The sequence below is a fragment of the Parasteatoda tepidariorum genome, chromosome 8 (assembly GCF_982258835.1).
Source record: "Parasteatoda tepidariorum strain Cologne lab strain chromosome 8, Ptep-v5.0, whole genome shotgun sequence".
Classification (NCBI taxonomy): domain Eukaryota; kingdom Metazoa; phylum Arthropoda; class Arachnida; order Araneae; family Theridiidae; genus Parasteatoda; species Parasteatoda tepidariorum.
In genome coordinates this window covers 94,048,557-94,170,452 of record NC_141762.1, presented here as the reverse complement: position 1 = coordinate 94,170,452, position 121,896 = coordinate 94,048,557, and the positions used below count along the sequence as shown (strand labels likewise).

The window sequence follows — 121,896 nt, the reverse complement described above, 5'->3', positions numbered from 1 at the left end:
TTGCTATAGTAATATGTACATTTATTTTTAGATAAAAATCAGGTTTTGATTTAGCGGTCGCTTTGAACAAAAAACTCATTTAAGCTTGGGGGGTAGGTTTTAGTTAATATTCGCCACTTCAATTTCTTCGCAAAACGAGCGAGTTTTTCAACCTTTATCTCCGGATGGCCAGATAATACCACTTATTTTAATAAGTGCTTATTTTTTGTTATGAATGGATAATAATATGTAAATAAATTCTCCGCAAAAAAAATCCTACTCTTTTTGTAAGGAATCGCCCGGTCTTCTCTCTTCTTGAATACAGTCTTGTAAACAATAATTAAATTATAAAATCAAATTCAAGCCTGAACATTTTAACTTCTTCCGTTGAGGGCTCTGGCATTTAGGCATATAATTTTAAATTCTATCAAGCTAAATACATTAATGATCAACGAATAATTCCTTAAGAATTTCGATTATTTTCCGTTTTAATTCTATTAGCAAAAGAAAAATGTTGAGCTATCGTTATTCAAAAAAATTTTGCAGTCATTTAAACAAGAAAGATAAAAGTAAATTAACAATTTTACAGAAAGAGAAAAAAACATTAAAAATTACAGTTTTCATTTAAAATAATAAGTAATTTTGAGTTGTTTAAGTTGTTACATTACTTTTTGAAACAAATAATTGCGCATTTTAAAATGTCACATTGCCTTTGAATTCAAAATAATTTTGTTTAAGAAGGTTTTATTTCTGCGCAGTGACTTGTGGACATTTTACATGAAAGGGGTCATGCTTTTAACCTCTTTTTCAGACTAAACTAAACTAATTAGATGCTTTCCCTTACACACGAATGCGTTACGCTTATTTTGATAAAGGATGCTTTTGTGTATAAATTTTTAAGCTAAAATATCTTAATGGGGATATCTCAGACAATAAAAATACTTTTTTAGTTCGTGAAACGAAAGTCATTTGATCAAAAATTACTCATCAATATTCGTTTTTTAATTTTATTCTATTGTACTCATTATTTCCCGTTCTTACAAAAAAAAAAGAGTATCAATAACATGTTTTTACTGAAAATTATATTGTTATCCTACAACCCTTAAGTGAGACAGGAAGCTTAGATTTAAAATGCGGATACCGTTTTTTTTCAAAATAGTTTCTGCATATAGCCCCTATGTAAAATCAGCAAAATAAACGAATAAAAAAAACGGCCACTTTTTTAAACTTTTGGACGGATTTTCATATTATAAAGAGTTACTACGATATCTCAAAACAGAGTCGAGGTGGCTCATGGGATATTGCGCTCGCCTATCCATTGAGGTGAACCGGGTTCGAATCACAGCGATGGCTGGTCGATATGAATTTCACACTCGGCATGCACCGACAACAGTGCTGACGTTAAATATCCTCAATGGTTTTCGCTATTTTCCTCTCCATGTAACGCAAATGTGGGTTAGTTTCATCAAGAAGTCCTCCATGAAGGTAAATTTCTCCCAATACTTGATCCAGAAGTTCGTCTTCTGTATTGGGTTCAAAATTACAAGACTACGGAGTTCAACATTAGTTGACGTAAACCCAAAAATTGGGTCGACTGTTCAACGACTGTAATGAAATAATATATATATGCATATATATTTATTTTAAAAGATTCCTTAAGATGTTACCAAAACACTTTAGAGAATGAAAATCCATCCAACCGTTCAAAAAAAAAAAATTATAAGGAGGACCCGTTTTTATTTATTTTTTTACAGCATTTTTAGCCGACAGCGGGTTTTAAAGTTATTTGAAATTGTTTTGAATTTTCGGTATTTATTTAAGAAATTTGCTCGAAACTATTTGAGACTTAATTTTGAAAATAATTTATTTTTACATTAAAACTGTAGGTTTTGATCATGTTTTCTTTTAAGACTTTTTTGTTCAAATATATGCTTGGACAACAATGCTCAACATGATCTAACATTTCTGACAGTGTAAACTTTTATCTTCTTCGTACCAGAAAATAACACAATTAGGAACGAACTCTTTGATATAACCTTATATAGTATTTATATTGCATGGGGTTAACTATATAGTGACACTACGTTATGTTCTATAAATACACAGCTTGACATAAATTAAACTGTTGGTTTTCAAAAATTCGTTTTATGAAAACGGTATTATCAATTATAATTCTTCCTGCAAATTTGTGGGACGTGTTCCTCTTAGAATTTATTAATGTTTTATCGATGGATTAATGTTTATCGATGGATTTAAAAGTGTCATCGATTAATGGAATTAGGGAGAATAAATCAAAGAAAAACAATTAAAAGTAATAACCCAACATACCTCATTTCGAAACATGATTGATATTTCCAAAATATTTTTATGTGATTTTCAGTTATTAAGAGATTTTTAAAAATTGGGATTTTCAATTATTTTTCTTTGATTTCCACGTTTACTATCTGTAAAGCTATTTGTTCTTAATTTTTTGACCTGAAGCCAAAAACTTTTGAAGGAAAAATGTATGTCGTTTTAAAATGATTTTTCCGAAAGAATTTTTATTATTTAAAAAAATAAAATAATTATTATTCTCCCAGTTTTTGAAAACAGTCTAATCTCCACCTTGTAATGTCTACTGATAATTTATGTGCAAGTTTCTTGCATGTAAAAAGCAAGTTAAATAATTTTGTGCACATGATGCTGGCACGATATTTTGTCTTCAAACCAAGAATACTAAAGCAGGTTTTATTAACAAAAATAAATAGTTTTTTAATTTTCGACGTCAACGATTTCTTGGGAGTGACTATCATCGTTGTCGCCTTCACCCGGATAATAACGATCACAGCTACTGGATGGGGACCCATGCCCCTCTTCGCATGGGGCTTCAGGCAGCCCCAAAGTGTGGGTCAGCGTGTGCCTCCTGAGGTCGCAGTTCCTCCTGAAGACTTTTCCGCAGGAGTCACAGTTGTAGGGTTTGATGTCAGTGTGTGTGAGGAGGTGGGTCTTGAGGTTGCTCCTCTGGTTGAATGTGCGTCCACATGTGGGACACTTGTGGGGGGAGTCCTCCATGTGCAGGATCCTGTGCACTGCCAGCGTCCTGGACTGACAGAAACCTTTGCCACACTCCGTGCACTTGAAGGGTTTCTCCTTCGAGTGAATGTACCTGGAAATCAACAAGGATTTACAATTAGATATTCTACAATAAAATCAAGAGAATATCGACTTTCACCTGTGAGAGTCAATAATTTTTAGGTGAATGTCCGAAATATTTCGCTCATGGGCTGCAATAGTGACACAACTAAAAAAAACACCCGTTTTGGACCAGAAACAGGTGTAAATATGAAAATAGTACACATTCTTTCAGCAATAATACTAGCACAACTCATAATTCAACTTGAAGGTAATCTTCGTTTAAGCAAACTAAAGCATTTCTCATGCATTTTCCTTAGCAATGAAAACTTTAATCCACTTATCTCAAAACTTGATTTTTTGAGTTGTGCCGCTATTGCAGCCCATGAGCGAATTGCTATATCCGATTTGATATTAATTTATTCGATGATATTATAATATATTTATTCGATATTTTAATATCTGCTGAGGATAGATTAGGAGATACATCAGTGTTCGGAGTACCGGACAAATGCATACCGGACAGTGGCATTGAACCTTGAAAGAATCAATAGAATGTCCACTTTCACCGGTGAATGTCAACAATCACATAGTCGCTTTGGTGAATGTCCGAAATATTTGTTATATCAGATTTGATATTAATTTATTCGCTGATATTATTATATATTTATTCGATATTTTAATATCTGCTGAGGATAGATTAAGAGAAACATCAATGTTCGGAGTAACTGGCAAATGTATAGCGGGCAGTGGCACTGAACCCTAAAAAAACATCAGTGTAGGGTATACCGGGCAATGGCACTTAACTAGACCTAGTATATATTTCGGACTTTTACCAAAGCGACTATGTGATTGTCAACATTAACCGGTGGAAGTCAAGAACCACCAATTTCGGTCATTCACAGTAACATAATACTTGCATTGCCAATGTTCTTAAACCTGAATGATCTTTATTTACCTTGACTGAGTGGTGTACTTTTATTTTTATATTTTTATTCTTAATGTATACAGTGAGATCGTTAAAGCCAATATTCATCTGTATTGTCTGTATATTTATCGCCTTTCCACAGTGTCATTTGTTATATTATTTCCAATCACTAATGCGCGTGTGTGTATTGCCACCGAACCGAGAGGATATATTTCGCGTTGGCAGTAAGGAACTGAAAACTGAAATGCATCAAGTGAGTGAGCTGGCATAAGCATGAGAAAGAATAGACTTATCAAACTTAAGCGTGTACTATTTACATTTAAATATTAATTTTCAATTACTATAAATGAAGTTTCTAGTCGCGTTGAGTCTAGTCTAGTTGCCTGATACCTTGCGCCTTTTTTTTCTTCCAATTTCTACTATTAGTTCACTCTCTCTATATATATATTTATATAGAGAGAATTGATTTTAATTTTTTTTTTCTATATAGTATTTGGTTGGATAGTAAAATTTACAGCTGCTAATGAACTTAATAAAGCCGACGTTTGCCAAAGAAGCTCGATCTTTTAAGTTTCCATAGCTGAAGAATAAAATTAAGAACCATTGTTTTATGCTTCAAAGTCCCTACCTGTGATCTCTAAGATGATCTTGCCGTCGAAACGCCTTGTGGCAAATGTCACAGGTGTATGGTCTCTCATCTGTATGCGTCCTCTCGTGGATCAATAAATTATAAGACTTAGTAAATCTCCTTTGGCAATACTTGCAAATAAACTCCTTTTTAGGTCTCGAAGATCCTCTGCCCCGGGCCAGCTTTCGTTCGAAATAGTCCGTCGCCAGGCCCATGGCACCTAGAGTATAATAGGAAGATATGAAAGGATAGGTATGACTGGTGATGAGTGCTACTGAAGCCTTCGAGGCAGCAGTAGTCGGACTGTCCATTTGGCTTCGTTTAACTTCTGCTCCGCCACTGTTGCTGTGGGCGGGAGGTGGGTCGTCCTTGCTGGTGGCAGATTCAGCCAATTTCGAAAAGTCGAATTTCGTTTTTCTGGAGGACGTGGAACCCGATGTAGATTGGGAACTGGCTAGTTTGTCTTGAGGTCTCGCTAGCCTGGTTGATTTTGGGGACATAGTGTCCGGATTGAAGTCGGCAGGTGCTGATTTGCAAGAATGGGCTTCTGAAATCACAAAGGGGTGGTAGGTGCCGAGCTGCTGAACGCATCCGGCCATCGGCAATGGTGACAGTGGTAAATGAGTCCTGGAGAATACGGGTTGAGGGAAAGAGTGGATGGCCGATGGGTGCATCACCAGGCCGGGTAGGAACTGGGCTCCAGCAACCAGGAGTTTCTTGTTGAAGTGTGGTTCAGGGGGTGCTTGAAGTGATCCTTCAGCTGTGGTTGCTTTGCAAAAGGGTTTCATTTCTTGCATCTTCATATCTAATTTGTCATCTGAAAAATAAATCACTTTAAATATATATTTTTTATTACAATACTTAGAAAACATTAAATATTTAAAACTTTTTTACAAATTTTGGACTGCAAGGTTTATGTATTCCTAATGCCAACTTGTAAACGACAAGGTTTATATAACTTGTGACAAGGTTTATATAACTTGTGACAAGGTTTATATAACTTGTGACAAGGTTTATATAACTTGTGACAAGGTTTATATAACTTGTGACAAGGTTTATATAACTTGTGACAAGGTTTATATAACTTGTGACAAGGTTTATATAACTTGTGACAAGGTTTATATAACTTGTGACTAGTTTATATAACTTGTGACTGGTTTATATAACTTGTGACAAGGTTTATATGACTTGTGACCAATACCAACTTGTGACTGACTGAGTTCACGAAAACGCCATAGAAGGAACGCACTGCTGTGACAAACATTGATATAACATGCTATTTATTGAATGTAGATGTGGAACTGGCTTTATCATTATGTTATGTACCAGGCAGCCAAGGTTGCACACATTGATCATTTGGACTCATGTAAAATGGAGTATGACCTGAAATTATCTTGCAGGTTATACAACTATATTCCAAGTTCGAAGAAAGTTTCATTTCGATCTTTCCATGGAGCAAATGATTGATTGTGCACAGGAAGGATTATTCTATAAAAAATTAAAATTGTATTCGATTGTTATCTCACTATGCAAACGAGACCATAGACTCGTAATGGAATCATATTGTAAGTGGGACCATAGAGAGGAAGCAAAACTATTCGTTTCGATAGAGCAAAAGAATATCCTTTCAAAATTTACAGTCGTAGATCAGAACAGTAAAGAGACGGTTAGAATACAGAGATTTAACACTTAGAGCATCTTGCACGCTATCAAATGTAAGTTCAGCGCAAACTCTGTTGAGAACGCGAGATTGTTCTGTAGTAAATGAACTGCGCGAAAGATTCATGCGTGATCGTGTATGAAAATGCAAAATGATATGATGAACGGTATAGGAGACAGTTAGGTATATATTGTTAAATACATATGTATAACTAATAAGGTATCTCAGTGTCGACCTCAAAAATATTCTAAGACGTTTTTTTTTTTCTTTTTGTCGCATATCTTTTTATTAATCAACTATAAGAACTACGAAAAGGTTTTTTTTCTCCCATTAATCTCAGAAATAATATAAAAAAAGCCTATATCTCAACAAATTTACGTGTTGAAAAAAGCGTTTTTCCTCCACCTTTATTTATACTTAGAAATATTAAAGTGGTTCTTAAAATTATATATAAGCGCGAAGGTTGGATAATATCAAAAGAAATACTACGCTCTTTTATTATAAAATGCCGAAGATAACGTTTAACTGTTGTTTCACAACGCATAAGAATATTCTCAAGTCGAGCATAATTATTAATATATTCATGTTTCTTCGCTTCCACAGCAGCTATGTCATTATAGGCTATAGCTTCTGCTGTCCCGAAAGAAAAAAGTGTCTTTCATATCACGAAACCTCAGGGTTTTTTCATAAATATTCAAATCTTGGAAAAGACACTGACAAGAAGCCATATCGATTCTTTAGAACAATAAGTACAGTACTGGAAGCCATTTTTTTTTTCATTATTTTTATTAATCTAACATAATTTGGCTCCATATTTTTCACGCCACGTCCAGCTGCCCGCTGCATTAGGAGGTCAAATGAAGGAGGTTAAGCCACAAATGCTCATATTGGTTTGGGAAACGACTATAATTTTCTTCCGTTTCGGTGAATTTGGAATGGGGATAACCGGAGGGTGTTCCGCGCCTCTTTTCAAGGGAATTATGAGATGAATCGAGGGAATATGATTCAGACACAAATTACATTCTCGAAAAAGAACAAATCGTGAGAATTCGATAGAAACTGTTGGCCAACAACGGGCCAGGTGATAACTTTGTTTAGATCATGGCAGCTTAGCATAGAAAGAAAAAAAATCTAGAAATTTCTCATATTTTTTTTTTATTGAACTCGTTTAGTCAACAATTATTGCAGAGTGTTCCTCTGTCCGTTTTTAAAAAGTGTTCAATTTTACAGAGAATTTCTTTGGAGCCCGTTCTTAAAAGTTATACATTCCATTCAATTATTTAGAGTTTTCTTTCGTTTTCTGTTTTTTAGAGTACTTTGCATTTAATTCTGCAGATTATTCCTCTGATATCCGCTTATAAAAGTATTTCATTGCATTAAATTTTGCAAAGTATCTCTTTGTATTTAATTTTTGAGAGCATTCCATTTCCCTCTATTTTACAAAGGGTTCTATTGCATTCAATTTTATAGTGTTCCATAGCATTTAATTTTGATATTTATTCCACTGCTTTCAATTTAAAAATACAAAAAAAAAAGTTTTTGTAGATTTTAGACAGAAAAAGTCTTCCCGTTTGTAGATTTCATAAATTCTGGTCTTATTTTCGACGAAATCGACGAAAACCTATATAGACGCTGATTAATATTTAACGTGAAAAGAAAAAAAAATTAAAAAGAAAAAATTAAAGGAATAAATAAGCGTGAATATCAAAATTTTGTCTTGAAATGCCCATTTTTCTAATTTTATAACCGTCGTTGAACAGCCGTCCTAAGTGTGAGTTTACGACTACCAATGTTCAACTCCGTAGTCTTGTAATTTTAAACCCAGTCCAGAAGACAAGGGAACTCCTGGATCAAGTATTGGAAGAAATTTGCCTTCGTGGAGGACTTTTTGATAGAACTAACCCACATTTGTGTTACAGGGAAAGGAAAATTACGAAACCCTCCCACGGTTAGCCTGACTGCTAGGGTACTCTAACCCGTGATCCGTTTACCACTGAGGATATTTTAAGTCAGCACTGTAGTAGACCCCAGCTGGGTACTGTGTCGCTGGGATTCCAGTCCGGCTCACCTCATTGGAAGGCGTGCACTCTATCACTTGAGCCACCACGACTCTTAAAGTGCCTATTTTATTTTATTTTTATAACAGTCGTTGAACAGTCGACCCAACTTTTCGGGTTTACAACTACTAATGTTTAACTCCGTAACCTTGTAATTTTGAATCCAATCCAGAAGACAAGAGAACTCCTGGATCAAGCATTGTGAGAAATTTAATTGAAAAATTAAATTGGAAAATTTTATTTTTATAATTATGCGCTCAAAAGAATTTATCAAAATGCTAAAATAAGACTCTTTCCCATTTTGATTTGACGATCGCTAAAATTTTATGTGTTTCGAAAGATACAGTCAAGTTGGGTAATTACATTTGTGTGAGTAATTATTAAAAACACATTCAATATTTTTGGTTATTTTATTAAGATACAGATAGTTCAGTTTCTTTCTCATAAGTTGTCGTAAAAGGCTTCAGTAAAAAGTAAAACTTGCAGTTTCTTTTTTCAAATCTTTTTTTTTTTACATTTCTCCGTCATCACTCTCGAAGGGATTGAGGAAAACAAAGCCAAAAATTTTAATGGTTTTCCCTAGATAAACCATCTATCATGAGCCATTATATTTTTTGATGGAAACCAACAAAAGTAACCATCATCTCAATGTAGGAATTCGGACTGATTTACACTGGTCCAACATAAGAATAGCTACTTGCATTGATGGTTTGTTCATGTTGAAACAGCACGAATTTCCATCGTAGTATCTTAGAAATCAAATGTTGGAATGATCATGAACAACCACCATCCCATTGTAGGAATTCGGACTGACTTATGATGGTCCAAAATAAAAAAAAAAACAAATTGTTCTGATCGTACATTCCTGAGAACCAGCAAGAAATCTCATTAAACCATCATAGAAATGTATAGTTGGAACCATCACGGATCATCATGGATTGTTGGTCCTTGTATGTCAAACTTCTCATGATGGTTCTTCTTGATGGTCCTCATAATAGTATTAAAATGGCATTTTCCATCACGGAATGATAGAAGTTTGTTGGCATGTCATAAACCATAAACACATAATGGAAAATGTAGGATGAGGAGTGACTATCAAATGATGTAGACCATCAAGAATCACACTAACCATCGAACTATTTTTTGATGGAACCATCAAGAATCTTGACATGGGAATATTCTAAATTTTGTCCTCTTTCACACATGATGGAGAGTTACACTGCATGGCAATATATTTCGATAGAAGTTCGTCAGTTTGAGGCTCAAAACAATGCAGCGATCGACCCTGGCTATTGTCGGGTGTCTTCGTATGAAACGTTTGAGCTATTGTCATTTGGAAAATTTTTATAACGAAAAAATAAGGAATAAAAAAAGTTATTTTAAGAAATTATAGGGTGTATTTTAGATTAAGGCTATTTCAGAATGAAGCTTTCGTTTTTAAATATTTTTGACAACAATGTTGAAAACAATTCAAAGAGGTTTGATGATAAAAAAAAAAACATCTAAAAATTATTGACTCAAACTCTCACAAATTATCATAAAAAAGATGAAATGTCTCAAAAATGTCCTACAAAAGGAATTTTTTCCCGACCTTATTGAAATTCGACAGGCATAAGAAATATGTTGGGGGGACAAAAAACAAATTCCATATTCTGATCAATTTTGTCGTTTAAAAAAATGTCATACTTTTCTAATGACTGTTCTTGATCGCCGAGTAATGATATGTCCTCCATGTTGAGCGCACTTTACGAACGCAGCAAGCCACGTGCTCCAATGATGCACCATGGTATTTCACTTCAACGATGCATGTTATTAGTAAACGCAGTTATTTCCCTCAGAATAGTAGAAAACTATCTAACCTCGTTAAAATGAATATTTATAACTCGGGCTATTAAAACAAGCGCTCTGAAATGTGAGACCCGTAACTTGTGCCTCGGGCTATTTGTCAGAGCCTTTAATAAAAGGTCTAACGCCACAAAATGGACGGCGTGTCATTTTAGAATAGAGTTAGAGTGCTTATTTAGAAAATATTCGTCTTATTTCAAAATTACTGTTATTCTGTCGTTTTAGAATGTAACTATGAGGTGTACAAATCGTCCTTACAAATGGAGTTGTGAATCTAGTAACAGGAATTTTTTTCCCCTTAAAAGTTAAGGCGGAATGGTGGAGCTTAATTATATATTTATTTACTCGGTAAAAATATTGTTACACATTTCATAAAAACACATTTCACATAAAGATAGTTCATTTGGGGGGGGGGGGAATATATGTACAGGGTGATTATAAAATAATTTCGCCGATGCATAACCCTCTAGAGCAGGGGTTTCCAACTTACATGTGGCTGGAGGCCGCAATTAAAAACACCAGTCAAATGGCGGGCCGCAACTTTATCAAAAGTTTATATAGGACTTTTTAACGTTTGAAGGGATATTAAATATTACTGTCAGATTTTTATCAAAGTTTTTTTTTAATATTAAAAAGCAAAATAACTAGCATTACAAATAATGCTTGTTACGTATCATTTTGAATCTTCTCTTAATCAAAAACTTAGTGACAAGAATTTTTTTTCTTTTAAATTTAATTCTGCTATAAATTAAAAAAAATTTCGACTTATTAGGAATTACAGGAAAAAAAATTCTCGAGCATCTGAAATTAAATGTTTTCTTCTTTTCCGCTCATGCGATATTCAATTCAAGGAATTTAAATAAAACATGATATTCGTTCCCTCTTTTATGCGTTTTAAAATTTACAAATGGAAATAATTTCGTGCAATATGAATGGTTTCGAAGAGATAAATGGGAGAATTTCTTCGGGAAAATTTCTGATACACACATGCTAAATTATATTCACGAAAAAACGAAATAAAAAAGAGCAACATTCACGATTATTTTTGTATTTGAATCAATATTTTCTTGGATGCAAAATCTGCGAAATAAATTTTTTTGCAACGTTGCTATGTTAAATTTCACAGAAACGAAGAAATTAGGTTTTTTTTTAAGCGAAAGAAAAGTATTTTAAACCTATACAGATTTTTCACGAAAATTGTTCGCAAAAAAAACGACAACTAATATATTTTAGTTCGCGGGCTACACAAAAAAAGGCTTTGAGGGCCGGATGCGGTCCGCGGGACGCCAGTTGGTAACCACTGCTCCAGAGAGCGTACTATTTGAATGAACGGAATAAAATTTTAAAGGTATTATGATCTATGTCAAGGCTGTCCAACTGGAGGCCCGCGGGTCGCATGCGGCCCTCCAACACACATTGTGCTGCCCACCAACTTCTTATTCAGGCTGATCGGCCTTAGTTTTCCCGTAAGCAAATTGCTTCATAATCCTTCTGTTCCATTGTTTTATAATTAATAATTCAACTATTAATTGTTATTGTATAAGAGGTAAGAGGTTATTGTTCAACTTTTTCAAACTGCGCCCCGCCAGGTGATCAGTGACCGGAATTCTGGCCCATGGGCTCCTTGCAGTTGGACAGCCCTGATCTATGCGCTCATAAATGATGTTAAAAATGATTGCTCAGCTCTCACGGTTATAGTGACAAAATTTCGTAATTTTTGAATTTCAATACCCACACGGATAAGGAACTATTGACATGTCGGATATGTCAAGACGGACATGCCAAAGGGTTTGACAACTATAGTTTGATAACTATCGTTGACTTTAAAATTATAATTTTTCAAATCGATGCGTATGTTAAAGACTTCAGATCTTTTAAAGTTAACTTTTCTTGTTTTTTTGCAAAAAATAAATAAATAAAAAAAAAGAAATGAAGAATCCTTTTATAATAGGTACAAGAAAAGTATTTAAAAAAAAAAAAAAAAAAAAAAAAAAAAACGTACTAGTTTAAAATTAAGCTAATAACTAATATTATTTTGTATCCAGTAACTTACAATATTAACTAACAATTTAAAACAGAATTTTAAAATAAATTCGATTTTTATTCTGTGGTTCAAATGTAAACTTAATAGATACATGGCACATTTTTTGATTATTATTACTGTTATGTAATATATTTGTTACAAAAAAGATAAACGTCGCTGCGTTTTGCTTTTGAATGTAATAAAAACACATTTAAAATTTTTTGAGTCTTTATCATTATTTCTTATAATATTATTAATAATTAAATATTCTCTTGGAATGTTCATTAATTTTTATGAAATACTCGCAGGAATCATTTTATGTACTTTTAAAAGAAACGAGAGCAAACTATTCTCGGAAAATTTTTCATTATTTAGATATGCAATGTTTAAAAATTGTTATTAACTGTTTGAAGTGTTTAAAAATTGTGATTAACTGTTTGAAGTGTTTAAAAATTGTGATAATCTCGGCACAAAGAATTTGCAAAAATTGTGATTTATTCATGGATTTGGATACTTTTCAACTAGGTGAAAAAATCTTGTCAAATGGGTAAATTTTTTTAAAAAAATTTACAACTTTTAATTTCGTTTTTGTTTATTCTATAGCCTAGATAAATCTTTATTCTATATGAAGTTTAAAATTATAACTTTCTCTTAAATTTGGGGAACTTAATCTGTGTTTTTTTTTTTTAATATTTTCCTTGGCGAAAAAGTTTCGAAAAACATAGTCAACCAATAATTAAAATAGGCGCAAAACCAATGCAAGGAGCTATTTTTCACCTGCGTAATGTAAGATAGGAAAGATCATAAACACTTGAATATTCATTTATTTATAACCGATTTCCAGATGTAACATATCCATTATCAGAAATGGAAATTTTATTCATATGTGTCATTACTAAATTCTTAAAAACGGGATGTCACCATAACAGATGTTCACCAAACGCAATTTGAGGAATGCAAATTGTTTTGTTTATCAGAAAGCTATGGAAGATCATTTGTTTGCCTTTCTATTGACAAAACTTATATTTTATGAGTGAAACGCCGGTAGTTACAAAAATCATCCATTTTAGGAAACCGCCTCAAGTTTTAAGAGGAGTCCTAAGATAATACTTATTGAGGATTTTTTTTGTTTTCGTTGTCCTAATAGAGGGTTGTCCGTTGTACCCTCACCTCTATTTTAAGGTTGTAACGTATAGCCTTTTTTGTCACTCGGATATGTAATTGACGGTGTTTAAAGAGTGTGATTCTCTCTTGCGGTCATTTTAAACAGGCTTTTGTAATAATGGTGCAATTAAGGTGAAAAATAAATGGGTTTTTTTAGTGATCATCATGTTTTCAGGGGATGCACCCTTTGCTCTTCACAAGGCCTGGATGTAGAATTTACAGTCCTTTATCTGCAATCTCTATAAATTAAAAATTATCCGAAACCCTAACAGAATCAGATAGTCTATTTTATTTTATAAACGTCGTTGAACAGCCTACCCTCCTTTGGGAATACGACTATTAATGTTCAACTCCGTAGCCTGGTAATTTTGAACCCAATCCAGAATACAAGGGAAATCCTGGATCAAGTATAAGAAGAAATTTGCCTTCGAGGAAGACTTTTTGATGGAGCAAACCAGCATTTGCATTACATGGTGAGGAAAACCGAGAAAACCTTCCGTGGTTAGCCTGACGGCAAGGGGACTCTAACCCATGATCCATCTGCAGGTGAGGATATTTTACGTCAGCACTGTGGTGAACACGAGCCGGGTGCGGAATTCGTATCGACCAGCCTTTGCTGGGATTCGAACCTGGCTCACCTCATTGGAAGGCGAACACTCTATCCCCTGAGCCACCATGGCATGTTGCAATTAAGGTGAAAAATAAATGAGTTTTTGAGTGATCATCATGTTTTCAGAGGATGCGCGATTTGCATTTCACAATCCGCTTAGTGTCCGCTAGCAGAATTCAGTGTCCCTTATCTGCAAATCTCTATGAATTCAAATTTATCTGCAACTATTATTGAAAAAGTTAGGCTTAAACTAACATGCGTACAGTAAAAATTGGCACTTATAAAATGGATAAGAATTATAATGGGAAAACATTGGTGCATTAATTTCACAAGAAAATTTCAAATTAAAATTGTTTATTAGAATAACTAATTTTCAAAAATTTGTTGTTTTTTTTGTTAAATTGCATAATTTCTGAAATTATCTAGACAATCTGCATAATACCCGTATAATGGTTGCTGGAATAACACCAGCTTTATCATATTGTAATTTATTCATGTAATTTTTATTTTGCTTTCTAAAAAATTAAGCTACTAAAATCCCACAATGCAGATAAGCCGATAGAATCAATCATCTATCACTATATAAAATAATAGTACTAAGTATCAAATAGTTTAAATTTGTATTGAACTTAAATAAATTAACCTGTAATTTATTTCATTTTCGATTCTTAAGGAATCAAATCTAAACAATCAATTTCAAATTAGTTGAGGGATTGAGATAAACAATTCTTTGAACTTCACTGAGAAGATAATGCGTACATTTGAGCTTTACGGGCAACGTATATAAGATAAATTAAAAATATGTAAAAATTTAAAAGAAAATCGAAAACCCAGAAAATAAAATAATGAAAATACATAATCCCGTCATCAGCTCACACGATTATATCCGCTAAAAAGAGTGCATGCTAATATTGTATTAATATGGATTGTATAATCTCATCATCAGCTCACACGATTATATCCGCAAAAAAGAGTGCATGCTAATATTGTATTAACATAGATTATATATTTTCCGTTTTTTTTTCTGGGTTTTTAATTTTTTAAAAAATTTTTACATATTTTTTAAAAATATTTTATTTTTTAATTTTTCCATCTTCTCTTTTAAATTCCTGGATTAGTATTTTCGTCACTCGTGTGGAATAAGTTATAACGATAATGTTGTTATGAAAACAATCGTTATGGATAATACTCACCATGTTATTATATCAGATATTTAGTATTTCTAATAATAATCACGGTTTTATCGTATTTTATAACCTAATTTATTGATAGTACTTGCAACATTCTTTTATTGCATTGGATATTTATTTTGTCGACATCGATCACGATATCATCATTGTTGATAATTATCGTTCTATCGATATTTATCGTAAGTAACGGTATTCACGATATGCCATGAGAATCTTTGAAATGACTCTAAGGCGATGCTTAAGTGTATCTATACTTCACTATATATCGACCAGTTCTAGTGTTCCCTTTATTTAATCCAACCTGTGATTCCTGTGAAAGCAATTCGCATTATTTTTAAAATTATACCGAATTAAAGAAATTATTTTCGAAATAAATTTTAATGACAGCGAATGCACTTTCATCTTACTTTCTTAATAAAGAAATAAATGCCATCACACTACTATCACGACCTAAATGTTCTTTTCTTCATAAATTTCTTTCTTTCTTTCTTTTTCTTCTTTTTAATCCGTTCGTTCCCCAACGCCTAACTAAAGACCACGCGCAGACTGTCATTAAATCGCAATACAAAGATGCGTTTGTGGCCGCATCTTGAAAATTACTTTATTGCATCGCATTAAAAAGAGGCTAAAAATATGAAAAAAAAGAAGCCAGAACCGGAAACAGTGGCAAAAGTTATCGACTTAAGGCAGTCCCACTCCTAAACAAAACCATCAAAGAGAAAAAGAAATTTAAAGAAGAAAAAAAAAAGAAAAGTTTCAAGGGCTCGCCCACTAGTCTGATGCTCGTTTTGTAGAACAATAACTAGCCATATCCACGTACTGCACGCGCCTAAAGTGTGCTTCAGACGATATTAATAAAAAGAAAGTCGTAAGTGGTGGATATCTTTGAAATGACTATAGTGAAGTCTCTCTTATTCAGTCGCTAATCGAGACTGCACTTGGATGGTCAGAGAATAAAAAAAGTAATTCTTTTTTTTTTTTCATTCCAAGGATGGTATATTTAAGAGAAAAGCTCTTTGCACACAATCTTTCTCACTCGATGAATATTGAACGAATTTTTGAGGCTAGTGGCTGTTTTTTTTTTTTTTTTTTTTTTTTTTTGTCAAATGAAATTACGTTTTTTAGAAAGGAATATTCTATTTTCATAAATGCTTTGAGATTGTAATATACTGGTGCAAGAAATTAAAGAGAATTTGCAGACTCGGTCTATTATCTCTAGAACTACTGGACCTATTTTAAGGAACTTTGATGTGTACTACTTACATTGATACAATACGAAACAAATATCCATTCAACAATTGAAATACACACGCATGATCATACGTAATACTCGTTGGAGTCGGAAGGTATGAAACAGCTGTTGCAGAATAAACAAAAAAACAAAAAAATGGTTGATATGGTCCCCGCTTACGAATATACAGGCCTTGTAGCGTGATTTCATACTTGAAATAAGACAGTTTATCCTTTCCTATAGAAATTGGCCTGAATTGTCCTGTGGAAATTTCGTACCTTCCGACTCCAACGAGTATTACGCACAATCATGCGTGTGTATTACAATTGTTGAATGGTTACTTGTTTTGTATTGTATCAATGTATGTACATATCAAATTTCCTTAAAATCGGTCCAGTAGTTTTAGAGATATTCGACCAAGTCTGCAAATTCTCTTAATATCTTACACCAGTGTAGTTATTCGAAACTGTTATGTTAAAGTTTGTTAATCTTTAACCAACTATGCTAATTATTAAAGTAACATGAAACGTCATGAGGAAAAAAAACCTTAAGTTTTCGGAGAATGAAAAGGGTTTTTGAACTAATACTTAATACCGTATATGGCGGGTTATAAGTCGACCCTCTGATTTTCGAGAAATTTCGGAGCTTAAAGAGTCAGCTTATACCCCGATATAATATGATATTTAAAAAGTGACTTCGATGCTGCATTATTTACTTACGAGTTTTTTTTTCTTTTCTTTTTTCTTATGAGAGAATTGATATTGATAACTTTAATTTGGTAAACTGATGATTTTGTTAACAATTTTATTTGAAGCGATTTCTCCAAAAAGAAATTAAGAAATCTTCAGTTTAAGTGGCGTATACTAAAGCAAAGGTTTCCAAATGGAGTTCTGTGACACCCTATGGTTCCTTGAAAAAGTTAAAGTGGTTCCGCGAGTAGGTAGTTTTTATAATAAGTGATAAGTTTTGAATCCTCTCATTATATTTAGATCAATTCAATCTTCCGTTTGCCTTTATAAAATTATTTCAAGTAAAATGCCAATGAAATAAAAATGGAATTTTTCAAAAGAAAATATAATGCTTCGAATATTTAACAAATTATGAAAAACACGCATTTATAAAATATTGCATTTAAATCAAAATAAAGTAACAAAACTCTTTAATAAAGTAATAGGTTTCCCTAATAACCATTTTCAACGTTCATAGCAGTTACATGACTGATATATAACTTTATAACAAGCTCATAACTATACTAAGAGTTAAAATATAATTTAAGAAAATTATTGATAAAACGCCTCTAATTAATTATTTTTGAAAATAGTCTTTTATAGCTTATAACGTTCACAATTAGCTCAATAAACTTTGTTTATAACATTCGGGATTACGCCAGAGGAAGGTTAATTATTTTTGGTTCCGTAGCCGCAAAGCTAGAATTTTAAACTATATATTATAACAGAAGAAAATAACATTTCCTTTTTTTTAACTTTCCTAGTTTATAACAGATGGCGCTGTAAACGCATTTTTCTTTACTTTTGAGAGAATCGAGAAAGTAAGTACTATTACTCTTTTTATTTAATTATACTGTATGACAATTGAAAGAAAATGGAAAGAAAGAATGAAAAGTATGACAGGGAACTTTTCATATTTGCTCTTTTTATTGAAATTTAAAAAAAAAAAAAAAAAATCGTTACCTGTAGAAGGGAAAAAATTTTTTTTTAAAATTCACCTTTCAAATTTTTAGTTTTTACAGTTTAATTCGTACTAACTAAAGTTTGCATTGCTAAAAAAGAATATGAGTATTTTATTAAATAAAATGTTAATGTGCACAATTTATTCTCATATCTTATATATATAGGGGTAAGAATAGTTATTAGCTAGTAGTGACGACACTATTTAAAAACTCGCAAACAGATAACTTTTAAATGCTTCATTTTTTAAAATTATTATTACTTTAAACAATATATGAAGTATATATATATATATATATATATATATATATATATATATATATATATATATATATATATATATATATAACCATTTTGCAGAGCCCTTTCAATAATTTTTTCTGCATTGCCCATAGAAAAACGGAATCTTTCGAATTTCATTCCAAAAAATGAACAACTTAATAATTTTTTTTTTTCATTCTTTTTCAACTTTATGTTTTAGTTTAATTTTTATATTTTTTGAACACAATATATTTGTGGCTTTTAGAAAGAAAGCCAGTATAAATGCATTTTCTTTTCGTATAATTTTGATTTTTTGTAACCGTTGATTTAAGTTTTAATATTGATGTTAAGTATAAAAGAATAATCTTGTTCTTATCTCAACCAGATTTAGAGCATTCATGTAAAAAAAAAAAAAAAAAAAGGATGATGTCTTAGCACCAAAAGATATATATATTTTTTCCTTATCTTCTCCCCCTCCCCCTTTAACCTTTTATATCGAATAAAGAAAAAAGAGTTTGAGAAAGAGCTTCCATTATCATCTCGGGTAGATCTTTGGTAATTCTTCACCTCTTGATTTGGCAAGGAAAGAAGAAAAAATGGTGGAAGTTTCCAGAAAAGAAAAAAAGAGAGCTTCACTCTCTTTAACAAAAAAAAATGAAGGAAAAAAAAATTTAAGATCCTATTTTTCAAAAAGCAGTCATCAATCAAATCCTTTTCGACTTTCATCCGATTTTATGCATCGGAAATGGGCACACCACAACGGCGAACGAACACGTGATCACTTCCTTCCCAGCATCCATCACACTACGATATCGATTCCGATTATTTTAAAATCAAGAAGTATTTTCGTATATTTTATGACAGACGCTCTTCACGTTTCGAAAATGTCAAAAGTGCTGTTTTACATATGTTATACAAAAATATTTTTAAAATTTCATACAGTGTAATGTATATAGACGAGTGAAAGTTTCAACTAAAAATTTTTTAATATTTTTGAGACTTAAATGCATCGCATTGCAAGTGTTTATCGTAATTTCGTAGCCATAACTTTTCAAAAATGGTAATAGCTATAGCTACGTAGCCGAACTTAGTATATGGAACACTGATAATTAATCTGATCACCTAAAGTTATATGAATGAAAAAATGTTTCCTTTCCTCTTTATTTATTTATTTAATAGACAAATCTTTTTCTTTCAAGTTTCAATTTCGTTACAGAGCATCCTTAGTTCTCTTCAGAGTTAGCGCAGAATCAATTTTCGTGAACGAATAGGTTGCTACGCAACATCTCTATGCATCTTAATTCTTATTCTTATTTTGCAAAGTGTTTGTCTTACATTACCAGTCCCGTTAGTTTTGTTTTCTAACCCTTCACATAACTGTGATTCGTTGGGAAGCTTTCGCACCTGCGCTGAAATGAGAATTTCTCTATTATTTCTTATATCCAATCGAGAATTAAGTTCTTCCAGATGCAAATTCGTTTTTACATACTAGATAAAGTAGACACCCAGTATGCTTTAAATATTAAGATTCATCACTGATACGCAGCATTGCACACGCTCATGTATATTCTGGAGATAGTTTTGCAGCAAGTATGCTACGCAATCCAGGACAAAATTCTTGATGGTACCGTCAAAGGATTTTGATGGTTTATGTTGGTGTCAGTAAGATTCGTAATGGTCTAATATGTGTTGATAGTGACCATCCTACAACATTTTCCATCATTACAAAAGAAAAATGTTACTTTTGTGTTATGATGGTAAACCATCAAGCAATGTTTGATTTTTGATAGACCAATATAAACCATCATATTTTGATGGCAGAGGTTGTTTTATTATGATGGCCAACTATAAAGTTATGTTTTTTATTGTTGGACCAACAAGAACTATCAAAATATGATGGGAGATGCTGTATAGCTATTTTGATGGTCCACCAACAAGATTTGTTTATTAATGTTGGAACAACAACAACCATTAGAATATGATGGAAGATATTATTTTACAAATATAATGGTTCAACCATCATGTTATGTTTAGTATTGTTGGACAAACAGCAACCATCAAATTAAGATGGAACATGTTTCTTTACTACTGTGATGGTTGAACCATTTCGATTCTTTCATACATTCCGACTCTTTTGTGGAAATCGCATATAACAGAGGCGTACTAAAATTTTTAATATATATTGTTTACATGAACATTTTCATTTTTTAAAAAAATAAGTTACTGTTTTTGTAAAAAAACGCATTTCAATTTTCTTGCGTTACCCTAAGATCATTTAAAAAGTATCACAAATCCATTAAAAAAAATGAAAGAAGCTTTACAGAATTGTGCATATTACCTCGTTATGGAGGGAAAATTGATTTGTTTTAAAGGTTTTACGCACCCTTCTGGTTTTATTAATATCTATAGTTTCAGACATTCTTGTTTAAATTTTTAAATAGCCGATGCCAAAAATAAAATTTGACGTACATAAAGCTATCGAAAATGGAGAAATTTCGTATATAAAAGGTTCAAGAGATTTCGAATAAAAGATTCTAGAAATATTTAACAAAACTTAAATTATACGCCCATTTGCTTTTCATTCGCCAACAGTATTCGGATGGGAAAAAATAAAATTTATTCTAAAATTTACAAAAATTTTATACGGTGCAATCAAGATGCAAATCAAAAATTTAAAAATGATTTTTCAAAAGATGCGTAAAATAATGTAAAAAAATAAAGAAACGAATATGTAAATATTAAAAAACTATTCCAATTATGTTAGTTTTGTTTCCTATTTTGTTCGGAAAGTGATTCATCACTTACACAACTGGACTAAAACAATTCAATAGGGCAATCTTTGCAATTCGGACTATCTGGTGGTCAATCCCCAATGATTCAAATCTTTTATGAATGAAGGATTGAAGGGAGATGATCAACTCTTTCAGATCTACCACCCTTCCCCATCCATCTTTCGAACAATCGAACATTGGAACAGAAATTTGCAACTTCCTCTCCCTCGTCATACATTTATTGTTTGCCATCAGCATGTACTTCCGCCTGCACACTGACCTTGAACCAATTTGAAACAACTCACAAATATGAGTTTTTGATTATACACACCATCAGATCTCGTGTTGATCTTTACATGGTCTGAATACTGATTTTTTGAAATTTGTTGGGGGGTCAGCAAACATAACCAAAACTACTTGATTCAATTCTTAAGAAAGTCGCAAATGTTTCTTGTCTTTTGCTTTGACTTTTACTGCAGTCGGAATCGAATTCTAAGAAATTGAGCATTCATTTCTAATAAAAATGTAGCTTTGTCTAAAGCAAAATTTAAGTTTTGCTTCATTTTCATATAATTTTGAAACTCTTTGAGGAATTATTATTATTTTTTTTAAAATCATATCCATTTTCCAAATTTAACTTTTATTTTATATTTGAAATTTTTTCAGCAGTGATTTGCTCCAAATTTGTTGATACAGGGTTTTTTTCTCTCTTTCGTTTAAAAAAAGAAGTTAGGAATTAAAGGGATTTTTGTACGAGAGCACTGATCAAGATATAGGGGCCTTACTCAATACGGTAGAGTCTCGATAATTCGAGTCTCGATTATTCGCGTTTCCCATAAATCCGAGCTAGTGAGAAAAAAAAAAGTCAGTCTTGCTCCCAAGTAATTACCAACGCACGCACAATAACAAGGAATGATTACTACGATTGATTTTGCAATTAGCTGACGATTACAACTTTAACAACTGAATGTTGAAAAACGATATTGTGTGCTAAACACATGCGATTAATGTGTTTAAACAAAAGACATTATACAATAATTTTAAATTACAATTAAGCAGCAATATAATGAATATTATAGCTTGTTTCAATGTAGCAAATATACCCTGATCCTCTAATATAAGCAAATTTTCTTTAAATATATTTTTCAATTAAATATTAAAATTTAAAAATTGATATTTTTCCATTTATTTAAATATTTATTGAATTTTGAGTTTTCGATAATTCGAAAATTCGAGGTAGGCTCGGTCCGTCCATCCCGAATTATCAAGACTCTATTGTATTTGAATGCCCCCTACGATTACTTATTTTCTGTAATTGCATTCAAATGTTCAAACCTTCTCATTATTCAACACCGCAGCCTCTGTATCCATTCCGTGCTAAACATCAGAAGAAAGATATAATCAAGAATGGCTTAAGGATATAGAAATGTACTATAATAGCATCAACATTATGAAATTTTACTATTATAAAGACCTAGAGCCGCAATGGCTCAGGGGATAGAGCGTTCGCCTCACCAATGAGGTGAACCGGGGTTCGATCCCGGCGATGGCTGATCGATACGAATTCCGCACACGACCACAGTGCTGACGGGAAATATTCTCAGTGGTTGACGGATCATGGGCTAGAGTCTCCTTGCCGTGTGGGAGTGCTAATTGTGGGAGGTTCTCGTGGTCTTTCTCTCCATATAACGCAAATGCGGGTTAGTTCCATCAACTAAAAAGTCCTCCACGAAGGCAAAATTTCTCCCAATACTTGATCCAGGAGTTCCCTTGTCTTCTGGATAGGGTTTAACATTACAAGGCTACGGAGTTGAGCATTAGTAGTCGTAAACCCAATAATTAGGTCGGCGTTCACGGATGGTTATATATTATAAAGGCCTTTTTCAATTGCTTTATTAGATGTAAGATTGAATATAATATCGACTTTTGACTTTCTCTTGGAATCCTTGATGAATCCGGAGCGACTCCGTGAGTCATTTCTCTTAACTTTCCCCCCTCCTAGGATTAAAATTGTGGAACAAGAAATAAAGAAACTCGCATAAGCAATCTTGTACCTTCATAAGCGATACTAATCTCTGCCGCCCTTTTTCAAATGAAGAAACTGACAGATCAGACATAAAGCGTACGTCCAATACTGACATTTGGACAAGAAAAAAAAGAGAGAGAGAGAAAGAAACAGGGGAAAAAAAAGTGGTAGCCTATTTCTTCCCGAGATCAATGCTATCTGACCGCATTATCAGGTAGGGAATTTTTTTTAACGAAACTTAGTCGGGGGCCATCAAATTTTTTTCCTTGTTTTGTTCTTTTGAGAAAGAGATCTGATGCAGCCGTGTACGGAATCCCTGAAGTCGAAAGGGCAAGTAGCAGCTTGCGCTTCTTTTTTTTATTATTTTTTTTAAAACTTTTTTAAGCTGCCACCTTCATTCGAAATGCATTATATTGTAATCGAGAAGCGAGTCCATTTTAGCCACCAGCTTTTTTTTTTTTTTTTCTTTTTTTCTGAAGCTGTCAGGATGCCACTGGTCAGAACCTTTACAATGTGTTCGGTCAGACATGTTACTGACATGCGAGGAACATGTTATATATAAAAAAAAAATGAATCTGTTTATGTTTTGACATCCACTCATGCTATTTGAGACGAAGTGCTAATTTTGGAATGATAGGCGATGCTAACAGTTAGGAAAAATTACTTCACGCTGTAGAAGATTGGACGGTATGGTGCAGCCACCATACTAACCACTTTAACACCTGCACCAAATTACAACACAAATTGTTATTTTGCACCAAATTACAACGCAAATTGTTGTATGGTGTGGGATACAGTTTTAACTTTGGAAATAAAAACAATGAATAGAATTTTGAATGCTTTCACAATCCTCTTAGAGTTTGGCTTGTTTGGCTAGTTCAGTAAGTCAGTTTGATGTGGAAAATACATAACCACAGTCTAGGCCTTTTATTACGCACTCCATTACAACGACACTTCCCTTATACCGATACATAAAATCCCTTTCAGTATTCCATACACGCATTTTTATTTCAATGTCTGTTAGAAGGTTCAAGCAGAACGGTTTATTCCAATATAACGAACAAAATAACGTCGTGTAATTTAGAAAAAGTTTTAAAAGAAATATTAAAAGCGTTATTTTATTTGAGCGTTCTGACCCATTGTGAAGTTCATTTTCGAAATAAAACATATGGTCCTCGCACTTATCTTGAGGTATGTTAGTTGTTGTATAATGCATATTATTTTTCATGCATTTTTCACCTGTGATAAATTATTTAAAAAAGTATTTTTGCGTACACATTAATATAGAAAAAAAGTTGTGTTATAACCTATTTTTCTCCTCGTTACCTACTTAAAAAATTTATTCAAGTAAAGCATTGATCTGTTAATCTGTTAAATTTTTATGCTTGCGTTATGATGTGTGCTTTTACGATTACGGTTACTAAATTAAAATGAGGAAATTAATTGTTGATTGAATTTCGAAAATTTTTCAAACAGATTGTGCTGTTTTCTTGACAGTTTCTTCCATTGAATTTAGGTGAATGCAGATTTCCTTCTCCGATTACGATTCATAGCTGATAGAGGAAATTTTCCAAATTATAATAATTGAATTTTTCTTCTTTGAAAGATTTTGTAGAATTTTAATGTATTTCTTTCATTTGCATGCATACAATTTATAACGCCATCTGCCGAGGAAACTTTTGAACTAAAAACCAGATTTCTGAGAGGAAAAGTTATTTTGCAACAAGTGTTTTTTTCTTCTTATCTGTAATTGTTTTCCTAATATAAATTTTTAGCGGCGGTCCGTATGTATTCCGTATTTTATGTTTTTGAAAATAAATCTGATTGAGCCAGTTTTTTCGAATAAAATACTGAAATAGTGAAACAGCATTTTTGTACTAGGTGACATAATACTACTATACTATAGGTGACATAATACTATAGGTCCTATTACTATAGGTGACACAATGATCCATACATAAATGAAGGTTCAACACAGGGTTTAAGCTGAGTCTAAAAATTCATTAGCAAAAAAGCTAAAATCTGAAAAAAAGTTTTAGCAAAATGCTAAAATGCCATTAGGCTTATAAAATTACTTTATATCAAACAAGTACTGTAAGTTATCTGACAAAGAATAGCTTAATGTACAAGAATATCAAAAAGAATACCTATAACAAAAACAAAAAAAAACACATTTATTATTTATCAAAACATTTTGGTTTATAATTAACAATCTTCCTTTCTTTCATGTTTGCCCATTTTACAAATGCTTCTTGAAAGTTAAATGCACTTTCAGGGCCCTCAATATTAATCATTAACAAATTGTTTACATGGTTCATTAACAACCTGTTTCGAATATTAGTTTTAATCAAATTAAGGCAGCTAAAGATGTTAACGTCATGGTTTTTCGCGGAAGCTTTTTTTTAAATGGAATTTAGTAAAATCCATTAGCAAAAATGCGAAAATGCTTTGTTGAATTTTAGCATTTTTGAGGGGTCTTTTCGCATTTTGCGAAAAAAGCTACCGTAGCGGAAACCCTGGTTCAACAGTTATTCATTTCTGTCAATTGAAAATCTTTAAGACATGGATGATGGCATAAGGTACGTAGGCAAATCTTTCGTTATAAAATAAGCACCTTTTAAGTACTTTTTAATCACATAAAAATATTTTCAATCACATAAAAATATTTTTAATCGCATAAAAATATTTTTAAGCCCTATATACATTAACAAAAGGCAGAATAATTTTCAAAGATTTTACGTGATCATGATAAAAGAACTAGTTTCTGACGAAGAACTCTTTTTCTTGATTATATTAGCCACCATAAAAAGATCGAGAGATTTTTCGGTTCGATTTCAGAGGGTGAAAAATGAAGCCTGAAATTGAGAATATCTTGCAAAATGCAGCAGAGTTGCACATAAGAGTGCGAGAATCTCACCGAACCCAACTCAGTAGACGCACATGCGGACCAGCAAGTAGGCCATCAATCATTTAAAAACGATTGGCGCTTTCATACGCCACGGACCGACGGTACGCCGAAATGCATTGCGTCTGAATGAATTGTGAAAACGTTGAATAGAACAATGTGAAAACAACGCTTTTGCATAATACGTAGTGAAAATCGACATGGTAAAGAAAAAAAATATCATTTTCGAAAAAAGAAAATGAAGCACTTTTTAAAAACACCCAATAAAAAAGCACCTTCAAGGGCTTTTAAATAACGAAAATAAGCACCTTTAAGCACTTTTTAAAAACGCTACGCACCAGAGAGATCAATGTAAAAAATTTGCTCCTTTTTTTCCTGAGGACGCATCAGTCAAAGTGACACGGGGGACACTCGACTTGCGCTGTGTGTCAACAAGCGTCGACCTTCACTCATGACTGACAGCTGGACAGGCACTTGTCACGTTGACGTGTGTGACACACAGTTATTGTACGGTGATGTTCATATTTGGATAATTCTCTCTCTCTCTCTCTGGTCATTTGAGTGAAAGATAAATGTCTTTGTTTTTATGAAAACGTCAATTATTTACACAATGTTTCTGGGAATGAATTAAGCTTCTAATCCCTTCTCAAAGGTCGCTTTTTATTGTAATTTATTTAAGAGAAAGTAATCACAACTAAAAATAATTAACCGAACTACTAAACTAACTAAAAATGTTCTACTGTAATGTAATTTCTTCTTATGATTTATTAACTGATCCCTTAGGGCAGTGTTTCCCAAACTTATGACTTCTGTGTAACCCTTCTGAATTTTTCGTAACGCTGTGTACCACTAACAAAAAAAATAATGCATTTTCTACTATAAAAAAATTGCACAAAAGTTAAAAATCACAACTGGCTGTTGACGCCACTAATTATTAACTATTAACTCTGCAAAAAGTAGCCAATGGAAAATTACGTAATCGTAAATTTTCATGGCTAGCTTTGTTTTTAAATAAAAATTTTTGAAATTTTCGTTTGTTGCTAGATATTTCGCATAGGAGCGCGTACCCCCACTAAACTGTTCCCGTACCCCTGGGGGTAAGCGTAACACACTTTGGGAAACACTGCCTTAGGGGTACATATAAACCGTCTCTACCTCGCTGAGATTGAGAACCTTTTGAACCCCGTAGCAGAATCACAGCGACATAGTCGCAGAACGTTAAAGAGCTCTTGCAGAAAGATTTTTCTTTTGAAAAGTAACAAAAAATTACTTTTCTTTTCTACAGAAATTTACACCTAATATTTTAATCATGCATTCAGATGATCACTTTTTGACGCTCTCAATTTACGCCGATGGTAACGTAAATCGATGTCATGTTTCGATTGTATTTTCGGCTGTTTATTGATATTGATTTTCACGCGGATTTTAAATATCCCGATATATTTCAAGCAATATTTAAAATTCGAACCGTGAATTTGAGCATTTTAAGGCAATAATTCTATCGAATGTTTGGCAGTTATTGCTATTGATAGTTTTTAAATCAAATATTTTTTATACGATATTATTTATTGCAACTACCTGTAGTCTCGAAACGAAACAAGCATTTGAGGAATCCGATTCACGTGATTTCGAAGAAGGAAATAATTTGTGCGTGCCCCCCCCCCGCAAGCAAAATGCAAGAATATCACCCATAATATTAGAATAAGAAATTCTTACATGTTCAATTAAAAACAATTATATAGTTTTTTTTTTTTTTTTTTTTTATAAGCACAGTGCTTTTGCTATTTTAAATTAGTAACTTATATGTTTGTTATTATTGAAAGTGTCTTGCAGAAAGATATTAGTGCTAGAGAGTTTCGTCGCAGAAAGCCCGAAAAAATTCTGCCTCAAGACTTTTGAATAGCTCGTTAAATTGCAGCTTTCGTGTCTATTAATTGGTTGTAAACCAAGTGTCAATCTTCAGTCTACAATTTGTTATGTTAAGTAACAGTTGTTAATTAGCAGCTTACAGTGAGTTAGTATTTATGGTATTTTTGTGCTTTTACGATTACTACATTAAAATTAGGAAATCAATTGCTGATTGAATTTTGAAAATTTTTCCAACAGAATGTGCTGTTTTCCTGACCGTTCCTTCCATTAATTTACGTTAATTTTATTACCATTAACAGAATTTATGGTGTGACAACATACAGCATTTTAACTTATTCTATGCCAACTTACAGCTTAATGCTCAGCTACAGTAAGAACTTTAGTCTGATAACAAAAAAAAAAAAAAAAAAAAAAAAAAAATTATGCAGTAAAAGTGTAATGTGTGTAAGCCTAGTATAATATTAATCTTCAGATTACAGTATGTTTACAACATCAGGTTAATTAGCAATATAATATTAATCTACAGCCTATATATTCTTTAGATTTCAGTTTTTTCTTTTCATTCGGCTTGCTTGTGAAATTGATGTTTGACCTGTGACTATATGAGTTTTTATTTTTCTGATGATTTTGTTTGAGTTTCTTTTCTTAATTTGTTATTTATATTGAATGTTTTTTTTCCTGGACTTCTATACAAAACCATCGGGGTACTGAGGGAGTTAATTTAAGCATTTGCTTCTGCCTCAATTAGAAATGGTTTTGTTTTTATGGCTACCGGGGCCGGTACCCCCTGAAGACGTCGGCTTCGGTGGTCATATTTTTATTTTTATTTCCTTCATTTTCTTTTTCTTTACAGCCTATAGTGGTTAATTTATGTAGTGTAAATATAACCTATTTTTTCTTAACCTAATTAAAAAATGTAATAAATGTGTAGTGTGTATATATAGCATGATATTTTATTGACAGTACACTGTATGTAAATTTATGGTCTGTTAAATTACAACATAAAAAAATTTGTAATTCGCTGCATAAATTAGTTTTCGGTATAATGTCGTCTACAGTATGTTAATTTATTTACAGTGTTCTGCCTACAATATATTTACTGAGAGTGTGACCATTATAAATATTTACGATTGATATTAATCTGTAGCAGTTTGCGCTGCGATAAAAAAAATACGATGTTGCAATAAAGTAAGGAATATTTGGCCTTTTTTGCTAATTATTAGCCTTTATAGCTAACCATATTCTATTGTTTATAACTTTAATACCAATTTACCAATAATATGCTGTTGTATGCCATTTCAAGTTATGTGTCGTGGCACAGCCTTAAAAAAAAAAGCAAAAAAAAATAAAATAAAATATATGAGCTATTATGGGAGGACGAAATGACAGGGGAGAAATTTTTCATAACAGATTCTGTTTCACATTCGTTTTTTTCTTAATTTTTTTTAAATAAATATTAAGTTTAGATGAAAGTGAGCTAAATCTAAAATATACTATGAAGTTTAATTTGGACCTGTTGACATGTTTTCAAAACACTAAAATGCAAACAAATTATTGCAAGATAACTTCCTCACTGCTTAGTCCTGTCATAATTTATTTGCATTTTAATTTTAAAAATAAAATAAATAAAATAAATAAAATAAATAAAATAAAATAAAATAAAATAAAATAAAATAAAATAAAATAAAATAAAATAAAATAAAATAAAATAAAATAAAATAAAATAAAATAAAATAAAATAAAATAAAATAAAATAAAATAAAATAAAATAAAATAAAATAAAATAAAAATTGTAGCACTTGAAATTTCATGGTTTTCTCTAGGTTTACCTGAATTCATTTTTTCTTTACTTTTAATTTTAAATTACTAATGGGATTGAAAGAGAATTCTCAATGAAGTGTTACTCCAGCGGCACATCGTCCCACTTTAATAAAAATTTCCCGGTAAAATGATCATTATTGTATGGCTTAATGATACTTTCAGTAAAAAAAAAAAGAAGAATTTTGGTAATAAAACCGAAGTATGCGATATTTAAACCAGTAATTTGGTAATTTTTTCGTGCATATGGTGTGCCGGAAATACCGGTTTTTAAAATTATACTTTTAATCAAAATTATACTATATTTAGTAAAAATAAAAAGACACTGAAAAGTAAATTCAACTGAATAAATGGTTTGCATGCCATGCTCTGAGATATCATGATAGAAGTGCGAAATTTTCTACCAAAATAGCGATAATAATAAAAAATTTTATATTTACGAAATAGTCATTTCGGTAAAAATTACCGCACGAAAAGGCGCTTCGGTAAAAATTACCGCACTTACTTTGGTGTTCCCATAGAGCAAAATAGCTTTTATCATATTCTAGTAATTTCGTATAGATGAAGATAATTTAATACGCTGACTAATTCATGAACAATTTTAAGAATGTTTCGGCTGTTTATTTGCCCATATCTTCACCATGTGAAAAAGAAAAAAAAAAAAATGTTTACCTCTGATATAGGGGGTGTCGTGGCACCTAATGAAGCTGAAGAGGATCCTAAACAAGGAAGGTGTTGTAATCATTCTATCAAAGAAAAGTTTTGTTCTGTGGAACTTGAGAAAATGTTTTCTGGGGGGAGTATTTCTGCAGAAACAAATGAAGCGGCAAATGAGGAGGGGCGCGAAAATTCGCTCGAAAAATGAACGCTGTTCTGTTGTTCATTTTTTGTATAATCACCCTCACATCACCCACTTCTCATGAAACCTTTTACTTTTATACATATTATGGTTGCTGATTAGCACCGTTGTGTCGCATATCATATTCGACTGTGTGTCTATATATATATATATAAAGCTCAAAATGTAGAGAAAACAAGGAAAAAATTACGAAATACTGAATATAGAGAAGAGGAAAATTATGTATATATAAAAAAATTAATAAAACTCTAAAGCACTAGGGGGGAAAGAGAAAAAGATATAATCTCTTCTTAAGCTCATTACATTCGCAAAAGGGAGTGCTTTCGAATATTGCATCAATATAGCCAAAGCAAAATATATCAATACGATAGTGTAAGGAGCAGTCAAAAAAATTTCTTGAAACGAAATAAAATGGAACACTTTTAGTAATTATAATATCACGTAAAACGGAAAATAAAATGCAAAGAAAAAACAGAACGAAGCATAAAACAAAAACTATAAAGCGAGTAGCGAATTCAAATGAACTTACGTGAACGGGAAAATTTTCAAGAATGTTTGGATTTATTTTCGTAATAAGATTGCCAGAATACAAAATATGAAAACAGAAGCGCAAATTGAGGTAAAAGAATAAATAGAGCGATTTTGTTTTTATAGTGAGTTCTTACTACAATACTGAAGTGCGATTGATTTGTTAGTTACCAAGGATGAGCCCGAAAATGGATGTGCGCAAGGTAATATTATACTGGATAATTGAAAGAAGTATACAATTGATAATTTTAGAAAATGAACTTTTATTTAATATTAATGTAATTTTTTACTTTTCATCCTACCCATACAAAGGTGCTTATATATATATATATATTGTATGGGTAGGATGGAAAGTAAAAAATTACATTAATATGCACAAAGCTATAAAACTTCCGAATTCGATGTATAAATCGTCAAAAAAAGGGGACAATCTTCTCCTAAATACTTACAAATTAATCATTATAGCAGGGGTTCCCAATTCTTTTCGGTTGTGGAACACTAAATGTTCGACCTTCTTTTGACGGAACCCCGAGCCTTAGACTTGATAAATAGAATTCAGATATGAACATATTTAGGAACGATCCATCATTTTGAAAATATATAAAACTCTCGATATCTCAAAGTTGAAGGGAAGCTAAAAAAATTTCAAGATAGCGAGTTTTCGAGATAGCAAGTTCAGAACTAAATATATGCTAAAAAAAAAAATACATTCTAAGATATTACACTAAAAAGTAGAGTCGTAAAACATAAGAATAACTACTAAAAAAATATGTTAGTAATGATAGTTGACTATAAGTCAACTATCATTCATCTATCATAAGTCAACTATAACTAAATAGGACAATGATAATTTTATTTTTAAAAGTAAGACAAAAATAATCATGCATTAAATAATAAAGATTTGGTTTACAATAAACTTACATTATGATATTTCCGAAAAAATTTCTTTTCTATTTTAAAATAATTCGACACAACAATGAGTTAGAGAAGAACCCCTTCGACATAGGAATTCAAATTAACATTAGGTGGATATATGATGCCGAGGGAAAAAATATGTTTTTGACCTAACAAGGTTTTCGAGATATCCAGAGTATATTGTATTAACTTTAATTTTATTAATTATTTTAAAAATATTTAGTGAATTAAATGAGGAATGAAATTTTTTCATTCAATCGCTTTATCAGTCTTAAAATTTGGTTTTATGTCAGATAGTAAAAGTGGCAGTTTAATTTTTAATCCGATTTTAGTACATGCATAAACTGATAATGGATGAGCTGAAATGTGGCTTCCATTAAAACAAAAACAAAAAAGAAGGAAAATAAAAATTGAGAATGGTTATCAGAAAAATAAACTTCCTCCCTTTTGATTAGTTTTATTCTATGAAAAATACTTCATAAATGTATATATTCGTTTCATAATTCATTCATTATATTGTTATAAAAAAAAAAACATTGTTTGGAAATTTCTTTCTCCACTTGCTCTTCAATTAAATAATTTCATAAAAATAATAGAAATATTAAATAAACGATGGATTATTAATTGAATATAAATTTAATTTCGGGTTTCAAAAATCATAATTGGTTAAAAAATTTGATAATTCATAATTAATTCAGTTTCATAGTCCATTTATTATTTCATAGAATGAAAATTTTCATAATTCATTCATTATATTGTTATTAGAAAAACATTGTTTAAAAATTTCTTTTTTCACTTGCACTTCAATTAAATAATTTCATAAAAATAACGGAAATATTAAATAAATAATGGATTACTAATTGAATATAAATTTAATTTTTCCTAATTCATAATTAATTCAATTACATAGTCCATTCATTATTTCATAGAATGAAGATTTTCATAATTCATTATATTGTTATTAGAACAAAACATTGTTTTGAAATTTTTTTCTTCACTTGATCTTCAATTAAACAATTTCATAAAAATGACGGTAATATAAATAACGGAAAATGCCTGAAGACGGTAAAAAACGGTAAATAACGGAAATAATGGATTATTTATTGGATATAAATTTTATTTCAGGTGTTTTCGAAATCGTAACTGGTTAAAAAAATTTTTTTTCCTAATTCTCGAAATCCCTGTTATCGTTTCACGGAACTCTGAGGTTCCGTGTAAGGCCATTTGCGAACCACTGTATTACAGTATTCATAAAAAAAAGCTATTCATAAAGTTACAGTTAGCTACAATAAAACAAAACTAAATAAATAAAGACAGGAAAATGATCTGCGTGTGACATTTGACCAAGATAGCTGTCAGGAGTCGTGTGCCCAAGCAACAAAGGTGAAATCAAGTCAACTTCACATTTCCACATGCAGGAACATTGTCCTGCCATCACGTGATCAAGAAGTCTGTCTTGAGGGGGGAGGAGATTGGACAATTCTCCAAAGAAAGAGATGAGGGTGATCTCATTCTTTATTCTCATCCGAGCTGTGTGTGTATTGATATCATTTCTGTTCTCCATCTTAAGGCAGGTAGAACTGATAAAAATCTAAGAATGCTGGGATTAAGAATACAAACTTAGAAGCTCGGTCAGAAGGATTAAGGTTCGCTTCTCTTTATAAGATTATAACGTATGGCATTTATTTCATTCCGCATTTCTTCTTTGTTCGTTTTATGGAATTGAATAAAAATAGGTTGACAAAAATGCAAGTTTTATTTTCATGGTTAAAACTAGCTGTTTAAAAGAATGTTCGAATTTTCTTTCTAAGAAGAAAAACCATGGTTATTGATTTCTCTTGACTGCCACTTCGCAACAAAATATTCTTGTTATATTTAAATATTAATGATAGTTTGTTACGAAGCGACAGTCAAAATATAATAATCATCATCTTATGTAATCATCTAATAACCAATGATAATAATCATCGTCTTTTATAATCATCTAATAATAATCTTATATAATCATATAATAACCAATTATAATAATAGTCATCTTATATACTAAGATAATTTATCAGATTAGGAATAATAAGAATATTTAAAAAACATATATATAATAATTTGTAATATTTTTTTAGAAGGTGACAGTCGAAATCATCTTAGAATTAGATAATTTATTTATAAGGTTAAGAATAATAAGAATATATTCAAATAATTATAATTCGTTGCGAAGGGACAATCGGAATCATCTTCTAATAAGATGATTAATCAGATTACGAATAATAAGAATATTTTTAAATAATAATTATTTGCTTCTTAGTGACATTCGAAATAAAATGATCATCTAATAGAATCGTCTAATAACCAATAATAATAATCATCAGCCAATAATAATAGTAATCATCTTATATAATAAGCTGATTCATCAGATTAAGGACAGTAAGAATATTTTTAAAAAATAATAATAATTTGTAATATTTTGTTGGGAGATGACAGTCAAAATCATCTTAGAATTAGATAAATTATAAGGTTAAGAATAATAATAATAATATTTTAAAATAATAATAATTCATTGAGGTGTGACAATAGATATCATTTTCTAATAAGATGATTTATCAGATTAGGACAAATAAGAATATTTTTAAATAATAATTATTTGCTTCTTACTGACAGTCAAAATAATCTTATAATAAGATGATTTATCAGATTACGAATAATGAGAATATTTTTAGATAATAATTATTTGCTTTTTAGTGATAGTCGAAATAATGTTATAATAAAATGATTTATCAAATTACGATTAATATGAATATTTTTAAATAATAATTATTTGCTTCTCAGTGACAGTCGAAATAATCTTTTAATAAGATGATTTATTAGATTACGAATAATAAGAATATTTTTAAATAATAATTATTTTCTTCTTAGTGACAGTCGAAATAATCTTATAATAAAATTACTTATCAGATTAGGAATAATGAGAATATTTTTAAATAATAATTAGTTGCTTCTTAGTGATAGTCGAAATAATCTTATAATAAAATTACTTATCAGATTAGGAACAATGAGAATATTTTTAAATAATAAGTATTTGCTTCTCAGTGACAGTCGAAATAATCTTATAATAGGATGACTTATCAGATGAGGGATAATAAGAATTTTTGTAAATAATAATAATGATGCTGTCAGTATTTTCCTCTTTAACAATAAAAAGTTGTATTTATATTAAAAAGAAAAAAAAACCTTAATAATTGATCCCAACTGCCAACTAGCAACAATAATTTTTAAAATTAGTAATAATAAGGTTGCAATTCTTATTGCTGTACTTTCCTCAAAAAAGCGAACCTATTAAAAAAATAGCAATTGTTATTTTTTTTAATTTCAATTATTTTTTATTTTATTTATTTATTTATTTTTATGACTATCTAAGCTATCGTAAAAAGACTTTTGCAAACAAATTGAAACAGGAAATAGCGAAGGTACAGAAATATTTTTAAGTGCAGATTAAAAAATATACATACAGTGCTGACAATGGGGTCAATGATCCGTGATTTTATCCTAAGTAAAACACCACCGTCAAAATAAAATTTCACGAAAATCAAATCTTGCTATTCGATTTTTTTTAAATGTTAGTCTTTTTTTCTTTTTTTTTTGTTGCAAAATCTGAATTTACTCTATAATAATTAATAAAAAATTAATTCTATTTTATGTGGTCATTTTGTTTTATTTATTTATATTTTGCAATATCTTATAAAACACAAGAATTTATTTTGTGACCACCAATCTCTGTGACAAACCGTCATTAGTGTCCACCATGCTTTTTACTCTTTCGAACCATTGAATTAATAAATAAAAAGACAACTAGCGTTCGCTCATTCCTACATCATTAAGTCCAGTAATAAAAATGCCCCGAGAGCGAACAATCAGCCATTTAATTACTTTATCCTGGAAAATTATTAAAAAATGATAATTTACTTTTAGGATAAGTGTTTATCTTTTTGCGTCAGAGTAAAAATATTGGAGGGGGGGAAATAGGTAGCTTGCTGCGTCTTGTTAAAGCAAGTTCTCCAATCCTTGTCATCGTCCCCATGCCCATATTTCATCCACATCACATCCTGAGGTTCATCAGCAAAAAACTTCACGCAGACAACCTCCCACTCCAACCCATCCCTCGTAAATACCGGACGCAGTTACCGATGGTCTGTAGACCGGTAACGCCCTTCAGAGTCAACGGTCACCCGCCGCTTCGTCCTCTGCCGTCACTTACGGCCAGAGCTGCGGGGTGGCTCCCACCTCCGTGGGGGTGCACGAGTGTGTCAGAAGTCTACGGCAGACGGAATCGTCTGACAGAAATTGCGGGATAAAAATTATAGGGGAGGGGGTACAGAAAAAGATGGACAAATAAGCAGATTTTTTTTTTTTTTGTGTGCGGCTGGATTAAAATTTTGTCTGATGAGATTCTTCTTGTATAGCGAATGAACTGCGCACTTTGTCTAATGTTAGAGTTTGATGTATATTTAATACAGCTATGTATTCCTCCGCTTATGTTATGCTTACGAAGTGATGTGTGAACTTAATATTCTAGGGAATTTATTATCGTGATTGTGCTTAAATTTTCCCGTTATTTTACCATTCATAAGAGTTTTCTGTAATTTTTAAATTTAAACAGGTCGTGAACCTAAGACAAATTTAAGAAAATTAATATCACAACATAAAGTATAAGGTTTGCCATGTTTTAGACAAATTTAAGAAAATTAATATCACAACATAAAGTATAAGGTTTGCCATGTTTTGAATGTTATCCCTTATTAGCTGTAGTAGTGTAAAATATTGCCACTTGTTCTTTCTTTTTTTTAATTTTTTATCTTGTATAGCAAACGTAGCATGTTTGTTGAATCTTCCGAATTTGTTTGTTTCAGTGAAATTTAAATTGAAGGAAAGTTGCTGTAGTTAACTTACATCGCACTAGAGCTGCACGATGGGCTATTGGCGACGGTCTGGGAAACACCCCTGAGGATGATCCGAAGACATGCCATCACAATTTTGATCCTCTGCAGAGGGGATGGCACCCTCGCTTCGGTAGCCCGACGACCTGCGCACGAAGTCGAGAACTTTACGGTGGAACAGTTTAACGAGGACCAATACCGCACACCCTCGATCCCTACGCATACTGATCCAAGAGGTCACCCACCCGCACACTGACCGTAGCCAGTGATGCTTGACTTCGGTGATCTGCTGGGAACCGTGTCTTAACGATCCGTCCACTGCGGGACAAATTGAAGGAAAGCGTTGTATTCTAATCACTACAGATATAATAATATTGGATGGAGCGCTTTTTCAATCTTAGGCGTACAACTCAATCCGGGTGATTACCTGGAAATCTCACGACGAGTTTTAGCTCCTAGCGCCATCTATACTTCGCTTTTCACAATCAACCATCTATTAGAAAGACGTGATGGCTCAGGGAATAGAGCGTTCGCCTTTCGACAAGGTGAACCGGGTTCGAATCCCAGCAATATCTTGTCGATACGAATTCCGCATCCGGCCTGCACCGACCACAGTGCTGACGTGAAATATCTTCAGTCATAGACGGATCATGGGTTAGAGTCCCTTTGCAGTCAGGCTGATCGTGGGAGGTTGTCGTGGTCTTCCTCTCCATGTAAAGCAAATGCGGGTTAGCTCCTTCAAAAAGACCACCATGAAAGTAAGCCTTGTTTTTTTTTTGTCAATTCCTACTATTAGTTCACACTCTCCCTATATATATATATATATATATATATATATATATATCTATATATATCTATATATATATATCTATATATCTATATCTATATCTATATCTATATATATATCTCTTGTTCAATTTTTAAATTCCTTTTATTCATCCATTTAAGTTCAAATACATTTTTTCAAACTTGTAGTAGATGACACTTGATGTTAATACAGTCCTTTCAAATATTAATTCATTCATTAAATTTAATTAATTAATTTTAGTTTCATATGGGAGAAGAAAATTGTAATTATTTAATAAAAAGTAAGTAAGATAAAATTTTTCTTTCTCCACCTAATTAGGAATTGACTTTAAATTTTTTCTTTATATGTATTAGTACTTGTTTATTTGCCTACACGGAGTTTCCATTATTCTCCTACCACTTCTTCCAACAACACGTGCACTTCATTCACCTGACTTTAACACAAATAGCCATTTCGAATATAAAGACTTCCCCTTGATATTCCCTGAAGATTAGACCCCCTTCCCCCTACTACCTCTCCAAAACAACTTTTCATCCCTTTCATTGTAATAGTGTCAAAATGCTGTACCCAATCTAAATAAAAGTTTTATTCAGTCTTCGTTCAACGGATAAAGAAGTGTTAGTAAATTCAGTGTTGGTTGCGATTGGCGATCGAAATGGGCTACAGGTGGCGTAGAGCAGAACTTTTTACCTATGGCAATACGTTAGTTTCTGTCTTGATTTTCAAATAGATTAAAATCTCTTAAGTTAAGATACTAAATGGAACTTAAAACTACATTAAACATCGTTCCAAAAGAAAGCATCATGGAAATTTAAAAAAATATTCTTAGCAATTAAATACAAAAAAATTTAAGAAAAGGAAAAATATCGTAGTACTACTCTTACATTCCTTTATAACTGAAAAGAGGAGGAGAGGGAAAGGTGAGGGGCCAAAGGCATGGAATCGGTCTTCTCACCAGATGGCGTATTCGAGCGTTGCTATCGCTTATGGCAGGATTTGCAATGGGACAATTTTTTTGAACCATTTACGTTGAACAATTTAACACCGACATTAATTTCCAGTGGTCTGAAAAACTATGTTATTTCTGTAACTGTTTTGTTTCAAATGTGGTCAACTACAACTACTTTTTCAAAAATGTAGTGACTTCTAACTACCTTCCAATTGTAGTCTTCACTAGTTTAAGGAACCGAATTTTGCTGGATAAATTAATTTGCACATCACGCTCAAAATGGTTTTGAGTAAAACATTTGCTTATATTTAACATGAAGAATTATTTAGAAATATTTATTCATGTTTACATGAGCCAGTTTTTTATTCTAAATTTTTTAGTTGTTGCTGAATTGTTCATTTAATCTTCAAATTTTTAGGTCCTCAACAGCAAATATTTATAATTCAAGAAATGCTAGGGAGTCATCATTACTTGCAATTTCGTTAAGTTAATTAATGATCTTTTATTTTCACTAAGAAATTAAGTACATCGAAAATATGTGTCCTTCCTTTAAAATAACGACAAATGTTTCACTACTGTACACTCGCATGTAAAAGTGTGACCAAATATTTGTAATGACTAGCTTAAATATTAGTTATACGTGACTCTAAATTCGAATTCCTGTTAACTCACTGTCACAGGGGTATTTTGAATAGCGTCCATTGATAGACCCGAGAAATTCCCAGAAGCCATAAAATTGGAAAAATTAGTTATGTTAGAGCATGGAAAAATTAGTATGTATGCATTGTTTATATAAGAATCAGAAATCTAGTTCACAGTTCAGAAATGCCATGATACTATGGTTAAACAGAAACATCGTTCAATTTAACAACCATTATAAGTTTGAACCTAATTATTGTTTAAGGTACCAATATTACGGTCCAACGTTGAACTGATTTTTCTAAACGAATTTTGATCGCAAGTATTATTTTAAGAAATCTACAAAGGCAAATCACAGAATGGGTACTATGATATTTACTTGGTAGACTTGTAGTAAAATTATTGTACATGTCCTTTGAGGATTTTCTATCGCAATAGCTGTAAATACACGTGGATATAGACTTAACTATACTTATAGACTTAAAGTTACTATAAACTTAAGATAGTTTTAGATTTAAAGCTACTATAGACTTAAGATACTTATAGACTTATAGAGATACTTATAGACTTAAAGTTACTATTCGCAGAAAAAATTGTTCGGGCGAAACTGTAACTTACAAACGAAATTACTGTAATTATTTATTTTGTCATCCGATGGGATATTTTTCACTACAAACTACATATTGTGTTGGTTCCATAATTTTGATCGATGCAACAGATGAATACATTTGCTTAACCCTTTCGAGCCGACTGTCACATATATGTGACAGCAAGAAACGCGCTCACTTCCCGGCCGACACACCCGCGTGTCAGAGAGTTTTCTCGTTCACCCCCGACCGTCACTTATTTGTGCCAGCGTTTTGGAACGTTTTAAAAAATGAAATTTCTTCCAAAAGATGGCATTGTATGTCCATATGGTTTCAGATACATGTAGATTTGACCTTCTACTCAAGATGAAAGTACATTCACGTGGTTTTTAGGGGAAGCAGTGGAGGGGGGGGGAATGTTTTATGAGGGCTCTTTAAATTAGCACGTGATATTTATTTACAGTAAGTAAGGGATTTTTTTTATCTCTCGCTACTTTCGATTTTCGGATTAGTTTTTAGTGGATAATTAGATCTTGTAGGCTTGAATTTTTTTTTCTTTTTACCGTTAGAATGTCGAAGCGTCGAAAATTTTTAACTGAGCTGGAAATAGAGGAAATTATGCAAAATATTTAAACTTATTAATATTTATATTACATTTAAACAAGAAATAACTTAAGTAAATAAAGTATCCATAGAAATATATATAAAGCATATGTCACTTAAATACTCTACAGAACAATATTAAACAAAGCGCTGATATTTCGGTAATTTCATGGAATTAGGCTTAACATCAAAAAACCCTCCGGCCCTGGGGAGACACACGCTAGAGAGACTGCCGGCCTCAGCGGTAAGCGCGCTTTCGCGCTTTGCGTCGCGAAAGGGTTAAAGGTCAATGTTCAAAAGTTCGCAGCAATACTCCGAACCATTCCAAAACACACCCAAACGATGTTGGATCATAAATTTATCGTTTGGATCTCACAATAAATCTTCTCCAAGACAATTTCGAAGAAAGTGTTTTTGAAAAGAAAAATCAGGGAGAAATGTTCTTAGCAATGGAACAAAACAACAAACGATGTAGTCTGTATATGCCCTTCGATTTCCCAGCATGTAGTCTCCTGAATAAAAATTCATTCCATTAACATGAACGTTTAGAACATAGCCCAATTTCAACATTCGGACATTCTGAGTGTTCACCATTCGTCATCATTTCAACGGCAGCTTGTGGGACATCCGCCTAGGGTCAAGGGGCGCAACCCTCCCCACCCTATTTGTGCCCCACCGAACGCAAGTAAAGAAATAGGCACGCGTCACGGGGCATCCCCTGTTTTCTTTTTCGGATTTGTAGAAATTCCATTTCTCATTTGAATCCCATGGAACAGCTTTCATTCCAAAGAGACGTGTTCCATTGTTGGTCGCTTATAGTCGCACAGCAAGGAACTCTCTTCACTCAAAATGAAAAAAATAAATAAAATAAAGCGGTTTGTTGTGGGTGGAGATTTAGTTGATGTCCAGAATATACTGTACACATTCTGTTAAGCACATTTTTCATGTTGAGCGCATTTTTCATGAACTTACATATTGTTTTGGGTTTCTCTCCCTTTTTATTATTAGCACGTTTTGTTCCGTTCTTGTAGTCAACTATCTCAGATTTATTATTTTTTTTTTTTAACTGTGTATCTATCGTAAGCTAACTATATAGTCCTGATCATTTTCCAATGCGTATAATATTTATTGCTCAATCTGCATGAGTTATTTCAGGGTATTTACAACTTGCCCAGAGTTGTAACCGTTTCCCACGATGAGTCTAAGAAAGTGAAATCTGCATGAGTTATTTTAGGATATTTATTACAATTAGCTCAGAGTAGTAAAGGCTTAGTCTTATTCGCAGTTTCCCGCAATAAGCCTAATAAAGTGAAATCTGAGTGAGATTGTTCGTACATTTCATTATTAGCCCTAAGCGCAAACAGGCTGATTGTAATAAATTTAAAAATATCAAGCAGATAGTAAAGCCCTGAAACTTTTCCAGTTAGCCTAATGCCAGAGAACTTTGTGTCGAGTCGGATTTTTCCATTAACTTACGACATATTTAGTGATTAAGGGACTGACATTCGCTTTCCGTAGACTAACTGAAGATCAAATCACGTGATAGGAGCTGTGATGGATCAGAGGCTAGAGCCCTAACCTTCCAATGTGATAGTAGGAGGCGAACGATTTATCCCTTGAGCCATGACTGTTCCCCCAGAGGTATTGATTTGCTATGGGAACTTAGAGGACTGTGTGACCTCGACCGATTTAACGTGCACCAGTCACCATTTAATACACAGGGATTCTTCGGTTGGTGGGATTCTGGATCGGATCATTGTTGCAATTATGTTTAAAAATAACCATGTTTGGAACTCTGTTTGATAATAAAATCATGACTTTTTACTATGTTCCGAGTTGAGTTGGGTAAAAATGTTAAATAATTCGGTATAATACGTAAATAATACGATATTTAATAAGATGTGGAGAAAACATTTAGAATGTCCTTAAGTAATGTTCAGAAATTCGAGCCCTTATTTAGACTTTTAAGTTCTATTATTCTGAACACAATATTTTTTATTTATTATTTTTTATCCTTATTATTTTTTATCCTTATTATTTTTTATCCTTATTATTTTTTATCCTTATTACTTTTTATCCTTATAACTTTTTATCCTTATTATTTTTTATGCTTACTATTTAAAGTATAACAGCTTAGTTACATTTGAAAGATATTCCACTGTCCTACGAACTTCTAAAATTCAACTTTAGACTAACTACTACTATAACTTCTTGCGGGTAAAGGTTTGCGTTTCAACGCGCAATTGGTCTTTTGTACTGTATATAACTGTTTTATCCTATTTGCAATATTATCTGTTTTAATTCATCTTTGAATGCAACTGTTTTGTGATGTTTTACTATATATACATTTTATCTGGTTTTACTCACTTTTGAATACGTCTGTTTTGTTGTATTCAGTTTTATAAATTCCATGTGATTTCAGTAAGAAAAATTTGTAGTATGCTTTTACTTAAGATTTATTTTAAAACCGTTTGTTTGGCGCAGCATGTTCGTTTGTGGATTTTGTTCCATTAAACCCTACATTCAATTCAATTCTCGAGAGTAAAGGATTCTTTAGTTAAAAATCACGAGTTACCTGTAACTCAACTACTTCTTTTTGTTAAGATCTATGCACACACAAGTTCTTTGTATACATCTGAACTCAAAAGTTTTTAATGCGCACGTGTGCACATGCATGTCAGTTAACAAATTCCCCTTAAAACAAACATGAATGCAACACCTGAAACAACCTGTCACACTGTGTCGTCACATGAAAAAAAAAAAAACTTTTTGAGAGGGTAAATATTCCAGAAGCACACTAAAAACCCCAGAGAAAAACTCTTTTTTTAGATATTGCTTGCCACTAAGAGGGATTTTTTTTAAAAAGTTAAATTTTACTAATGGAGTTAAAACCTCGGAAATATTTTGCGAAGTTGTAATGAGTCCATTTTTAAAAAATTTGGTTCAAAGGAAAACGTCACATCATATTTGACATAAAATAGATATTTAAAATCGTTAAAAATTAGGAGATTTGATATGAATCAATGAAATTATGTAAAACATATGACACAAATTGTCTAAAAATTTGATTTCAACTACATTGTTATAACTATTATACTAAAATTTGTCTTCAACTACCTTGTTATAACTACTGTTACACTAAAATTTGACTTCAAATACATTGTTATAACTACTTTTATACTAATATTTGACTTCAAATACATTGTTATAACTACTGTTGTACTAAAATTGAACTTCCACTACATTGTTATAACTAATGTTATACTACACTGTTAACAATTTTGCAGCATGTTGAATACTAATATTTCTTATACCCTAACAACAATTTTACCTTGGCCCCAGTTGGGTTCAAAATTGGCTTCATATAAGAACGTGCACAGAGGGACCAATATTGGGATGTCTAGATTTTTTCATATGGGTCCTACAATGGCCTATATAGGGCCTACATTAGCCAATATAGAACCTACAGTGGCTAAATAATGTATATAAAATATTGGGTGAATCTGAAAATTCTACATAGGACCGATATTGGTAGTAAAGTGGCTGTAAAATATCAGGTGAATCTGAAAATTCTATATAAGACCGATATTGGTAGTAAAGTGGCTGTAAAATATTGGGTGAATCGGAAAATTCTATATATGACCGATAATGGTAGTAAAGTGGCTGTAAAATATCGGGTGAATCGAAAAATTCTATATAGGGCCAATATCGGAAAAATAAACGCCATTTGAAATCTTACTGAGCCAAGATTCTTGAATATTGGCCCAATGACGGCCCAAGTTATTTTGCTGCTACTTTTCAACAAACGCTTCTTTAGTTTGATGACACGCTTTAATTTAAGGGAAAACACTTCTTTTGAGGGCAGCAAACTGAACAGAAATGCCTGAAAATGTACTGAAGCCAATAAATAAAACAATGCCATAACAATCCCGCAAAATAAATAAATAAATAAAATAATAAAAATAAGCTTCCCTGTTACTTTAAATAATGCTCGCGTGTTGTTCAGTTTACATGGGAAATACCTGTGGGATGTATGTGTTCCGGTAGTGAAAAGGTTAATCTGTCTCATTCGACTTGAAAGACACATTCAGTAAGCTAGATCTTTTCAGGCTATTTATGGCCATGCTAAATGCTTACAGCATTAATTCTACGCTCTGGCTCACGTGAATAAGTTCAGTAAATTTTTTCCCGGGGGTGACAGTTACATAACAGAACAGGAACTCGGGTAGAACAAATAAGCACACGTTCCGGACGCGTCATGTTCAATTCTCGAACAAGACGCACCATAAACAATCTCAGAACTCGGGTCTCCAGACAGATACTGATGGACAACTACAACCAAAGAGCACGTAAATTCCCCAGACATGCAATACCAAAAACAACCGAAAATCCTACCGTAAATTCTACTTCTTTTTTTTTCTTCTTTCTTCCACACTACTTTCTTCTTAAAATCAGAAAATGTTCGAAATTCGTGCACAAGTGCTCGCTTTCAGAATTTTTTTTTTCTTCTTTCTGTTGAAAAGAAGTTATGTCTTTTCTCATTGTCCGATGATAGCTAATGAACAAGAAAACAAAAGTTGTGGTTGGGGGCAGTAGCAGGACAACGGAACAGATTCAAAATCGTACTGCTAACCCCCCACGTGCAATCTTGTTCCGTTGTCAAGTAGAGGAGTAATTAATGGTAGCTATAAAAATGACGACGCTACCAGAGAGCAGAAATTTATGAATTAAATAGGACGGAACAACCAAGGACGCTGAGAGTCGTGATAATTTTGGGGTGTTCGGCAGAACAATACAGTCCTGCTATGTATGAAGGCTTTATATGAATGGTTGTTCATTTCGTGATGCGGAACTTAGGACTCCATACCAAGGGAGAAATTTTATCGTCGGAAATTCTCTTCTACCTCCATGACTATTTTGAAATTTAAAGTATGAAAGAAGTGACTTCAAACAAACGTAGAGTAATCCGTCAAATTGCAATTACTAAAAAGAAAATTTTAAAATATCAAAATAAAAATAAATAATTAGACGATAACTTAGGATTACGCAATTGATAAATTCTCTTCCAATAATTTGTTTGCATTTTGATATTTTGGGATTTCTTTTTCTGTGATTGAAACTTTATGGCTTATTCTATGTTTGCTCGAACTCATTTTTTTCTGCAATTGAAACTTCATGTCTTATTCTATGTTTGCTCGAATTCATTTTTTTCTGCAATTGAAACTTCATGGCTTATTCTATGTTTGCTCGAACTCATTTTTTTTTCTGCAATTGAAACTTCATGGCTTATTCTATGTCTGCTCGAACTCATTTTTTTTCTTTAATATTTTAAATTTATAATGCAGGAGAAAGAGAATTTACGATGAAAATAATCTTCGTTTAATATTCACACATAAACTGACTGTGGATATTTTCTTTGCTCAGCAGTATCTTTCGATACTTGTAAAACCTATGGCAGACTCCCAATCTCAACTTGAGATAAAAATCGAGTGATATTTTAGATTATTATGATATTTAGAGTGATATTTAGATTGGTGATATTTTCGAGTGATATTTCAATTATTTTTTTTCTGAAAAAATTATACCAATGCAGTTATACAATCAAAATTTTTTAAAAGATAGTTAAAAAGTATACATTTGCTTGTTATTAGATTTTTGATAAATATCGTTGTTTTTGTGCAATTAAACCGCTTTAAGAATTATTCAGCAACATCCAGCTTGGTTTCCATAAGTTTAAAATGTAATAAAATTGAATTTTTTTAAAAAAAAAATCTAAATGTGCCGTTTTAACTTACTTACTCAAAATCAAAAATCGTTTGATTTTATTGTCTTAAAGCATTGAGGAAAAATCCGTGGAAACTCAAAAAATAATTAAGCACTATTTATACTTATATAATAAAGCTACCTCATTACTTTCCGTTTCTCTTTAAAAATATTGTCTTCAATTTAGCGAGATTTTTACACTTTTGTAAAAATTATCCAACCCAAAGAATAATTCTCAATTTTCGAATATTTTTATGAGACTATACTATGCAATGTTCGAGTGCATTTTTAAATAGTATTTAAATAATTGTATATCAAAGGCCCTTTAATTGGGTACTTGCATTTCAAGAAGAAGATCCCCGCATCCACACGCGTGACCTATGACGTCAGCGGCAGCTAATCTTTATCAGCAAAATGGCTTATTAAAGTGGAGTTAAGTTTATCTACCTAAGTTAGAATGTTAATTAAGGATAAGTTAATTAAATCATATCGCGCATGAACTTAGTTGAAATAGAATTCCTTCACGTCTACTTCTTTTACTTAACTTTTGTTTATGTATTTTGTTTTCCGCACCTGGCAACTTCGATGCATAATTAGTTTTTGTTCCACATGGTTTCGCGTCTGTCTTTGTGTTAAGTCTTTGGGTAAATATATAGTGAAAGAATTGATATCTTTGAGAAGAAATTTTTTTTGAAAGAATTTAGAATGTGTCACTTCAGAGAATTGATACTTGACGAGCTGGACTTACTCGAAATATAATGAAAAAAGCAGTTGCTAACGCAAAGAAAATGCCACGTTTCTACAACCAACCAGGATCCAGATACCCGCAGTACGTCTCTTACAGGCCTTCCATTTATACAAAACTTTTGCTTCATTTTACGTCGATTGTAATCAACTCACAATATTCACAAAAATTGCATGTTATGCGCTGAGAAGTGCTTTTCTGAAAGATGACAGTGCCTTCAAAGCTTTTAAATAAACGAACAAACTACCTATTCAATATGTTTATCACGCCTATGGACCCCCTCCATACCTGCCATACGTGGGTAGATCGAGTAGAGTTGAGATGTATAACCGTAAAACGGTGGCCCGCTCACTTTAATCCCTTAAAAAATGAGACAGGCTAACTTCAGCATTCATTTTGAAGGTTGCACTCTCTTCTCTTCTGTTCCCTGGTGCACCATTGAAAGAACAATAAAAAGACAATAAAAGTTCCTTTTATTTTTTATTTTTTAACATTTAGAATAAAAATAAACTTCTGAGTTAAGTCATTTACGATTGCAATTCAGCCAAGCCTAGTGAGTCCGATCATTTTTCAAGAAAAGCTGAAAGCTAAGGGCAAAAAAGATGAATGGTTTATTCAGTTTAAAGCGCGACCTGCTCTCCAGTTTATAGAAGCTTGTGGTTCCGAAATTCAAGCCACCCAAAGCATTTGCTGAAAGGCCGTAAATTTTACTTAGCGGTTGACAAGTTTTCCTTAACTTTTATTTGGCTACTTTTTTTTCTTTCTGTTGGCGATCTGACAAAAGAAAATCTTCACTTCAAAGAGGAGGCTTTGAAAAAAAGAATTTCGCGTGCTGCCCACGCGCCTTGCTTACTTCTAGTTGATGAACATGGCTTGTTTAAATAGGGTAGAATCAGTGGCCGGAAAAACTATATTTTCTTTGTAGTTAGCTACAACTACTTTATTACAATTATAGTTAACTACAACTACTTTACAATTGTATTTAACTACAAATGCAATTAGTTTACAAATGTAGTTAACTACAACAACTACTTTATTACAATTGTAGTTAACTACATTATAACAATTGCAGTTTACAACTACAACGACTTTATTGGAATTGTAGTTTACAACTGCAACTACTTTATTACAATTGTAGTTGATTACAACTACTTTATTACAATTGTAGTTGATTACAACTACTTTATTACAATTGTAGTTGATTACAACTACTTTATTACAATTGTAGTTGATTACAACTACTTTATTACAATTGTAGTTAACTACAACTACTTTATTACAATTGTAGTTAGCTACAATTACAACTACTTTGCAATTATAGTTAGCTACAATTACAACTACTTTGCAATTATAGTTAACTACAATTGTAATAAAGTAGTTGTAGTTAACTGCAACTACTTTATTACAATTGTAGTTAACTACAACTACTTCATTACAATTGTAGTTAACTACAATTACAACGACTTTGCAATTGTAGTTAACTACAACTACTTCATTGCAATATTAGTTAACTACAACTACTTTATTACAATTGTAGTTAACTGCAACTACTTCATTACAATTGTAGTTAACTACAATTACAACGACTTTGCAATTGTAGTTAACTACAACTACTTCATTGCAATATTAGTTAACTACAACTAGTTTATTACAATTGTAGTTAACTACAACTACTTCATTACAATTGTAGTTAACTACAATTACAACGACTTTGCAATTGTAGTTAACTACAACTACTTCATTGCAATATTAGTTAACTACAACTACTTTATTACAATTGTAGTTAACTGCAACTACTTTATTACAATTGTAGTTAACAGCAACTACTTTTTTTTTAAATGTAGCTACTACAAAGTACTTTCGAAACGTAGTCACTACCTTGACGAACCTCCCTGAATAACTTTTGATCTAATAGATCAGATCTTCACGTTCTAGGACTCAATCGTAATGGTTTAGGGGGTGTTACCGCAAATATGATAATTCATTAGGGCAGGTGATATTACAAGTTACGAAATCAGACGCAAAAAAAGTATTTTATGATTGCTGTGAAATCGAATTTTTAAAAAGTCAGACATTTGTAATTAGATTTCCCAGGAACAACTCAATCGATTTCGCACCGATTTTTCCGAGAGTCAGAGGTAGATTCTTATTAACGCTCTGCCACAGAAACGTTGCGTACGTTAACGGGCCTGCAAGAGATTTGCACCAATCAGATTCGAAATTTTTTTTCTGTTTGAACTTTGTTTCTTTATTTTACTAACGTTAAAAATAGTTGCTAGGAATCTCTAAAAACTTGTATTTTTTTTGTATCGAGCTGCTCACTAGACTACTTCTTTTAAAAAGTAGCGCGCTACACTACTAACTACGGACAAAACTAGCGACTACAGTAGTTTCGCTACTTGTAGAGCGCTACTTCCGACCACTGGGTTGAACAAAGTAATTAACTACGTAATGTTTTTTAAAGTAGTTTACTGGTTGTTTTTGTGATGATGTAATAATTGTATAAAAATTGTTCTATTGCATGTTATATAGCGAAGGAAAACTACAGAATATTATTTAAATTTAGTATATAGTGGAAGGAAAACTACAAAAAATTATTTAAATTTAGTATGTAGTGGAAGGAAAACTACAGAATATCATTTCAATGTCGTATATAGTGGAAGGAAAACTACAGAATATCATTTAAATGTAGTGTATAGTGGAAGGAAAACTACAGAATATCATTTAAATGTCGTATATAGTGGAAGGAAAACTACGGAATATCATTTAAATATAGTATATAGTGGAAGGGAAACTACAGAATATCACTTAAATGTCGTATATAATGGAAGGAAAACTACAGAATATCACTTAAATTTAGTTTAAAAATAGTAACGAATGAAAATGAATAAACGTATGTCTACATAGAAGTACAGTGAGCAAAATAAAAAACAGACCACCCTGAACAACGTTCTAGTTCTAGGACTCAATTTTTAAAGTTTGAGGGGGGGGGGACATAAAATGTGCAAATTACTGCAGACGATATTTTAAATTAGGAAATCAGACGCAATTAACGTATTTTCTCTGAATAAACATGCCTTTTTTTCAACGGATTCGGATTTCTGACTCCCAAATTATAGGGGGTAGAAACTATCAGGGAAATATGGTCCCGATAGTTTGTTCAGGAGAGAGGTCTAAAGTTTGATCCTCTTAATGTAAATTTCATTATGTGCATATTTAGCCGTGTCTCGAGAATTTTTAAAGCGAGTTGAAAATTTCTTGCGCATAATTATAAAATTCGTTTATCCAAAGATAATTCCATGAAAAATATTACTTTTAGTAAATATTAATTATTTTTTATTATTTTGTTAAGAGTCGAAAAAATTTTTGAATTGTAAAGTATACAATTTTTTGCATCATTTTAAGGAATGTAATTGTACATGGTAAAATACGAAATTTAAGCGAAATCGGTTGAGTAGTTTCTGAAAAATCGGATCTTCAAGCCATTAACAGGATTTTTGTGACATTTATCGTGCGCGAAAGACGTGTTTTATTTCCCTTCAAATACTCGCAGAAAAGGAATGCAATTCATTGCATTGCCTCATAAAAGTGCTTGTAACTTACTTATGTTAAAAAAAAAAAATCTTTAAGTGAAATTTTTGAAGTAATTTGATGTTACTGGTTGAAATCAAAACCACTTCAAAATAAGGTTTGCAGAAAATTTAAATGATATTGTTTCTAGTTGAGTAGATATAAACATTTATATTTAAAAATGTGTTGTTGTTGAATGTTTAGCATATATTTTATGTGCATTTTACTTGTATTCTAACATCGGAGGAATTATTGAAACAGTTTTTTTATTAGGCTCTAAAACACGAATTATATCTTACGTAGGAGTATATATTACAGATGAATGGATTTTAAGTAAGCATGATATCTTAAAAAGTGCAGTGCTACACACTAAAGTTTACGCCCGCACTTTAAGGAAAGTGCAAACGAAATTTATGGAAGACGATTTTTCTTTTGATAAACACCCACGCTTTTGAATATACCTTTTAGGACTAATCTTCCACCAATTGGGCAGCTTGGAGAAAGGCTCGTGGCAGGAGGACCACCCCTGTGATCTGTCCCATACCGAAAATCGTAAAAAAGCAAATAAAACTCCACAATGAGGGGACCATCGTAAAAAAGGGATGTCCCGGTAACTTATTCAACTTCTGGGTGGCTGCTCTATTAGAAGACAACCTCTGACAGCGACAAATGGAACAACAAAGGAAGCTTTTATTCTTTACATAAAAACACACATAGAACATTTTTAATAGCTATATTTAAATTTTATAACTGTATGATTTATTTTCGAATTTTCTTTTCTTTTATCGCACTTCAAATGCTGCTTTTCTCGTTTCAAAGTTTTTAAGTGGCATTGAAAAAAATTGTATGTTTACAAATATCGTTTTGTTAAATGGTATTGAAAAATTGTATGTTTACAAATATCGTTTTGTTTTTAAGTGTCATTGAAAAATTGCATGTTTACAAATATCGTTTTATTTTTAAGTGGCATTGAAAAACTACATGTTTACAAATATCTTTTTGTTTTTAAGAGTCATTGAAAAATTGCATGTTTACAAATATCGTTTTGTTTTTAAGTGGCATTGAAAAACTACATGTTTACAAATATCGTTTTGTTTTTAAGTAGCATTTAAAAAAACTATGTATATTTACGAATATCGTTTTGTTACGTGGCATTAAAGAATTAGGTACATTTACAAATATAGTTTTGTGCGTATCGTTTTTGAGCAACATTGAAAAATTAAGTATTTGCAATTATCCTTTTATTTATAAGTAGTATTGAAAAAAATTTAAGACATTTTCAAGGAGCATTGAACCACTGTGGGCTACTAAATCGTACCGGTGCGATTAAGGGGCGTATTTCAGGGTCCATATCTGCCATATAAGTTTAATATCTTTTCGTATTCGCTTAATTTTCGTATTAGTTGAAATTTTGAAGTCAAATTTTTCTTCTCTTAAACTTAGTACTACAACGAAAACAAAGTTATTTTGGAAAAAAGTGGTGTTTCGTTTCCCCTTTCGGTGGATAGTTTCGTCAGGTCATTGAGTAGAAAATTCAAAATAGACACATTCGTGTTTTAAGCTTTCTTTTCTTAAATATTCATATCCTAGATGTATCTATTCATAATTAATCGATGATGCTCTACAATTTTGAAGTTCATCTTTTTCCCATACCTCGTACTGTTTTGGAATAGAAACACTAATTACAAAGTTCTTACGTCACCATTGCTTTAACTGGTATAGCGCAAAGTCACTTTTCTAAACATAGATACCAAAGTTCGAAAAGTAGGAAAAATTCTTTCTGATTACTATTTTCAACATTTATAACAATTCTTCTTCAAAAACTGTAATTCAGCTAATTTTATTTATTTTCAGTAAAATTATACACCAAAAAAAATAATAAATGATATATATATATATATATATATATATATATATATATATATATATATATATATATATATATATATATATATATATATATATATATATATATATATATATATATATATATATATATATATATATATATATATATATATATATATATATATATATATATATATATATATATATATATCTAACGTCATTGCCGAGTGGAAGGATTAAAACAAGTCTTAGGCAGGGAAGGAGGGGACAAAATTTATTATTAATTATTAGACATGTTTATTAGACAATTATTGGAAAGATGTACACGAAAAGTTGTGCTTCTTGATTATATGTTAGGGAAAATCTTGTAAAGTAAATCCGTAAAATGCGTCAATTTAGGGAAAGAGGGAAATCTTGGTAATCGTAACTGGTTTATCACTTTTGTGACTTTTCGTACAACATATAATTGTTTTATTGTTAATATTTACTAATAACTTGTTACATAACTGTAAATAACATAAAAAAATATTAAAAATTAATTTTAAACAAATTTCTTTACACATTGGTTATTCTTTCACAGTCCAGTAATTTTGACTGCTTTTGGGCAATATAGGTGCATATATACTAGGTTTCATTTTTTCTAGTGTTAAGTAAAAATTAGCACACTTTTTGTAAAGGTTGCAACCTTGCTATGGGACAATTGCCCCTTCTTCCTGAATTTAGTCTTGACGAAGAGCAATTAAAAAAAAAAAAAAATCGCTTGGCGATGGTTTTCATGACTCTCCGCCAACATTCAGGGCCATTTATTAAGATACATATTAAACTTTATGAGCAGAGCGCGACCGCCATTAAAAACGCCACAAAATCCTGTCGTAAAGTAGGGACCGAATTTTCGTCCAAATGATTCTCTAGCCGTCATTTCTAATTAATGACGACATTTAATGACGTCCAACTCAACGCATCAATTTATGACCCGTTTTAATATGAGGTGCCTTAAAACATCAACGTTTAGCGCGCCAAACAGCCCCATCAAACGTCTGCTCTGCATGACGTGGCTGATTAAAGCCCTTTTTTTAATAGTTGCTCTACAGCTCCATCCTTTGGAAAGAAACAGTTAACTACAAAACGCACGAAGGAAAAAATTTACAATTTTGAAAGTCCTACATATTGGACACCATTTGGTTCAATTTTATCACTTAATATTAAAAATTTTCTTTGTTCTGTTAATATGACTTCACAAAAGCCTTTGTAAAAATGAAATGTTAGATTTTTAATTAAATAATCCCAAGAAACTGAAGCGTTAAATTATTATTAGATTAAAAACTTCATTTGTCTCAAAAATATACAAATTGGAATTAACAATATTCATGTTTCAAGCTCTCAAAAATGGGCTCCTATTTTTGAGAGCTTGAAACATAACTGTTAATTCCAATTTGTATGTTTTCGAATTAAATGAAGTTCTTAATCAAGAGATATGATTTGATTTATTACTTTCGTTAATCAGACTTTAACACTAGATTGCCCAAGGAAGTAATTTTGACTGCTTTTTTATTTTAATTAGAAAAACAATATGACACAATTTCTTAGAATTTGGTGTTTTTTTGTACAATATATAATGCTTTTTATTGTTAATATTTGCTAATAACTTGTTATATAACTGAAAATAATATAAAAAGTATTAAAAATTAATTTTAAACAAATTTCTTTACACATTCAGATCATGTTAATCAGAGCTTAATATTTAAAGTTTTCTTTGTTCTGTAAATATGGCTTAGCAAATGCCTTTGTTAAAACAAAAATAGATTTTAAATAAATAATCCCAAGAAACTGAAGGGGTGAAATATTACTAGATTGAAAACTTCATTTGTTTAAAAAATAAACAAAGCGGAATTAACAGTCATTATGCTTCAAGCTCCCAAATATAGGCGTCGCTATCGTTTCGCACTCATTTTCAAGACTTGCCAGATGTGAATGTCTTATTTCATATCTTATTCTAGTCTACGTCTGGCAACTGTTGAAAATGGAAGCCTATTTTTGATTGCTTGAAACGCAACTGTAAATTCCAATTTGTATATTTTCAAATTAAATAAAGTTTTAAATCAAGTAATATAATTGAATTTATTACCTTCGTTAATCGAAGTTTATAATGATAATAAATATTATAAAAAAAAAAGGTAGATTCAAGTAACCATTAAGAAAGTTTCATGGCTTATAATAATGATGAACGAAAAAAATAATTGAAGATTCAAGCTATCGAAACGAAATCCGGAGTAACATACAATACGTGAAAAAAGTATGAAGACAATATTAAATTGAATGAAAAGTACGCTTTATTTTTATTTCATCTAAATGAAATTTCTATATGTTTGACTTACACAATCTTGTGATTGGATATAAATTTTATTACAGGGTAACGTAATTGATAATGTTCTAACTGTCGGAACCCCTGTGACCTTCCAACGGATCCGAAGGGTTCCGCGGAACACCGGCATTAGACTTGCCCAAACTAGATTTCTACTACCACTATACCATCACCTGGTCCTCCAATTTTATTTTATAGTTGTCGTTGAACAGCCAACACAATTGTTCGGGTTTACGACTACCGTTTTTTAACTCCGTAGCCTTGTAATTTTGAACCCAATCCGGAAGACAAGGAAACTCCTGGATCAAATATTGGAAGAAATTTGCCTTCCTGGTGGACTTGATGAAACTAACCCGCATTTGCGTTACATGGAGAGGAAAACCACAAAAACCTCCCACGGTTTAGCTTGACGGCAAGGGGACTCTAACCCATGATCTGTCTACCACTGAGGATATTTTACATCAGTAGTGTGGGCGATACAAGCTGGATGAGAAATTCGTATTGGCAAGTGATCGCTGGGATTCGAACCCGGTTCACCTCATTGGAAGGCGAACGCTCTAACCACTGATCCATCACGGCTTTGGTCCTGCTATTGCCAAATTTTGTCCATGCGAGATTTGATTTTGATTTTTGCCAAATTAGAAATTTATTTAGAAAAGAATGTGGCCAGCTTGATTTTGTCTAAACTGGACTGTTTCCACCATACCAGCTAACAATTTTGTTCGTATGTCCAATCGCAGATTTTTTTTTCATGTGAGGTTTATTATTTTGAACGATTATGCTTTATTCAGAGAGGACAATATCCACGCTTGCTTCAACACACTGGTTCTTGAGGCATCAGATCCCGTGCTATCTTTTGCCCTCAGATTTTTTCCGATGAGTGTTTGCATTTAAAATCGAAGGCACTGAACTATTTTTTTTTTCTCGAAAATTAAAGAATCCATCTTTGAAACGACATAAAGCCTTATTAAAGGCATCAATTTAAAAAGCAACGATTTGTAATTAATGTTATGAGGCGAGCCGTGATGGTTCAGGGGATAGAGCGTTCGCCTTCCAATGAGGTTAGAGTCCCTTTGCAGTCAGGCTAACCATGGGAGGTTGTTGTGGTCATCCTCTCCATATAACACAAATGAGGGTTAGTTCTATCAAAAAGTCACCCGCGAAGACAAATTTCTCACAATACTTGATCCTGGAGTTCCCTTGTCTTCTGGATTGAGTTCACAGTTACAAGGCTATGTAGTTGAACATTAGCAGTCGTAGACCCAAAAAATCGGGTTTGATGTTCGACAACGGTTACAAAATACGAAATAATATTATAAGATGTAACATTTTATATTGCTTCATACTTCGCTTGTTTAAGGCATTACCGGAAGCTATAAAACGGCGTATACGAGAAAATCTCATCTATGTGTCGTCTCCGAGAACCCATTTCCGCCACGAAATCCTAATTAAAAATCAATTTGTCGTGTCGGGGGCGTCGAGTGAAGAATGGTTCATACGAAATCGTCATCATGATGAGATAGCCATCTTCGAACAGAAGGGATGGTCTTTGGACGGAACAGGCGGCAAAGACAAGGCTGCGCGTCTTGTCCGTCATAAGACTGTCACCACTGATAAGCCATCTCTTTCTTCTTTTTTTCTTTTATAGGATGGAACAGCCTTAAATGCCACTCGAAACATAACACTAGGTGTCATAATTCGCCATTTCCCCCCCTCTTCATCTTCCGCTGGTATCGCGTAATTTGTGGAGGAAATCTGGAATGAGGACCTTGAACAATGGGTCAGATTGTTTGGCAGTTTTTTTGGAGAATGCAGCAGTTGTTGCAAATTAATTTGGCTTAACGAGTTTTGAGTGTAGTTGCAATCCAAGAGATCTTTTCGATAATTTTTTTTTTGTCTGGCTTTTACCTTGAAAATGAGAAGGTTCCTTTTCACAAAATTTGCAAGTCTCGTTGTATTTTCTTTTTACCGTCTAGCAAGAATAAGAATAATTAGATAAAATGAATCATATGACAAAAATAATTTAGAAGATATTTGATATTGCGATGTATAATGCTTAATCTTTATATAATAACAGCTAATATTTGAATTCAAATATTAGATATAGCATAATTACTAAATACAGATAGATGATATTCGTTTAACGTTTCTCACAAAACATAATCCGTAAAAATTTTTACTAAAGCAAAGAACAACGTTGATAAAGCACAAATGAAAATACATAAATGAGCATATTATAGTTTCTGTTCTATAAACAAATAATAAAAGACTCAAGACACTAAGGAAGGTTTTTGTATATAGAACTGAAACTTTAGTATGTCCATTTTTTATATCCGTCGTTGAACAGCAGACCCAGTTTTTGGGTTTACGACTGCTAATGTTCAACTCCTTAGCCTTGTAATTTTGAACCCAATACAGAAGACAATGAAACTTTTGGATCTGTGCCCCCAGTGGTATGATTTGTTATGGAAACATGGAGGACTTTGTGACTAAACAGATTTAATGTGCTTCAGTCACCATTTACTACACGGGGAGTCTTCGGCTTGCGGGGATCGAATCCACTAACTCTTGGACATGGGCCCAGTGCCCTACCAATGACGGCCCTCAGTATGTTCATTGATGGTCTTTCATTTATGCTTTATTCACGTAGTTTACTTTAGTCTACATAACACATCCCATAACGTACTACTTACTGCTTGAGTACACCGCGACAAATAGTAGTACGCCATAGCATATCCTATTTTTCGCTGTATATAAAAATTTTGTTATAAATAAAATGCATGAATAAATAATAATTTAGAAATAACTTCTAAAATCTTTTGGCCTCTCAAATTAAATTAAAAATTTTGAAGTAAAAAATTTTCCAGTTAAATTATAAGAAAATGGAAATGCTGTTGTTTAAGCAAAACAATACAAGTGCATATGTGAGAGACTATATGTTGTACTAAGAATTGCATTATGGAATTAAACAGTTTTTAAAAGTGTACAAGACTAGGCTGAAGTGGATCTAGTTGATTTTGACAAATACATAGTAATGCTGTAACACTGGGCTAAAGAAGAACATAGTTTGAGTTTGGTTAATAAATGCTAAATTAGGGGCCGGGATAGCCTGGTCGGTAGGGCGCTGGGCCCATATCCAAGAGGTCGTGGGTTCGATCCTCGCCTACCGAACACTCCCCGTGTAGTAAATGGTGACTGATGCACGTTAAATCTGTCGAGTCTCAAAGTCCTCCATGTTCCCACAACAAATCAATACCTCTGGGGGTACTGATCCAGGAGTTTCCTTGTCTTCTGGATTGGTTCAAAATTACAAGGCTACGGAGTTGAACGTAAGTAGTCGTAAACCCATGAAATTGGGTCGGCTGTTCAACGACGGTTATAAAATAAAATAAAATGCTAAATCAGGGGTCGCCAAGCTTTATTGATCATCGACCCCTATATAATTTTTCGAAATCTCCATCGACCACCACAAAAGTAATTTTCTGTTAATTAAAATAAAACTCTATTAGATACTGTGTTTGTACATTTATTTTGTGATTTTAAACATTTATTAAAGTAATAGTACATTGTGTAACAATAGTTTTATGAAAAATATATTAATATTGAAATTTAAATACCTTATTATTAAATAATAAGTAATTATGCATAAGTAGATATAATAAGTAAAGTAACTAAAGATTTACTGCTTCTTGATCAATGAGATGGGTGTGCCTGGTGTTTTTTTGCAAGGTTCGCTATATTGGGTTCAAAATTGGTCAATTTTAATTTTCGTCAAAATTGGTCAATTTTGTAATTTTCGTAAAAAAATACAAAGTGTACTATAGTTTTGTCGCGGGCTGTACTAATCCCTATTATTAATGCTTACCTTCTTTTTTGGATATTGATAATTAAAATTGATATCTAAACCAAACGAATGGTTTTATCGAAACAATAATTATCCAAAACTATAAAAGGTTTAATAATGACACTGCAAATATTCAACACAGTTTGCAAAGATGGCTGAAACTGCGTATGATATTTGCATTTGTTACGTCAACGCTCGTCACACGTGACATTTGGACAAACGCACATATGCACATGACTTATAAACTGCGCTGTGTTCGTGCCACTGCGCGGTGGTACGTAAATACTTGTTTCACCCCAATGAATGCACGTTTATTAATTTATGTTTTATAAAGAAACTGATTTTGAGTCAATTATAAAAAAATTCACAAATTTTACATTCTTAATTAGGTATGTGTGATTTGCGTATTGGGAACTGTTTTTTTTTTCCAACCCACAATCGACCCTTCCGATTCGGATCGACCCTCATTCACCCCCCTGTCTCAGATCGACCCCCGCTTTTGTTAAATAGACCCCTGGGGGTCTATATGACCCCTGGGGGTCTATCATACCACTTTGGCGACCTCTGTGCTAAATGGTGAGTCGGGATGGCTCGCTTTCCAATGAGGTGAACTGGGTTCGAATCCCAGCAATGGTTGGTCTATACGAATTCCGCATCCGGCTTGCACCGACCTCAGTACGGACGTGAAATATCCTTAATGGTAGTCGAATTATGGGAGTCCCCTTGCCGTCAGGCTAACAGTGGGAGGTTCCCGTTGTCTTCCTCTCCATGTAACGCAAATGGGGGTTAGTTCCATCAAAAAGTCCTCCACGAAGGTAAATTTCTCCCAATGCTTGATCCAGGAGTTTCCTTGTCTTCTGAATTGGGTTCAAAATTACAAGGCTACGGAGTTGAACATTAGTAGTCGTAAACTCAAAATTGGGTAGGCTATTTAACGACTGTTATAGAATTAAATAAAATGCTAACTTGTAGACTGAGATGAAGTTAATCACTATTTTATTTGTATTTCAAGTTATTCAATTTATTTTGACCCGTTTATGTCCAGGCACAAAAATCGGTTTGTATATGAAAAGCTACTAAAAAAAATAGCGGTTGTATATATTAATTTATATGAAGTGGATATTTCTTTCGTTTACCTTCCATCTGAGATTTAAAAAACTGATGTGCCTTACTCGGAATCCAACTCGGAAGATTAAAATTAATGGCTACCCTGTTAACTACCCTGTTTCTGCAGAGATAATCCCAGCATGTAACCACTTGTGCTATCAATTTTTTGAAAAAAGTTAATATCCTCTTTAAAAGGCGCTATGTACAAATGTGTTCATAAAATACCCTTTTTAACTGGTTTTTTTTTTTTTTTTTTTTTTTTCAATTGTTAAATTCTCCTTCACAGTAACAAATTTTAGTGCATCTTTACACCAAAAATGGGGACAACTGCTTCGCATCAAAGTCGAGGGGCAAGCAGGGGTTCAATTTTTGAAGGGGTCAAATTCACTGTCACAATAGTTCTATAAATTTCACAAATAAGAAGAAAAAAAAGTTCTCAATTCTACCAAACGAGCAGTCGTGGCTTGGACGATAGAGCGTTCGCCTTCCTATAAGGTGGCAGAAGTAAAAATAATAATAATAATAATAATAATTCTCGATTCTTCAATAATTACAATCCTTAATATGAGAAGCGCGTTCAATTAACCTATATGTATTCATTAATTAGGTAATTCAGAACTCCTCTCGCAGTTTCGAGTTATGATGAGTGAATCTAATTTATGTTTTATCCTTCAAATAATCTGCCATGATTAATTTGCAGACGATTTTTCTAGAGAGTCCCACGGGACTAGAATACAAAACTTTATGGGCGATAGAGTAATGTGTAGACTTATGATAACGCTGACTATTTGCTGCCATTCTACAACCCAAGAATTTATTCTTTTTTTTCTCTCTTTCTAACTCGCATTATCAGAGCTTAAGGTTGGTTTCAATCATTAGATAAGCGACAACGAGGCGCCACATGCAGTTTTACTGCTGAACATTTCGAGCTTTTTTAAATTGCCATATTTCAATGACGTTCCTGCAATTTCAAAAGTGAATCATTATTACAGTTAGATTATTAAACCAGGTCCTAAGCTAAGCATTCGCCATCTCGCCAAATGCGATAAAATCGTAAATTTGGCGAATAAAATTGTGTTTTGGCGAAAGTATTGGCGAATGATTTTTTTCACTCAAAATTAATTCGATCCTCAAAATTAAGTCAAAATGAGTTCTTCTAATGAAATCAGTATTTTTTATTCCATTTACAGTAGTTTTCGGTAGATGCGCAGCATAACCAAATTAGAATTGGGTTGAAATAATATAAGCCTGAAACAAACTACCGTAAAATAGTTTTCTATGGAAGAAAAATTAATCATAATAAATTGCTAAGATTTGCATTTGGCGAAGATTTTCGAAAATTAACGAATACTTTTGATATTTGGCTAATTTTACTGGCGAATAATTTGAAATCCTTAGCGCGGGCTAAATTTCGATTAAACATTTTAGTAGGGCAGGACATTATGCAGTTATTTCAATTAACAACTAAAGTACAAGTTACGAGCTCATTGTTTGATTTTTTGGCATAGGGTGTTAAAAAATACTTCTTTCCTTTCGTAATTTAGTGTCGGTTTCCCAAACCTCTTAAAGTTTTAAATCTTATTGCTAAGTATAATAACATTGCATGAACTATCTCTAAAGTTATAAAATAATAATTTAAGCATTTCTTGAGAAATTTCAAACAAATTAAACAAATGTCAAAAATTGAAAGTGTCTGCTCCATTATTGTAGAGTAATGCATATATAAAGTTAAAAATACAAAGAAGGCATATGTAACTTTTTTGGTCTATAATTTTTTTTGAAGAAGAAAATTATTAATAAATGAAACATATTTGAAAAACTACCTAAAAAGAATAAAAATTAAAAATCTGGAAAACAAAATAAGGAAGAAATATAACCTCGCCATTATAGTTCACACGATTATGTCCCGTATTAATATAGTCAAAGTAAAATACATCAAAACAATAGGTATTGTATTATATTGATTCTATTCATTCTATTGTATTGATATATTTTGCTTTGGCTATATTAATATATTATCAGAAAGCACTCCTTATTGCTAATATAATCGTATGAGATGATAACGTTTGGTTTCCGGCTTTTTAATTGTTTTAAATAATTTTTTTTAATATATTTTATTTATTAATTATTTTTCTTCTTAACTTTAATAAATGTATAAATTTTTTTCCGTGTCTTCTTTGTATTTTTGACTTATTTTATGGCTTCTACGAACTTACAATAATTTTTTTTTCGTAGTGTCTGATAACTTAATTTTATTGAAGATATATATATATATATATATATATATATATATATATATATATGCATGCAAGTAAAAAATATTATAAATAATTATAATAAATTTTTTTTCGTGGTTTCCGATAACTTAATTTTATTAAAGGTATCTAGATTAAGTCATGATTTATGCTGAAGTCAAAGAAATTAATCTACTAAAATCATTAAATCCGATTAAAGGTTTATTTTTTCTGAGAGATTTTTCGCTATCCGATTAAAGAGGATAAGAATTCTCATATTTCAGCTTCTTAATGCAATAAGTTTAATCAGCAAAACTGGAGTTTCTGGCATAAAAATATAACACAAAAAATACATTCGAAAAAAAGTATCCATTATTAATCCGAAATATTTCAACGAATTCTTACTAAAATGACAGTAAAAATTCAATTTTCATTAATAAGCTAGTTTTAGATAGTATTTTTTACTCACTTAAAAACAAGTAATATACAATACACTCTCGATTATCCGTGCGCGGATTATCCGGTTTACGGATTATCCGTGCTCATTCCGGAGTCACACAAAAAATATAAAGAGAAACATTTTCAGGATTAAAAAATTTTGATTCATGAAGTTATAACACTACCAAATTTTTGGAAGCAATATTCGTTATTGGATTGAAGTATATGGAATATCAGCAGCCTGGTCAAAATTAAAATCGTCTACGTTATCACGATCTTGGAGAAAGATCATACCGCTTGATGAACAATCTTCTTCAGATGTTCAAGAAAAATATGATAACAGTATTCTCGAACAAGCAAAAGAAATCTAAGGTTTTAAAATTCTTGATGAAGAAAATTTAGAAGATTGGTTTCAAAGTGATGCATGTGAGTCTGGCTTCCAGTATTTGACTGATGAAGACATCGTTATGTTGTTAAATCAAATAGTGATGATAGTAACTGATGCAGAAGATGTAGTAAATGAATGAAATACAATTTCTCATTCTGCTGCTCTGTGGAAACTTTATTAGATTATATGGGAGGATTTGATTACGGTGACATTAATGCGGTTCGTAAAATATGTGTATCGATATATGGCGAAGACGCATTACACATTTTTTAATAAGGAAAATTCCTAATTTGATGTTATGCATGCAAATGTCAGTAATTTTTATATTTTTTGTACTGATATTGAATTTTTCTTTAATAAAAGGAGTTTTCGGATTATCCGTGTTTTTCGATTGTCCGTGCGACCTGTCCCGGTGATTAACCCGGATAATCGGGAGTGCACTGTATATATATATATTTTTTTTTTTAAAAAGTCAATTCTTACTTTTGTCAATAAAGAAAATTTTTATTTTAGTTAATTTTTTTACATTGTAATTAAAATTTTTTCACACATATAAAACTACAATTAATTAATTAAATTTATGGAATGAATTAATATTTGAAATAACTGTATTAACATCAATTGTCATCCACTACTAGTTTAAAAAAATGTATTTGAATTTAATGGATGAATAAAAAGTTATTTTATTAACGATTGAAAATTTGAACAAGATATATAAATATATATAGAGAGAGTGTGAAATAATAGTTGGAATTGAAAAAAAGGCGCGCGGTATCAGGTAACTATAAAAGTGTAAATTTAGTAAAGTGGAACACGCGTGCTACCACGTAATGCTTTACTGAATTTATCTGACACAGTGAATATAAAATAATTAAGTATTTAAATGTGCCCAATGAACTATTTTTTGTTCAAATAGAGCTATAAGTTAGAAATGATCACTGATGCTATTTTTCAAAAATATGCGAAAAACTGTATCGCTTATAGTAAAATTTAAAACAATGACTAACGCTTAACCCATCATAAATAAAATAACATTTCGTTTTTCGCTCATCCCTATTTAATGAATGAATTAATATTTGGAAAAACTGCATTAACACCAAATGTCATCCACTAGAAGTTCGAAAAAAATGTATTGGAATTTGAGTGGATGAATAAAAAGTATTTTATTCGCGATTGAAAATTTGTACAAGTTACGGGGAGAGTGTGAACTAATGATAGGAATTGGATAACAAAATTATAAAAAAGGATTATTTTCAAAAATAGAAGTTTTTTCGCGTTTTTTGGAAATTAAATGTAAGCTCGAACGTTCAAAATTTAAATTTTACTTAATTTGAAAAGTATTTTTTTGTCAAATTAATGACGTATATTAATTTTTGCTGTTATCAATTGACTAACGTTTTTCATATCCTTAAATCACGAAGAATGAATATTGGTTGATATATATTAAATATTAAAGAATTTGGATTTTGAAAGTTTGTTGTTGATCTGTATGTGATAACTCTAAACATGTTTTTTGGACATAGTTTTTCCGATAAGAATTTTTTATAAGTTCAGTTTCAAATGTACACAACTTCCATACTCATGGAAGAACTTATTTAACTTAAAACGTTTATTGTCGTAAATAAAAAATTTAAAACATTTCTTGAACGCTGATTTTGATAAACTTCTCTTACTAAATGTTAGTTGCTGAGTTTCCATATGTAACTACTACGTTGTCCGATAATAAATGAAACGAATCAAGAATGTTAATCTTCAGAAGTTTTTTTATAAGTTCCAGAAGAATTTTTTATAAGTTCAGTTTCAAATGTACACAACTTCCACACTCATGGAAGAACTTATTTAACTTAAAACGTTTATTGTCGTAAATAAAAAGTCTTAAAACATTTCTTGAACGCTAATTTCGATAAACTTCTCTTACTAAATGTTAGTTGCTGAGTTTCCATATGTAACTACTACGTTGTCCGATAATAAATGAAACGAATCAAGAATGTTAATCTTCAGAAGTTTTTTTATAAGTTCCAGAAGAATTTTTTATAAGTTCAGTTTCAAATGTACACAACTTCCACACTCATGGAAGAACTTATTTAACTTAAAACGTTTATTGTCGTAAATAAAAAGTCTTAAAACATTTCTTGAACGCTAATTTCGATAAACTTCTCTTACTAAATGTTAGTTGCTGAGTTTCCATATGTAACTACTACGTTGTCCGATAATAAATGAAACGAATCAAGAATGTTAATCTTCAGAAGTTTTTTTATAAGTTCCAGAAGAATTTTTTATAAGTTCAGTTTCAAATGTACACAACTTCCACACTCATGGAAGAACTTATTTAACTTAAAACGTTTATTGTCGTAAATAAAAAGTCTTAAAACATTTCTTGAACGCTAATTTCGATAAACTTCTCTTACTAAATGTTAGTTGCTGAGTTTCCATATGTAACTACTACGTTGTCCGATAATAAATGAAACGAATCAACATTGTTAATCTAATCTTCAGAAGTTGACACTTCAATCTACTCAACAAAAGAGTTACGATCTCTTTCAGAAGCCTAACTAGTTTCGTGGTCTTGGGTTTTATCACGATGAATTTCTATTTTCCAAAAGAATAAAATAAATGTCCACTTCAAACAGTTCTCACTTCTCATAAAAAACAAATTCTGTTCCATTTTAACTCCAGATAAAAACGTGCCTGGTGACTTCTAGCACTTCATAAAGAGCAAACTTTCTCATCTTTCACCTCATTTTCTAGCGGGAAAAAAAAATCTATCTACTACTACTTTTTATCTTTTTAATTCAGAAAAATGGCGCGTGCTGTGTTTGTTCTATTAATTGTCGTTTTTCGCTACCGAAATACCGAATCAACTACCTGTGTATCAATTTGTTCCAAGTCCTGCGAGCAAACGATTTGCATCTTTATCTCTATGACAGCTCGTCCTTACAACTGTGGAATAATAGTTCATTCTTCTGGAACGATTTGCTTCTTCAGAATTCCAAAAACGTGCCATTTCGACATATTTCTCGCAATCTATGCCATTGCCTAATTCAGTTTTAGGTGATAATGCTCAAAATTTTTATTACTTAAGCAGCCAACTTTTAGATGTTATCTTGTTAAACGCGAATGTTGAAGGTAATGTGCATTTTAATTGGAATTCACAATGATAAAATTCCTTTTTTTTTCTTTTTCAAATTTCCTTTTGATATTGCCGCTTAATGAGTGAAAAACTTTCCTTCATAACTGCTCGTATGTCTTCTCTTTTTCCTTATTGTATGTACCATGAGTTAAACAGAAGGAAACAGTTTCTTCTGTATTATATTTTAATAATATGAAATATAATATTTTGATAATATGTAATTATTTTTTTTAACAGTTAAGATTAGTGTGTACAGAATGCAAAGTAAAAAAGTAAACTTCTTGAATAATTTTTGATTGAATGATTGGATTTTCACGAAGTATAAGTTAATCTTATTGTTTTGGTGATATATCCATATAACCTAAAATTTGTTAACTAATTAATGCATTTAATTAATTCAAGCAGTTAATTAATTAATTCAACTTATAATTACACTAATTAATCAGCGAGATTAATCAGTCCATCTTAAATTACGAAATCAGACGCAAAATCTTGATTTCTCTAAAACATGATACCCACGGTTATTAGGGCAGAATCCCCTAGCGGATAAATCAGGAAGCTTTTTTTACGTTTAGATCCAGGCAAAAGAATCAAGTCGCTTTGTACACGCATTAAATTATGATTGGTTTCACAAGTTTTCAATGTAGTTTTTAAGCCTCCTGTTTAAAGATATAGCAGATCTAATGTTGTGTGCTGATTATTATCTTCATCAGTTAAACAACTTATTCTGTTTTATTCTACTTGTTTCTTTGGCAGTTAACTAGTTTGAAGCTAGGAATAACGCTTTGTTTAAAAAGCGATGTTCTTGCCTAAATTGTACCTCAAGTGGGCTCCTAAATCGTACCGGTACGATTTAGGAGCCTATTTTAGGGTTCACATTTGAAAGCGATTTACCTCATTGGAAGGCGAACGCTCTATCCCCTGAGCCATCCCTACTTAAATTAGTTAAATCTCGTAACCATAATCATCTCCATCACTCCAGATGAATGGCTAGGGGAGTCATTTAAATAGACGAACTATAATTCGGCCCCTGGCTCTATGTGAACGAAATATGATTTCATCAAAAATTTATATTACCCTTCCCATCGTAATTAAACGAAAAATTGAAATGACGGTTTACAGTTAATTAAAAGAAAAATGAAATAAACATCAGTCAGAAGATTAGTCGTCAGAAAATAATAAGCAAGTTATATCTGATATCTAGAAATGTCTATTAGATCACGTGACGTGGTTATCAATCCGTGCAAATGTAATTCAATGTCATTGTAACTGCAGCAGAAGCCATAACCGGTTGCGCAACAGGTGGAAATTAAAACAATATAAAATTCATACACGCAGACGAAATCAGCCGTTGATGTTTTACTTTATCGCCTTTATGAGGGCATCTTAAAAATTTCTTCGCTCGCAAAATGGCCGCTTCTGAAGTTAACTACAGAAGATAAAAGTATACCGAAAAAAAGATTCTATTTGTCCAAGTTGTGTCGTAAAAAAAAGCGAAACTACCGAATTCCAGTTAATTTATTTTTTATTCTGACAGTTTTACTACGTTATTCGAGAAGATTTCTATTCTCAGAAGGGTAGTGAGCAATTAATAATATAAAATGAAATTAAAATAAAAAGATGACATTCAAAAAAATCTTTTTTTCATTCTAATGATAAAATCATTTATATGCCAAAACATATTTTTTTTTGAGGCTGATATTCGTTTGGAATGTTAATACAGAATCATTTTTTTTAAAATTATGTTCTAAAAAAACAAAATATTTCAGTTAAATTATTCTTGAATGATGTTACTTATCGTTATTTATCACATTATTTTGCATTGAAAGTAAATTTGATAATTATTTCATACATATTTAAACTACAAACGTTATGTTGTTAAAACATTTCAAATAGTAGTTCTTTTTCATAATTTTAAAATTCAAATATCACAAAATTTCAAGCTTGCATTTAGAACATAACCATGATATTAAGCATCAATATCTAAATATACATTTTTCCATTGTAATTTCTTTCCTTTATTTATTTTTTTTGTTTAACACTGCATTAAATCTTAAAAATTAAAACTTTTTGCTAGATTTTTTTTAAAGAAAACATAGCTTTTGATATTTAACTAGCTATATTTTTGTTAACGTAAAATTAATTTTAAGCTGTTGAAAGTACTGAATTAAATTTAAATCTATCGTGTATATTCTATTCTGTTGATAGAAGTTAGAAGAAATCGAATTAAATCATGAAGAATTTCGAACTTTTTTCAATCTTTTATTAAAAAAAAATTTCCGCTGAATATTTTTTTTTTTAATTTTTTTATTTTGTTTATCAAATTACTTAAAAAGATGTAAAATCTGCCATGCTTTATAAGTCAAAATGTTTCAGTCATTAATAAAATAATAAATGATTATTGAAAATATTTTTGCATGATATTATCTTATAGTAAAAGTGAGTTTTATAAATTGGTCTTCGAATGTAGTTATAGTTCTAAAAATTCATCGAAAAAATGATTGCTGACATGCAGTAATAAAGTGGCCTCTTTCTTAACTCAATTATCGAAGGAGAGAAAATTCAAAAAAATGTTTTTTTTAATCCTTTTTTATTTAATTTTCTCATATAAACTTATAATAGCTTTAGAGGTTTGCCTCTCATCGAGGTGAACAGGGTTCGAATCCCAACAATGGCTGGTCGATACGAACTCCGCATCCGTTCTCGTACCAGCCACAGTGACGTAATATATCCTCCATGTTATACGGATCATGGGTTGGAGATTTACCGTGGGAGGATTTCGGGGTTTTCCTCACCATGTAACGCAAATGTGGGTTAGTTCCATCAAAAAAAGTATTCCGCGAAGGCAAATTTCTTCCAATACCAGGAGTTCCCTTATCTTCCTTATTGGTTTCAAAAATACAAGGCTACGTAGTTGAGTATTAGTGGTCGTAAACCCAAAACACGGGTCGGCTGTTCAACGACTGTTCTAAAAATCTAAGATGGCCTATGTAGAGATCTTTTAACGCTGTTAAATAGTAAATTAACTTTAAGTAAATAGTGAAAGGTGAGCTGTGTTGATTGAAAGCCCGAATTAGAGTTGATATAGGAAGGGCGATTTTAAAAAAAGTCTACTAAAAGTTCATCAAAAGATAATTTGTAGTTCGATGGAACTAATTTTCCAGTCATTTCTTTTTTATGGCCAGACGATCCATAGAAATCTTATCTACCATTCTTCTCCTCTACGACTTCAGATCTCAGGGGAGGGGGTGTAGAGCCCCCCTTGTTGCCCATCCATTGTCATTAAGGTGACAGTTGCAGCTATCGAAAAAGCAATTAACTTAAATGTTTGATTCTGTGCAGAGAAAAGGCCCCTCCCAAGGACTGCAGCGACGAATTAACTCGCTTAATTGAATTCCGTATGGAATCGTCTGCGAAAATGGGACAGGCAGCTATCCTCTCAACTCAAATTCTTCGTAACTGCCTTCTTTTTTGGTAAATGATGAAAGCGATTAGGTAAGGTAATCAGATTTTTCTTCTGTTTGAACTTCGAGTGTTTCTTTATTCTTTTCGCCTTTTAAATTTGCATGATATGTTTGATTACGTCAGGATGTGATAATTTATTACACCGTCCATTCGTCGGCTTTTTATATTCATTTGTCGGAAATGGGTCGTAAAAAAAACATACTTTCTCTGAATTCATAATTTATGAAAGAGAACAATCTTCGAAGAATTTATTTCAGCACATTTTTTTTTTTTTTTTTTTTTGCAGGAATGTGATTTATATGTTTGAATAATTATTGGTAATTACTTTTCGTTAAAAGAATGTGATTACGTATTATGATGACTGTTTTTTTAGGAAGCGGATTGTTAAAAGTGAAAAATAATAGCAAATGGTGCATGATTTCTAATTACAGTCGCTGGCGAAATTATTAGACTATAAGATTCTATGCAAAATCTTAATTATCACGTGATATTATACAGATTTATTGTTTTTACGGGACTAAAACCGGTTTGCACTTGTTTATGTTCGTGTATCAATGGGTTTACATTGAAATGCAATTCGTTAAAAATGAATACAAATAAGAAGTATATAAAAAATCTCCTGAATAAAATACCAATCACATGTATGTTTAATTATAAAAGTATTTCATACAAAATCGTGCAAAATATGTCATTATTAAAACACTACAGTGTTTCTAATTTGATCGATATTACTAATATTACGATATTACTAATACGATTCCTTTACTTTTACGATTACTAATACGACTCCTTACTTTTACTAATACGATTTTATTACTAATACGATTCCTTTTCTAATATGATATGAAATATGATATGATAATTTTTCTAATAATATTATTTCTAGAATGATTTTTTTTAAAAAAAAATAATTTGATCTGAGCAGAAAAAAAAAAGGTTCGCAAAAAATGGCTATAAAAGGAAAAGAAGCCTATCGATATTGGTCACTGACTCATTAGGTTTGAGGAAAAAGTTGCTAATAAGCTATTACCCGCCTATAAGCTATTATTACCATCTACCGACCACTGGTTACTAATTGAAAATTTAAATTTTCAGATCTAATTTGGAGACAAAATGATTACAGAAAATTGCTTAAAAAATTATTGCAAATGATGATGCAAAATGATTGCGGAAAAAAAAAAAAAAAAAAAAAAAAAAACATGGCTTTGGGATAACTGAATTGTGAAAATTGCTGAGTGTGTATTCCGTTATTTTTTGTAAGAAATTTCTCCTTGTTATTATAATATTACTAATTTCGTGAGAATAATATCTGCCACAATATTTTTATTTTATTCTACTAGGGCCTCCTTTAGGAATTAAATTTGTTCTAAAGACTGATATGAGATCGACGGAGAGTAAACCTTCCCACCGCAGCTGTCGGAAATCACCTCTCACCTAAAAACTTTTTAAACCAATGGAATGGGGGGAAATATATCGTCTGCGGGGAGTAAGAAGAATACATTCGAAAATTCCGTTCAGTTCCGGTCATCTCGGAAGCCGAGTGGCCACGTGAGCTGATTGGAACTCACGATCTATCTTTGCATCTCCGATCACCAGAATCACGATCCGACTCGATCTCCTGACGATCGGGAGCAGCTGATGTCTACTGCGCAAGCGCAGGTGTCTCTTTCTCACGTCACGAAGCGACTCCCCACAATCTTTTTTATTTTTTTATTTATCGTTTTCTCTCACGCTGCTAGTTTTATTTATTAATTTATTATTACTATTTTCTTTTTAATTCTTAAGGGAAGTGAGAGGGGGGGGGATTTGGGAACTTCATTTAACACTTCGTGGAACACTCATTACAGGGAGATATCGTCTGTTGAAAGATGCTTGCGGTTCTGCAATACAATTTGGGGAGAGATTAAGGATGTTTAGCGCAACTGATAACAATGGATAATATTCAATGCAAGTGATGACAATGGATTATATTCAGAACGATTGGGAGGGCATTTTCATCTTCGATTATAGGCTTTATAATTATAATACATTTGAACTTTTAATTATGTTATCCAGCATTTCCAAAAATTATTTAAAATTGCATGATATATAACTTTCGTGTACTACATTGCTTTATCAGAAGTGATTCCATTCTAAATAAATAAGGGTCAGATTCTTCATCTCCCTACATTAAACTATTCATTAGGTCATTGAAAAATTTTTAGGGATTTTTTTTACACTATATTTCATTTATTAAAATGCTTTTTATGGATTTTCGTTACCGAGTTTCAATGTTAAAGCCATTTGTGCATTTTTTTCTGCATATGTCAAAGTTAAAGTGTATAATTCAGTCATTTCATAGAATAAGATTTTCATGAAATAACTAGAAAAGTCAGTTAAGGTATATAATAGATGAAAAATGTCATACTTTACCCAGTTATTTAATGAAATAAATAGTTATTCTATTAAATAAATAGTTATTCTATTAAATATCTAATGACAGACCGCTAAAGGTAAAAATAAACAATTTCTATGTTATTTTATAAAATTGCCAATTTCTATCAGCCATATCCGGCTGGTCGATACGAATTCCGCATCCGGCTTGCACCAACCACAATGCTGACGTGAAATATCCATAGTGGTAGACGAATTATGGGTTAGAGTCCCCTTGCCGTAAGGCTAACCGTGGGAGGTTCTCGTGGTCTTCCCTTCCATGTAACGCAAATGCAGGTTAGTTCCATCAAAAAGTCCTCCACGAAAGAAAATTTCTCCCAATGCTTGATCCAGGAGTTTCTTGTCTTCTGGATTGGGTTCAAAATTACAAGGCTACGGAGTTGAACATTAGTAGGCGTAAACTCAAAATTGGGCCGGCTGTTCAACGACGGTTATAAAATGAAAATATTCGTTCTATATGTTTTATTTACATTTTGTCCAAACTAATCAATTAAGGGCCGGGATAGCCTGGTCGGTAGGGCGCTGGGCCCATATCCAAGAGGTCGTGGGTTCGATCCTCGCCGGCCGAAGACTCCCCGTGTAGTAAATGGTGACTGATGCACGTTAAATCTGTCGAGTCTCAAAGTCCTCCATGTTCCCACAACAAATCAATACCTCTGGGGGTACTGATCCAGGAGTTTCCTTGTCTTCTGGATTGGTTCAAAATTACAAGGCTACGGAGTTGAACGTAAGTAGTCGTAAACCCGTGAAATTGGGTCGGCTGTTCAACGACGGTTATAAAATAAAATAAAACTAATCAATTAGCATACTCAAGGTTAGTCCCTTGAACCATTAAGATTGAGTTTTACTACCTGAAAATCTGCTCATTAGAGCAATGGTTACTCACTTTCTTTTCTTTTCTTTTTTTTTTTTTTAAATTTTGCGATTTTTTTTTTCTATTTTGCATGAAAAATATACATACAGCAAGAATATACATGTACGAGAAAAATTTAATAAAATGTTCTACGACAAGAATTTTACTAGTTTTTAAATGTTCTAAAAGTATTTTATTACAAAGAATAATAATTAAAAGCAATATTGACAGTTCATTTGTCTTTTTTAAATAGGCAAAAAAAAATTTAAAATTAAAACATAGTTTAATAATTATCTGCAATTTTCATGCAAAATTCTTATAATTGTATTCCAAAATGAATTCTATGCAGAATTAAAAATTATTTACTTCATTAGCGTTTTTCTAAAAATTCTATTTTTTTCCCCCAAATACTTTTCTTTCCAGCTGTTCAATTGCACTATACTATGTGCTTCTTGTTTCCGTTTGAAAATAATAATAAAAAAGAAAAAGAATCTAACCGCGCCACTCAGCGTCAAGTATTCCTTTCATCCAATTACTGAATCAAATCATGTGCGTCAATTACACTGATTTCTGAATTGATTCGTTGATTCTTTGCTGTTTCCAATTATCGGGCGATAATAGTGTCTCAATCGCAATTTGGCAACAAGTGTAGAATCATAGCAATCAACGTCAAAGCCTCATTACTTCGCAAGATTTATATTTTCCTCGAGTAGTAGAAAGTTATTGGCTACTTAATTCTTCACTTCACAACACGTGATCGGGGTTACGAAATCGTTTGCTCCAGACGAGTTAAATTTATTCTTGGTGAATGTTCTTTTTATCTTGCGTAACGACTGAGCTCGTATGGGTTTATGACAGAGAACGGGGAAAGTTGAGGAGAAAGGAATTATCTTTTTAAAATTAGTGTATTTATTAAAATTATGTCTCGGAAATCAATAAAATTCAGGGACTTTCAACAAGAAATGAAACTTTAAATTACATCAAACAATTAACCTCACAAATGAAGATATTTATAAAAAAAAAATATTTACTCAATATTTAAGGTATCATTCTTATGAGAGAAAGAAAAGAAAAATGGAAATTCGTACGCGTGATGCTTTTAAATCTGCATTGTAGGGTTATTCTCATTTTTTTTATTTTTAATTTTTGCTCGAATCCCTTTTTAAAGAACCCTGTCAAATAATTTTGCGGTGATTCTAAGAAAATGAATCACATACGACTTAAGATTTTACGCCTTAAATATTGAAATAAATATGGCTTTTTTTTTTCTTTTCTTGAATTTTATTCTTAAAAACGAACAAATTAACGTTTCTTTCTCCGTTAAAAATTGTATGTCATTGTTTGATTTTTTTATGTAAAAAAATAGTGTGCTCAGAATTTTGAGATTCAGCGTTTAAATTGAATTCTTAAATAATCATGGAAAAATGCTAAGATAAATTCTACTTTCAAATTGATTTGATTTATTAATTTTTGATTTGTATGAATCTCTTTACGTTCACTCCTACGTCCGAATAAGAAAAAAAAGATCGCTTCTTTTACTAACACTAGATTGCTAAAGGAAGTTATTTTGACTGCTTTTTAATTTCAATTACTAGATAAACAATGATGCATATAATGACACAATTTCTTAGAATTTTGTGACTTTTTTGTACAACATATAATTTTTTTTGTCGTTAATATTTACTAATAACTTGTTATATAACTGTAAATAATATGAAAATATTAAAAATTAGTTTTAAACAAAGTTTTTTCACATTAGTTATTCTTTCACAATGCTGTCATTTTGACTATTTATGAGCAATGTAGGTATATACTAAGTTTCAGTCTTTCTAGTGGTAAATTTTTAATTGCTTTTAAAGTTCTTAATTTTTATTTATTTATTATTATTTATTTTTCAGCCCTTGAAGCAAACAGCAATTATTCAATTTAAATGTTTACAAATTAAGAAATACATGGAATATATTAGAATATATTTTGGCGAGCAATAATTCCCAAACGACGACATTAAACTAACAGTGGAACGAATTTCTGCCGAGTTAAATTTGATTACAGGGATAGGCAAGATCGTAAACGTACGTCAATTCTAAACGAGTCATCAAATGATTCGAACCAAGCCGTCAAAACGTTGTGATGACAATGCACCCCCGAAAAAAAAGAACCTATCAAATGGTTAGGAGGGGGGTATGGCAAAGAAAAATGGAACCCCATTAAGAAAGGCAGTTACAAAAGCCATTCCATTGTTTACACGAAAACGGTTACTTGTTTTGGATTCCGTGCCTTACTGCCTCCCCCCACTCCCATTAACATCTCCCACTTAGGGGGGGGGGGAGAATTTGCTCAATTTCGTTCCCATATGCCTCATCATCCGGAGGTGTAAAACATCTGCCTCTTAACATCCCTGCTGCATCAGATGATCTTCAACCTCCCAGGAGAGTGAAAGCTATTAAGTGGCCGATTTGGAAATTCGTCAAGCGGTACCTATGAATGGCTGTTTATCTATTTATAGTCCTTTTTTATTCCTAATATGATTTAATTATTTTGAAACATAAATTTTACAAAGCATATGTTACCGACAAAGTTTGAAATCCGGCATTCTATAGAATGCCTAGGCATTGTATATATAATACCTAAAACTAGCCGGCAATGTATGAAACGATTTATATTTCACACATTTCCTAGGCATTCTTTAGAATGCCTAGGCATTGTATATATAATACCTAAAACTAGCCGGTAATGTATGAAACGATTTATATTTCATACATTTCCTAGGCATACTACAGAATGCCAAATGAGAAACCGGCAAAGTATTAAATGCATCTCCGATTTCCCTTAATAAGAAAGGCATAAATTATGTTTTGCCCTTCTTATTGTAAATTGTGTTCATGAATTTGCCTTTATCAATTTTATTTCTCTCAATAAAAAAGGGAATTGGGTATCTGCAAATATGCATCCTATTATGATTCAACGTTGAATCGACTTTTCTGAGAGTTTAGAATAGAACTTTTTGACCCTGTTGATGAAACAATTTTTCCTATTAAAAACAGCGTTGATAAGAATTTTTTTTCCAATTCTGACGCTACGTTCTTGAATAATTGTAGTCATAGCTGTCTCAGTAGCTCCAACCGAATCCAGAGCAGTAGATTTTGCATTAGCTCCAAATCTATTAAACATTAGTGTAAGAAATAAAGTGGACCTTTAATAAAATTTGATATGTACATGCATTGATACAATGCAATACAAATAACCATTCAGCAATTGTAATACGCACGCATGATCGTGCGTAACACTTGATGGAGTCGGAAGGTGTGAAACAGCGGTTGCAGAATAAACAGAACAAAAAAAATGGGTTAATAGGGGGTATGGTCCCCTCTTACAGATATACAGGCCTTGCAGTGTGATTTCATACTTGAAATAAAGCAGTTTATATCATTTCTTGTGGCAATTTCATACCTTCCGACTCCAACGAGTGTTATGCACAATCATGCGTGTGTATTACAATTGCTGAATGGTTATTTGTTTTGTATTGTATCAATGTATGTACATATCAAATTTCATTAAAATCGGTCCATTAGTTCTGGAGATAATCGACCAAATCTGCAAATTCTCTTAATTTCTTACTAGTGTAGTTTTGCTCTCGCCAGAACTAACAGTGTAGTTTTGCACCCATTCATTCTACGGAAAAAGATTTAAAAAAAAAAAAGTTTATTAAACTGCTTCGACCTGTTTTAGAATACTCATATTTTAGAAAATCACAACATTCCAGTTAATCTTTGTAGAAAAAACACGATTTTTTTTTATTTCCGTTATTAAATAAATTATGAAAGCTGTTTAAAAAAATCTTATTTTTTCCTACTGGAAATTTTGGAGCGCCTTGAACTATATTATCGTGCAAATTATCTCTTCCTGAACTTGGTTACATAATAATATGATTGCTTGACTTGGAAGAGAAAGATGCTTCAATTTCACACCGTATTAAGTTTGCTGCAAATTCGAAAAATAATATGGTTCAGGGCATAGATTTAACGTTGAATCAGCTTTTTCAAGAATGTATATTCCATTAAAATAAAACTTGTATTTCTAACCACAATTAAAACGAAACTATTTTATTTTATAACCGTTGTTGAACAACCACTCCAATTTCGGGTTTAAGACTTCCAATGTTTAACTCCATAGCCTTATAATTTTGAACGCAATCCAGAAGACAAGGGAACTAACTCCCGGATCGAGTATAGGGTGAAATCTGCCTTCGTGGAGGACTTTTTGACGGAACTAACCCTCATTTGCGTTACAAGGAGAGAAAAACCACGAAAAATTCCCATGGTTAGCCTGACGGTTACGGGAACTCTAACCCACAATCCTTCTACCCATGAAAAGTATCTCGCAGTGGTAGATCGATCAATAATGATATAAATATATTAATATTATATAATAATATGAATATAAATAATTGGATATAAATGGTCATTGATAATAATATGAATACAAATGGATATGAATAATTGGATATAAATGGTCATTGATAATATGGATGATAATATTTGGATATTATGAGATTTTATTATAACAGTATGGATAATAATAATTAGATTTCATTATAAAATTATGGATATTGATTAATGAAAATGAAAATATATTATCACAACAGTATGGATGTTAATAAAGAGATGATATTACAACAATATGGATGTTAATAATTTTATATTAATGGACTTTGATAATGAGGATATTATTGCTATAAAGTATTGTTATAATAATTGTAAATTATTATATCAATAATTATAACAATAATTATAAATTATTATAATGTAAGGTATTGTTATAATATAAGGTATTGTTATAATAATTGAAAATTATTATAACAATATGAATATTGATTACTGGATATTAATAGATATTATTTCAAAAAAGATGTTTATAATTAGGTGTTGATGGACATAATTATAAAAATATCGATAATAATGACTAGATATTAATGAATATTACTATAACAAAACGGGGATAATGATTGATTCTGAACAATTTTTATGAATTTCTTCATTCAAAAATTAAACTGAAGAGTAATAATTCTTCGCAATGTTTTAATAAATTTTCTAATGGCAAGCCTGGCAGTCAAAATTTTCATCGTACTAACATGATCGTACTCGCCAAACGGATGACGTTGTATCTTTTCCTCTCATCTGTAACGGTAAAAGTGAAAGGACGATCATCAAATTTGTTCGCTTTTGTCCATCTAAACGAAACACCTGCGCGCGTGCGTCGTTAAAATTGCGCCAACAGGAGAGAAAAAAATTGATTTTCGCTATAAAAAAAAACTGACTTGTTTTTATCTGGAAGTGCACGGCATTCCGCCTCCTACGGAGCTATATAGATTTTTTTTTCTAAAAGAACAATATTGCACATTTAAAAGCTTGCTAAAGCTGATTCGAACTTTTTTTTTTCTTCTTTCCCTCTTTTTCAGCTTTAGGAGGTCATTTTTACGATATAAATGAAGTGCACCTTTGAATAACATCTCTTCATCCCTCCCCTCCCCCTGATGTCTGTTGTAACTCTGCTTTTTTTTATCAGATAAAACCTACTTTAAAAGATATTTTTTATCCTCAAAAGCAATTTAAACAAATATTTGAAATTCGAACAATTACTGATGATAAACATACATTAAAACCCGTTCCCTAATGGAACCATAATGTTATTCAAATAGCCTTAACAACCTTAATGCGGTGCTAGATTGATCCATAATATGGTGCAAATCATTCTTTCTAGAACTGTAAGATTTGATCTAAACGAAAACATGGTACCATTTAAAACTGTATTAAAATAACATCCACTTTGCACGACATTATGGCTCAAGATATTTTATTTCATAACCGTCGTTGAACAGCCGTCCTAATTTTTGGGTTTACGACTACTAATGTTTAACTACGTAGCCTTGTAATTTTGAACTCAGTCCCGAAGACAAGGGAACTCCTTGATCAAGCATAGGGAGAAATTTGCCTTCGTGGAGAACTTTTTGATGGAACTAACTCGCATTTGCGTTAAATGGAGAGGAAGACCACGAGAACCTCCAGCGATTAGCCTGACGGCAAGGGGACTCTAACCCGTGATCCATCTACCACTGAGGATATTTTACGTCAGCACTGTGGTCCTTGCAAGCCGGATGCGGTATTCGTATCGACCAGCCATCGCCGGGATTCGAACCCGGTTCACCTTATCGGAAGACGAGCGCTCTTATCCCTAAGCCATCGCTGCTCCTTCACGATATATCATAGTTCAACGCTCGACCGATTTCTAAGATTGTTAAAAATCTCAAAAGTTATTCACGTTATTAAAGTTTTAATATTAAAGATTTGTGTTAGAAACGCTTAAAACTCAAACGGATAAGGTGCCGTTCAAATAATAAGTAAACACTTAATGGGGGAGGGATATGAGAAATGCTTACGTAAGGCATTATAAATCTCCAATTTTCGAAATTTTTTAAAAAGTATATAACATAAATGAAAAAAAAATATTACAAGCGGAAAATTTTCAAATTAGGAATAAAAGGAGAACTAGAAGTAAGGAAATATTTCTTCATAGTGTTTTAGTTTTGAACACAAAATAGTTTTCAACAGTTTTGAACACAAAATTAAAGCACATAAAACCCTAAAAAATATTCCCTTTTAAAATTTTATAAGTGTTATTTCTTTCTTAAGTTAAACACGGGAGGGGATTTGCTTAATTATGTTGATAAAGATGGAATTCGAAAAAGAGTTTGCGTAATATTCGAACAGCCCCCTTGAGGTAAGAATTTTAAAAAAAGTATTATATAAATTTCAATTTTTAGTGCTATATATATAATTTTGAATGCTATACATTTAATGTAATAACTGTTAGAGTTTTGTTTATCTTGAACTATATCAACCTTGATGTTCAAGAGGAAAATGGCGCTATGTCTCAAGAAAAAGAACAACTTTGTGAAAAGGAACATCTTTTGTGATCAAATTTATTAATGTATCATTATGGGTTATTTTGGAACTTCATCGTTTTAACTCACAAAATATGCACAAATTGAGAAAGAATTTTTTAATAATTTTTCTTTGAATGAAAAGTTTACAACAAAATTTTTTATAATTATTTAGAATGCGTAAGTTATTTAACCGTTTTTAAGTCTAAACAATTCTATTTTACTAGGAGTCCTGCAGTGGACCAGCTCTCTCTCTCTCTCTCTCTCTTCATTTTATTCAGAATAAATTTCTTTTATATTCTATGAAGAGTTTTAATTTCATTATTGTTGGCATTATTTTCCAAATTTTCTTATGTCCCGTAGTGGACTGATCTTTAAAAAACCCAAATAGGGATCAGATCGTCTCAGTAGAACACCGAAGTCAAGCTTCACTGGCTGCGGTCAGTAAGCGGGTGGGTGACCACTTTGATCAGCCTGCCGAAGGTGCGTGGTATCGGTCATCGTTAAACTGTTCTACCGCAAAGTGCTCGACTTCGCGCGATGGTCGTCGGACTACCAAAACAGGGGAGAAATCCCCTCTGCGGAGGATAAAAATTGCGATGGCATGTCTTCGGATCATCCGCAGGGATGTTTCCCAGACCATCGCCAATTGCCCTTGGTGCAGCCCTAGTACATCGTAAATAAAGTACCTACCTATTTTTACAAGGTAGTAAATTTAGTTTGAAATTAAGGATTTGCTTGGCGTTCAAGGCTCTCAAACTATAATCCCCCCCCCCCTGGCGTAAGTGATAAATAAAATAGCTCTTTAACATTCTATAAAGTGTTTCAAAATGTCTGGCATAGAATTATTTTACCCATTGGCAAAATAGGTGTTGTTTTGGGTTTGATGGCGTGCGCACCTTATTTGGACGTCATCACCCTTTTCAACTGTGTTCAATAGTAATAGTAAACAGTGCGTTGCGTCGTCGTCATTGCATGAGCTGTTGTGGGACTGCTGTCTATTAATTTTTTTAGAATTCTGTTTCTCACTTTTAATTTTGTTATGCATTGTGTTTATTTTTGAGATATGGGACCAGAGAGATCCCATAAATACTTCTGGAGTTGGGAATAGAAGAGAATTTCATCATTTGAATAATATTTTTGTTTTTATTGTTTTAATTAAGAATTAGAAATTCTAACCTACAGTTCAAACCGGATCGTTTTCAATACTAATTCAGGCGAATATCACATAGGGGGTAAAAAAAGAAGAAAAGAAATTCGACAACAACCACTTTGCCAATGGGTAACCTGTGATTGCCCTTCGTCGATCACAATTTTTAAAAAAAATTGATTTCGAAAATTAAGGAAATTTCAATGATGAACTGTTTTTTTTTTTTTTTTTTTTTTTTTTTTTTTTTTTTTTAATATTTTACTTTATAGTTGTTTTATGGCGGATAATTTTGTGCAATATGCCCCATCAACTGTAATCTCTTTCTCAAATGCGAACCCATGACACTTTGCGCAAGTTCAAATAGGTAATGGCAGAATTATATACTGCAAATAACCATAAGCAGAAACTTAGAAGCATTTTCAAACTATGTGCTCCTTAGTCCTCCATTAACTTCCATAGTGAACTATAAAAACGATAACCGCTTCCACATTAAAAGCAATGAAAAAGAAATCTACCTCAAATCAATTTATATCTTCAAGCAGCCCAACTTTCCGAGAAACCTTCCCACCGATAACTATCAAGTTTGTAAAATTGATATCTAGACAAAATGGCCACCGAACATCGCTATACAAAATAAGCATTAAGAACAAATTACTCGCCTCTGAATCTCGTTTGCTAGTAATAGAACGTTTGCTTGAACCGCCTTTTTTTCCAAGACAACCTTTCCGCTTTCAGAGGCCACGGTTACAAATAGACTTCAATTGACGTTTTCACAATGATATTTGGAGTGTCCATCACAAACGATGATATAAAAGATGGTTTCGAGATTAGCGCCATTTTTTTTTTCTCAGCGCCCATTTGTAAAGTTCCATTTTCGTGGGTGGAATGGGACGTGATTCGGAACTTATTCTACTTTTGTATATACTTAGTGAGGTTCCGTACCGTATTCATGTGTGGGAGTTATGGGCCTCAATGGCTACTCGTGCTCTTAGGTATGACATTAACTTCAACCGTAACTTCCATGGACAAAAGAAGCCGAACGTACTGCCAAAGAGCAAATTGTTGAGGGGAAAATATTACGCTTTTTTTTTCTCTTTCTCTTAAATGAAAAAAAAGAGGCAAAAATTTTGTAAGATTTCATTACGGAACTAATGAAATTCTTGAGATCATGTGCACAAAAAAAAGAAGAAAAAAAACATTTTTTTTATATGGGCGATACCATGCAGTACACGTTTTTGAACTTAAATTATCGAGATTATGAACTGACTTTTACCGTCGAGGTCTTTAACATATTTTAACAATTTCGAATTATGGTGCCGGGATAGTCTGGTTGGTAGGGCAAATGGCCCATGTTCGATAGGTCGTGGGTTCGATCTCTCCGGAAACCTTATTTAAATTTTATTTTAATATATTTTGTTTGTTTATTTATTTTTAGACTTTTGTATACTTCATTGCTTATTTAATATTTTCTTCAGCAATAAAATAAAACTTTTTTCTTCGTATGTAATCCTCACATTTGTTTATATCTCTTTAATAGAGATAAGGATGAAGAAGAAAGAAAAAGTTTGTTTCTCCTCTTCCCCTTCTTATAACGGCCCTCTAGAGATTCATTCTGATCTAATTGCATCAGTGATAAATTATCGTGAGCATCCCTTCTGGATGCAATTGGTGCAAAAAAAGGAAGGGAAAAAATGGTTCACTAATCTGTTATTTTTTCTTTATTCCTCTGAAATACAAAATACATTTTATATGTGTTCATTATTGATTAATTTACACGAAAATTATAGAAAAAAAAAACAAAAATACGATACAGTTGTTTCGAGTATATATGACTGTTAATGACGGATCGGAGCAATTTCATGTTTCCCGGTTTTCTTAATAGTGATTGATGTTAAAGAACAATACTGACTGCGTAGCGATTGATGTTAAAGAACAATACTGACTGCGTAGCGATTGATGTTAAAGAACAATACAGATTTGCGTTACATGGAGAGGAAAACCACAAAAACATCCTACGGTTAGCTTGATGGCATAGGGACTTTAACCCATGATCCGTCTACCACAGAGAATATTTTAAGTCAGCGCTGTGGTCGGTGCGAGCCGGATTTGGAATTCGTATCTACCAACCATTGCTGGGATTCGAACCCGGTTTGGCTAATTGGGAGGCGAGTGCTCTATTCACTAAGCCACCATGGCTCTTACAGAAAATTTATCATAGATATATTTTCTGTATGTCATTATCATTATCGAAATTTTGACTACTTTTGACCGAATAGCTAGAATTCTTAAATATTTTTACGGAAGATAAGAAAAGTACCACGCATTTTCGCTCTGTAAAAAAATTTGGATAAAATTACGGTAAAAAGTAACGTATGTGTCAGTATCCTAAGTGTCAGTACATTTTTACCGTAAAATTTTATGGAACAAAAAATCTGATATAGAGGTAATATTTACTGAATCACTGTAATTAAATCAAAAACTTCGGTGTGAAATTTTACAGTAAAAAGGGATTGACAACTAACTGGAGGGACGAAATTTTAACAGTAGATCTTTGTTATATTTCAAAATAAGCTTTCACTTTTACTGACTGTTTAAAAGCTGAATTTATCGTTATATTATAGTCATAAGAAATTTTTCGTCAATCCAAATATAGATCACTTTTCATCAAGTCAGAGTGTTCATTGTTAAACAGAAACTCTGTGACTGATTAAAAAATTGTGACGAAACTCTGGTGTCGGATTAAAAACTGTAAGGTTCTTAAAAATAAAGTATTTTTAAATTTCTTAAAAACAAGTGTAAACTTCGAAAAAAAATTTAAAAGTAACAAAACACTTTTAACCTTAAAAATCTGGAACTAAATTCAATAGAACGTATATCAATGACTAAAATGAAACAGAAGATATTTATATACGAGATGTTTAGTGATTTATCCCAAGTTTTGCTCAAACAAATCATATTTCGTTGAATTCTTTTTCCTTCGATATGAGAAATTCTGATGAGAGGAAGGCCAAAAATCCACTACTCATCGAAAGTTTCATCTTCATTTAGCAGAAAAGGAAGTGGAAAGCTTAATGAAATGAAATATGTTAAAAAAGTGAAGGTTTCACGCTTAAAAGTAAGCACACCACCATTCCATAATGAAGACAGATGAGAATTATGTACCTTTTTCTTATTTTGAAGTAGCACTGACGCTCTACGAAGATAATTTATCTACCTTTTCATCACTGCATAAGAAATGATTTCTGTTGTTTATATTAAAACCACACAAGGGATTGGGGGATTGTTCCTATATCTATTCCTATGGTACCAGCCTTGGGTACCAGCACATGGTCCTGATAAGAGCTCCCAATATGGGCCTGAGAATCCCATGGCTAAATTACCGACTCTCTCCATATTCTCGAAGCTCCTTTGATTTACTTATTTATTTTTCTAAGTATAAGAATTGTGATTAATATAGTTTCTGTTCATCACTCGAGGTTATTATTTTAATTATTTTCATTTATTTGCTTGCATATTTCATTATTAAGCAATAATTGGTGTAATCTATGATCGTAAATACGTGGTGTTTCGATATTTGTGGGCTAAAATTTAAAATGTTATAGAAACCATCGAAATTAATGACTTTCACCTCACAATGCCTGGGGCGGAATGCAAGCAACGAACCACTGGAGGTATCCTTTACTATCACTTAAAATCCGACTGATCGTAAGGACACGGTTCCCAGTAGAACTCCGAAGTAAAGCATCACCGGTCAGTAAGCAGTTGGGTCACCACTTTGATCATTCTGCGCAGGAACCGAGGATACGCGGTATCGGTTCTCGTTAAATTGTTCTACCGTAACGTGCTCGACTTCGTGTGCAGGTCGTTGGGCTACCAAAGCGGAACCATCCCCTCTGCAAAATATCAAAAATGCGATGGCATGTCTCCGGATCATCCTTGAGAATGTTTCCCAGACAGTCGCCAATAGCCCATTGGTTAGTTCCTTCAAAAAGTTCTTTACGAAGGCACATATCTCACAATACTTGATCCAGGAGTCTCCTTGTCTTCTGGATTGAGCTCAAAATAACAAGCGTACGTAGTTGATTATTAGTAGTCGTAAACCCAGAAATTGGGTCGGCTGTTCAACGAAGGTTATATATATAAAAAAAAAGGAAGTTTCATTCGAGTTGTTCGAAGATATCGGAAGAAAAAAAAGTTGCATATAAACTATTATCTTTTCCTTTAATAATATCCAGAACGCGTCCCCCTCAGAAATCTCTCTTTTGTAGAACTCAATATTAAATTTTTTGAAATCTCTTAAGTTACCATCTGCAACAATGCTCCATCTAAAATACATTATCTACACTTACCGCCTCATTTTCTTATGAAAAGAATAGCACATTGTGATATCTTAACATTTGATCAATAGCCAACGAAAATAAATAAACTTTAAAAGAAAAAGATATCGATTTAAACTAGTTTCTGGAATCTAAATTATTCATCGGTTGGAAAAATGGCGTCCCTAATGTTTCAAGCGCGCAATAGAATTTTATAGAAAAGGTTTTTTTTCTTCCATGTTGATTACAATCATCAACCACACCTTAGGAACTATTTTTACCACCATTTTTATTTTCATCTCAATACAAGAGGAAGATCATCTTTTGTTTCGATAGAATGCATTTCGATAAAATATCGATAGAATGAATTTAAATTTAATGGAAAATTAATTTCCTTCATACTATTTAACAAAATGATTAAGCAGTTCTAAAACTGCTCTTAATTTAATAATTTCACTTAAAGTTTTGTGATATAATAATAACACACAGATATTATTTATATATAAGTGATTTTAAATTTTTTATTTTATTAAATTATTTATTTATTTTAATTTATAAAAAGATTTACCCCTTTAGAGACTACTGTTAATCTATACAACATTGATTATCAATACTTTTACATATTATTATATAATTGTATCGATTGGGTTGGTAGGGAGCTGGACTCATGCTTGTGAGAACGGGAGCTCGAATCCAGCGGGTTGAAGACTCCCCGTGTAGTATATGGCAACTGGTGCACATTAAATATGTTGGGTCACAGAGTCCCTCCATGTTCCCATAACAAATTATACCTCTGGGAGTACTGAATTGGAGTTTAATCGTTCTCTGGTTCAGGTTCTGGTTCTGGAATGAATAGTTGTATGAATGGGTCCACCCTATAAACGGGTGCGGCTGAAGTCGAATTTTAGGCCATAGATGGCGCCACTGGAAAGCAAAAACAATGCCTCCCCCAGTGTCTTAATGGCCAATGACAACAACGTTATATAATTGTATTTACAATTAAAAATGTATAAAGTATTGAGAGTTCCTTTCAATCAGCTTCAAAATAAATTGCGTCTTAACCCTCAACTTGCGCCGTTTAGTATGCTGAGGCCCACCATTCTGGTACACCTGTTACACCAGCCGTAAGCAAGAGGTTAATTGATTTTTTTTTTTAAAAATATCTTATTAATATCAAATTTATATTTAATTACATGAAATTCGGGCTCAACGATCCGAATCGAATCAAACATTAAATTTAATTAGTAATTATTGAGGCGCTTTTTTTCCAGAGCTTTTTATTTTGATTAACGCGCATGCTTAGTGAAGATTGCATCATTCGTTTTCTCCTTCTCTAATTTAAAAAAAAAGTAATAATAATAAGAAACTAAATAAAATAAATTAACAGAAAATTTAAAAGAAATTTCAAGGAACTGTATAAAACCCTATGTAATAGAAGTGCATAAAAGATAAGACATGTAACGTGATGAAAGAATAAAATATCGACAAAAGTTAATTTTTGATGCTGCAACTTGAACAATATATTAAGTGCAAGAACAGCGCAGAAGATTCAACTGAAAGAATGTTGCAACGAATCATCAGTTGATCATACCGCTACAATTTAAAGGGGGGGGGAATAGACCGAGCACAAAAGATGAAACTTATATGTTGTAATGCATAGAGTGATATTTCGATGACAGTTAATGTCACAATCTGAATGCTTTCTTCCTTTTTTTCTCCTTGTGGATCGAAGCATTTACTATTGAGCATCAAAATTCGATTTCGGTGCGTTATGACTCTTAACCCTGTCACAAATACGTGCCAGCATAAAACCATATCAACCAGGGTAAAAAGATAAGACTGGTAATCAAAGTAATTCTTTAGCAGTTTATTTTTAGGCGGAGTTATAATTGTTTGATTTATTTAATTCACCATTACTTTGTTCAAAATAAAACTATTTAGTTATACTTAGAATTAACATTGCTTATACATATGAGTAAACTAACAATAATTAAAGTAAAAGCAAAAGTAAGTCTGTCAAATTAGCAGCGACTACATTTAAGTTACCGTTTTTTATTTAATTACCTCCTGATTCTGATTTTGTACGAATGTTTTTCTGAATCACCCGTCCCCAAGGGGTTAAAGCCAAAGTTTAAATGATTAGAAATTAACCAAAATTAACTTTAACACCTTGGATATCATCATTTTCAACAGTGTCCATAACCCCTTCCAAGATAATTACGTCACCTTACTTGGATATTTCGATTGCTGAGGTGCAATTGAAAAAAAAAAAAAAAAACAACGCAAGCACAAATCTTAAGTAAAATGCTTAGTTTTGTGAGTGTGTGCAATTTCACGGCAGTAAGTTGTGTGAATTCGCTGCAGTTGCAGTGCAAGTTTAAACAAGTGACATCATTAAAAAGAAAACAAATAAATAAAATAATAATAACAACAATTTTAAAAGTAGAAAAATGTGTAACAAAAACAAAATGCGTTTATTAAGATGACAAAAGAAAAAAAAACTCATTGTCCCTTACTCATTGAATTCTCAAAAACATTGATTATAATAATTGGAGCAAATTACTATTAGGAAAAAAATTCAAGTCAAACGAGAGGGGGAGAGTGTTGCGTCGGTGATATCGCTTTGAGGTAACATAACGCACCAAAAAATTCCATCCAGTTTGTCCTTTATCACCAACCGTCCGGAGGGGAACTTATCTTTTCGACCTCTTCCTTCTTATTTTTTATTTTTAAATCCCGTTCTCTTTCTTCTCTTTTGCTCGTTATCGTTTCCTAAAGGGGCGCACGGGGCGATAATCGTTATAACTTTATGTCAACGCCTCAAGAGGCCCTCAATAGTCATTTCTTATAAAGAAATGGGGGAGGGTGGAGAAGGAGAGAGCCACAAAAAGCGTGCCGCTTTTGAGTCCATATATATTTATGTTTTTCTTATTACACCCTTTTTTTTCTGGTGTTCTGTCTTATTTATTTTAAATGTATACTGAAAAAGGAAAAAAAAACAAAAACTGGATAGACATTGAATGATAAAGTTAGCTCTTATATTGTTGGCTATTTCTTTTAGAAAAAAGTCGCTCTAAGAAAGACTCTCATTTTTCTACGAGAGAGGGGTATTTTCATGTCATCATCACCCTTGATAATTTTTTTAATTTTTTTTTCTAGATTTACGGTATATGTGTCGCGAAGAGTGGTTAAAGTAAGAAAATAAAATAAAATTTTAAATAAGTTGATCTAACCTAAACCGCTATATATAGATATATATATATCTATATATATATTTCTCTTACACGGTGACAAAAAAAAGCCTCATTACAACTCCCGAATGGCAACGCTAGAAAATTGACCAATGATTGCCGCTAAAAATGTCACATGTCAAATCTAGCTGAGGTGGCTCAACATATAGCACTTTTAAAAACGGAAACTGAAATAACAATTCAGCTGCGGCAATCTCATACTATTAGGCTAGCAGTAGTCTTTGTCGATAGATCTCTATTTTAGTAATTTGTCGAAAGCGCTTTTTTTCACGAATTTAAATATTACGAATTTATTTGACGATCTTTGATTATATCACGAATTTATTTGTTTTATCATTGTTATTAGTTATTCATTGAAAACTGAGTCTCAGTCAATGAGTCTTTATTTGAATTCAAATTGATTTTAATGACTTAGTATTTACTAAAAAGATGTAATTTTTTTTAAAAAAAAAGTTGTTATATGGATTTGAATGATTGTTTTGAATTCTTAGAATTTTGTGCATTTGCAATGTACCTAAGTTAGTAGCGAGCGAAGCGAGCTTGGTTTGTCAAGCAAACCATATAAGATTGCATAGCAATTTTCGGGGGTTGGTGAGCGTCAGCGAGCAGGGGGCGCAGTCCTCTAGTTAATTTTAAAACACTCAGCATAAAGATAGTAATAGGATAAATATAAATTAGGCTTAACTGAACAAAAGCGGAAACTTTGAATTCTTTGGTAATCTATAAGGTTTACTGTAGTAACAATTGCATGCTTTGTATCAGAAATTCTAATTGGTTATCGGCCTTGTGTTCCTCTTGAATTTTTTATGAAACTTTTATTGAGGAAAATTAAATAAAGCGGTGAAAAAAGCATATTTAGAATTTTCGTTCCTTCTCTCCGCCCCATTGACAGTTGAGTTTGAACGAAAGGCCTCTTTCAGCTGCTAGGAAAATTATCAAAATTTTAATTGACAGGACGATTCTGTTTAGTAATTTAAATTTTGTTTGTAGCGGTTATGGGTAATGTTTGATGCTCCTATTATCATTCAACACAGAGCTTCAGTTAAAATTTGAGCACATTAATTAATAGAAAAATCATCTTCTATTATATCTCTCATCTAATAGTAATGTAACTGCATGCAAACTATACTTAACTATACATCTATTTATTAATCGTTTTTAATTTGTATTTCAATGAAACATTTGATTTTCGTTTTTGTTTTTAATTTATCACAAAATTAACAGCCTGTGAGTCTATTATATATTTACTTATGATAATACTAGTAGGAATTAAGCGATTAAAAAAGGAAAATAATAAAAGTTTCATTTCGTACATTTTAAATTAATTTTTAAAAGTTTATTAATTTTTAAAAAAAAAAGTCTAATTTCATTTAAATAAATTTTTTTATCACATTAGATTCTAACTCAAACTCTTTTTCTGGATATGTTTCTTCCTCCTTTTTTGTTTGTTTGAGTATGTATTTTTTAATATCCTTGTTATGCCTGTGGTTCACAAATTATGCATTCGCTTCTTTAAAAAAAAAAAAAAAAAAAAAAAAAAAAAAAACAGAAATTACAAAGTTACAAAGCCCGTTACGCTTTCAATTCGAATATTCGCGGCCACATCAATTTAAATCCTAAAATGAACGGCATTGTGATCTCATCACATAAGCTCATATGAAATAAATGATTATAACGTATAACTCGCGCGTGTTAATGAACTGTCAAAATATTAAGTGTAAGGCATAACATTCACACAATGGTCGCGATTTACTTTATTGGGAATAAGTTGCTTATTAACAACGAAACGTCGTTTAACACGCATAAAGTAAAAATTCGTAATAATTATAATTTGAGCGAAGAATAGAAATAAAAAAAGGTGACAAACCTGTAATTTTGTTCTTATCTCAAAACCGGAAACCAAGTGAGGAAACATGAATCAAGGGAAATGAGTAGTTCTACACAAATATTTTCAGTACAAATTCCTTTCAGTAATTGTTTATCAAAAAACAATGTAAAGTGATAGTTTTATTTTTATTTTCACCACATATCAGTAATTGCTGAATTTTATTAACACTAAGCATACCGACACTTAATATATACCTATTTCTAACCAGACTTCATGTTTCTTGATTGAATGTATAAAATATGGATGTTAGGAAGGAAATAAACTGAAAGCAACTTTATTATAATTACACAAAATTGTATATTGCCAATTTTTATGTATTACAAACACAAAGAATAAGAATTTTTTTACATATACAGGGTGTTTCCATACAGTACATTTTCGGCAAACATATTTCTTTTAATTATTATTATTTTTATAATTCTTATAATTATTCTTATAATTATAAGTATAATTATAAGAATTCTTATAATTATTCTTATAATTATAAGATTATTCTTATAATTATTCTTATAAATATAATTATTCTTATTCTTATAATTATTCTTATAATTATAATTATTCTTATTCTTATAATTATTCTTATAATTATTCTTATTCTTATAATTGTTCTTATTCTTATAATTATTCTTATTCTTATAATTATTCTTATAATTATAAGATTATTCTTATAATTATTCTTATAATTATAATTATTCTTATAATTATAAGATTATTCTTTTAATTATTCTTATAATTATAAGATTATTCTTATAATTATTCTTATAATTATAAGATTATTCTTATAATTATTCTTATAATTATAAGATTATTCTTATAATTATTCTTATAATTATAAGATTATTCTTATAATTATTCTTATAATTATAAAATTATTCTTATAATTATTCTTATAATTATAAGAATATACAAGAATTGTAATTGTAACTTTTTCATACACAAAAATGCCAATCCAAAATTTTTGGTACTTTCTTGAATTTACAGTTATTCTTTTCAGAAATGTGCTACTAATCGAATGCAATACGTTGAACACGCATTACATCGTCATTTCCGGTCCGATAACCTTATAAAGCAATAAATTGTTCTCCCGGTCAAATGACCGGTTGTGGTAGAAATAGGTATACGACAAGTATTACTCGAAGCAAACAAAATACAGAAAAACAAACAAAAAAAAAAACACGAATAATAATAGAATATTAACTGCATATAATTGTTAGAAAAAGTCATGAAGTCAAATGTGCAAAAACGATAAGATGATAAGCTCATTTTCGATGCAAAAATTCTTAAACGGTCATTTGACCGGCTATGGTATGTTTAGTGTTAAACTGATTTGCTTATAAAATAATATTCCTCTTCTTTGAACGCATGACAAAGAATGGAATAGAAATTATTTAAACCCAAAACAGCACAAATTTGTAGATTATAAATGCTTATGCATTAAAAATCAGCAATATAAATTTTTAAATGTTTTTCCATGAAGTACTTGAAGCGATAAAAATTGCAAATTTTTACAAAAAGTTGTGTTTAAACTATATTTGGTGATAATACGTCTGCTAAATATTTTTGACACTTAATAAAATGCTTTTTACATATTAATTTGCATGATGTAAGCACGAAACAATTGATTTTTACTGGAATATATAAAGTTAACAAAACAGCTTTGATAAATGAGTGTTAAAAGAGTTTATCCCGTAAAATTTTTACCGAATCTATTTATTTTTTTTTTCCTCTATAAAACGTTGCAAAAACCTTTCTATAAAAGCCTTACTTATGCAGAAACTTTTTAATCAATACCATCAAAATGCTTTTCTTTTTAGCTCCTTCATTATTACTATAGCTTCAAAACAAAAATAAAAATACAGCATGCAGCCCATAATTTTAAAATTGAATTATCACCCATTTTAATCATGTACTCACACAATAAAATTGTTTCGCTGATAGTCGAATCAAATTTTCCCCAAAGAAATTTTCAACTTGAAGGAGCCGTATCCCAGGAAGTATTACAGCTAAAAGTTTCGTATTAGTTTCATGCTATTGATAACTTAATTGGGTAAAAAAAAAGAAAAGGAATTTGCAAATTTTTTGTAACACGAGGGGGGGGGAATCCCAAACACTTAGGGATTTTTTTAAGGTAGTGGCACAGGTGGTGGTTGAAAGAATTGGAAAACTTAGAACCCAGATTGTTGTTGTTGCTTATCCTCATCTGGTCTGATGAAGTCAGACCAGATCTACGAACCCGTTGACCTGAATGAAATCGAAGACCAAAAGAGGAGTAGAGTAGATACCTCGATAGTATATTAAATATTTGAAACTACGCTAACTTTTGTAACCATTCATGATAATTTGACAGAACTATACCAAGAGAAGTGAAAAGAAATAGTTCAATCAATGAGTAAAAATTTGACTAAGAATTTAATTAGTTAATCAGCAGCAGCGTCATGATGTTAAACGTTAATCCACATCTAATTACATTCAATGGTTTTCTTTGTATATATAGCTTTTTATTTTTCCTTATCAATCTTGAATAAGAATCTGCAAAACCGACCCAGGATCATAAAGCCCATACGCAATCAAGGATGTGTCGTCTCCATGACAGCAACAGTACTGGAGGGCCAAGCAATAGCGGACTCTTTGGCACAAGGCCCAGAGTATCTTATTTGACGAAAAGCAACTTATAATTGATGCTATTTTTATTCTTGTTATCAATATTAGTGGAAAAAAATCAAGCTGACATAGCTAAAGTAAAACTTACCTTTGGGTATAGACTGTGATGCGTTGTCCGTCGAAGAACATGGACACATATGGTCAGCTTTCAAACGACTCTGTAATAGAAAATATTCACCATGTAGACAAATTATTATATGGACAGTGTTGAAAAGAAATTTTACAACAGAGACAATGAATACTTTTAAAACTATTCCTTTCTTTCTCAGAAAAAAAAAACTACTTGAAAGAAAATATTTATTGTCCTAAAATAAACTGCCAGTTTGTTACAATTTCCGTACTTTTCTTTCCTTTCAAACTATGCAGTATTTAAAATTTTCTAGATTGAACTATCACATAGAAGAACTTATAAATATTGATATAGTTTAAATTATCAAATTTTTGTAAAGCAATTGAGCTTCACAGCGTATGAGCAAAAATTTCCGTAACAAATCGCTGTGCCACTAAAGGGCACATAATAAGGTTACCGTTGCAGTTAAGATATGCAAAATCTCTCTATTATGATTTGAATATTACCATTAAGCCATTCAAGCCCAACATAAAGGAGAAAAGAGTGTTTGGAGTGCTCGAGCCCAGGCTCGAGCACTCCCAGTGTACGCATACTAATATGAGATGTAATACGAGAGTGCCGTCAGTGTGATCTTGGGCCTGTGGAGTCGGAAAGATTTCTTTCACACATACCATGGGTGTGATCAGGGTACTGAACGGGTTAATGTTGTCTATCATTTTTAATGATTTTTTTTTCATTTATAAACAGTTATTTGCAATAAATACACATTTTTATTAATGTTTTTTTTAAATCTAAAAACTAAAGATGTCGTAGTGTAATAAAAATTGTAGTAATTAAAATTAATTTTATTTTTCAGAGATTAATTAGTTATTGTGCGACTCAACAATCTCATAGTGCACTTAGTGGCATATAGAAAGATTATTTTCCTAATATTTATTGGCGGGGGCGCGTTTACCATCATGCCTCTTGTGAGAAATCGACATTGCTAAACGTTCCAGTTTATTTATTTATTTTTTTATTTTATTTTTTTGTCAAATTTACAAAACTATCAAAGTGAGAATTTTGATTGCTTTATAACCCGAGTGTTGTTACGATTATCAAAACTTTAAGATTTGCCAAGCAATTTATGAAGGATCCAATACTTAACGTAACCCTATCCCCAGCACGATGACTAAGTCGCCCCCAAAGAAGACTTTAAAGAAGGCAATCATGGGTTATTCCTAATAAAACGACTTTAAACAGTTTCATAACTATTAGAAGGAAACATATTGTTCGCAACTATAACTCTATATACTCGTATTTGATAATGTTAAATGAAAAAGCATTTTTATGCATGGTTTTTTAAGGTGTAAGATTAAAAAAATGTCTTGGATGTTTAATATTTTTTTTTACCCATTGGCAAAATGGGTGTTATTTAGGATTTGATGGCTTGCGCACTTTATTTGGACGACATCGCACTTTTCAACAGTATTCAAGCGTAGTAAACAATGCGTATGAGTAGTCACTGCTTGCGATGCTATGGCTATTTGATAATTTTTTTAGAATTATTATTTTTTTTAAGAAAAATTTATATTTTTTTTAAATATTTAAAAAATAATTTTTCTTCTTCTCTTGTCTTTAATCTTCCTTATTTTCTATATTTTTTCTCAATATTTTAAGGTATTTCATGAGTTCTATATACTTGCAGCTTATGCGCAGTTAATAAAACTTATTAATTTTCTTCGTTTTTAAATATATATATATATATATATATATATATATATATATATATATATATATATATATATATATTATAACTTTTTATAGCTGACTGTTTCAAAATAGGCAAAATTTTATTGTGAAAAATAGGGCTATCCAAAGTTGTAATAAACACACAGAAACTATAGTAAAATCATTTTAGGATATAAATTTAACTGACTTTTTATCTTATATTAAAAACATCTTTTACCGAAGAAAACTACACGGAATTTAACTGAGACTACAAAATGTGATGCTTATTTAAAGCGGTATTCAGATTCATTTGTAGTTTTAAAAAAATAAAAACTATCGAAAAAACAATCTGAACAAAAAAGTAGCACATCCTGCATATAAAAATTGTCGGTTTCCAAAACAGGTAGGTGACACAAAGAAAAATAACCGAAATTTACAATATCACGATTCTTAAAGTAGCAAAATGTGTGTGTGTGGGGGGGGGGTAGAAGGAAACCTTGATTGCGGCATCCTTTGATGTGGTGGCTTGTCTTATCTGCATGTTTTGTGGTGCACCGTCACACAAAACGATCGTAAAATTGCTTTGGCACTGTCTGTGTGTGCTGAAGGTGTGAAGTGGAGAATTAAATAGGTGTCAAGGCATCACAATTCTTTTCCTCGTGAATAGTTTTGTTCGTGAGTTATCTTTCTTATTTAAAGGATGAAAAAAGAAATTGAAAGTAGTGATGATTCTGTAACCGAAATTTTAACTTTATTTCTTCTCAAATATCATATATTTTTAATCAAATTGTGGGATTTTTTTTATTTTTTGAGAAAAAAATCATTTATTTCTTTTCAACAATCATGCAAGGTAAATTTTTTTTTTTTTTTATAATCAAATTGTAGGAATTTTTGCCTTTTGACAAAAAACTTTTTTAATCAAATAGTAAGAATTTTTAATTTTTGAAAAAAGAAGAAAATTATTTATTTTACCTCAACAATCATGTAAAACACATTTTTAGTATCAATTGCAGATACTTTTATTTTTGACAAAAAAAAAAAAAAAAAAAAAAAAAATGCTTATTCCTTCTCAACAATCATGTAAGATACATTTTTAAAAAAATTGCCAAAAAAAAATTTTTTTTTGGACAACAAAAGGAAAATCATTTATTTCTTCTCAACAATCATGTAAGATACCTTTTCAATCAAATTGCAAGAACTTTTGTTTTTTGACAAAAAAAATATTTCTTCTCAATAATCATGTAAGATACTTTTTTTAAAAAAGAAATTGGACGAATTTTTGTTTTTTGAAAAAGAAAAAGGAAACCATTTATTTCTCCTCAACAAACAGGTATTACACATTCTCGATATCAATTGCAGATATATTTATTTTTTGACAAAAAAAAAAAAAATAATAATAATAATTATTTCTTCTCAACAATCATGTAAGATACATTTTTAATCAAATTGCCGAACTTTTTGTTTTTTGACAGCAAAAAGAAAATCATTTATTTCTTCTCACAATCATATAAGATATATTTTTTATCAAATTGCAAGAATTTTTATTTTGTGACAAAAGGAAAAAATATATGTATGTATTTCTTTTTAACAGTCATGTGAGACATATTTTTAATCAAATTGTGTAGAATTTTAATTTTTTGAAAAAGAAAAGAAAATCATTTATTTTTTTCTCAACAGAGACATATTTTTCATATCAATTGCATGTATATTTATTTTTTTATTTTCAAATATATGATACATTTTAATCAAATTAAATATTCATTTATTTATCCTTAAAAGAAAATTATTGTGAGGAGTTGAGGAGAAAATTTACTACTGTGTAAAAATAAATTTAATTTATATTCCAGTTTCTCTCCTATATCAGGTACCATATCATAAAAGAGACATTTTTAATTAAATAAATGATTTATTTATTTTTTGAAGAAAAAAATATGAAAAATAGTGAATTTAAAATTAAACTGATTGAATCGTAATTTCAAATTATGCTTTATTTCTATTCAATTATCCTGTGAGATATATTTTCAATTAAATCACAGACTTGTTTGTTTATTTTTTTTAAAAAAATGTGAAAAGTAATGAAAAAAGTAGAATGTAGTGATAATGCTTAAACAATATTAATTTTGATTTAATTTCTATTCAAATATTACGTAATATACATATTTCATTATGTCTCTAATTATTCTTTTAAGATTGAAATCTTCATTATTTCAGTATATGAATTAGAAATTCATAAATTCCTTTTAGCACTATTTTGTAATTAAGTCACGAAATAAATGCATATTTAATCCATTATTTCAAAATTGAAAGAAATGTGAAATGAAATATAAAGTTTTAAAACAGCGTATTATTTAAAAAACTTATTTAAGTAAAAATTAAACTCATACTTATAACTAATAAGATGGTAATTAAAGGATAGTTCGCATTACATTTCATTTTTTCATTTAATTGATTTTGCCTTTAACTATTAATTAGTAATTTCTCTGAAATAAGTTTGATTTATTCTTAAAAGGGCACGTCACTTGCAAACATCTAGGAGTTTAAGTTTTTTTATTTATTGTTATTTTTTTCTGTCATAATAGAGTGTCTACGAATAATGCATTTATTATTATACAGTTGGACTTCTATTTAACGTACTAGGAGGAACCAAGAACATTTTGGAAATTTCCTCGTATAATAACTTCCAAAGAGCGAAGTGAATTTTCTATTTAACGAACTTTTTTTTTAGATCAACTTTCCCAAAACATTTCATAACATTTTATACTTGTTAACGCATTTTATGGGGGAAATTGATTTTCGAAGTCACTTAGCTTTTCGTGAAAGCAGTAAAATAGCTTTCCCTTTTTGTTTGCATTTTGTTTTGTTTGCATTGCAAAACTCAGACAAAATTTAACAGATTTTATCAGTAGCAAATAAACTTATGAACGCATGTGGTAATGTATGTTTAAAATTACTTTTATAATAAATACAGCTATAATTTTAAACATTAATCTAGCTTTCTTTTTTGGTTGAAAATGTATGTAGTACGATAGTGTAACACTGGACAACGTTTCGCTATATTCTTGCTTTCCATGCAGATTTCTTTTAGGGTTAAGCTTTAATTAATAGTCGATACTAGTTTACAAGATAAAGGTGTATCAATTGCTATTTTAATCACGTCTAGGGTTTATGACTTTAAAGCCTGTTTTGTGTTGTTTAAGTATTTCAAAAAGTGATTTTCTATTTAACGAATTTTCCATATAACGAACTTATCGGGATTTAGCGACTCCGTTAAATAGAGTGCCGACTGTATTTTTTTTTTTTTTCGATGGCTTTATGCTATTAAATTAAGCAAAGCACTTTTTTAATAGTTCATCGCATTAAAATAAAGATTAGCTGTATTCAGACCGATATATCATCATGTTGCCCGAAACCAATTCATGATAGACAAAATTTACCTCAATCACGTGATTTTCACCAGTAATTATCCTTTAAGGGGGATCTTAAAAACCTTCACTTCATAGTATCTATATTAAAGCTTCCCAGTATTGATGCAGTTATAATAGATATCAAATATACTAATATTTACCTATTAAATACCACATTTTACCTATATTTGTATATTTAGTACTGAAGAAATTACCATAATACGAGTAGTACCTATTGCCAAATTAATTTAGCGTCATTGGCGTTAATAATGATATGATTGTGATATTTTTTAACATTTCTTCGTGACGAATTAATGTCATTATAGCTAGTACTTATGTCCCAAGAACATTAAGTATCATTGACGTCTATAATACATATATACGAGCCGTGATGGCTTATTGGATGTCCTTCCAATGAGGTAACCGGGTTCGAATCTCAAAGACGGCTGATCGATATGATTCCCGCACTCAGCTTGCACCGACCACCTTGCTGATGTAAACTATCTACAGTGGTAGACGGATCATGGGTTAAAGTCCCTGGCCGTTAGGCTAACTGTGGGATATTTTCGTGGTTTCTTCTCAATGTGACGAATTTTCGGGTTCGTTCCATGCGTACACCCGAGGATTGAACTTGGGACCGGGCAAGGTTGACTCAGTCTTTCATCCCCTCAGTGTGTCGATAAAATAAGTGCCAAGCATGCTTGGAGACTATACAGTAGGGGTTCCGCGTTCGGTTGACGACCCAGCAGGAACATCTGCTCCTGCACCCCAGAGCCCAAGGTCAAGAAAACTGAGATGGGTACAGAAGGCCTTGGCCCTCTATGAGCTGTTCCAGCACTGAGTTTAGTTTAGTAGTTTTGTTTTTCCGGCCCTTTCTTCCCTCCAACCACATCAGCGAGGGAATGTACGTGAACGTGAATACGAATAATTTGTGAATGGCATGTAGACATGAAAATGAGACAATGTTACGCAAACTTGAAGATGAACTCGATCATGAATACTAGTCATTCACGAATGCGTTTAGAGAAAGTAGTTTTGTGAATAGCTCACCTGAGGTATGGTCATTTTGTTTTTGAAATGTTCCGGCTGTGACGACATCACTGGAGGAGCTTTCCGAGGGGAAAGGGGATTCGGAGACAAACATTTTTATCCAGCATCCTTCCCATCGAATTATTTAAATCAAAACATTTTCTCAACAAAGTAAGAGTATACAGTTGAAAATCTGTAAAAAGAAAATTGTAAGAATGTTTCAGGAATGATTGAATAAGTTAACAAAAAATTTTTAATAGTGTGATTTTGCAAATTGTGAAATAAAAGTTGTCCACAGCAGAAAATGCATTGATATGTAAAATCACTTCCCCGAATCACATTTCATCAGCAATTAATTTGATTAATTGTTACAGAGTGGCATATATTTAATTGTATTTTATTTTTTATTCGTCGTTGAACAGTCAACCCAGTTTTTGGACTTACGACTGCTAATATTCAACTACATAGCCTTGTGATTTTGAACCGATCCAGAAGACAAGGAAACTCCTAGATCAGTACCCCCAGAGGTATGATTTGTTATGGGAACATGGTGGACTTTGAGACTCGACAGATTTAACGTGCATCTGTTATCATTTAGTCTTCGGCCTGCGCGGATCGAACCCACGACTTTTTTGACATGGGCTCAGGTGCCCTACCAACCAGGCTCTCCCGTCCTATATTTAATTGTTATGCAAATACCTAATAACATTTATATTTTGAAATTTTTCCCCATGCCCACGTGATTGACACTTGTCATTCAAGTATCAGTAGGGGGACGTTTGTTGGTTACTCCTTCAGGGGCACCATATTAGGTGGACCAACGTTGGTCTCATAGTAAGGACAGATAGGTCAGCTCCCTGACCAATACGCAGTTCGTTTGGCTATATTTTAAGACACAAAAATTGCGATTAAAAAAAGGGGATAAGAATAAAATAATTAGAACTAGTGCTATATCCTAGAAGATGGATCATACAAAAATATACATTTGCTTCGCTTATTTAAAGCTTAACGTGTCATTTACAATTCTATTACTTGTTTCACTCTTTTAATAATTCTTTGTGTCATTTTTTCACTGCTATATTTGTGCAGCTTACTTACAACTCTTTAATTTGTGTATTTTACAAATTTATTTGTATTCTTATTACAGCTTTATTTGAGTCACTTATTTATACAGTTCTTTATTTGTACAGCTTATTCACAGCTCTATAGTTTATTTAAAGGTTCGTTCGGGGCTAGGATACCCTGATTGCCAGGGCGCTGGATTCACATTCGCCAGAACGGGAGTTCGAATCCGGCCTACCAAAGTTGTAGTAAATGGTGACTGGTGCAAGCTAAATCTTTCGGGTCACAAAGTACTCCATGCTCCCATAACAAATTATACCTCAGGGGGTACTGAATAAAGGACTTATCGTTCTCTGGTTCGGGACTAAATTACGATCTGTGGATGAATGAATAGTTCTATGAATGGGTCCGCTTTATAAACGGAAGTGACGTATGAATGTGACAGAAATCTAATTCTTGGCCATAGATGGCGCCACTGGAAAACAAAAACACTCGAAGCCCTTGCCTTAATGGGCCTACGACAACAATAACAACATAGATTCATTCGTGTTGCTTATTTATACATTTATTTAGGTAGCTTACTATGTATGTATATTCCATTTACAACGTTATTTATATTGCTTGTTGCAACTGTTTTATTTTATTTTATATCCGTCCTTGAACATCCGATCCAATTTTGGGTTTACAACTACTAATGTTTAACTCCGCAGTCTTGTAATTTTGAACCAATTCAGAAAACAAGGAAACTCCTGGATCAGTACCCCCAGAGGTATGGATTAGTTATGGGAACATGGAGGACTTTGCGACTCGACAGATTTAACGTGCATCAGTCACCCATTTACTACACGGGTCTTCGGTCGGTGATGATCGAACCCACGAACTCTTGGACATGAGCCCAGTGTCCTACCAACCAGGTTATCCCGGCCTAACTGTTTTATTATTACTTGCTGTTCACTGTTGGTGTGGCTTATTTACACCTCTCTATTGGTGTGCCTCATATACGGTTTTATTTACGTCGCTCCAGCTTTTATTAATATTTACTTGTGTTGGGAATTTGGAAGAAATCCAAATTATTTTTCAAATCGCTGTTCTCAACCGAAATTCTCGAAGAAGTCCAAGAAAAACACACAGAGTGTTTGTGTGTGCTATCAGTATTAAGTTCCTACAAATATGGAATTGCGTGGGGGTGGTGGGTTGAAAGAAATAGTTGACGATCTATCAAATCCTTAGACCTCTGGCGCGAGAAGGGGCACAACTTGCGCCTTTTAAGAATTAGTACCTAAAATAGTACCTTCCTTATCTTTGCAATTCTTTTTTTTCTTCTTCTCGTGGTGGCCTCTTCTCTTATCACTTTCTGCTCTACGAATTCTCGCTTTATTACGATTTTGTTTTCGGAAGAAGAAAAGGAGAGGGGGAAAAAAAAAAGCAGTTTGATAAATGTTATAAGTTGGTCTTGGTTTATTAGGTTGTGAATGCGATTCTGCTTTTCAGAGGGAAAAAAGAAATTCTTTTGAAATTTAAGAAGAAGCCATTCATTACTGATGAAGAAGAAAGGGGTCTAAAATAAATTTTGGGATTTCTTTCTTTTCTTCTTCTTTTTTTCTCCTTCTTTTTTTCTTCTTCTGGTGTGCAGCAAATAGTTGAAAACCCAAACTCGCTTCCTCATCGTAGCTACGAATCAAATGGAATTTTCGTGATAAAACCATGACTATTTTCTTTTTAGTTGATGAATTTGCAGGTCACATCATGTTCTTTTTAAATTTTTTTTATCTTATTTATTTTTTATTTGGTTATCGATGTTTTCCGAATACTCGTGAAAATTTAAGCAATGAAGAAGTGCATATTTAGGATGGCAAATTTATCCTAAATATGCTCTAAATACTAAATATGATCCACGTTCGAATCTTAGCTATGGCTGGTCGACTGCTCCCGGTTCGCACCGACAACAGTGCTGTCTTAAAATATCCTCGGTGGTAAACAAATCATATAACCTATGATTTGTTTACCACCATTTGTTATGTTGTTACTTAAGATCCCCTTGTCGTCGAGCTAGACGAGGGAAGTTTTCGAGGTTTTCCTCTCCATGTAACGCAAATGTGGGTTAGTTTCATCAAAAAGTCTTCCGCGTAGAGTAGTTTAAACCCAATGCTTATTCCAGAATATCCCATATCCTCTGGGTAGGTTTTAAAATTATAGGGGGCTACATAATTCAAAAATGGGTCGGCTGTTCAACGCTTGTTAAAAAATAAAATAAAATGTTCATTTGTTCTTCTGATTAAACTAATGAGATTATTTTTCCCAAATTACGACTCTCCCCTTTACTTTACGAATCGAAAATTCAAATCTGTCTTAACCGAATCACATTAAAAAAACACAGAAAAAAAAAACTTATTTAATCATTGTATAAATTTTATGTCCGAATCGATTTGGACCGTCGTACCCGAAATCTATTTTTAGGGCTTTCCCGATCATTAAATTAAAAATTATTATGCTATTAATATTGTTATTGCATTGTCTATTTAAATAAATGGTGTAAAATCAAATGAAAAGATGAAATTATTTATAAAATTCCTGTATAATAATTAACTTTATTAAAAAAATAACCAATAAATTCTCAAAAACTTTGCATTTTCTCCAAATTCGAAAATTATAAGAAAAATACTAGGTAGTAAAGATTTTTGCAGAGTATTTTTCTGTAATATTTCTAGAATAGAAAAAATTGATGAGTAAAAAATAATTAAACTTATAATTTTTTTTCTGTATCTAGACGGATACTGATGAAATATTTAATACAGGATTTAACTGATAAAAATTTAAAAGAAATTAATAATTAAAGATTCTGTTTTTGTCGGATGTACGTAGTATTTATTAAATGATGTATTCGAATATAATAGATTTTCAAGAAAAAATTAAACTAACTTAACATTCCTTTTTTGAATGCCATCGAATAAATATGGACGAATTAAGACTTGAAAATAACGATCGTGAGTACGCCTTTTATTCTGAACATAGCACAAAATGCGTGTCTAAGAAAATGGGCATAGAAGAAATGGAATATATAAGAAATAGATAAGAAAGATAAAAAATGGAATTCCATTTTTCAAACTTGTTTCAAAAAAATTCTTTCTTTTTTTGTTGTTGTTAATTTTAAGACATAAATTAATGAATCCAAAGAAACTCGTACTTCATTGTATATTTTTTTAATTAGTCATTTTTTTTTTAAAAAAGGATATTAAAAGTCAATAGTTATCTTTTTTTTTTCAAGGCAATGACAAGAGTTTTAAAAATTAAACTACCAAATTATTTGGTGTTCTGAATACAAAGATATGTCTCAATGCCGTGGTGGCTCAGGGGATAGAGCGTTCGCCTTCCGACTTGGTGATCCGGGTTCAAATCCCAGCGATGACTGGTCGATACGAATACCGCACCCGGCTCGCACCAACCACAGTGTGCTGACGTATTATATCCTCAGTATTAGACAGATCATGGGTTAGAGTCCTCTTGCCGTCAGACTAACCGTGGGAAATTTTCGTGATTTTCCTCTCCACGTAAAGCAAATGCTGGTTAGTTCCCTCAAAAAGTCTTCCAGAAAGACAAATTTCTCACAATAATTTATTGATCCAGGAGTTTTCTTGTCTTCAGGATTGGGTTCAAAATTACTACGGAGTTGAAGATTACGGCTACGAAGTTAAAGATTAGTATTCGTAAACCCAATTGGGTTAGGTGTTCAACGACGGTTATAAAATATGCCTAAACTACTTGAAGTCTGAGACTTAACCCCGTTAAGGCTGGTGTTAAAAATAGTTCGGAAAAGTAACTACGAACATTTCAAGCTGTTTCCAGAATAAAAAAGCTTTTAGATGAGATGCTATAATATCAGATGTTATAATATAATATCAAAGAAACGAATACTTAAGAATAATTTTTGTCTAATTTAAATTAAATAAGCAGTAGTAATAATAATAATAGTTCTTGCGGATTTTTTTTTTTTTGTTTTTGATTTTTTTAAACGGATTGAATACATTAATGGGTTAAATGCTTTTAACCTTAACCAATGAAATTGATGCTTGAGCTAGTTTTTACTCATAAATTGTTTACTTATAATCATCACAATCTACTAAAACCTTATGTACTGTATGCGTTTAAATTACTATTTGGAACCTGAAACAAAACGATGTGATTCCGCACGGATACTGAAAACACTACGTGTTTGGAATTGACTTCTTTGACCTTTTCTCTCCACTGATACACCGAGATAAAATATTGGCTCAATTTTCATTCACCCGGAAATTACTTTTTCAACTGAACCGTAATAACTCGCCTTTTCAAGAAAGAGTTTTGATATGATGATTAACAAGAATCTTCAGCGAGCAGTGTTGTTGAAAAAAAAATGCGCATTTGAGAAAAAGAAATTGGATGGATTAATTTGCATATTTGGTAGAAAGCAGTTACTGAATATTTTTATATTTTAATTTTAAATTAATCTTCTTATTATTTTTTTTATACTTTCCTTAACGCGGTGTTTGATTACACTTATATAAAAAATAATTTTCAGTAAGATTTTATTAGCACAGAATTTAAAGTTTCTCAAACAATAAAACCACCGAAATTACTGAACGATCTGGGCTTATTTATATAATGTGTATTTATATTTGTACAGTATTGTTTGACCGAATTATATTCATTGTTATTACTTATTTGTACCGCATTGTTTGACCGAATTAGGTTCATCGTTTTTATTTATTTGTACCGTATTGTTTGACTGAATTAGGTTGTTTTCATTTGTTTTTACCGTATTGTTTGATCGAATTAGGTTCATTGTTTTTATTTATTTGTACCGTAACATTTGTCCAATTTGGATGCGTTTATTTATTTAAGTTTTTTATGGTGCACAGAGAAAAAGTATGTTCAAAATTACCAGAATATCGCAAAATTTAATGTGTTTTTACACTGTGAGAGCATTTTACGGAAGTGCTTTGCTAATGAATTTTGTTAAAATTAAATAAAATTTGGTTATACCATACTGTTTGGCAGTGAATGTTGTGAAATTTGATCATTTTGTTATGATACCCTAAAGCATGGCACAGAATCCATTTGTTCGATTAAAATATACTTTTCAGTTCTAGATTTTCGTTTAAGGCGTGGTAATAAAAACTCTAATTTTGAAAACCAGAATGTCCACTAAATCGAAAAGAACATGCGAACGGAAAAATTGAAAGGGTATGGTATTTAAGCCAAATGAATGGCTTAAATACCATACATTTTGGTTTTATAATCAGAATAATGGCTTTCCCCCCTAGAAATGTCATCACCATACAAGTATATACGGTAATTTTATCAGAATTTTTTTCCCTCCTTGTAATGATTGTCCTATTTGAGTGTATTTATTTATATTTGTACCGCAATGGTTGCCAGATTTAGGTTCAGATATTTATTTATTTGTACTATAATGATTGGTCGATTTAAGTGAATTTAGTTATATTTGCTGTAATGGGTATATTTAATTATTTATATTTGTAACATGATAATTGCCCGGTTTGGGTTTAGTTATTTATTTTTACCGTAATTACCGAATTTCACTTTATTCATCAATATTGAAATATTTCTCTAATTCGCTGTCGGTTACTATATATACAGATTTTATTAAACAGTGCGTATTAATTTTAAGGAAAAGCAAGTGTCAAATCCTTTTTAAAATGTGCAGATCAATTTCTTCAAAAAAAAAAAACACTTTTTTTTTAGCACTCTATCCTAAATATTATATTTTATTTTATATTTTATGACTCTCGTTGAACAGCAGACCCAAATTTTTGGGTCTACAACTACTAATGTGCAACTCCGTAGCTTTGTAATTTTGAACCCAATCCAGAAGACAAGGAAACTCCTGTATCAAGTATTGGGAGAAATTTACCTTCGTGGAGGCCTTTTTGATGGAACTAACCAGCATTTGCGTTACATGCAGAGGAAGACCGCGAGAACCTCCCACGGTTAGCCTGACGGCAAGGGGACTCTAACCCATGATCCGTCTACCACTGAGGATATTTCACGTCAGCACTGGGGTCGGTGCGAACCGAATGCGGAATTCGTATTGACCAGCCATTGCTGGGATTTAAATCCGGTTCACCTCAATTCGTAAAAAGAAAAAATTGGATCAGCTGTTCAACCACGGTTATAAAATTAAAATACAATTTATGTGTGTTATTACTCATCTTTAAACAGAATTATAAAACAATTCTAAATTTTTTTTTCTTCTTCTCTGCTTTAAATTTAAACTTAAATTTAGATCTGTATTATGCTCTCCCCTTGTTGAGAACTCCTTTAATTCAAATCCATTACAATTCTTGAAAAAATAATGGAATCAATTTATCACAAATAATGTTTGCTTATAAAAAAGAAAAAAAGAAGAGATAAAAAAGAAAACTGCCTGAAGTTAAAATGTGTATCTTTTATAAACTCTCGGAATCAGACATCATCTGAGAAACAAGGATGATATCTCTTTATCAGGAAAAACCATCTCATTTTGACGCTAATGGCTAATACGGAGTTCGTGTTTCGATGAAATCTTCTCTTGAAAAGAGAGCGTCTCTCTCCCCCCGTCTCCACCCCTGATGAAACGCTCAATTGTTGAGAGCTGCTGATATTGAATCCATTTTTAAGTGACAGTCCTTTCCATTAGTTGAAAGTATAATTACAATAAGTTTCGATAAGTTAGGACTTGTTTGAGCTCATTTGAAGTGACCTCTTTGTTTTGTGTGCTGTGGTTGACAGATTAATCGACGGGCAACTCCCCCTTTTATACGGGCAATGAAAGATAAAGGTGGCATCTGGTGTGCCATTGAGTCAAAACGAGTATTGTTTACCGTTTTCTTAAGCCTTTTTAACAAAGACGCTGATTTTCATTGTTGTAGCGTTGGTTGCGCTATCTCACGTTGAATAGCAGCCATCTTGGATTTTAGATTAAATTTTGGATTTGCGATTTTTTTGATAATTTTTTATTCTTAATTAGTTTCCCTTGAAACGAAACCATAAATACTCTGGTTCAACTAAAATGTCGTATGCTCAAATTTGATAAGCTCAATCATATAAGCCCCTTATTAAGGTTGAAACAGTTCAAGCAGTAAGGTTGAACAGTTAATACATTGAAAGTTCAACACGCTGAAAAATTGAACAGTGCTCTATAAAAATACAGAATGACTCTAAATAAATACTTAAGGTACAACTAACTATTACTTAAATTATTACTAAAGAAAATTTTACAAAATGATTGATAACTATAGTGTTGCTAATAGATAAATACCCTAGTTGCTGATGCTGCATATATACAAAAAAATTTTCTTCTTCGCGAAATTTTGGTAACTGCTTAATTAGTATATTTATTTTTGAAACATTTCTTTTTTTTACTTTTGGTACACGCCGGTAACTTAGTTTCTGCTTTATTCCAAACTCAATTTCAACTGCATTTTTATTTTTTACCGATACAGACACATTATAAAGAGTAATTTTTATCTTAGGATAATTATTCCTTATTCAGAAATATCGCGTTTATCGTAAAGGATGTGTCCTGCTGAAGACCTCTACGTTTTCCCATTAGAAGTTTTCTATGTTATTTTATTTCATTATTATTCTTTGTGTTTATCTCTCTCTCTCTGTATATATATATATATATATATATATATATATATATATATATATATATATATATATATATATATATATATATATATATATATATATATATATATATATATATATATATATATATATATATATATATATATTACAAATTAGTTTCTAGATAAAAAGAAAAAATTTTTAAACCTATAAGTTAAGGTACCATAGTTAAAGACTATAATTTTTTTTCTCTTTCCCTCTCTCTTTTAAATTCATTGATTTTTTTTTAACTTCTTTCTGCACACGAATTATTTGTTATATAAACTTATATTTTCGTTTAAAAATAATTTAGTAGTATTATGAGATTTTGTTACCATTGAAACAAAAGGAATTGTATATATTGTTGATATTAGTAATTACGACAATAATTAATCTTTATTTGTGATTTATTCATTTATTTAAGTAAGCTTTTGATGCATGCTTGCTTATATTTTTATTCGATGCTTGTATTTTCAAACCCAACCTAAACATAGCTGCGTACATGCAAGACAAGGCAAATCTCGTATGATGAAAAATATATATTTCGAAAAGCATTTCAGTGTATTATTTTAAAATAATCGCATTAAACTAAATTCGCTATTAGTTAATTTATTTTACGTTTTTCTTAATCTTTTTTTAAATTATTTCTTTTTATCAATTTTCGAAATATGAACGTGATTATAGTATACTTTGATGTTCAAAAATCAATAGATTTGTAAGTTTTAAAATTGTATCAAGTGCTTCTGTTACTTCAAGATAATCCATGATTATATGAAAAAGCAAGAGGACAGCCAGAGTTATTTATACAGTGCCGTGTAAATCGGGATTTTTATTTACAAATTTCAATAATAACAAATTAAATTACCAATGGATTCGTGATTTGACTTAACTGTCTCTTTATTTTAATAGTTTTAAGACAAACAAAAAATAATAAAAATAATAATAATAATTTTAGACTGCCATATAAAGCATACTGTATTATAATATTATGGTGTGAAACAAAAGTGGTACCCGGTTTACAAGTCTATCTTTAATTTTTAAAACTATTTCTTACGTAACAAAATATCACAATCTTTTTTTTTAAGCATTTTGATTTTAAATCTTGGGATAACAGTTTAAACATTTCAATGTTACTTTTATTATTTGCAATTTGCAAAAAAATTAATTGTGGCCATGAAAAAAAAAATCTTTGAACCTAGTCATGAACCACAGTGATTTGATTTAAGGAAAACCTTTTGCAGGAAAGAAAAAAACAAAACAGTTTTATTAATTTTGTTATTTAATATATTAATGATTGAGAACTTTTGTAGGGTATAGTGAAATGTGAGATATAAAAATTATTACGTCACTTTATGCTACTTAATTTTAATTGAAAAATTCCATTAATTTTAATTCCAAAAAGATTTATCAAATTATATTTACTAAGATTTGTTTTTTTGCATGGAATTTATCTTTGGAGAAATGAATTTTAAATTTGTGTATAAAATCTTTTCAATTCGTATAATAAGTTTTCGAGATACAGCAAAATACGCAAAAAATAAAATTAACATTAGGGGGTCCAAAATTTGGATCTCTCTCCTGACCAAACTCCTGTACAAACTAACATTTCCCAAATTGTGACTACCCCTTATATTTCGGGAGTCAGAAATCCGAATCCACTGAAAAAAAAGGTATTTTTATTCAGAGAAAATACATCATTGCGTCGGTTTTCGTAACTTAAAATATCGTCTGCACAAATTAATTAGCATATTTGAGATTACCGACTCGTACCATTAAAATTGAGACCTAGAACGTGAGGAACCGATCATTAGATTAAAAGTTAATCAGAGTAGTCTTTTTTTTTCCGCATTGTGCATTTTATGCATTTATATCAATCCACCAAACAAAACTAATTTAAGTGTAAAATATCCTTTATGGTAATATAGTGTAAAAATTTCCTCAAATGTACCAAAAAACAAGTTATATAAAAAAATTTTTAAAGTCAATTCCTTCTTAGGTTAACAAAGAAAATTTTTATTTCATTTACTTTTTATTAAATAATTAAAAAATTTTCTCCCATATAAAACTAAAACTAATTAATTAAATTTAATGAATGAATTAAATTATTTAAATTTAATGAATGAAAAAACTGTAATAACAATTTTAAAAAATATGTGTTTGTACTTGAGTGGGTGAATAAAAAGTATTTTATTAACGATTGAAAATTGGAACAAGATATCGGGAGAGGGTGAACTAATAGTAGAAATTGAAAAAACAAACTGAAATTGCAATTTAGACTCCGTATTTCGAATTCGGATTGGTTTAAGGTTTCTCAATACTGTTTCCAGAGAGGAGCAATTTAAGAAGCCCCCTCTCCTCTTGATCAAACTCAATTGTCGAAGAGATGGAGGCGGTGAGGAAAATTTCTAAATATTGCTTTTAATTCTCTTTATTAAATTTTTCGTGGTGATGGATATTTACTTTATTTGACAGCATTTTTCGTCACCCAAGGAAGCCAAGTCGTCGCCTAATAGCGATATAAAGCTCCTTGTATTTTAGATTCTCTGTCGAAATTACATTAATACGCACTTCAGTAGGTTCTGAATGAATGGTATATAGTTATCTATTTTTCAGATATTTGATGGAATGCAATTTATCATAAAAGCAATTTTATGATAAATTGCATTCTATCAAATGTGCAATTTATCATATAATCAGTTTTTATCAGTTTAAACTGTAATTAAAATTAAATTTAAAAAAAAAGCTGACAAATGCGTCGTTTTAAATGACTGACTTAAAACCACGCATCGCTGAGCTTGATTGCTTCAAAGTTTTGAGGAAAATTCCGTGGAATTTTTGAAAATGATCAAGAGCTATTTCTCCCTATCTAATTGTCCATTTTTTTAAAGGTAAAGTGCTGTCAAAGAAAATACTATACGATGACTATATTATATTCGATAACTATAGGGGAGAGTGGAGTCAACTGTAACATTTTTTACTTAACTATTTTTAACTAACAAAAAATCCAATATATTATTAGTATTAATTGACAGACGAGTAAAGTAGACTATCCTCTACTAGAAAAAAAAAATAAATACCTGATTTTAAATATTATTATATTAGTTATTAACAATTTTTGACAGTCGTGCAGTTGTTACAATTGTCCCCACTTACGGGGGTCAGTTGTAACAGTTCATAAATTCAACTAAAACATAGTTAATTATACATATTATCATAGTTGTGATATATTTTTTTATTGATCAAAATAGTAGTGATATTTTAGGAGTAAAAATAATAATGAGCAGAAACCTAAAGGGTTAAACTTTTAACTTTAAGGGGTTAAAAATTTTAATTTATGCTGTGAAAGGTGACAAATAAAATAATGCACATGCAACATAATATAAATGATATAGGAAACTATTGGTGGTTCTTAAAGAGTTAAGTAATGGTTTGTAAACATAAGATTATTTATTTTCAGCTGTTACAATCGTCCCTTTACTTATTGTTACAATTGTCCCCAAGACGCCATTTCAGCTTCATTTTTTAAAAACAATGCTAGTTAATTAGCAAAACTAATCCTTTTTTTTATTGAAATGTTAATTACAGTGTTCACTTACGTATTCGGTTACTAATTTTTATTTGTTTAAACAAAATTACTTTGTTACAATATAATATTCTAATACCAAAAAAAGTACTTGCGTGGCGTGAAAATATCTTTTGTGATGTAACTCTTTCAAAAGTACATAAAAATGGTTGCCATCAGGGGTGTACATGTAGATTTATTAAATACACCTTGTGCGCCACCTAGGAACCAAATCTAGAACCCGACACTCGAAATTTTTGCTCTGTTACAATTGTACCCTGTTACAATTGACCCCACTCTCCCCTACTATTATGATAACTGTACTATATTACATTCACTATAACATATTTTTATTAAAATCTATTTTACATGAAGTTATTCATACTTTGATTCTAAAAGTTATTCATACTTTGATTTTAGCCTTAATTGCTTATTATCTCCAAAAATTTCGAAAATTGAAACTTCATTTCTTTTTTTAAAATTGTCTCCTTTTTAAAAAAAATATATGCAGAATCTTTTTTAAATTTAAAAGAAAAAAAAGGAAGAAAAAAAGAAAGAACTTCCAAATTTTATACGCTTAAGTCTCACAATATTTGAAATAATATCACGTATTGAAATGAAAACTCAAAAGTTACGAATGATAATATTTGTGCATAATTTGACAAAGACTTCGTCCATTATGTAAAGAAGGACATAATGCATGTAAAGAGACGAAGTAAAACTGGAAGAGATTGAGCGGTGAGAAAGATCAGCTCAAAGACGATCCAGGGAAAAGAGTATAGTGCGTAACACCCTGAATAATTTTTGATGTAACAATCGACCTCGGAAACACTAACCTGACCTCGGAAACACTAATTAACTATTACTGACGATATTTTAATTGCCGAAACCGGACACAAAAACGTACTTTCTCTGAATAAACATGCATATCTTTTTTTTTTTCAGACAGATTCTGATCCATGCCTCTCAAAATAAAAAAATTAGAAAAATAAGAAAAATCGAAAAAATGGGGTGTCAATTGTTACAACAGGTCATAATTTTACTTTTTGCACATTTCGTCAAATGTCGAGAAAATTATAAGCGAATCGAAGCATTTTTGCACACAATTTTAAAATTTATTTATCCAAAGAAAATTCCACGTAAAAATAAATTTAATTATTTATTATTTTATTCATTGATTGTCGAAAACATTTTGAACTGCAAGGTATGCAAATTTTTACATCATTTTAAAGAATGAAATTTTTTAAAAGACAAAGTGCGAAATTTAATCGAAATCGTTCGAATAGTTTTTGAGGTATCGAATTCGAAATGTTAAACTGGATGTGTCTACTTGAATGTCTACTTCCTCTTCTTCAGTGTCAACTTCCTCTGAATTAGCTAATTGTGCAAGCAAGTATATATTTTAAATTAAAATTTTTGTTTTAAAAAAAAACTACTTTGTATTACATATGTATTTTATAAAACTGCCTTTTTATAAAATCACATCAATAAAATTATAGTTTTATTAACATTTATTGATAAATTTAAGTTTTAAATACAGTTACATTTCTAATAAAATGATATTTTTAATAAAATTACTGAATTATATTTTTAATAAAATTACTGAATTATATTTTTAATAAAATTACTTATTAAATAATTGTAAAATTCATTTCATAAATTCCTATAAAATAATACTTTAAAACTCTCATGACAATGGCTAACTGATTCCATCTGGAAGTTAGCAATCTTTAAATAATCAAACTCTAATACTAGAATGGGATAGTTTGTTATTTTTACTCTGGAGTTGTTTTTTTTTAAAATTTCTCTATTATTAAAATTTATTAATTATTTTTAAAAATCCTTAATTTTACCTATTTTTTTATCATTAGATTGATATATGTACTCCTAATATAATATTTATTTACTAAATCCTTACAACAATGTCAATTAAGTTCAATTAGTATAGTTAGGATTTAAATGTAGCCACTATTAATATAATCTCTCCTACGTGTTATGTACTAGATCTCCTATCCTCCGTGATTATAACGTAAAAGAGTTTTCTTAGTTTCACGAGAGCAGTTGTATTAAATTTAAGTGAAACTACTAAATAGAAATGGAAAAAACAAAAGTAGTCAACATTGCTCTTGTAAAGTTAACCGAGTTCAAGTTAAGAACATTAAGCAAGTTTATAATTTTTATTTTTTATGTTTTAATTTCTAATTTTGCTGATTTTTTCGCAAAATCTCCTAGCTCAGCCCTTGCATCCCAAGCTTTTATTTTGAAGGATGCTTTTTTTTTTAAATTTTTTAATATTACTTCTTTATTATAATTAGCGAGATGAAGCCAGATATGATTCAATATGGGGTGATATGATATGATTCAATATGAAATGATTCAATATGGGGTGTTCTGTTACCACATTCTGTAACATGCATGTTTTTAAAATCCTTGCTTAAAAAATAGAAAGAAAAAAAACGAATCAAAGCGAATCAACACATTAGGGGCCGCTAATTAATATTTAAGGGTGGAAAAAGCAAAAACTCCTTCGAATCACGACTGAGGAGAGCAGGACAGCAAACTTCAAAACCAGTTGGATTGTCCTTAAATACGGTATTTTCAAGTAGGATTTGATGTTTTCTGTCGCGCTTTCCTTAGTAGTGATTCCATGTTTTTTTTTATATTTTTCTCACCATAAATATTAACTTCACTACAGCGTTTTTGTACTTTTGACAGAATAATAGGATTTTAAAAATACACATTAAGGGTTGTCATCACAAAACACCTTTTATTATTTAATTGTATTTAGACAATATTTCAGGATTCATTGATGATCTCAGTGCAAAACTTGCACTCCAACTAACAGCCATTAAATTTTAAAAAAAGGATACAGAAAATAATATTTGTTAAAAAAGGAGGCAGTATTTTTAGTTAATTTCAATTTTGCGTTATTTGCAATTTAGAACAATGTTTCATGATTCATTGATGATCGCAGTGCAAAACATGCACTCCTAACAACAGGCATTAAATTAAAGAAATGATACAGAAAGCAATATTTATTAAAATAGGAGGCAGTATTTTTAGTTAATTGCAATTTCTTCAATTTAGTGTTAATTGCAATTTAGAACAATGTTTCATGATGATCACAGTGCAAAACATACACTCCTAATAACAGGCATTGAATTTTAAAAAAAAAAGGATACAGAAAACAATATTTATTAAAAAAAATGAGGTAGTATTTTTAGTTAATTGCAATTTGTTCAATTTAGCGAATGATAATAAAATATTTTAAGTAAAAAAATATTAAATTACCTGCTATCCGATGCGGTAGTAGATCAGTCTCCAAAAAAATTAATTGCCCAAAAGTGGTGGTTAATTATGGACCATAATTAGAAGGTGACAGCTTCGACTAAATTATTAGAACCCCCACCGCGCTAGCAATTTACGGTAAACCACAGCCGATAGCGCATCCGCCAGGTTTAGATCAGTGGTAGCATACACGGTTGCTCACGCTCCGCAGTAGCCGCAGCCCACCTGAGCTCCCTATTGGTAGTACACCCGCTTCTCTACCACGCCCGTCTGGAAGCAAGGAGCCAATAGGAAACTAGCTTCTGATTACTGCTCCCAGAAGCCGTTTCGAAACCGCTACTGACCACGCCTACAAGCCAAATGATTTGGTCACGCAAAAGAGAACCATTAGAGGCTGCGTGAGGGTTTTTTCTGCTGTGATTACTTTAGATGGGGAATGTTTTAGTCATTTATCGTCACCCCTCCCCCTTTTGTTGTTGTAGGGATTGGAACAAAGTGCGGGTCCTTATGGTGAGCCGCAGAAAGGCCTCCGTTTGGGGGTGGGTTTTTTTTTTTTTTGTTCTTTTGTTTCATAAAGGTTGATGATGCGGATTTTGTGGGAGGTTTTTTTTTTCAAAGATAATCTTGGTTCCTGTTCTTCTCTTCCTCATTCAGTGGAAGGGCAGGTGTGTTTCGAATAGAAACACCTGTCGGGGTGCTTTCCCCCTTTTCTTCCTATGACCGTATTGTTCTTTTACATCCTTCTTGAATATTTTAATTTATGGGACTTAAGATATTTTGATTTAGAATGGAAGTATTTTTTATTATTCATTTGGATTCCCTTTACCTATTTAATTCATTTCTTAAAAATTGTGTACCTACTGTCCCTGGCTAAATTATTAGAAGCACTGTAAGATTCCATGTAAAATCGTAATTAATAGGTGATACTATATATAGCTTTATTGGTTTTTCGCGGCTGAAACCGGTTTGCACTCGTGCATGAATTATTTAAATTAAACGATAGATAATATAAATTAGACGAATAATACAAATACAGAATATTTATTATATCAGGTATTAATTATTATATTATAATAATTAGACCAAATTATTAGACGCACTGTAGTGTTTTAATAATGACATGTTTTGAACGAGTTTATAGGCAATACTTTTATATTTATACATACATGTAATGGGTTTTTATTCTGGAGATTTTTTTATATACTTCCTATTTGTATTTACTTTTAACGTATTGCATTATAATGTTAACCCATTGAAACACGAACGTAAACAAGTGCAAACCGGTTTCAGTCGCGTAAAAGCAATACAGCTGTATAATATCACCTGGTAATTAAGATTTCACATAGTATCTTACAGTGCGTCTAATAATTTGGCCAGAGACTGTAAATAGCATATATTAACTAGAATGTTAAATGATAATAAATAAATTATTAACATTGATTATGTGAATATGTATTATACTTAGAAAGAGTATTAAATAAAATTGTTTTTTATAAAACCTAAATTCAGGGAATAAATAAGACATTTTATATTAAAGAAAAAGTTCTGTTCAATACTGCAAGGTATTCTGAAATGAATATCCTTATTAAAATTAAGTCAGAAAAATATTCACAGTGGGCCATCCAATATTAATATTTCGGTTAGGAAAAAATAAACTCCTTAACATGCTCTGATGAATCACTACTGAAGAAAGTGAGGCGAAAAATATAGAAAGCAGTTTGATTGTCTGAAGGAACTAAGTTTACAAATCAGCCTTTCAAATTTTACATAAAAATGATTTTGGGAGTTTTTGATTCCTCCTCCCCTCTTGTCCCCCAATTACAAAACCCCTTTTATATTTACATGAGAATATCGCACCCCCACCCCCTTTGGTTTTAGCTTTAAATATTACTATAGTAACCAAATTTTGGGATTAAATTTAAATATAAAAAACGACATTTTGAGAGGCAAAGACGTAATAAAATGAAAAGAGGATGAACAGATGTAATAATGCAACATTTAAGTTTAAATTCATTTTATAAAATTTCGACATGAATGTTCCTTGGGAACCTTTAGTGTTCTTCTGTTCTCAGAACTTTTGACCTCCAACATACTTCAAAGCATTTTTTTTTTTTTAAATTTTCGCGAAGTAAACATTTCCGACGTATAGCAATTTTTTGACACATTCATTTATTTGTTTTATATTTAAAAATTTCATTTATGCATCTAAAGAAAATTTTAAAAAATAAGCAAATTTTAATGTTTCATGTAAGTTTTGTTTTAAGTAAGCGAAAATAATCAAACTGCAAATTCCATCCAATAGTTACGTAAGATAATCGTCTCACATCCTATCTTTTGCTTTGACTATAGTCTTATTCTGAGAATTTTAGCATTCGAGTCAAATGGAAATGTAACTCTGCATCGATCAAAATTTTGTACCCACTTTATAGAACCCACTTGTATCCACTTTATAAAATTGTTAAATTTCTTGAAGAAATTTTTATTTTTTATTATTTTTCCAGTTTTAACTTATGTTTGAAGTCTGAAATTTTTCCCTAAGTAATTTGTTCCAAGGGTATAGTGTTGCATTTTAGATACAATTTTGAAAATCTAGTTTTAAAAGTATTTTTTGAATAAAATTTGAAAAGTATTTTTATTGATCATTAGTTTATCGGTTAAAAAACAAGCATGAACTGAGAAAGAATTTTTTTTTCCGAACGTGAAAGGAAATATTTTTTTCTTGTCGTTTAGACTACAATTAATTTAATTGTTCTTGTTATTTTAATTAATTTAAAATTTATACTTAACAAATTTTCTCATTTCTCAATTACATAAACAACCTAGTAAAATATTCCCGCAACAGCCCGCTGTGGAACAGAAGGTTAAAGCTCCACAATTTCATGATCAACGGCATGATCACGATAATATGATGAACGTTGGGACAGCCCCCCAGACAAGCTAGCACCCATCCATCTGAAGTTGGGTGGGCTTCGTGCCGTCATTGGTGTTTGAACCACTGTTCTTCATAAAAATCTATATAGATACTTCATAAAAACAAAATGATATTTACATTTCATTAGATTAAATAACATGAACAAAAACAAGTACCAAATATATATATATATATATATATATATATATATATATATATATATATATATATATATATATATATATATATATATATATATATATATATATATATATATATATATATATATATATATATATATATATATATATATAAAATTTGTACAAGATATAGGGAGAGTGTGAATTAATAGTAGGAATTAAATTAGGTTTAATTTATAACCCTATTGAGGCTGCAACAAATTTGCACGATATTATGGGTTATTATACAGCTGAATTCTCTGTCATTCAAGAAAAATATTGTCGCTGCAAAAGAATTACTCCTTTTTTTAGATTTTTTTATTATATTTTAATGAATTTTGAATATGTTTCATTTTAAAAACATATTACTCGCGGATTAAACTTTTTTCTTTGTAAATAAGTGTAAATTTTGTAATCATGTTGTTTTAAGTGTTCTCTCATAACAAGTGTCGATGTCGAAGTTTTTCTATGAGTAATAATTTGCATTCAGACAGTAAGTTACGTTGTTCTTGAAGTTTGTAGCTAAATATTTATCAATCCTTATTAGATTTTATTAGGGTTTTTACTTAAATTGTTTTTTATTCATACATTACATGTTTATTTTTATTATATCTTTAGTTTTTTTTATTAAAATTATCCTGTTTTATTACTATTTATAAAAGTGTTTTCAAAGTTTTAAAGAGCATTATTTTTAATTTACTCGATTAATTTCAATCGTTTTCTAAGACTTTCTTTTTTTTTTTAAAAAAAAAAAGCATTTTTGTATTATGCAGTTATTAATTATATGTTTATTTTTATTATATATTTAGTTTTTTTTTAAAATTAAAATTATCCTGTTTTATTATTAAAAAGTTTTGACTTATAAGTTTTTTTAAAAAGAAGTCTTTTCAAAATTTTTAAGAGCATTTTTTTTCATTTTCTCGATCAGTTTTAATCGTTTTTAAAGACTTAAAAAAAAAAAAAACTTTTTTAAGTACATTTTTTGAAACTTTTAGGTCATCAACAACCTAGGCTAATTAATAAGTTATTCTCGGATAAGGAAATTTGGAGGGTATCTATGCATTTGCTTTGGCCAATGCAACGACTAAAACCTCTTTAAAAAAAAAGAAGAAAATAAAAAGAAAGAAAAGAAGAGCTAGAGAGAGAGAGAAAGAAAGAAAAAAAAGAAATGAATAACTAGGCAGCTGCTTCAAAGTAAAATGAAATGGATGCCAACATATCACATCAACAAACAACGCTCAGTCAGAAAGTTTTGTTTTTCCTTCATCTGACTGACTCAACAGAGCGAGTGTCAGTTCATTTAAAGAACAATCATTAGTGTTCGTGTGGATGCTGTCAGTATAACTCCAGTCAAGGAATCTGTCAGTGCAAAATACTCTATTCTATTCTTCTATTCTAGAGAATATTTACATTCCATTCTAGATTATCTTAGATCTTATATTTCTGTTCTAGAGAAGTTCTATTCTATTCTAATATTCTACTTTTCTATTCTTTTCTAATGTTTGAATAGAAATTAAAATTATTAAGAAAGAAATAATTATCAGACATTCTGATGAATGTGAATGTATTTGAGGAACAGACTATGATTACCCCGCCCACAAATAAACTGTTAAAGAAATAGTATGGCTACCAGCTTTACCTATATTGTTGCCACTCGAATGCATATCTAATGCATTAAAGAGGTTTTTTTATTTAATTTTTTTTTTATCAGTAGGGGAGAGTGGGGTCAATTGTAACAGGGTACGATTGTAACAGAGCAAAAATTTCGAGTGTCGGGTTCTAGATTTGGTTCCTAGGTGGCGCACAAGGTGTATTTAATAAATCTACATGTACATCCCTGCTGGCAATCATTTTTATGTACTTTTGAAAGAGTTAGATCACAAAAGATATTTTCACGCTACGTAAGTACTTTTTTTGGTATTAGAATATTATATTGTAACAAAGTAATTTTGTTTAAGCAAATAAAAATTATTAACCGAATATGTAAGTGGACACCTTAATTAACATTTCAAAAAAAAATTATTAGCTTTGTTAATTAACTAGCATTGTTTTTAACAAATGAAGCTGAAATGGCGCCTTGGGGACGATTGTAACAATAAGTAAAGGGACGACTGAAACAGCTGAAAATAAAATTCATAATTTCAATTGCAATTGTTTAACCCCTTAGGCCCCATTTCTTATGTTTACAAACCATTACTTAACTCTTTAAGAACCACCAATAGTTTCCTATATCGTTTATATTATGTTGCATGTGCATTAGTTTATTTGTCACCTTTCACAGCATAAATTAAAATTTTTAACCCCTTAAAGTTAAAAGTTTAACCCTTCAGCTATATGCTCATTATTATTTTTACTCCTAAAATATCACTACTATTTTGATAAATAAAAAAAATATCACAACTATGATAATATGTATAATTAACTATGTTTTCGTTGAATTTATAAACTGTTACAATTGACTCCGTAAGTGGGGACAATTGTAACAAGTGCACGACTGTCAAAAATTGTTAATAACTAATATAATAACCTTTAAAATAAGGTTTTTATTATTTTCTTCTAGTAGAGGAGAGTCTACTTTACTCGTCTGTCAATTAATACTAATAATATATTGGATTTTTTGTTAGTTAAAAATAGTTAAGTAAAAAGTGTTACAATTGCCCCCACTCTCCCCTACCCACCCGATTGATGCTCGTCATTCAGGCATTAGTAGGGCAGATTTATTGATCACCATATTAGGTGGGCCAACGTTGCTCCCACAGTATGGACAGTATGCACTGTAAAACACAGATAGTAGAGAGAGGCGTGGTGTCTCAGGGGATAGAGCATAAGCCTTCCAATGAGGAGTACCGGATTCGAATCCCAGCGATAGCTGGTCGATACGAATTACACATCCGGCTTACACCGACCATCGTGCTGACATGAAAGATATCCTCAGTGGTAGACGGATCATGAGTTAGAGTCCCTTTGCCGTCAGGCTAATCGTGAGGTATCCCTGGTTTTCCTCTCCGCGAAACACAAATGTCAAAAAATCCTCCTCGAAGGCAAATTTCTCCCAAGGCTTGATCCAGGAGTTCCCTTGTCTTCTGGATTGGGTTCAAAATTACCAGGCTACGGAGTTGAACATTAGTAGTCGTAGATCCAAAAACTTGGGTCGGCTGTTCATCGATGGTTGCAAAACAACTTCCGTTGCATTTCCAAAACTCGACTACTCTAAATATCGAAATACAAACGAGAAGCTGGTGTTCTTCTATAAGAATAAAAAACAGGTGCTTCTACACTGTTAAAAATTTTGGAGAATGATGAACCTTCAAAAATTTTCAAATTTTCTAAAACATTATTACGGTATTAAGTTGAACCAAATGATTGCGTCATTTTTTTGTTTGATTACACATCTACTATTTTGATTGCATTAATGAAACATTGTTCAAATTAACACCCTATGAAGTTTGCAGCTTCCTCGCTTTTAATGTGCAACGTTGGACCGTTTTTCTTAAAGAGAACACTTACTCTTGCGGCTGTATAAAATGTATAATGATGCAATAACAGCAATTAAAGAATACTTTCGACATAAGGTATCTCTTACTTTATTTTTCCTCGTTTTTAAATTATTTTAAAAACGAGTGAGTGAAAACTACACTTTGAAAAAAATTAATGCATTGAAGCCTGCCATCATTTGTTTGCATTTTGATGTTTTGAAGACATTTTTTTCAGCATTTGCAGCTTGATGGTTTGCATCAGCATAGCTTCAAATGCGGAGCATTTCTAGAATATTTAAAGAAGTCAAATAAAGAAAAATTTCAATTCCTACTATCTCCCTCTATCTTGTTCAAATTTTCAATCGTTATTAAAATACTTTTTTTTCATCCACTCAAGTTCAAATACAATTTTTTTTTTTTTGAACTAATAGTGGATGACACTTGATGTTTATACATTTTTTTCAAATATTAATTCATTCATTAAATAGGGATGAGCACGAAATGGTATTTTCTGATTGGTTAAGCGTTAGTCATTGTTTTAAATTTTACTATAAGGATTCAGTTTTCACATATTTTAAAAATAACGTCA

At 31.3% G+C, this 121,896-nt stretch overlaps 1 protein-coding gene across 1 annotated transcript; it reads right to left on the bottom strand.

The window, feature by feature from the left end:
- Positions 1–2,396: 2,396 nt before the first annotated feature.
- On the bottom strand, positions 2,397–114,970 carry LOC107444970 (uncharacterized). Its single transcript, XM_016059263.4, has 5 exons — positions 114,745–114,970; positions 99,201–99,372; positions 93,055–93,124; positions 4,647–5,463; positions 2,397–3,124 (listed from the first exon to the last, which is right to left on the bottom strand). The coding sequence occupies exons 2-5, from the start codon at positions 99,246–99,248 to the stop codon at positions 2,731–2,733; spliced, it is 1,329 nt and encodes a 442-aa protein (XP_015914749.1). The 5' UTR covers positions 99,249–99,372; positions 114,745–114,970; the 3' UTR covers positions 2,397–2,730.
- Between the last annotated feature and the right edge of the window lie 6,926 nt (positions 114,971–121,896).

What these genes read in the sequence shown, in the direction of transcription:
- LOC107444970 (XM_016059263.4), bottom strand. Translation starts at nt 99,248, where the DNA reads ATGTCGTCACAGCCGGAACATTTCAAAAACAAAATGACCATACCTCAG. An exon ending in ATCACAGTCTATACCCAAAG is followed by an intron (nt 5,464 to 93,054) that starts GTAAGTTTTACT and finishes TTTATTTTTCAG; the next exon opens with ATGACAAATTAGATATGAAG. An exon ending in GATCATCTTAGAGATCACAG is followed by an intron (nt 3,125 to 4,646) that starts GTAGGGACTTTG and finishes GTTGATTTCCAG; the next exon opens with GTACATTCACTCGAAGGAGA.